The sequence below is a fragment of the Mytilus edulis genome, chromosome 8, assembly GCF_963676685.1.
Source record: "Mytilus edulis chromosome 8, xbMytEdul2.2, whole genome shotgun sequence".
Taxonomy (NCBI): Eukaryota; Metazoa; Mollusca; class Bivalvia; order Mytilida; family Mytilidae; genus Mytilus; species Mytilus edulis.
In genome coordinates, this window is record NC_092351.1 from 75,496,441 (window position 1) to 75,605,816 (window position 109,376).

Sequence of the window (109,376 nt, forward strand, 5' to 3'; positions counted from 1 at the left end):
GAGAGTTTAGCAGCTTAATCTTTAATCTTTACTTTAGCGTTTTAATTATAATGGATACTTACTTCCGCCATTTGAGACACCAATTGTGCAAAAGATGAAAACTATCAAACAACAACACTTCATCATAATTCTGAAATTAAAACTCGTCTATATCAATTCTATTTATCCAAGTATTTAGAAATAAACTCAGTATCGATAGAGGATTGAAATTTATATTTGCGCAAGACGCGCATTTCGTCTACAAAATGGCATTGTTTAGAAATAACCGTAAACCTGAAGTAAGCACAGTGAGCCTGTGTTCATTAAATGTTATATTTTGACCCTGATTTCAAGTTAAAAAAAATGTAATAGTTTTTAAACCAAAGACTTAACTTAGCAATAGAAGGGTTTGGATGATATATGAAAGCACTTTTAGGTTGTAAGCATTGCAGTGGTTTACTGTAGTTTTTTTCTACAAAATATATTAATAACGAGCATCACTCTTCATGTGTTAAAATCGAAAATGGGTAATCGGACTTTCAAAAATAAAAATAAATATAAATTTCCGGAATTATTTGTGTAAGGGATTCGTATTGAATTTTTTGGTTTTAAATTTTGTTCTTTGTGATTTTCTATTTTGAATGTCATTGTTGTTCATAAGTATTACAGTCTTATTTATCAAAATCGTGTTTGAAATTCAACATGTTATATTCAGTCAAGTTTAAGGGTAAGAACATTTACAAATTTGGTACGACTTCTTGTTAAATAAAACTTAATGACTTGTTTCTTATAATGTTATATGAAGAAAAGTATATTTTGGGCAATATCAAATAGAGAGAAGTTGTTCTGTAACGGAAATGCAACATAACCCGAATAGTGCTTGAAATTGGACTAACTAATTCAGAATATATATTTGTTACTAGGTTGTTAACAAGAAAGCCATATGTCGTAGGCTAGCGTAGTTGATTTTATCTTTCGGTACTCTTAAATATTACTTAATTATTACTTTAAAACAATTTTTCATCGCTAGCAAAGTTTGTATTTTTAGTCTAATTTGACAAATTCTTCCAAGATAAAGTATCTTTTGTTCGTTGCTCAGACACCTATGAACAGATTTCTGGATTCAACTTGCCAAGAGGGAAAGGGGGTGTAGGAATTGTATGGTCGTCTTCAATTTCTGGTAAAGTCACTAAAATTGATGAAGGAAACGAAAGAATCATCGGAATTTTAATTAACTCAGATCCAAAGATATGTCTTATTTGCGTATACCTCCCAACGAACAATGCGTCAGTCAACTCTGTTGTGGAATATGGAGAATGTCTCGATATTTTAGATTTTATAATAAACAACTATAGTGATACCCATAGAATTGTAATAGCCGGTGACCTGAACGGAACACTTCTAGAGCCTAGGGCTGGTAATAAACATGACGTGTGCATCCACTCGTTTGTTAGGGACCACAAACTTATTGTGTCAGCAGCAACAAAACACACATTTATGCAACACTCCGGGGCTGGATCCTCACAAATTGATTACATCTTGTCTTCACACAAAGATCTGATACAGGACTACATTATTCATGAAAAGCATGCCACAAATCTCTCTAGCCATACCATTGTGTCTGCTGTCATTAACATAAACTTTGCCTCAATTCAAAGACCAAGCCGACAGTCTTCAGCAATTTGGAAATATCAATGGGAGAAAATGGATATCGATACTTATCAGAATACTCTTCGTCTTGAACTTGAAAACAGTTATAACAAAATTAACTCAGATCCAACTATTGAAATATTAATGTCGATCTTGCAAAAAGCCACAAAAGCATCAACGCCAAGGAAGATTATCTATCTTAAAGGCCCAAAGTGGAAGGCCTCACCAGCAGCGAGAATTTTAATAACTAACTGTCACAAATTGTACAGAGAGTGGTGTGAAAAAGGAAAGCCAGAGGGCCCACTTAAACAACAAAATATTACTGCTCAAAGAGAGCTTCGTCGTCAATTCCGTTTGGAAAAATATACGGACAGACAAGATCTCTATAATCAAATTATGGAAAATCCTACTACTGAATTATTCCACCGCTTAATTCGAAGGAACAGAGGGAAGTCAGTAGTTAAAACACCTTATTTACAAGAGGGCAACAATGAAGTGAATGACCCAGATGAACAGAGAGGATGTTTTTTGAAATATTTTGAAGATTTAGCAATCCCAAAGGACAATGGGTATGATGAAAAATATCTTGAGCTCTGCACTATCCGTCATAAACTCATAACTGAATTTTGTAATAGCTCTGATGACCCGCTGGAACCATTTACAGAAATGGAAATTCAAAATGGCATAAAACATTTACATACTGGTAAAGCTTCTGACGAATTTGAGATATGTTCAGAACAATTGAAAGCCTCTGGGGACATTTTGATTCCAAGTATCACAACAACATTTAATTCTATTTTAAGCTTCGGCAGCTTTCCAGAAACATTAAAGTCTGGAATACTTACACCAATTTTGAAAAAACTGAAAGATCCTGCGATTCTGGATAATTACAGAGGTATTACTGTAACACCGGTCTTCACCAAACTTTTTGAATGTGTTTTATTACCAAAAATTGAAAAACATTTTGAAAACAAACAGAGTCCACTTCAATTTTCAAGTTATGTCATCAACTATACTTAATGAGACTAAAACTGCTAGAAAAGACAGCAAAAGTGCCCAATAAACAACGTGGTAGTGATATATGTACATGAACAGTGACTCTATAAATCTGATTGCTTGAGATATTGGCAATGTAGTCTTTAAAATCTAACGTTAACTTTATAAAATTCCACTAAAGACAATTTAAATTAATTAATTATTTTTGATATGATAAATAGATAAAATTAATTAATAAAAGTGGAAAAGTGGGTCGTGTATGCATGTGTATATATAAAACATTCTGTGAGGAGAATTGGAGATATGTTGATAGTGTACATAACATTCATGACAAGATATTCTTGGTGTTCCTTAAAGGAAGGCAATACAAACAGAAGATGAAGAAGAAGTCTAACACATTTGACATTTTGCTGAGCTGTTAAATAAAGGCAACAGTAGTATACCGCTGTTCAAAACTCATAAATCCATGGAAAAAAAACCAAAACCGGGGTAACAAACTAAAACCGAGGGAAACGCATTAAATATAAGAGGAGAACATCGACACAACACCGAAACGCAACACACACAGAAACGGACCAAGCATCAGACAAAACACCACGAGAATAACAAATATAACATGAAAACCAAATACATAAATTTGGGATAGACAAGTACCGTGCCACGTCTTATCTCAATATCTCAAAAATAAAAGAAAACACAAACGACTCAACGTTAAAATGCAACACACACAGAAACGAACAATAATATAACAATGGCCATCCTCCTGACTTTGTACAGGACACTTTTAAAGGGGAATAAAAGTGTTGGGTTGAACCTGGTTTTGTGGCATGCGAAACCTCGCACTTTAATGGCAAAGTTAAATATAACATTGAAATGACAACATAATATTACAGGACTACAATGCAAAGAAATAGGAGAACATATTAGACAAAGAAAAACATGATTAATAGATAACAACCGAACCTCTTCAGAACTAAAGATTTTGTACGGTTTTGGCCGATGTTCGGTTTTATCAGACTCACAACTCGGTGTTTTACGCGTGTTTGTTTTTTTCCAAAGGTTTTCGGTTCATACAGAATTCGGTTTAGCCAATTTTCACTGTATTACCTTTTAAATTGTATTGAACAAATATCAAATAACTAGAATATCGTTTGTTCGAAAATAATTGAAAACTTACCGCAATGTGTTATAGCAGAGCCGTGATAGAAAGATGATTTTTGAAATTCATTTGCTACTTAAATACTGATGATCTGCGTGGTTTGTATAATCGATTAGTGACATATGTTGTTTTTCTGTCTCAATATTGACTGAATAAGCAAATATGATTAAACGTGTTACTAGCTTTAACTGTCACTTAAATATTTTAAAATGACAAAAAAACTAATTCTAAAGCTCAAACACATCAAAGAACTGGATGTCATCTGTCATATTCGTGACTTGATAAAAGCATTTTGAATTGAAGGAAATAATAGATTAAGCCTTGTTTTATAACTAGCTAAACCTTTTGATTGTAACCCCACCACATTCTCTATGTATGTGCTTGGCCCAAGTCAGGAGCCTGTAATTCAGTGGTTGTCGTTTATATAGACAATAATAGTGACTTGACATATCAACGATATAAGGATTAGGCTTAGAAACGGGGAAATGCCAGCTGTGCCGAGCTATTTTCCAGTTTCGGGCCGAATCCTTATATCGTTGATATGTCAAGTCAATGCACTATTATTGTCTTTATACTGCAATCTAAAAAAAACATTTTCAATTGTTGTTTAATGCGTTAAGGTTATTTATATGATTTAAATATTGGAGAAAATCCACTTTGAAAAGGCCTCATATCATGCTCTTGGAGAAAAATACAACACAATGAAATGTACATTTACCTGTTGAAACCTACACTCTATGGTGAATGAATTCGTTGAGTATGGACTAAAATATCAACCATTAGCATAAAACATAATGATTTATAAGTTGCAAACAATAAATATTAACAAATGAAATATGTTTTTTTGAATAATTGCAAAAGAAACAAAGTTTAGTCGTTCCATGCATCGTTGTATGCATTGGAAACAAGAACAGGTTGAAGAGGTCGTCTGAATAATTAAATATATTATTTCGGCAACCTCTATTTAAATATTCATGAGGAAAAGTGATATCGGGTCAGTGACTGTATATGACATAGAAATATACAGTCAACGCATTTTGACTGCTCAAATAGAACGAGTGCAGTATAAATATGTTTTATAATTGTTTTCCATCATTTTTTACATACATTAGACTGTTAGTTTTCTCGTTTAAATTGTTTTACATTGTCATTTCAGGGCTTTTTATAGCTGACTATGCGGTATTGGCTTTGCAGATTGTTGAAAGTCGTACGGTGACCTATAGTTATAAATTATTGTGTCATTTTGGTCTCTTGTGAAGAGTTGCTTCATTGGCAATCATACCACATCTTCTTTTTTATAATCAATTTAAAAACCATCTTCGTCTGGATCAGACCCAATTTGGAAAGATTTTATATTTTTAATACGTTATTACTTCCTTTTTATTTGTTTTCTTTATACTGTAAACTGTAACTGTAATGGTTTATATAATTTGCGATACTCCTTTAAATGATAATATAAAACGATGTCCTGTAAGTTAGTACGTAAGTAAGTAATAACTTTATTTGAAGAGGATGACCCAGTTAGCAGTCACAAATTAACATTGAGGCCCCCACTAAGAACAAACAGTACAAATATTACAAAGCTTACAATGTTGAACATAATATGTAGATGCAATAATCATGCTAACTGTACATTATCTGTAAAACAAGAGAAAATTAAGTTCTTATATATATGTCGTGTTATAACATGTACAAAAGTATCCCATACATGTTATAACCTAAATTTAAATGTATATTTTACTTCTTTAAGATTTATTTTAAATATTGTACAAGTTAAAACCATTTTTAAGCAATATTTTGTACAGGTTATAACATGTATGGGGTACTTTTGTACATGTTATAACTTGTATTTTTTGCATCATACAAGTTATAACATGTACAATATTTTTGTACATGTTATAACCTGTACAATATCGCAACTTATACACGACATATACATAAAATACAAAATTATCAAAATTTATGAGTAAGTTGTTATAAGTCATTTATAGTCAAGAAATCTATACATTTTTGTTTCAATGTGTTTCAGACCAAATGCAGTAAGGTTTTAAATAAATTCTGTCGATGATATATGTTAATACTAAAGATGTCTGATGCTGTGTTCCGTACTTTCTTTATCAATATTATACATTTATCCCCCGTACCTTTTGAAATTTTGTTTTGGTTTTACGTCTGAAATAAATTTAAATGAATATGATAAACACTTATAATGAGTTTTGATATCGCTATTGAAAAAAAAGTTTAAGACGTTATGTACACTAAACGCACGTAACGCCGTACAATGAAGTCCCAACGTTTCAGAGGGGAATATGATACTCAGAGGTAAACAAGAAGATTTGTTCAATGACATTTTTAATAGTCTCAACCAACTATACTCTCTATTGATATGACAGTTGGTTTACTTTATCCGTAAATTTTGTGAAATAAAATTTCGTAATTCAGATCAGATATCGATATTTTACAAAATTAATAAAAGATTACAATAAAGGTATCTTTAGTGTGTTCATCAAGTGGGAATATAGAAGTCTGTTTTAATCCCTGACTTGGGTATTTACTACGTTATCACTACATTATAAGTATAACGAAAAATAACCCAATTTATTATACGGAGAATGCCGACTTTCAAACCCGATTTTATAACTTTTTCATGATAATGTTATTGGTGTTGTTTCTATATTTAATTTATACAGTACGTTGTTGAAGGTCTGGTTTATTTTAAATAAAAGAAGACAATTTTATACTTGAAAAACCTTGTGACGCTTTTTGTGATGTTGAACGAAGCTGAAATCAGTTGAACACCTTTTAATCATTTAATCAGAGCCAACAAGGATATTTTGATAGTAAAATAATAGTACAATACAGAGCTAAATGGTTTTTTGATGTTATACAGACTGCAAATAGACCATTTTCATATTACCGACTTTTAACTCCAGAATGTTTTCTATAGATTACCATCTCTGTGGAAGAACATCCTGGTACTCGGTAAAAAAATCAAGTACATATAGAAAGGGAAACACTTTGGATAGTGTTGGATGTTTATCGATTTGTGCCCAGTTTTGGAGGAGAAGGTTTGATGACCTTCGTGTCTGTCAATTGTACACTTTCATCTTGGCTGATGTTGCTCGCACGAAAGAACCTTTATCAATAGCATTTTGAGAACGGGAATGTTCAAAGAGACAACAACCCGACGAAAGAAAGGATAACAGCCAAAGTCTTTAAAACAGCGAGAAAATTCGGCATCCGGAGGCATGTTTCAGCTGGACTCCAAACAAAACTATGTTCTAGTTCAGTGATACAGCATATGAATACACTTCAATTTGAAATCATTGCTTGAAGACTAGAGGCCAGAGGCTCCTGACAGGAAACAAGTTTTAATGGTCAACTCCATATCACAGATATTATAAACAAAAAGTTTAGTTTATTTAGTGTATGGTATGATGGTAAGGTGTACAGGTCTACCGGACAGGAGTCATCTGACCATAACCTTATGTTCAAGGTTCAATTGTCGAAGTTAAGTTTTTGAGTTTTAATCTTTTTCTTATACTGTATGCATTAAGTCTGCTATATTTAGTGTATGGACATATTTTATGATTTCCATGTTAGTCAAACATGTTTTATTTGACTTTTATCTCATTTTCACGGTTCATTTCTCAGTGTTAATATTGTGTGTGTTTGTTTAAACTATAGAATAAGCAATAGGACAGCTATATTTTTATATGGATGGAATTTAAGCTGAACATATCTGTCTGTCATGGCTAATCTGACTCTAACCTCAATTTTAAGGTTCATTTGTCAATGTTTAGTTTTCTTTGTTAAATATGTTTCATAGACACTTTATGCAATATGTCAACCCTATTAAGTGCAATTAATGTTTGTAAGGTGTACATGTTTTTCTTGTTTGGTTGTTAGTACATAAACTCATCCTAGATACCAGGATTTAATTTTGTATATATGCCAGACGCGCGTTTCGTCTACAAAAGACTCATAAGTGACACTCGAATCCCAAAAAGTTAAAAAGGCTAAATAAAGTACGAAGTTGAAGAGCATTGAGGACCAAAATTCCTAAACGTTTAACCAAATCCAGCGGAGGAAATCTATGCCTGAGATAGAAAAGCTTTATTATTTCAAAAATTCTAAATTTTGTAAACAGTTAATTTATAAATATAACCATATCAATGATAATTTATGTCATGACAAAAAGTGGACCATGACCTCATTTTTTCTGGATCATGTTTAATTTATGTTATAGTTGTAGTAAAGCTTTATAGTTAAAGGACTACATGTAGCAATACCATATCAATTGCTAGTTAAGGAGACGAGATATTTAAGCGTGTGCAATCTTGTTTTATTTGGTTTTGGCATTGCGCTAGTTGTCAGTTACTGAGAATACTCACAAATCTTTTCATAGTGTATTGTATGCGGTTTGGATGTTAAAGTACCTGTCCACGTCTACGTTTCGTGTTGTTAGATGTATTTCTGTGTGTACCCATCTGATGAGTGACGCCTTTTTCAACTGATGGTTTTTCTAATGATGTACTGTTGCACTCATGTCATAGGGGGAAGATTGGTACATTTAAACTAGTATGAGGCCGTCTATAACCCTTAATTTAGTGGTTGACAGGGTCATAGGTCAGATAGAGTGTTAAAATCATGATAACAAGTTTACTCCCGCTACATTTTGTATATTTAAGCCTGTCCAATTTCTGGACTCTGTAAATAGTTATCAACGGTATCAGGATTATAATTTAGTACGCCAAATTATGGTTGTCGTTTGTTGATGTATTACACATTTATTTCGTTCAATATTTTGTACATAAATCAAGCAGTTAATTTTGAACGTTTCGGAGTCTTTTATAGCTGACTATGTAGTTTGGCCATTGCGTATTGTTCAAGGTCACACTACACCTATAACTAATACTATTTTGTGTCATTTTCTCTCTTGGTCAGAGTTGTCTCATGACAATCCTACTTTTTTTTTTATTTATGTATTACTTTGCTGATTCAATTAAAATATCGATCAAGACGTGACAAATATTTTAGTAACAGTTAAAACAAGTAACACGTTTATGAATATTTGCTGATTCAGTAAATATAAAGACAGAAACTCAACAAATGTCACTAATCGATGATATAAACCATGCAGAAAATTCACCAAACCCTTTATTTTAACTTGCTTTTTAAGTAGCAATTTTATTCTAAAATTTATCTTCCTACCATTAGGTCTTCTATTACACATTGTGGTTAGTGTTCCAATATTTGTTTACAAACAGTATTCTTGTTATCTGAATATGTTAAATACAATAAAAAGGGTGATACCGGGAATAATGGCTAAACCGAACCCTGTATAAATCGAAAACCTGTACAAACCAACCATGTTTTAAACACCAACTGTGTGTGTTTCTGAATCTGATAAAACAGAACATCGGCCAAAACCAAACTAATTCTTAAGTTCAGAAGAAGTTCGGTTGAAACAGGCTTTACTGTAATAGAGTATTCCATTTTATTAAAATTATAAATTTAAGCTCAGTCAAATATGCAAGTAGATTTAATTAAAAGATGGAAATCTTACTTTACTTAAACAATTTACCAAAAGTTGCTTTTTCGTTAAATTTTAAGTAATCCTTTTACCTGACATTAGTCGATTTGGTTTTTTTTTCAGGGCGCAAGTTCCATAGCAGGAAAGTCGCCTCCCAAAACATCAATATAATATAATAATAATAAAAAAAAAAAGAAAAGGAAAGAAAAAAATTTAAGAAGAAAAACACTTTAATTAAAGGGAACTATATTCGTGAACAACGAAACATGGGGTCATTAATTGTGGTCTTGGGCCAGCATGCTTACTGAAAACTAATGTACAGAATTGTGTCCCCAAACTCATTTATGCATAATTAAATAAATAAAGTTTCAATTAAATTGTTGAGACTTACATGACTTACCATATTATACAAATTTTAACTAAAGTGTTTTAAAAGTTTAATGTGAGATTCAATAAAACACACAAATTAATCAGGACAACTGATCAATCAGCTTTAACGGATTTCAAACAAAAGGTTAAGGTCAATAATCTTTAGAAACAAAACTGTACACTTTCCGTAATCATGAAACAATATATTTTTTTGTAAAAGTATGTCTCAGATGTATGTAATACCTATGAATTGTAAAATTAACAAGCTACCTATAGATATGAATTCACTGAATAAATTCTCTGGTTTTCCAGTGACTAATTCACAGGGATACTCGGCCAACTGCTGTAAGTCGAGTAATTCGTCAAAACAGCAAAGAAAAGTGCCATAAAGATATTATTTTAGAAAAAAAAAGAATAGTAATAGTGTACTGTATCTAATTATTATATAGAGAGTATACAAAGGGTGTTATTCGACAAAAGACATCAGTCTATCATAACCAGACGATGGAAAAAACAAATAAACTAATGTCAGGTAAAAATATTACATAACATTTAACGAATAAGCAACTTTTGGTAAATTGTGTAAGTAAAATAAGATTTTTATCTTTTAATTACATTTACTTGCATATTTGACTGAGCTTAAATTTGTCTGATGGAATTCTCTGTTACAGTAAAGCCTGTTTAAACCGAACTTCTTCTGAACTTAAGAATTAGTTTGGTTTAGGCCGATGTTCTGTTTTATCAGATTCAGAAACAAACACAGTTGGTGTTTAAAACATTGTTGGTTTGTACAGGTTTTCGATTTATACAGGGTTCGGTTTAACCATTATTCCAGGTATCACCCTTTTTATTGTATTGAACATATTCAAATAACAGGAATACTGTCTGTAAACAAATATTTGAACACTAACCACAATGTGTAATAGAAGACCTAATGGTAGGAAGATAAATTTTAGAATAAAATTGCTACTTAAATAGCAAGTTAAATTAAAGGGTTTGATGAATTTTCTGCGTGGTGTATATCATCGATTAGTGACATTTGTTGAGTGTCTGTCTTAATATTTACTGAATCAGCAAATATTCATAAACGTGTTACTTGCTTTAACTGTTACTAAAATATTTTTCACGTCTTGATCGATATTTTAATTGAATCAGCAAAGTAATACATAAATAAAAAAGAAGGATTGTCATGAGACAACTCTGACCAAGAGAGAAAATGACCCAAAATAGTATTAGTTATAGGTGTAGTGTTGCCTTGAACAATACACAAAGGCCAAACTACATAGTCAGCTATAAAAGACTCCGAAATGTTCAAAATTAACTGCTTGATTTATGTACAAAATATTGAACGAAATAAATGTGTAATACATCAACAAACGACAACCATAATTTGGCGTACTAAATTATAATCCTGATACCGTTGATAACTATTTACAGAGTCCAGAAATTGGACAGGCTTAAACATACAAATGTATCGGGAGTAAACTTGTTATCATGATTTTAACCCTCTATCTAACATATGACCCTGTCAACCACTAAATTAAGGGTTATAGATGGCCTCATACAGAATGTGGCAGGCTTAAACTAGTTTAAATGTTCCAATCTTCCCCTTATGACATGAGTGCAGCAGTACGTCATTAGAAAAACCATCAGTTGAAAAAGGCGTCACTCATCAGATGGGTACAAACAGAAATACATCTAACAACACGAAACGTAGACGTGGACAGGTACTTTAACATCCAAACCGCATACAATACACTAAGAAAAGATGTGTGAGTATTCTCAGTAACTGACAACTAGCGCAATGCCAAAACCTAATAAAACAAGATTGCACACGCTTAAATATCTCGTCTCCTTTACTAGCAATTGATATGGTATTGCTAGTCCTTTTACTATAAAGCTTTACTACAACTATAACATAAACTAAACATGATCCAGAAAAAATGAAAAAAAAGCTTTTCTACCTCAGGCATAGATTACCTCCGCTGGATTTGGTAAAACGTTTAGGAATTTTGGTCCTCAATGCTCTTCAACTTCGTATTTTATTTAGCCTTTTTTATTGTTTTTGATTCGAGCGTCACTTATGAGTATAACAGGAATACTGTTTGTAAACAAATATTGGAACACTAACCACAATGTGTAATAGAAGACCTAATGGTAGGAAGATAAATTTTAGAATAAAATTTCTACTTAAATAGCAAGTTAAATTAAAGGGTTTGATGAATTTTCTGCGTGGTGTATATCATCGATTAGTGACATTTGTTGAGTGTCTGACTTAATATTTACTAAATCAGCAAATATTCATAAACGTGTTACTTGCTTTAACTGTTACTAAAATATTTTTCACGTCTTGATCGATATTTTAATTGAATCAGCAAAGTAATACATAAATAAAAAAGAAGGATTGTCATGAGACAACTCTGACCAAGAGAGAAAATGACCCAAAATAGTATTAGTTATAGGTGTAGTGTTGCCTTGAACAATACACAAAGGCCAAACTACATAGTCAGCTATAAAAGACTCCGAAATGTTCAAAATTAACTGCTTGATTTATGTACAAAATATTGAACGAAATAAATGTGTAATACATAACAAACGACAACCATAATTTGGCGTACTAAATTATAATCCTGATACCGTTGATAACTATTTACAGAGTCCAGAAATTGGACAGGCTTAAACATACAAATGTATCGGGGGTAAACGTGTTATCATGATTTTAACCCTCTATCTAACATATGACCCTGTCAACCACTAAATTAAGGGTTATAGACGGCCTCATACAGAATGTGGCAGGCTTACACTAGTTTAAATGTACCAATCTTCCCCTTATGACATGAGTGCAGCAGTACGTCATTAGAAAAACCATCAGTTGAAAAAGGCGTCACTCATCAGATGGGTACAAACAGAAATACATCTAACAACACGAAACGTAGACGTGGACAGGTACTTTAACATCCAAACCGCATACAATACACTAAGAAAAGATGTGTGTTTATTCTCAGTAACTGACAACTAGCGCAATGCCAAAACCTAATAAAACAAGATTGCACACGCTTAAATATCTCGTCTCCTTTACTAGCAATTGATATGGTATTGCTAGTCCTTTTACTATAAAGCTTTACTACAACTATAACATAAACTAAACATGATCCAGAAAAAATGAAAAAAAAAGCTTTTCTACCTCAGGCATAGATTACCTCCGCTGGATTTGGTAAAACGTTTAGGAATTTTGGTCCTCAATGCTCTTCAACTTCGTATTTTATTTAGCCTTTTTTATTGTTTTTGATTCGAGCGTCACTTATGAGTATAACAGGAATACTGTTTGTAAACAAATATTGGAACACTAACCACAATGTGTAATAGAAGACCTAATGGTAGGAAGATAAATTTTAGAATAAAATTGCTACTTAAATAGCAAGTTAAATTAAAGGGTTTGATGAATTTTCTGCGTGGTGCATATCATCGATTAGTGACATTTGTTGAGTGTCTGACTTAATATTTACTGAATCAGCAAATATTCATAAACGTGTTACTTGCTTTAACTGTTACTAAAATATTTTTCACGTCTTGATCGACATTTTAATTGAATCAGCAAAGTAATACATTAATAAAAAAGAAGGATTGTCATGAGACAACTCTGACCAAGAGAGAAAATGACCCAAAATAGTATTAGTTATAGGTGTAGTGTTGCCTTGAACAATACACAAAGGCCAAACTACATAGTCAGCTATAAAAGACTCCGAAATGTTCAAAATTAACTGCTTGATTTATGTACAAAATATTGAACGAAATAAATGTGTAATACATCAACAAACGACAACCATAATTTGGCGTACTAAATTATAATCCTGATACCGTTGATAACTATTTACAGAGTCCAGAAATTGGACAGGCTTAAACATACAAATGTATCGGGAGTAAACTTGTTATCATGATTTTAACCCTCTATCTAACATATGACCCTGTCAACCACTAAATTAAGGGTTATAGACGGCTTCATACAGAATGTGGCAGGCTTAAACTAGTTTAAATGTACCAATCTTCCCCTTATGACATGAGTGCAGCAGTACGTCATTAGAAAAACCATCAGTTGAAAAAGGCGTCACTCATCAGATGGGTACAAACAGAAATACATCTAACAACACGAAACGTAGACGTGGACAGGTACTTTAACATCCAAACCGCATACAATACACTAAGAAAAGATGTGTGAGTATTCTCAGTACCTGACAACTAGCGCAATGCCAAAACCTAATAAAACAAGATTGCACACGCTTAAATATCTCGTCTCCTTTACTAGCAATTGATATGGTATTGCTAGTCCGTTTACTATAAAGCTTTACTACAACTATAACATAAACTAAACATGATCCAGAAAAAATGAAAAAAAAGCTTTTCTACCTCAGGCATAGATTACCTCCGCTGGATTTGGTAAAACGTTTAGGAATTTTGGTCCTCAATGCTCTTCAACTTCGTATTTTATTTAGCCTTTTTTATTGTTTTTGATTCGAGCGTCACTTATGAGTATAACAGGAATACTGTTTGTAAACAAATATTGGAACACTAACCACAATGTGTAATAGAAGACCTAATGGTAGGAAGATAAATTTTAGAATAAAATTGCTACTTAAATAGCAAGTTAAATTAAAGGGTTTGATGAATTTTCTGCGTGGTGCATATCATCGATTAGTGACATTTGTTGAGTGTCTGACTTAATATTTACTGAATCAGCAAATATTCATAAACGTGTTACTTGCTTTAACTGTTACTAAAATATTTTTCACGTCTTGATCGATATTTTAATTGAATCAGCAAAGTAATACATAAATAAAAAAGAAGGATTGTCATGAGACAACTCTGACCAAGAGAGAAAATGACCCAAAATAGTATTAGTTATAGGTGTAGTGTTGCCTTGAACAATACACAAAGGCCAAACTACATAGTCAGCTATAAAAGACTCCGAAATGTTCAAAATTAACTGCTTGATTTATGTACAAAATATTGAACGAAATAAATGTGTAATACATCAACAAACGACAACCATAATTTGGCGTACTAAATTATAATCCTGATACCGTTGATAACTATTTACAGAGTCCAGAAATTGGACAGGCTTAAACATACAAATGTATCGGGAGTAAACTTGTTATCATGATTTTAACCCTCTATCTAACATATGACCCTGTCAACCACTAAATTAAGGGTTATAGACGGCCTCATACAGAATGTGGCAGGCTTAAACTAGTTTAAATGTACCAATCTTCCCCTTATGACATGAGTGCAGCAGTACGTCATTAGAAAAAAACATCAGTTGAAAAAGGCGTCACTCATCAGATGGGTACAAACAGAAATACATCTAACAACACGAAACGTAGACGTGGACAGGTACTTTAACATCCAAACCGCATACAATACACTAAGAAAAGATGTGTGAGTATTCTCAGTAACTGACAACTAGCGCAATGCCAAAACCTAATAAAACAAGATTGCACACGCTTAAATATCTCGTCTCCTTTACTAGCAATTGATATGGTATTGCTAGTCCGTTTACTATAAAGCTTTACTACAACTATAACATAAACTAAACATGATCCAGAAAAAATGAAAAAAAAGCTTTTCTACCTCAGGCATAGATTACCTCCGCTGGATTTGGTAAAACGTTTAGGAATTTTGGTCCTCAATGCTCTTCAACTTCGTATTTTATTTAGCCTTTTTTATTGTTTTTGATTCGAGCGTCACTTATGAGTATAACAGGAATACTGTTTGTAAACAAATATTGGAACACTAACCACAATGTGTAATAGAAGACCTAATGGTAGGAAGATAAATTTTAGAATAAAATTGCTACTTAAATAGCAAGTTAAATTAAAGGGTTTGATGAATTTTCTGCGTGGTGCATATCATCGATTAGTGACATTTGTTGAGTGTCTGACTTAATATTTACTGAGTCAGCAAATATTCATAAACGTGTTACTTGCTTTAACTGTTACTAAAATATTTTTCACGTCTTGATCGATATTTTAATTGAATCAGCAAAGTAATACATAAATAAAAAAGAAGGATTGTCATGAGACAACTCTGACCAAGAGAGAAAATGACCCAAAATAGTATTAGTTATAGGTGTAGTGTTGCCTTGAACAATACACAAAGGCCAAACTACATAGTCAGCTATAAAAGACTCCGAAATGTTCAAAATTAACTGCTTGATTTATGTACAAAATATTGAACGAAATAAATGTGTAATACATCAACAAACGACAACCATAATTTGGCGTACTAAATTATAATCCTGATACCGTTGATAACTATTTACAGAGTCCAGAAATTGGACAGGCTTAAACATACAAATGTATCGGGAGTAAACTTGTTATCATGATTTTAACCCTCTATCTAACATATGACCATGTCAACCACTAAATTAAGGGTTATAGACGGCCTCATACAGAATGTGGCAGGCTTAAACTAGTTTAAATGTACCAATCTTCCCCTTATTACATGAGTGCAGCAGTACGTCATTAGAAAAAACATCAGTTGAAAAAGGCGTCACTCATCAGATGGGTACAAACAGAAATACATCTAACAACACGAAACGTAGACGTGGACAGGTACTTTAACATCCAAACCGCATACAATACACTAAGAAAAGATGTGTGAGTATTCTCAGTAACTGACAACTAGCGCAATGCCAAAACCTAATAAAACAAGATTGCACACGCTTAAATATCTCGTCTCCTTTACTAGCAATTGATATGGTATTGCTAGTCCTTTTACTATAAAGCTTTACTACAACTATAACATAAACTAAACATGATCCAGAAAAAATGAAAAAAAAGCTTTTCTACCTCAGGCATAGATTACCTCCGCTGGATTTGGTAAAACGTTTAGGAATTTTGGTCCTCAATGCTCTTCAACTTCGTATTTTATTTAGCCTTTTTTATTGTTTTTGATTCGAGCGTCACTTATGAGTATAACAGGAATACTGTTTGTAAACAAATATTGGAACACTAACCACAATGTGTAATAGAAGACCTAATGGTAGGAAGATAAATTTTAGAATAAAATTGCTACTTAAATAGCAAGTTAAATTAAAGGGTTTGATGAATTTTCTGCGTGGTGTATATCATCGATTAGTGACATTTGTTGAGTGTCTGACTTAATATTTACTGAATCAGCAAATATTCATAAACGTGTTACTTGCTTTAACTGTTACTAAAATATTTTTCACGTCTTGATCGATATTTTAATTGAATCAGCAAAGTAATACATAAATAAAAAAGAAGGATTGTCATGAGACAACTCTGACCAAGAGAGAAAATGACCCAAAATAGTATTAGTTATAGGTGTAGTGTTGCCTTGAACAATACACAAAGGCCAAACTACATAGTCAGCTATAAAAGACTCCGAAATGTTCAAAATTAACTGCTTGATTTATGTACAAAATATTGAACGAAATAAATGTGTAATACATCAACAAACGACAACCATAATTTGGCGTACTAAATTATAATCCTGATACCGTTGATAACTATTTACAGAGTCCAGAAATTGGACAGGCTTAAACATACAAATGTATCGGGAGTAAACTTGTTATCATGATTTTAACCCTCTATCTAACATATGACCCTGTCAACCACTAAATTAAGGGTTATAGACGGCCTCATACAGAATGTGGCAGGCTTAAACTAGTTTAAATGTACCAATCTTCCCCTTATGACATGAGTGCAGCAGTACGTCATTAGAAAAACCATCAGTTGAAAAAGGCGTCACTCATCAGATGGGTACAAACAGAAATACATCTAACAACACGAAACGTAGACGTGGACAGGTACTTTAACATCCAAACCGCATACAATACACTAAGAAAAGATGTGTGAGTATTCTCAGTAACTGACAACTAGCGCAATGCCAAAACCTAATAAAACAAGATTGCACACGCTTAAATATCTCGTCTCCTTTACTAGCAATTGATATGATATTGCTAGTCCTTTTACTGTAAAGCTTTACTACAACTATAACATAAACTAAACATGATCCAGAAAAAATGAAAAAAAAGCTTTTCTACCTCAGGCATAGATTACCTCCGCTGGATTTGGTAAAACGTTTAGGAATTTTGGTCCTCAATGCTCTTCAACTTCGTATTTTATTTAGCCTTTTTTATTGTTTTTGATTCGAGCGTCACTTATGAGTCTTTTGTATATATGCCAGACGCGCGTTTTAAATTTAATCCTGGTATCTAGGATGAGTTTATGTACTAACAACCAAACAAGAAAAAACATGTACACCTTACAAACATTAATTACACTTATTAGAGATGACCAGGATATTGACGAACGAACCTATCTCGACGAACGAACGTATAAGGAGCGGGAATTGTATGTTTACAAACGTACATAAAACCAAAAGGTGTTGTTATGTAATGATTTATATGTTGGAATTGTATTCGGATGCAATCACGATAATAGGGAAAATGCATTATATATTATACCAATTTTAAATGGTTTCATGATTTATCGATAAAAGACGTATAAAAGTGTTACGTATGTTACTATATCATTTACATGTAGCTTTTATAATTGTTGGACGCATGATGAACTAAACATCACGCTCAGGAGTATTCGACTGCGCCGACAACTTTTACTATAATCGTACAGATATGAATGCATAATCTAGATTCTCTCAAACAATATGTAAATGTGATATGCTGTGGGATCGTTTCTTTATCTGCCTTTTTAATTGGGTATTCAAGTTTTGTTTATGTAATCTCATCGATCAGTTTATATATAAAAAAAATATGTCGTTTTTTTAACCCGTTCAAATTTTTTTTTTACATGAGGATGGGCAATATGTTAAATGTTGTCCTGCACTTTTTTGATCTCTGTCCTTTATATTTTTTACCCCATTCGGTCCTGCTTTTTTATATAAGTTTATCCTGACTTTTTTATTACATAAATTGTCATCCGCCTTTTTTTACACCACATTCGTGTCCTGCCTTTTCAAATTTCTATCAATAAGACAACAACCCGACCAAAGAGAAGATGACAGGCGAAGGCTACCAAAGGTCTTCAACTCCGCGAGAAATCCTGCATTCGGAGGTGGGCCTCAGCTGGCCCCTCAATAAAAGTATGCACTAGTTCAGTGAAAATGGACGTCACACTAGACTCCAACACAAATAAACGAACTAAAATAAAAAAAAAAATTACTTACACGACTAACAACGACCAGAGACTTTGGATAGGCGCAAACATGCGGTTAGGTTAAACATGTTTTGAAAGATCTCAATCCTACCTTATACCTTTAGCCAATGCAGTTTTGGTCATCGTGGAAGGAAATTTCGTTTAAAATTTAAGTTCTGATCCTGGACACCAATGGTAGAACTAACGGAAATACAATACAAGATTCAAATCCAGAAAGTGCTGTTGAGGCATGGAGTACAAATGTATGTCATTCGTAAATTGTTAACTTGGTTATCACTAAGTCTTTGGAGTTTCGGCGAGAAAGTAATGTTTTTCGCTTCTTCCCGATAATAAGCCTTTCAAGTCTATAGGTCATTATTTTTGACGTTTGAAATGTGGAAGGATTTCGTCTAGTAATATACCCATTGATTTAGTGTAGATAAATAGGTACAAAATAACTTAATTTCCGGTAATTACATGTTTACTATAATTAAAATAAGAGCTTTATCCTAAATTGCCAATTTTCACATGAAGCCATATAGCAATCGGACAAATTTCACACCAAAAAAATGTATTTGTCTCAAGAATATCTAAACCAACATTTCAAATTTTCAAAATGATGTTTTAATTATATTGTCAGATTTTTTGATTTTTTTTATGCCATAATGTGATACTAAGCCAGTTGAAATGTACGTTAGGTCCATCTGTGTGCGTGGGTACTAGGATGATCTGGTCCAATTTTTCTAGGGCTATATCCCTTAGTACACACAGATTGGACCCTCACCCGTATGCGCCTCCTATGATGTGGTAAATTTGATAATAGTATTCGTACAAATTTGCAATTATAATGAATAAACTAATTAAATGAGCGGAAAATAAATAAACATAAGAGATGCAACTGCACTCTGATTATCAAAAGTATCAATACACTAGTAATACAGTTGTAAACTTCAATATCTATGTTTGTAGCATTCCTTTTTACGACATGCAAAATATTTAAAAAAAAATTTTAGGAACTTATTTTTTTGATTTTATCAGGGTTCCTTGTAATCAGCCTTATCTGGCCTGTCTGGGGGCATAAGAATTAAAATTAAAAATAATTTATATCAATATTGTAAAATTTGATATCTATGCTTTCACCATTTTATACCCCCCAAAAACACCTATGGGACCTCAGATTTTAAAACGGAGTCTTGAATATCGAGTGCACCTTTTTCTATTGTAGCAAACATTAAGCTAATTATGATTGGAGTAAGCTTATAAACAGGTAATATTTCTTTAAACTATATGCAGAACCATGCAATTTCTTTCACTTGCAAGTTGGACGATTTTATGTTGGATTAATTTATTTATATGTATTAACTACCGCTCCCGCTTCGTACTATTCGTCAAGTTACGCTTTCGTACGTTCGTTCGTCATTATCCTGGTCATCTCTAATAGGGTTGACATATTGCATAAAGTATCTATGAAACATATTTAACAAAGAAAACTAAACATTGACAAATGAACCTTAAAATTGAGGTCAGAGTCAGATTAGCCATGACAGACAAATATGTTCAGCTTAAATTCCATCCATATAAAAATATAGCTGACCTATTGCTTATTCTATAGTTTAAACAAACACACACAATATTAACACTGAGAAATGAACCGTGAAAATGAGATAAAAGTCAAATAAAACATGTTTGACTAACATGGAAATCACAAAATATGTCCATACACCAAATATAGCAGACTTAATGCATACAGTATAAGAAAAAGATTAAAACTCAAAAACTTAACTTCGACAATTGAACCTTGAACATAAGGTTATGGTCAGATGACTCCTGTCCGGTAGACATGTACACCTTACAATCATACCATACACTAAATAAACTAAACTTTTTGTTGATGATATCTGTGATATGGAGTTGACCATTAAAACTTATAACAGTGTTCACTAATCAACGAAATCAGGGCGATGTCAAGTGAAAACTGTCTGGCGGGCACGAAGACCTTGCAAGGAATGCACATACCAAATATAGTTATCCTATAACTCATAATATAAAATATGTTTATATTACAAAAAAATATGAACTTTTCTTTTAAGTACCCTGAACCCTAAACATCAGATAAAGAACAATGTCAACCTCGTAAACTTAAGCATATATATGCATTGTATGAAGAACTCAGGTCTTCCACTTCTACACTATAAAGCTTTTAAGTTAGCCAAATCCGCTCGCCAGATCACTATCTCTATGTTGAGCGCTCTGTGACAAAAGTCACAGGCTTGACTAAAATCATGCATCTTAGACTAAATTGTCAACCCGTACACATTCGACATTCTATATAAATTAAGCTTTTTTTTTATCCTACATTGAACTGTTGATGTCGTCCCCTACCAAAAGATTATTAAAATAAATAATAAAACTTTTCGTTTGATAAGATTGTGTGGTAGAGTTTTAGAAACAGCTGAAAACTTGCAACAAAATCAAACAAACCATCAACAGCACTTAATTTCTCCTTGCAAAGAAACAAGGCAATATATACACTGAATAAGAGAATCTTTCCTCAGAATCTATTTAATGATTTTCGAAATCACATTGCTATTATGTTGGCAACAATTTGTGAACAAATAAATAGACATAATAGGTAAACATAGTGGTAAATCAGTCAACATTATGTTATATTTTTTATCACTGTTAATACTTATAAAATAATTTATGTTTAAAAGAAGTACAAAGAGGCATATGTACAAAACACATCAGCAAAAAAATGAAAGACAAGAATACAGATGTTTACCATTGAACAAAATTATAATGACGGGGTGTATAGGTACAGTGTTACGTCATGTGTATCAAAGAAACATATATATAAGAAATCATACGCAAAAGTGAGAGACAAGAAGGCAAAAAATATCATAAAACTATAACACAATGACGGAATATATAAGTACAGAGCCATTTCATATGTACTAGTATCAATACAACACATAAAGGCATGTAGTAAATTCATATTTCTAAATAATGAAAGACAAGAATTACAAACTTATCATAAAACAGTAGCATAATGAGGGGATGTATAAAAACAGAGCCATGTCGTATGTATCAAGGAAACACATAAAGGTATATAGTCAAACATGAAAGAAAAGAATACACAAAAAAAATATAGAACAATAACAAAATGGCGGGCTAATCAAGTACAGAGTTCTGTAAGTTAAGTAAAAATGTACCAAAGTTGTATGATGCTATGTTCCGTACTTTCTTGGTCAATATTATACATGAATTTCCCGTGCTTAAAAATATGTAGATTTGTTCTCCAAATAATATTCATATTTCACGACGGCTGTGTCCGAGGGAAACATAATTTTTCGAGATGACATCTCCAGAATCCAAAGGAAACTAATGCTTCATTTTACTGCTATGTTTCGTTTACTCCCTTAAATCATAATATGTAAGTGTGCATATACTATTTTTTATCCATTTGTTTTTATCACTTAACACGACTCACACATTGATTAACAGTACTTATCATAAGTTAATTATAATTTCCCTTCTGTTTTAACGTCTGATATTATTTTTAACATAATGTTGTATGCTATCGCTATCAAAAACACTTTTAAACGGTATGTACATTAACCGAGCGAAACGTCGCATGGTGTAGTCCCGACATGTCAAAAGGGGATACAATGCTCAGAGGGAAATGTGTGTTAGATGATATTTTGGATAGTCTCAACCAATCAAATATAGTGATTAAACTATTAATATGAGAAAAACAGTGAAACAGAATAACGTACTCCATCATTGATATGACAGTTGGTTCACAAAAGTTGTAATCATTTGTTTAATACATTTAATTATTTCTAAAAAAAAATCTGATACATGTGTAGAGTATGGTTTTCATTTATTTATTTGTATGTTATGTTATTATCGTATTGATAAGATACTCTGATATGATATTCAGTTATATTAGCAAATTAAAGATACTTTGGTGATACTAGCTAATTATGCAAAAATGAATAGTGACAGACCTTGTTTTCCATTGTTAATATAATTGATTTTTCAAGTTATGAATTTCTTGATGATGTACGAGTAACATCTTTCTTACTTAGTCACCAATATGTTAAATATAGTCGCAGCAGCTGAATTTTACATGTAACTTTCAAAGTACACTAGAAATATAGATAATATGAATTTATTTTAGTTATTATTATATAAATTTTTCTTATCTGCGAAGTATCGTCTATTCTAGATCATCCGGTACATCTTACATTTGCTGGTTATCATAACAGTGTTTGATTGGTATTAAGACAGCTGTGTGCATATCAGTTTCTGTGTTAAAATGCTAGATAAAAACCTTTGAGAGCCTTACTAGTTGTAGAGCCTAGATAGTCGAGTGCTCTAGCTCATTGTGCGTAGTGCAAGGCTATTTGGTGCCATGATATCTCAGTGGCGTGACTTCGATGTCAGGCAAGATCAAAACAACAAATTAATTCCGGAAATTTGCATATCTAACATTGTTGGGTTGATATTAAGACGGATAAAATACACTTTAATGTTTATAAACTTATAAAGATTAAACAAAAATTTTTTTTGTAAAAATGACAACATCATATATTCTACATTAAAAAGTAAAATTTTACTAAACTATCTTATATTTTTTTACTGTGAACAAAGCAATTTATATAGGCTTAAACAAAACCACAACAATAGTCGTATATAACGACATCAACATTTTTATCCCTTTCTAAGGTGGAACAGAGAAAATATTTAACCTTATCGGTTAATGTTGTGAAATATGATTTCGTAATTCAGAATATCAGGTATCGACATCTTACAAATTTTAATTGTTTGTGTTGCCCTTTTGTGTTAGTTTACGAATATTGAATTGATAGCATATTAAAAAATCTGCAACAAATATGACCTTCATCTGCAAAGCTTTAATTAACGACTTCAAAATTAGGAATTCTATACCTGATAAAGCAATCCTCAAGTTTGTCAGACGTTCGTCGTCTTTACATACGACTCACCAGAGGGGCTCGAATAACAAAGATTAAAAATCAAATTGAAAGACCAAGCGATACAACGTTTTTTGTATGGACAGTTAAGTAATTTAAGGTTCTATAACAACTGATCGAAATCAAAATCTTCCTCTTTTCTTTAGCTCATTGCATGGCATTATTTTTTACCTATTCTGTTCGTTTTTGTAATGTTTCAAATTGATGGATATAAGACTTCGGATAAAAAAAATTCGAGGCGAAGTTTTATTAACAATATCCAGGTCAACTTAAAAACGTGGCAAGCTGAATTATATGTTAGTAATTAGGAAAAAGCAGAGATTCAATCTGGATGTTTACTCACAAAGTCGTAACTATTTAAATCCGGAAAAAAACGTGTTTGAAATTGGTCTGTTAAAGGTATAACATAACATGCATATTTAATTTCTAAAGAAGGTAAATGTGTTTCAGTGGACGGATTCATGATTGGGGTATTGGCTAAGTTGATATATGGTACAGACGACACATCTCTCTTTCTGTGCTCCTTCCGTTTATATTTAATACAATAATACTGATAGGACATTTCAGCAGAATTTCACAATATCCTATCATAAATATAGATATGTTTCGTTTGAGGTTAATGTAGAGTAAGGTGTACATAATCTGTGGAATTTCATTTTGTTATTAGTATAGTATTTCATCATGATATTGATATAATGCGTTGATAGATTCATATATAAAAGCAAATTACAGTACATTGCTGATATAAGCTTGATCAAAAATATTGTTTTTGTTTGCTAATATAATTGATTATGCACATTATGAATATCTTGATAATGTTCGTGTAACATCTTTCTTACTTCGTCATTAATATCTTAATTATGATTTCATCAGCGAAAATTCACATGTATATTTCAAAGTACACTGAAAATTTTAATAATATGTATACATCTATTATCAAGTTATTATCATATATCTTTTCCTTATTTTATAGACGTTATAGTACATCTTCAATTTTCTGGTTGGTTCTTTTTATAGACGTAAATATACATAAATATGGCATATTAAATTGTCTGCTTCTGATTTGTCTTTTATTTTCAAAGCCTAGCTTTCAAAGTAACGATTGCAGAATAAGGAATAGTATTCTTGATTCATCAATCATAAAGATAACATGTTGCTAGTCGTGCTTTGTGTTTACACACGACACATTAGTGGGACTCGAGTCAGAAAAAAATAAATGATCAAATTTGAAAACCAAAGGAACATACAGAAACATATGTCTCGTTATCAAGCAGTATATGTAACGACATCAACATACACAAACCAGATGTTGTCGGGAGTTTTGTCTGTGATATCAACAAATAATTTGTCATAGAGTCACCGCAGCAATATAAAACACATTTCGAAATTTTATATTCAATGTTTAGGTTCCTATTAAGAACGTGGCTAGCTGAATAATATGCAAATAAGGAAAAAAAGCAAAGGTGCAATCTGGAGTTTTACACTCATCTTTGTTAATATTAAGATCCTGGAAAACGTAATTGTAGATGGTCATGATGGTTTGGTATAGATATAATATACGATAAATATTTAATCTTCAAAGTAGGTAAGTGTGTTTCAGGGAATGGATTCATGATTAGGGTATTGGCTAAGTTGATATATGGTACAGACCACATACCTCTCACATGTCTCAAGTTGTCTTCCTTCCTTTATAGTTTTATACAATAACTTTATCTGGCATTGATAGGACATTTAATTCCCATTATTTCAACATGATATCTTATCATAAATATAAATATGTTTCGTTTGAGGTATATGTAGAGTATGTTTAACAAAGACTGTGGAATTTCACTTCTTTATTAGTATAATATTTCAGTACGATATTGACCTGATACTTTGATAGATTCAAATATAAAGGTAATTATGCAACATTTTCTTTGTTAGTATAATTGATTATGCACCCTAGTTTTTGGTGGGGTTCGTGTTGTTTATTCTTTAGTTTTCTATGTTGTGTCATGTGTACTATTGTTTTTCTGTTTGTCTTTTTCATTTTTAGCCATGGCGTTGTCAGTTTGTTTTAGATTTACGAGTTTGACTGTCCCTTTGGTATCTTTCGTCCCTCTTTTATGTATTTCTTGATGTTGTACGTGTAACATATTTCTTACTTTGTCATCAATATATTGATATTTATATCGTCAACGGGATTTTACATGTAGTTTTCGAACTACACTTGCAATGGAAAATAAATATAATAAATAAAACGGATTTGCACCACCATGGAGACTACACAAAGGCTCCTACAAAAAAATCAGAAACAAAAACACATTCCCTTGCTGCATCTATCCCAATTCAGGAGCCTCTAGCCTTTGTAAGTCTTCAAGCAATGATTTCTAATTTAAGTTCAATGTATATTACGGAGTTTTGTACTACGTTCATCATCAGTAAACTAGTACACATTTTGCTTAGAGACCAGATGAAGCTCGTCTCCGGATGCAGAATTTTCTCGCTGCTTTGAAGATAAATTAATTGCCATCAGCTGGGGCTTTGTTTTTCTTTGCTCTGGTTGTTAGCTCTTGCGAACAACATCAGCCGAGATGAACGTGTACTATACAAAGACAAGAAGGTCAACAAACGAGTCCTGATGGTGCTAACTTGAAAAGTTATCACACCTTCTCCTCGAAAACTAGAAGCAACATCAAAAAGTATCCAAAATATGTACCTGTCTACATTCATTTGATTTTTTAGCCTTAAGAACTTGCTTGAGAGATCTGGCTAATCATTTAAACCAGCCTCCTTGTCTGATGGCTCTTGTAAGGGATGCAAAAAACAAATGAGTTCTGGCTTGCAAGCAAAACCTGAACACATTTAACGGTCACTTCACTGGCAGGAAAGAAACAGCAATATTAAATGTAAGACTATAAATGATGTGCATCTTCTACAGTGGAAATGTGGTAAACAGAACAGCCATTCCTCAAACTATTAACGGTCATCGTGACAACCTTCCTCGTCGTTGACATTTGATATCACTTGACCACACTAAGACATATCTCAATCGACTGACCATTGCAGTCACAGAACACAACACTGTTTATTCTAGGGAGGGTAGACTCATTCTGGAAATATTCTGGATAAGAAAATTAAAAACATTGCAACCAAATAGGAACAATGAAAAGGTGAAGTTCTATTTTTTGCGTGCTGTTCATAATTATATCCAACCTTTTGACGCCACAAAAATGCGTTTTATTTTCAGAGAAAAAATGTTCTCAAGATAAACAGACGAATACCAGGAGATGTCAATACCAAAAATCCTTTCTGTTGTCTGACAAACAAATATTTAAGTATTTAGTAAAATTTAGTTTCATAGATCTGCTATGAAACTATGATTGAAAAGGCACTAGACTGATATTTCTTAAGAAAACACCCCGCCCCTAAAAGAACATGTGTTTCATCTCATAATATAGCTCCTAAAAATGATCTGCATTAAAATAAAATCGAAGTTCATCTTAAAAAGTAAATTTGATGCATATAGTCCATGTAGTCCTAAAAATTTTATTTTTCACTCACTAGAACATTACAAATAGGTTCAGGATGTACGTGTTCTGATTTTTCTGAATGTTACCTAATATAACCTGAACTGTCGCAACAAATTGATAATTTCTCAGTAAAATATCACGTAACTGCATGTTGTCGTTGACCTCTAATTTTAAATTATCTACAGCTGTTGGACACACACTTGGTATTTTTTTATTTTTTGCATGCATTAACTGTTAAATTTGTAATAGTGCACCGAAATCTACCTTGACTATACATACAGCCAAGTGATATTCTATGTAAAAGTTGTGACGCTACAAGATATATCGCAAATGGTTGTTTTTGTGTCGAGATGAAATGCATTATTTGTGTATCTTTAACATTCACGGCCATTCTTTTAATCAGAAATTTTGTATTACTGTTGAGAAGCAATCGTTGAAATTCCCATGTTGTTTTTCTTTAAATACATGTACTGAAATATTTTCCTTTTAATAATGATATTGATTATTGATACATCAGTAGACTATATTACATTCTTTAGTAGAAATCGAATGTATTTGATTAATGTTCGCAATACTGCTTGCTTATTCTTAATGTTAATTTCGAAATTATTATGTTGAGACAAGCTTATGGCACATTTCAACAAACTCAAATAATACCTCTTATTTACACGATACACATTTGTAATTAAGTATCCATGTAGCACGGTTTTCTTGTAGTCATCTGTATTTATCAGAACTGAGTTTGAGACATCTTATTTGTGCATTCAATAGTAAAAACATAACAGAAACCGAAAATGCAAATCCTATTCCTTTTTGGAATAAAAAAGAATCGACGTAATTGGGAATTAACAATATGAAACGAATTATAATTATGTAAATATATCAATTATGCTCTTCTGATTTTTAAATAAAAGTATTACAACATTTTGTTTAACATCTGCAAGTATTTGTGGAATTCGTGTCCTTTCAATTCAAACGATAATTCAAAAATGAACAGAACTTTGAAAGAGTTTTATTGTTTATAATAAAAAGACGGCACCTACGGATGAAACCTAAGAGGTTTTGTGAATTCCAAACGTGAAATCTATGGTAAATTAAGTTTCGAATAAAATATATAATATTTTTGGAAAATTGTATTCAACAGGTGGTGTTATATCACAAAAATACTCAACTCAGAAGAAACATTCAAAAAGAAAAATACTTAATCAAATATCAAAATAAAATGCTGAAACACATCAAACTAATGGATTACAAGTGCCATATTTCTGATTTGGTACAGGCATTTGTTAATGTAGTAAATGGCGGATTTAACCAAGTTTTATAGCGAACTAAACCTCTTAATTATGTGACAGTCGCATCAACCTCCATTATATTGACAAGGATGTGTGAACAAAACAAATAAATACAATGGGTAAACATGTCAAAATTAGTAGTACATCAGTCAACATGGTGTTATCATCTAAATCATTATAAAATCATGCAAACGTAACAAAAAAGCACACAAAGGCATACAATTTCAATAAACTCATTTTGCTTGTTTATAATAGGATTTTATTGTTTAATAGTATAACCTCACAGGATGGGCTAAAACAATAGAGCATTTTTATGCCATTTATTCATATGACACACCGTTTGCTAGAAATGTGTCGTTTTACCGTTTCAGAATATATATTTGAATATTATAAACTGACGAAAATTTGGAAAATCGTCGTCGTCGTTTTAATAGCATAGACATCATATTATAATTTAATAGTTAACTAGTTGAACGATTCACACATTTTATAAGGTAACTGTTTTCAGCATCCAACCCGGTCGAACTATACATTTTTGATAACCAGATTTTTCATTTATAAGATTCGGTTGAATATAATCTATTTCAATTATAAACGAAAAATTTGGAATAACTTTAAATTGAAGCAGATATTTAATTATATAGATCTTTATGTATACAACTTCTTATACATGCTTGGCTTGAAGCATTGCTGATGAAGACGAATTTCTTGAATACGAAATGTATAAAGGGGTATTTTCAGCTCAAGCATATTTGACCTTATACTGACTAATACAACGGATGCCTGTACGGATTTTGATAATGTTTGTATTCCTCGTTGTACTGAAAAATATAGCTTGTTTGCTCTCTTCTTTTAGATTTTGTCAGGGTGTAGTACATTTGTTCTGTTCGACTTTTTTTAATGATCATTTGATATCTTTTGATTGTGATTTAGCAATGTCAACATCTCTCTATTCAATTAACTCTGGTTTATTGGTGGAAACATCGCTGTACTCCTTTTCAATTGTCTCAACAAATTATAAAAAAACATGTTTAATAAAATCATGCGTCCGAAGCGCTTTTCTGGATTTACCTTCATCAGAAACGCTCAAAACCAAATATCTGAAAGCCAGAGATATATAAGTACCAAAAAGTTGAAGAGCTATATGATAAAAAAAAACTTAAAAAGGCCAAATCGATTTAAGGTTAACTTTGCCTGAGGGGGTTGAAACCTTACTTACTTTATAATTTCAAAATTTATCAACGGGTAATTTAGAAAGGTTTGTTATAAATCATGTCAGTACAGAAGTACCGAGTAATGAGCTTGTTGTTAACATCACCATATTCCTTTGACATTGGATAATTGACGTAAACATAGTCCTATTCCTTTACAATGTCTAATTGATGTCAATATCGCCCTATTCTTTTACAATGTATAATTGACGTTAATATCGCCCTATTCTTTTACAATGTCTTATTGACGTCAACATCGCCCTATTTCTTTACAATACCTAATTGATGTCAACATCGACCTATTATTTTACAATGTCTAATTAATGTCAACATCACCCTATTTCTTTACAATGCCTAATTGATGTCAATATCGCCCTATTCTTTTACAATGTCTAATTGACGTCAACAGCGATATCGCCCTATTCTTTTACAATGTCTTATTGATGTCAACATCGCCCTATTCCTTTACAATTTCTAATTGATGGTAGATCCGCGGTATTCCTTCAACATTAACTAATTATTGTCAACATCGCCGTATTCTTTTACAATGTATATTTGATGTCAACATCGCCCTATTCCATTACCATGTATAATTGATGTAAACATCGTCCTATATTTTTACAATTTCCAACTGATGGTAGCGTCGCTGTATTCCTTAAACATATACTAATTATTGTCAACATCGCCGTATATATTTCAAAATGTCTAATTGTTGTCAACAACATCATATTCATTTCACCCTGTATCAAATGCTGCCAATGTCCTCCTATTTGTTTTACTGATATACATTGGAAATTTGATACTCATCTGTCATGCATTGTACATGTTGTATAAAACGTTGCTATAAAATTGAATTGTCAAAGGCATGCACAATTTACATTGTCTATTTGCCATCTCATATTCCATTAAACGAATTATATTAGGGAGTATGGTAGTTTGTAGTTTTGATATTGGATTGTCAAGGGTCAAGCATGTAGTCGAAGTCCATTTATTAAGTTCTTTGAGCCCGAAAACAAGTTCCTTTTAATGTCAAATTTAAACAAAGGCGATAATTACCTCATCTTATCTTTATTTTGAAAGTATTGAAAATTTTAAATTAAAATCTGATTTAGCGAAAAGGTCCCACTTGACAGTAGATTGATATGACATGAATATTACTTAAAACATCAGTGACTTTTTCACATTTAAGTCTATATATTTATAAAAGATGTTCGCTTCTTTGTTTTTTCTTCTTCGATACATTGCTTGATCATCAAGATGTTCAACTGAACATCTTTCTAAAGTGCTGACTTTTCTGTCTACTGTAAAAGATGGCCTCAAAAAAGATTGGGATAAGAGATAATAAACCAGTGGTCTCATTCAGTTGGGAGTTCTCAAGAATTCTATTGATCTACTGCTAACTCTAAGATCACAACCTTAAATTATTAGATATTATAATCATAATTTAATTTAATTCAACAAAAATAAACAAACCTGTTGGAAAATCAAATGATCCATGTTTAAAGTAGTTTACAATTTATTTTGTAGCAATATTAATAACGCGTATTTTCCCACGCTTGACACTATTAATCTTCAGGCTCAATTGGAAAATCGACCACATTAGAAATACCGTTTTCTATAAAAATGGAAATCATAGATAAACATTTCTTCTTTTGGGTTATTATAGTTTTTGTTGATTTGAAGAACTGATTCTATCAGAAAAAACACTGAAGATGACATTATCAAAATAGTTTACTTTGTATTCGACAAAATGTTTGAAGAGCTTTGAGGATAGTTATGTCAACAGACAACTGGCTGGTATTCCAATGGGTTCTTATTGTAAACTCCTTCTGTTCGATTTGATTTTGTATTCTATTGAATCAGAATTCAGTAAGAACCTATTTAAAAAAATAGCAACTTGCGAAATTCCTTTATTTTACTTTCAGATATATTGATGGTGTTCCTTTACTGGATTACCCATATTTCAGTCAGTACTTGCATCTCATATATCCCAGTGAACTTAAAATTAATGATATTACTGATACTAGAAGGACTAATTCATATTTTTATTTTTAACTCAACAATGACACAGATGGACGACTTCACACAAAAATCATTGACAAAAGGGACGATTTCCTAATTAGAAATTTCCCATTTCTCAGCAGTAACATACATGTACTTTCTAACCCGTCGAAATGGTGCTAGATATCTCAATTGATACGTAATGTTCGTGCATGTTCAATTCAGAACAGCGCTTCTGACGCATGCATTGATTAAACGTGGTGTTTATTCTTTTACATCACTGGGTCGATACCTCTGCTGATGGACTACCATTCCCATAGGGCATCATCAGCTCAGCGGTCAGTATGAGTTTGCTTTGTTATTCTACGTGTCACGGTATTTATACATCCAACATTCATGTAGTTAGTTATCATAATATTGAGGATGGAAATGGGTAATGTGGCAAAGAGACAACAACCCGACCATAGAACAAAAACAGCAGAAGATCACCAATTGGTCTTCAATGCAGCGATACATTCCCGCACCCAGAGGCGTACTTCCGCTGGCCCCTTAACAGATGCATATACTAGTTCAGTGAAACGAACGCCATATAGTGCGGTGACGGAACAGGAAAAAGTCAATTATAAAAAGAGTTTAATTTAACATCAGGGTATGAGGCAAACATTGGCATAGTCCTAGAAAAATGATTTAACTTTAATTTAAGATTGGACGTCAAAAAGGCGTATGGTGCAGTTTTTTTTATTTTAGATTTTTGTCGGCTATGTTGACATAAAATGTAAATCATTAGTTGTAAGCAGTTTGTCTTTTTATTCAAACGCTGACCTAAAAAATCTTTCTTTTGTGTTTTATTCAAACATCACACATAATGTTCTATGCATTTGGCGAAAAAAAATAATATCAAAAGCCTTTTGATGACAAATTATGTAGGTAAACATTTCTGTAAACAGGAACAATTTTTGTTTCACCTGATTCCAAAATCATATTTTAAAGCGCTGATGAATGGATTATATCGTAAAGACTATAAAGTGACACAACTGTATTTTTCTATTCATGTACATACTTTTTTATGAAGTAAGATTGTAAAACACGATATTTTTTTTACAAATTACATCGTTCAAAACTGAAAACTACCCTCTTTTTTTGTAAAGTCGCTTACGTGAACTCGAAAATCTCATTTAATGATAAGATTCCACTTTTTTGATAAAAAAAATTAATAAGGAAGAAAATGAATTCAAGTTTTCAATCATTCTAGTGTAAAAAGTGTATTTGAATTAGAATTGATAATTATTTTTTTCCCCAAGAAAACGACATGTGTCCTTTGATCTTGATTTCTAAAAGAAAAAACTGCACTATATTTTCTTTAGACAACCAAAATGAGTACACATATTTTCGAATCGATTAGTATATGATTCAACCGTATACCATTTTTGACGATTAAAATTTCATAAAGCCGATTTCGATCAACGGCCTAATACTAAACTCCAAATTATACACTAAAATTAAACATAATACAAGACAAACAAAGGCTGAGGCACCTGACTTGAAAAATGCGTTAAACATGTTTATGAGATATCAACCCTCCCCCTATACCTCTAGCTAATGTAGAAAAGTAAACGCATAACAATACGCACATTAAAATTCCGTTCAAGAGAAGTCCGAGTCCAATGTCAAAAGATGTAACAGAAGAAAATAAATTAAATGACAATAATACATTAATTACAACATACTTTTAGCAGTTAACTGACATGCCAGCTCAAGACCTCAATTAAACTGATTGAAAGATTATGTCTTCATCATATGAATATCAGACACACTCCCTCCCGTTAGGGTTTTAGTATTATACTATCATAAAATATATGAAAAGAACATAACCCGTGTCATGCCAACAACTGTTTTTAAAATAAATGTGTTTATTTCCGATGCAAAGACCCTATAAGTGAATCAATATTAAAGCCAAAATATGCAATCTTTAATGACCTGACCACAATATCGTAACTATATCCCTTCTTTATAAGTCTGTTTAAAGGTTTTGTAAGCTTTTAAGGTGAATACTGACATTGTTGTGCTTAGTAAAGAATATTACCATAAAAATTTGGATGTTAAATACCTGAACGTATAAGATGTCTGGATGTTGAGTTATTTCCTTATACCGGTGATAAAATTTAGAAAATGTTTTGACCAGTTCGTGATATCGAAAACCCTGGTGTAATAATTTTTCAGTAATACATAAATTTCTCTCGCTAAAATCTAATACGTTGTTACATACACGAGCAAATCGTACAAGTTGAGATACATAAACACCATAAGATGGTGACAAGGGAACGTCACCATCTAAAAATGGATAATTAACGATAGGAATGAAAAATCATCTCTTTTATCATAAATTTTTGTATTCAGCTTCCCGTTAATGATATAGATATCAAGATCCAGGAAAGGGCAGTGGTCATTGTTAGTATTAGCTTTATTTAAAGTAAGTTAAACAGGATAAATTTCTTTAGTATACATACTGAAGTCATCATTATTGAGAGCGTATATATAGACACGGACTATTTCATAATAACTGCCATATAGTCCTGACTTGGTACAGGACATTTTAAGATAAAATAGTCGGTTGAACCTGGTTTTATGGCTAGTCGAACCTCCCGTTTATATGTCATTGTTAAAAATCACCACTAAAATGAAACACTATGTGACTGAAGTACACAAGAACACTAAACGAAAAAAACCATACATAAATAAATAATATAATAGTACATTTGAATATGCAAATTGCGAAAAAAAACCAATGGACATCTCCAATGAATTAAAGACAGCCTATAATACCACAAACTGCGCTTCACATGCATGGACCAACGCCACAAAAGTGGCGTATTTTTGTGGGGTATATAGTATCACAAGTTAGCTTGATACTCATACAATAATATTGAACGAGATCCAAAATCTTACTATTATTTTATTGATACTACTAGTCTAAATAATTAGCATGGTTATGACGGTCTGAGAATGCTATTTTAATATGTTTTAATTAATGTTGTGACGAGGTCAAAATAATTTGGACTAACACAATACTTTATACATAGAAAACGGTAATTAACTTGGCTACACTAACGGGTATGACAAATGTGAAATGTACCGACGATACACAACTCAAACCACAAACGATACGACATAACACAATAGCATACCGTACTTTCATAAGAAACATCATAACTAGGGTTATGTTCTTCTCATATATGTAATGATGGTATGATTCTAAACCCCTAACGGGAGGGAATGTGCTTGATATTCATATGATGAAGACATAATTCAATCAGTTTAATTGTAGTCTGGAGCTGGCATGTCAGTAAACTTCTAGTAGTCTGTTGTTTATTATGTATTATTGTCATTTTCAAATTGTTAATTTGCTTTTGTTACATCTTCTGACATCAGACTCGAACTTTTCTGTTCTCTTGAACTGAATTTTAATGTGCGTATTGTTATGCGTTTACTTTTCTTCATTAGCTAGAGGTACAGGGGGAGGTTGAGATCTCAGAAACATGTCCCAAGTCAGGAGCCTCTAGCTTTTGTTAGTCTTGTATGATTTTTAATTTTAGTTTTTCTTGTGTATAATTCGGAGTTTAGTTTGACGTTCATTATCACTGTACTAGTACATAATTTTTAGGGGCCAGTTTAAGAACACCTCCGGGTGCGGGAATTCTCGCTACATTGAAGACCCATTAGTGGCTTTCGACTGTTGTCGCTTTGACACATTCCCCATTTCCTTTCTCAATTTTATTTGAAAATTGAACGTGCGTGTATGATTTAGTATTTCAGTCTTGATTGCCTTTGTCTTGTGACAGTATTCGGTGTACGCTTGTGTTGTCACAGTATGCGGTGTACCTTTGTGTTGTGACAGTACTCTGTGTACCTTTGTATTGTAACAGTATTCGGAATACATGTGTATTAAGACAATATTCGATGTACCTTTGTGTTGTGACATTATTCGGTGTACCTTTGTGTTGTGACAGTATTCGGTATACATTTGTGTTGAGACAGTATGCGATGTACCTTTGTATTGTAACAGTATTCGGAATACATTTGTGTTGAGACGGTATTCGGTGTACCTTTGTGTTGTGACAGTATTCGGTATGCATTTGTGTTGAGACAGCATTCGATGTACCTTTGTGTTGTGACAATATTAGATGTACCTTTGTATTGTCACAATATTCGGTGTACCTTTGTGTTGTGACAGTAATCAGAATACATTTGTGTTGAGACAGTATTCGGTGTACCTTTGTGTTGTGGCAGTATTCGGTGTACATGAGTGTTGTGACAGTATTCGGCGTACCTTTGTGTTGTGAAAGTACTCGCTGTACTTTTGTGTTGTGACAATACTCGGTGTACCTTTGTCCGGCTTCATTAGACGTGACAAATTTAAACAAGTACGACAAAAGTATAGTGTTGCTTTCTTACCTCAATCTGAACTGAAAATGGAAGATGTCACAGAAACGATCATATTCTACATCGGTGTTTAACAAAATAATTTTTCTTCAAAAATCAGAGAAAACAGTATCATGTTCTAATTCATAACTACAAGCGAACATAAATTATCTACAAAATATAACCTATTAGATACTTTCAAACACGTGTAAATTTATAAAACAAATACACGTGTTACTGTTTACATACCGGTGTACAAAACTTCAATAAATATATTTACGTTCTAATTCATAACTTCAAGCGAACATAAATAATTCACAAAATAAACTCAAAACCTTTGTATGGGATCATCTCGCCTGACAGTGTACAGCAAAGCGTCGAAAAATAAAAAAAGGGTAAAGAAAAAATAAAAGAAATAATACATAATCAAATTCCAATATTATTTGTTACAAAAAATCTATCCTTCAAAAACTCTTTAGCATAATCGTCTTTTGCTGTGTCACTTTTCCACCGACCATGCTTTTTGAACATTCTGTCCTCTACACCAGCCGCTTCAGCAGCCGATGCCCCTCCTGAACGGAGACTATGCAGTCCAATTTTTTTACTATCTAATTATAAACTATGTCCACTTGAAGGTAGTATTTCCCGAGCTCTCGCGTATGACAACGGACATGTACTTTTAAAATTGAACGTGCGTGTATGATTTAGTATTTCAGTCTTGATTGCCTTTGTCTTGTGACAGTATTCGGTGTACGCTTGTGTTGTCACAGTATGCGGTGTACCTTTGTGTTGTGACAGTACTCTGTGTACCTTTGTATTGTAACAGTATTCGGAATACATGTGTATTAAGACAATATTCGATGTACCTTTGTGTTGTGACATTATTCGGTGTACCTTTGTGTTGTGACAGTATTCGGTATACATTTGTGTTGAGACAGTATGCGATGTACCTTTGTATTGTAACAGTATTCGGAATACATTTGTGTTGAGACGGTATTCGGTGTACCTTTGTGTTGTGACAGTATTCGGTATGCATTTGTGTTGAGACAGCATTCGATGTACCTTTGTGTTGTGACAATATTAGATGTACCTTTGTATTGTCACAATATTCGGTGTACCTTTGTGTTGTGACAGTAATCGGAATACATTTGTGTTGAGACAGTATTCGGTGTACCTTTGTGTTGTGGCAGTATTCGGTGTACCTGTGTGTTGTGGCAGTATTCGGTGTACCTGAGTGTTGTGACAGTATTCGGCGTACCTTTGTGTTGTGAAAGTACTCGCTGTACTTTTGTGTTGTGACAATACTCGGTGTACCTTTGTCCGGCTTCATTAGACGTGACAAATTTAAACAAGTACGACAAAAGTATAGTGTTGCTTTCTTACCTCAATCTGAACTGAAAATGGAAGATGTCACAGAAACGATCATATTCTACATCGGTGTTTAACAAAATAATTTTTCTTCAAAAATCAGAGAAAACAGTATCATGTTCTAATTCATAACTACAAGCGAACATAAATTATCTACAAAATATAACCTATTAGATACTTTCAAACACGTGTAAATTTATAAAACAAATACACGTGTTACTGTTTACATACCGGTGTACAAAACTTCAATAAATATATTTACGTTCTAATTCATAACTTCAAGCGAACATAAATAATTCACAAAATAAACTCAAAACCTTTGTATGGGATCATCTCGCCTGACAGTGTACAGCAAAGCGTCGAAAAATAAAAAAAGGGTAAAGAAAAAATAAAAGAAATAATACATAATCAAATTCCAATATTATTTGTTACAAAAAATCTATCCTTCAAAAACTCTTTAGCATAATCGTCTTTTGCTGTGTCACTTTTCCACCGACCATGCTTTTTGAACATTCTGTCCTCTACACCAGCCGCTTCAGCAGCCGATGCCCCTCCTGAACGGAGACTATGCAGTCCAATGTTTTTACTATCTAATTATAAACTATGTCCACTTGAAGGTAGTATTTCCCGAGCTCTCGTGTATGACAACGGACATGTACTTTTAAATTTATAAAAATTACCAGACTTACAAAAATTAACAGATCTAAAAATAAATTCACCAGAATTTGATGTAATACTAGCTATTAAATTTGAGATATCGTTCTAGCATAGAGACGGGACAAGTTACAAGATTGGTTCTAGAAATAACCACATCCCTCTCTTCTCTGTAAATATCAGCTTAAATCTTCGCCAAATATAAGTTTGCGTGTGAAGAATAAATCGTTATATCGATACCTCTCAAATTAACTAGTTCTGAAAACCTTAAAAACCCTGAATAGCTTAATAAACACATACAAACAGTTATTAAGTCTTTAAGATTACTATTAAGATGACCTTAAGTATGAACAATCTTTCGCAAAATGTCTGGTGTAATAACATTTTTATTAGTGATAAAATGTCCCAATTTTCTCTGTTCTCCTTCGTTAACAAACGTTACTAATTCAGATGTACAAGGATTATTAAATCAAGCTAGTTTATGTGCCCAGCTAATGGCGTATATTACTTCATTTATCTTGCTGGTCGATTTTGCATTCTGTGAAATTTGAATCAAATATAGAGAAACTGTATAATCAGATGATAGTAATGGTGTAATATTAAGAATGTGAGTTCACCTACAGAAAGTATTAAAGGCATACTGGTACTTTTTACGAGTGTTAAGAGAACATGAGCTCAAGCAGTTCTCTGGTAATCCAGCTTTCGATGTAGAAAGTTCATCCAAAATATCTGATTTCTGTTTCCATCTACCAACTCGAAAAATATTTAAAAAATGTGCAACCATAAAAATAAACATGATAAAATGTCAATGTATTAAAACTTATATACAAGTGAACCATGTCACTGTACAAATGACAGGATCGTGTCCAATACTTATTTTGACCATGCCAGCTACAATGCTATATACATTAGTGCCGTGTTGAATACAGCCATGCTTTCTATAATGTATAAACACACTAAGACCTTATCAACAACAACCGTGCCTGCTACAGTACCCATTCGTGTACTAGAGCCTCGTAACTTCAACCTCGCCAGCTACAATACACATTCGTGTACTAGGGCTTCGTAACTTCAACCTCGCCAGCTACAATACACATCCGTGTACTAGGGCCTCGTAACTTCAACCTCGCCTGCTACAATACACATTCGTGTACTAGGGCCTCGTAACTTCAACCTCGCCAGCTACAATACACATCCGTGTACTAGGGCCTCGTAATTTCAACCTCGCCTGCTACAATACACATTCGTGTACTAGGGCCTCGTAACTTCAACCTCGCCAGCTACAATACACATCCGTGTACTAGGGCCTCGTAACTTCAACCTCGCCAGCTACAATACACATTCGTGTACTAGAGCCTCGTTACTTTAACCTCGCCAGCTACAATACATAAATTTCTTTTCGTTATAAGGCTTAACGAATACCGTTATGCGTAGTAATTTGCACGGGTGAATCCACCCGTGCATACCTAAGCGGGAATTAAATCATTCGACGGTTTGCATTCAATCAGTCTACACGTTTAATTCAATTGCTGTTAAGGTCTGTTTGACTTTTTCTCCTTCATGAACGTGCACCTGCAAGAAGTCAGCATAGGAGTGAAGATGACAACCCTACTAGCAACCCTACATTACAGCTGATGCTTTCTCGTTGGTTTCAACTGGACATTGGTCGTCTAACTGTCCCGAAATAAGCGGTCTTACAACACCAGCAGTTGCAAATGAGGTATTATCTTTGATTGACTTTAATTTATGTTTAGACACATATGATTATGACAATGAGTTAGTACAAGTTTATAATGTAAAAGGTCAATTATAGTATAGCCTACAAAAAAAAAAAAAAAAACTTTTATTGGCAGAGTTCAGTTTTAATGAATTTAGTTTTGCCTATACTTGAATCAGGCTAAATTTTTGAACATTTCCGATGCACCTACTTCTGGTTTTTTTTGGTATTTTACGGGAGTCGCTAAGGAAGTTAGCACTCCCCCTTTTGTTGTTAATTCTTTATCGGTGTTGATTCTTGACATCAGAAACGTACTTCAATACGAAATTAAATACGAGGTTGTAAAAGAGTCCAAAACGTATGCAGAAAATTAAAAAAAAATTGCATGTAAGTTTGATTCAAGACATCATCGGGGTACCTTCATATAGATATGTATGTTGAATCACAAAAGTTTCTTGTGTTTTCATAGAAAAGAGACACTAAAGTTAAATATAACACTTCAGCTTTGTTTTTTGTGCTGAGCTCAGCTTGTTCCATATTTTCACTAAAATTGTAATATGGGAAGCTGTACATGCACCTTTGACCTTGTGAGTAATCTCATGTGGTATAATTTTGATATGTCAGTGAACTATTACAAAGAATATTTTGAGTTGATTGTGTCTCCAAAACATATTTTAGAGAACAATTTTCTTCAATAAAGACCCTGCCATGATTATTCAGTTTACAGAATAACCATACTAAGTGTTGTTTTTAGGGGGTCTCCTGATTTCTTATATTCTGCAAAGATAATAGAACATTTTAATAAGAAATAATTCAATAAATATATAGTTATAAGTTGATGCTGTAACAACAAATTACAAGGAGAAGCATTTTATGTCCCTCTCTGGAACGCGCGGTAAAAAAAATTTTCACGCAAGGATTGATTGAAACATCATTGGAGACAGTAAACTTTTATGCGGATTGCTCATTCTGCTAAAATACTCCAATTACTCATTTCTTATAACATTTCTATCATAAAGGAATGAAAATAACCCCATTGTTTGTATTTATAGGCCTGAAAAGTTGAAATTTTGAGGAACTGAAAGGCATACATTAACCAAAAGAGACTCTATTAGGGAGACAAAGTGGTCAATTAGTGGTATTTATCTTCCTATAATCATCATGTGTGTCTAATTCCATTGTTTCTAGGCAGATGAGATAAATATTTGAGTATCTATTATTCCACACTATATTCTAGCCTTTTAGGGCTTGGTTTGGATTTGTCGAGGAAATTTAGCTCGAATGGCTGTTGATGTCATCTTTTTTTGTACTAGATTTTTTCTCAAACTATTGAACTATTTAGTATTAAACTTGACGGAAATGCATGCAATTACAAGTAATACTAAGGAATAAAGTCACATTCAGTTAATTTAACAGTAATGTCTTATTTAGGTGTAATACCACTAAATTATGTTACGTCACAGACGGTTTTATACGAAAATAGGTAGAAAAAAATTGGCGGGAGATTTTTGTCATTTGATCTTTTACTTTATCATAAGCAAGTTAAAGTTATCAAAAAGTATAACAAAATAGATGGCTTATAATAATACATATACAAGATTTTTTAAATGGGGGTCGATGGACACAGTTTCGAAGGCTTTCAGATGGATAAAACAAAAATTCCAAAACATGACAAGCAACCATTCTCAAAATATTCAGTATATTCCGCTAAATTAAAACAATTCATTATCTACTGATCACAAGCGTCGGATCATCATTCGGCTTTCTCTCATAAACCACGTATGTCTATTGTAAAAATTCATATAGGACCATAGCATACCGTTTCGGTATGGACCATTCAAATATGAAGTTTCACATTTGGGAAAAAACCACCATCCTCCCCGTTTCCCTTCGTCGAGGGATTCAAATTCAGCACAATTTTCAGAATTGTTATCAATGTTGTTCATGTCTGGAGTTGTAAACTTTGTTTGTCTTTCAAAAAGGTCTTGAAGACCATTCAGTGTTATTATTGCCGGCACTAGAAAATATAAAATAAAAATACGAAAAATGAGTAAATAGATTGTCAAAGATAATAATCGCAAAAATTATACTATAAGTTAACTGTGGTGATGGGTACCACATGAAGCACTGTCCGGTTATGTCATGAACATTGGAAATCACCGTTAGTTTATGGTTGGGTTCTGTTTCCTCCGTCTTTAGTTTTTGAGGTGTGTTTTGTGTACCGTAATTTATCAATGAGGTTGATGAATATTCACGTTATTGTTTACTTTTTGTCTAATTTATCCTATTTATTTTTCGTGATATACTCAATATAATCATAGCTATATTAATTTCTGCGAGATCCTAATTGATCAAGTGGACTCGTGCGTCGGTCACAGTGCAATGCGATAGATGCCACAATGTTTCAGAAGCATAAGTTTGAATCAAGGCGATAGAAGAACAAAAACATCATACATTGTTAATATGATAATTAACTATAAACATCATTATATAGGTCTGAATATTGAAAACAACATTTAAACTTATGTAAGGGTTGGATAAAAAACGCAATTTTTATACATGTGCATGTAAAACAAATATCTAGAGGGGTCTAAATACAGCACGAACAACATTTTCAAAAAGACCACAAAATTGAAAAGGTACAATTTGACAAAACGAATTTGACTAACAGGTCTGACAATTGATGGGTTTACCCTCCTTACTGCCATTGACAACTGTCAAATACATTGATCAAAAGATGTTAAACAAATGGATCTTTTTTATCTGATACCAAACAGAAAACAAAAAAATTGCGGCAAAAATGGTAAACCACAATTATAGATAATTTGCTTACTATATACATGCCACCCGGATTACGACAATGAATGTCTCTTACGTGATGTCAGGGATTGAAACAGCATTTGGATGGCCATTTGATTTACCTCAATTTAGAAAACACTCTTGCATTTAAAAGAGTAGAAGAAGTAGAATTAACGGATTATAAACCGAATGGTAAAATATAATACAAGTCCAATCAAAATAAATACAAACAAGTTTGAATTGAAAACAATTTTCAAACCTATGATTGCCTTGGATAAAAACTGTTTTACACGCATGCATGTTAAAAATGATTTCGTCGTAAAGGTGTCTCAGTAATAAACATAAGCCCATCAATGTTAGTTCTTCTTATTTACGTTCGCTAAATATTTATGTTGTTCTCTCGTCTGGATTTGAACGCATACTACTGAGATATTGTAGCACTAAATCGCCTTACACTGTAAACGACGCATTAAACCACTCTTCAAGACGTGCAATGCTTCACGCTGAAGTGCGTTGGTTAACACACTGAAGTGCAATTGTAATATTGTGACGGTACGTGTTGCTAGATACGCTGAAATGCGTTGGTTAACACACTGAAGTGCGATTGTAACATTGTGATGGTACGTGTTGCTAGATACGCTGAAGTGCGTTGGTTAACACACTGAAGTGCGATTGTAACATTGTGACGGTACGTGTTGCTAGATACGCTGAAGTGCGTTGGTTAACACACTGAAGTGCGATTGTAACATTGTGATGGTACTTGTTGCTAGATACGCTGAAATGCGTTGGTTAACACACTGAAAAGCGATTGTAACATTGTAATGGTACTTGTTGCTAGATACGCTGAAATGCGTTGGTTAACACACTGAAAAGCGATTGTAACATTGTGATGGTACTTGTTGCTAGATACGCTGAAATGCGTTGGTTAACACACTGAAAAGCGATTGTAACATTGTGATGGTACTTGTTGTTAGATACGGTAAAGTGGGTTGGTGGGTACTCTGAATTGCAACGGTCTCATATGGAAGTATCAATTACTAACTAATCAGGACATATTGGTTTTTTCAAATGTATTAGTAACTTGTTTTGTCATGTCAGCAGAGAAAAGCTCTTTTAAAATAAATATTTATCTATTTATCTGTTGTCATATAAGTTTGCTTTTTAGAAATAAAAACTACACGTGCATTTATGCTTCACTCATATGATAAAGTAAAACAATACGCTTTTTCTGTTAAAAAAAACAAGAGGGGGGGGGGCGATAATGAGCTGCAACTCTACTTAGTATCATGCATTAAAAAACAAACCAAACTCGAACAATTCAAGGTAAGTTTGGCCTAACCAATTGCAGAAGATAAATATTGTTTAAACGCACAATACAGTTGTCCAGATTGCGTCTTTTGTTACAAAGCAGGTTTCATCTCAAAAATAAAACAAAATTACAGCTACTTAATTTCAAGAAAATATTGCTAATGATTAATTTCGTTTTATTAATAAGTTGTTCATACAATATTATGTGATGTATACTTGAAGAGAAGTGAATAGTAGTAAGATTAAAATCAAAACATTGTATTTGTCTTACAAAACGTTTTCTGTATGAAAAATACATGTGCATGCTTCCCAAAAAATTAAATACCTAATCTGCAGACTTATGTTGATTTTTAGTCGCCTTTTCCCCTATGGCCATGGTTTGTTTGACTTAGTTTGACATAAGTTTGTTTCCCAAAATTCTTATGCTCAAAACTGTTCAAGATTTGAATTAGTTGTTTCATTCTGTGTTTTATCCGTTGTACGTATTAAACCTGCATTTACAATCTCTTAATATCCTGCCTTTTTAGAAAAAGTGTGGTATGAGTGCTAATGAGACGACTCACCATCAAAGTCAAAGTTTTTAAAAGTAAACCATCATAGGTCAAAGTATGTCTTTATTAAAATCATAGGCCATTTTATATAATAACGTTGTATTTGAAAAATTTACATTGAACAAACGGGATGAAAAAGAATCGAAATGCAGTAACAAGAACATCGCACTTCAGCGTGACCATTGTACTTCAGCTTCCCATCACACCCTGAGTCAACGTATCCTTACATGTCTGAAGTAAGATTATTTTTAACAATATATTTTTGTCATACATTTCAATTCTTTAGAAATCAATTATTTTTGAAATTCAAGCTTTTATATCATTGGATTTCTTATTGCTACATGTGTGACCACAATGGAACGATTCGGTGTTATCTAAGTAATTAATTATAATATATATATTTACAAAATTCAACTATGCGTTGTTATCTACTTTATAAATTATAAAATAAATATATACATACCTTTATTTCCAGTAAAGTTTCCAATAGTTAAAGTATACTTTGAATCTTCATTTCCAATTAAAAACTGTTTATATTTTGCAAAAACTGTAAATCTATGTTTCATTTCATCATGAACTAAGTCGATCCGCAGTTCATATTGATCATTAGAGGTCAACTGATGTAAACGTTCGTTACCTGAAATTGTTAGAAGGGTTGTATATACCTATCGTCATTTAGGAAAGAATGGAGAATAAAAAACAACATGAAGAACCAGAAAGAGGAAGAAAAAAGTAAAACCTTGTATTGATATATTCATCTTGTCATAACAAAGACACATTCAACACAACGCAAACTATGCAAAATCGAATCAGCACCCCAAATACGTTCCGTTGTTGTTTAATAATAAAAAATAGAAGGACAAATCTGTAGTAAGAATTGAAAATAGGATACGCGTTTTGGGGTCTCACTCACAATGCATTGTGTAAATTTCAATTCGAACTTGTTTAACAGAGTGAGGAAGTCAAATTATGTTTGTTAATCATGGGGATAGACAGTTACTGTAATTTCAGAAATAATTGGTTGGTTTATAATAAATTCGATTAATGCGACTAAGTATCGCAATAATCTTCAATTTGTTGAAGGCGGTCACTATATGGTAGAATAGAATAGAATAAGATCTCGCATTCTTATATATAATACATATATATGTGTGCAAATTTTTCTGACAACGCAAATTAGCCAATAATTAGTTTCATTTTTTTTACTTTTCAAAAGTTGAAACAAAAAAGCTTAATTTCTAAGTTTGTTACAGATATCGGTTCTTGCGAAGTAAACAGTAGATCTATTGATAAATGAAGAAAATCAATATTCTAAGAAAATCGCAAAGAACAATATTGATAGTTATACTAACCTAGCCAATGCTCTTGTGCAACATCACCGAATCCATTTTTGTAATCGTCCCAAAGTTTGTCTCCAAAATTAACGTCTCCGTTAAAGCGTTTTTGAACAACCTTGAAGAAGAAAGTCAAAATATTATTGTTCTTGGCCAAATAATTTTAAACTGTTTCATTTACTTCAAGCAAAATCAAAATAAATCCCAATAAAACTGTGTTTCTATCTGAAATATGCTTGGAAAAACAGATCATGTATTGTGAATTAATTGTACCTTTATTATATCATATGTATCGTTCTCTGCTATCTGTTGTTTTGTCACAATGTATATACTTGTTATGTATTCCCATAGCATATCATTTATGCTTTCGCAAATAAAATATTCATTCATTCATTCAAATGAGTAATTAACACTTATTTGAATTTAGATATGACGCGACTTCTGATTGGCTGATGTTGTTTTGTTTAATAACCATTAGACATAATCAAGTCATGTGATCGTGACATCCAATATGTTTCTTCATGGTTTACTTGGGTTTAAAATAGAATTGGGAATTAAATGATATGAAATCTCTTTTTTCCGTCCATTAAGAAATAACATCAAAATGTGGAGCACAATGAATAACCCGCATAGCAGAAAGGATGTCTGTAAGACATTTGTCAACAATATTCCAAATCTTACTGTATATGGGGGACATTTTTAATAAGTTTCGGAAGAACAAATTATCTTCATTGTTTTTGTTATAATAAACTCTGAACTGGCATTCAGTGACTATGTGTATTATTCTTTATGGATTACAGCTTCTTTATTTCAAAATAACCAACCGTGCGAGGTCTGAAAAGCCCGTCGAAGTGGATAAACACTTTCATCATCTTTCAAAATAACAAGCTTTTTACAAGACTGTTATAAATTTGATAGTAAATAAATGAAGAACCTAAAAAAGCAGAAAAAATGGAGGGTCCTTGCGCTTGTTTTTCGAGATATCAACCATTTTAAATTTAGTGTCAACAAATTTTCCTTAGATTGCTGCCTTTTTGTTTCTAAGAAGATGATCAATTCATAATGATCTTATAATACTCTCAAAGACAACGTCTTTAACTATATTTACATCCCAGCTGCTTTGTTCTACCAGGGGAAACTGAGCCGGATCACCCAATCCAGATCACCCCAGCTTGAGTTTCTTTGTTTATCGTGCTTTCCTTTGTTCTGTAACATTTTGGTGGGGTTTTAACCTTTTTGTAAATAAGTAAGTTGTCAGACTGATTGTTCAATTTAGATTTTTGGCGAGTCGGTAAACAAGAGTAGGGCGATTTTTTCATAAAGTGGCAATCTGGTATGGGCCGATTGGCCAGTGGAGCGAGTTGACATTGTTTCATATTTAATCATCGTGTTCGTGGGTCATAAAGAGTATACATTATATAGTAATATATAAAGTATAGGAATGGTTGTATGGCGATCTAAACTAAATTTTATGAATTGTAAATTGTTTTTGCTCTAATTCAAAACAGCTCGGATGTAAAATAGTTATCCCTGTCGGCCATTTGGAGGATCTTACCATGACACACCAAGTCCTCATGGGATAGCTATTACGTGTGTGGACGAGGCGCGCGACTGGTGTGATGAGTTGTGGTCCTGGTGCCTGTGATAACTATTTACACCACTGGGTCTATGCCACTGCTGGTGGACGTTTCGTCCCCGAGTGTATCACCAGCCCAGTAGTCAACTCTTTGGTGCTAACATGAATATCAATAATGTGGTCATTTTAATAAATTTCAAAACTTTGAATTTTTCGAAAAGCTAAGCTCTTGTCCGAGGCATAGATTACCTTAGTCGTATTTGGCACAACCTTTTGATATGAGCGTCGTTGGTGGGTCGTGTGTGGACGAGGCGCACGTCTGGCGTGCTGAGTTGTGGTCCTGGTGCCTTTAATAACTAATTATGGAATCAAATTCAGGAAAGAAAAGTAGGGATTCATGGACATTACTTTTAAATTCACTTTGTACAGGGATAAAACCAAATAATTTCAAATGTCTGGTACAAAATCTAAAACATCAACATCAAAATGCTTTATGTACATTGAAATACACTGCTTGGTTAATCACGTGTTTGAAAAAATATAACAACTCACCGACAAAAAACTTAATGTTGAGTCCTCAATGCTCCTTAACATTGTCCCCCTTTGGCTTTACTACAATTTTGATCTTAGAGTAACTAATGCGTATTATGCAGGCAAAACGCGCATTTGTCGTCTTACATTATAAGCTTGGTACCTTTTCAAACTATAGGTTAGACAAAACAATATAGGGGATAATTCATTTTATGTTCGATGTTTATATTTTATATTTGAATGTGGACGATACAAAAATATGATAAAATTACAAATTCTGCGTCGAAACAATTCATTTAATAAATTCGGTAAGGATCATACGTCAATGCTGTGTTTACAAATATTTGACAACTCTCCGTACTACTCGCTGATCAAGTGTTTATTATGTCGGTCAATGAGTTGTTCAATGTTATGGTGTTTTTCTAAAACAAGAGAATCCATAAAAGGTGCACAGAAAAAGGAAGTACAATTAAGGGTTATAAGATCCCTGTAAGTGAGACATGGACATGTAATCTGTATCATCTCCAAATTTGGGGATTTCAAAATTGAGTAAGTTTAATACAAACTGACCAGCCATCCTCCACCATCCGTTTCCATATCACAGTAAACATTATAGCCTGTCCCTCCCTGTGGATATATCCTGTATACACCACTAGATCCTCTTGTTACGTCCAAGCAATCTTTAGCAATGTTTGCTGAAACAAAGTCATGCTATAAATTAAAGCAACAGTAGTATACCGCTGTATAAATGTCGTGCATCAATTTAGCTAAAACTAATCCATGTAACAAACTAAAACAAACAAAGAAGCACACAAGAGGAAAACAACAGAAAAAGTCTCCTGCTTTCATATTGTCCTTTTGATTTTAAATCTTAACTTAAGTTAGACAGTTGAAACAGTCATTTTGATCTGACCGGCCCTTACAAAAATGAATATAAAATACTTTTCAGAAAATTTACTGAAAGATTGAACACGAAGTAATATCTTTGTGTTAAGAAATTTTCAGACGATGTTACAATCTAAGTGAGCGCTTTTGACTGAGTTTTTACGTTTTTTATGTTATATAATTATAAGTTAGTCATCAGTTAAGAAATCAGTAACACAAAATAGTGTGTATAATTCTCGGTATAATTATAAACATGTTGATTTCCTTGTGATGCGAAGTTTAATAAATGCATATGCATGTCTTACAGGTATACTTAAGTAGAATGAATGATCCAAAAACTACATAAAATGTGGACTTTTGTAAAAAAAAACTTGTATGCTTATTAAACAATTAGTTAGTAATGGATGTGATGTAAATCTACGTAAAATATGCATGCTCATTCCAGTCAAGGTTTTGTGTGTACATTTCGTAATAGATTAGGAGCGGGGATGATTAAAGTCTTCACAACATGTCTATTTTTAATTCAATGTTATGTGTGTATATTTAATAATAGATTAAGATTAGGGATAACTCCAATGCTTCATCAATTCTATACTTATATGTCAAACCTATTTATGTCCATCTAATAATATCTAGGGGAAGAAATTATTCACAAATCTGCACCTTAAATTCAAATTAATCTATATAAACGAGGTAATAGATAAAGAGAAGGGATGATTTGAATGAACAGTCATAGATAAAGTATACACGAGTTACCGTAAGTTCAAAGTTATTTATGTTAAATAAATAATTTGGTTTTCGAAAAGTTACAAAAAAATTGCACCGCTCAAATGCTTTTTTTTGTTTATCGTTCTTGACATATTTGTTTGTGTTTATAGTGATTGAGATTAAAACATAATGGTTACTGCTGTACATTTTGTTCACCTATTATGTTTGTTTAATTTGTACATACATTGCTGTTAATGTAATAAAAATGCTACTTGCATACAAATGAGAGATATAGCTCGATGTAGCTTTGTAACCAGGTTTATTCAAAACTTTCTACTGTAGAAAAATAAATGCCTATTCTAACTCTGAGTCAGGAATAGGACAGTTGTGATCCATTCGTTTGATATGTTTTTGCTTTTGGTTTTGCCATTTGAAAACGAATTTTCCATTTTGAACTTCATAGATCGATATTTTTTTATCTGTTTTTACCTTTTTTTGGAAGTGTTGTGTGTATTTAAATGGTACGTCATACGAATATGGATGATAAGAAAGTACATATATTATTCGCCGTTTACATTGTTAATGCTATAATATTCATATTCATTTGCTTATCTGCTTATGTTATGGAACTACCATGCTTTGATAAAGTAAACGGTATTTGTTATTTTTTTACATTTTTTGAGGGTCTTACATCTTATTGTTGAGATACGTATTTAGTGTAGTCACGGTGGTATCTTTAATGTTAATGTACAATATATCACCTCAGTCGGTTTCTTAATAGCATTGTTTAAATGCAGCTGAAAACAGAATTTATAAAACTTACAAGATAAATTCGTGAACAAAATTGTTAAATATACAACTAATGTGAGTGGTTATGGTAATATACATTTATGTGACTTGTTTACGGCTGACACTTTGTGTCAGTCCTTTTTTTCTTATAATACATGCATATCTTTTAAGAATTTCACTTTGAAAATAATAAAAAAAAATATATGAAATATGTTTTTTGCATCTTGAACATTGTTGAATAGCATAAAGAACATGCACCACTTACGTTTTCTTGAAGTTTGAATTTTGTTTTCCAGCTCGTTAATTTTCTTGCTGTAGTCTTTTGATATCAATGTATCAACCTTCCTCCAATTTTTCATTTAATTTTTTTTCTAGTTTATTTATTTCAGTATCGATGTAAGATTCAATGTTCGACATGTCTAGATCGACTACAAGCGGAGCTTTCATTTCATCAAGTACCGACACGGAAACCAGTGGATTACAAAATGCCGTACACAGAACTAACATAAAAACAAAAAATAGTGGACTGATTCTCCAAAAAGTCATGGTTGTCTAGAAATCTGAAGTATGGTTGTCGACAACTTAATGAAAACAACTGACAATCGAAATTCGTGTTAATGTTGTATTTAAAATAGATCCCGTGTGATAATTCCCCTTGTTATTTGGGTTTGAAATCTCAGTAAATTACCATTCAACTACTTAAATAGATAATGATATATAATGTTCATTTTTTATATATAATTGGTCAAGTAATAAAACAGATTTATAATATATAATTTGAAATAATTTGATTTCCACTAAATGTGTGACTGAACTTGATGAATCACCTTTATATTGCTCAGTTTTTATATGTTTATGCTGCACTTTGTATCACGTGTTATATAAACGATGTAGTTGGATCCTGCACGATTGAATTATTAAACATTAAGATGTTTATGGTTTCTGACGCAATCTTATTGTACATTTACTAGGAAATTTAGAGGTTTTAATAAAAACAAGATGTTTATACCGTACCGATAAGTGTTCCCTCGATGTGTTAAGGATGAATATTATTGTGTGTCTGAAAGTACTTATTGGTACAATAGCAAAATAATATAATAGGCAAAGTCAAACAACTTATAGAATCAAAACGACAATAAAATATATTGAAAAAAGTAACACCACAAATATACTCCAAGGATAATTCAAAAAGGAAAGTCCCTAATCAAATGGCAACATCAAAATTTCAAACACATCAAACGAATGGATATAAACTGTCATATTCCTGCGATTGATACACGAATTTTCTTATGTAGAAAATGGTGGATTGAACCTGGTTTTATAGCTAGCCAAACCTCTTACTTGTATGACAGTCGCATCGAATGTCATTATATTGACAGCTTTCTATCAAATTTTGTAAGAGGAGTTGAGTCAAATATGCAAAGTCTTCTTACAAAAGTCAAAAAATCAAATTCCGCTACAATATGATATAATACACAGAGTACTAACATTCCAACAAATTCAATTTCAATAATCAAAAGTTTCTGTTTTAATTGCTACTGCTTTATGAATAGTATGGTGTACATGTGATCGCTCATACAGTGTTATATCGGTTTTGGGAAATTTTTAGGAATTTAGGTCCTCCGTGCTCTTCAACTTCGAACATTTTCTTTTTTTGTTTTTTTGTTTTTGTTTTTGTTTTTGTTTTTTTGGTTTTTTTTTCGAGCGTCACTGATGAGTCTGCTGTAGACGAAACGCGCGTTTGTCGTAAAAACAAAATTTAATCCTGGTATCTATGATATGTTTATTTGTTGTAACACATATGGAGTGGTTATTATTATTAGTACTGGTTTACGTATACGAATTAGTGTATTTTCTATGTGATGGTCTTTCAGTTATATGAGGTATTTCGGAAAACGGGAGATAGATTTTATAAAAATACAGTCAAAACATATCTAAACGAACCAAATTGAATTGTAAGGACACAACTTTGATAATTGGATTTTGTGTTTTTGGACTTGCAATGATTTGTTTTAGTTGTTGTACCTGACTTAATTGAATACATTCAAAATGTAAAAACAATTTCTAATATCAAAATAGTTCGGGTATACTAGGTTTCACTGTATAATATACGTATTTATTGCATTGTCAAGATTAAACTAGGACATTTTACCCTTGTTTACATTTCAACATCAGATAAAACTGGTAACCAATACGGACAGTTTCACACCAATAAGCTGATAAAGAAAACAAAACTAATCCCGGCGCGAAACTAAATTTCCAAAGATGAAACAAGGTGTCTTTGATAAAGTGATTTTATTTGTATTATTTAACAACATTAAAGGTAGGTATTTGTTAAAGTTAGGTACTTGTTATTAAGCTATTTCTGTTTAAGATAAAAATAAATTGATAAATTGAAAATATAAACAAGTGATTAAGTGAACGAAAAAATACACATGTGTCCACTGTAATAATGCGCTACAAGGCTTTCCCAATCAGACTCTGGCTGGTTCATTTTTTGAAAGTGATGCATTACCTACTTGTCAGTTTATTCTAAATAGCATAGAAAATGTAGTTTATGCGGTATTGGCTTTGCTCATTGTTGAAGGCCGTACGGTGACCTATAGTTGTTAATGTCTGTGTCATTTTGGTCTTTTGTGGATAGTTGTCTCATTGGCAATCATACCACATCTTCTTTTTTATACACTGAATAACTGCATCAAATTTTTTATGTTAATTCGAATAGACTGACAAAATAAAACAGTGATTTCTTATTATTTAATTCTAAATTCCATTTTAAATCGGCTTAGTTCATGAAAAACGTTGATGACGTCATGGTCACAGGACACAATTGTGTCTATGATATGATAAACAAAACGACGTCTGCCAATCATAAGACGCGTAAATCCAACATCAAATTATAAAAAAACGAACGCCTCAACTCCAACAGGCAAAGTTAACTTTGAATGTAATTGGCCTGTTTAGGTAAATGTTGCTTACATGGCTTGTCAACAGATTTTAAACATTATTGACTTTCAAATATTTGATTACGAGCATAGTTTAAACATATTTATTTATCGTGGATTGGGAAACCAGTTTTGCAACTTATATTAATCCCTTTCCACTTTGCGGGTGCGAGTGCATACATGTACAGCATACATGATGAAATAAAATTGAGACGAATAAAATGTATAACGTTTTGTTATCCTTTTTTTTTTTTAACTTATGCGGTTTTATTCTAGACCAAGCAAAAAAAAACCATCAACAAACAAACCCAGTCAAATCAATGTTTTGAAAAAATCAAAACATCTAACGTTTCTTGGTGGCGTATGATTACCTATTACAAACATTCAGTACGAGTTTGGATACTGAAGCTTCTATAATTTCGACATCTCTCTTTTCGATATTACCACTACAAAAGTCAAAAAGTTTGAAAAGACCAGTTTTTGTCTTGATTTGCATAAACTTTTACTCGACATTCTCCAAAAGTTTGACTTATGTCTTAATTTTTCTTGACAAATTCTCATTTAAATCAAATTTGTATGAAATTTACTCGAAATATTCTTGACATTCTGAATATGAAAAATGTATGATCTTAAAATTTCTTGACAAATTCTTGACATTTAATTACTGTCTTGAAATTTCTCGATATATTCTCGACATTCTTATTTTTTCTCAGTATGGCTTGACATATTCTGAACATTTTGAATTGTGTCTTAAATTTACTTGACAGTTCTGAGTTTTACAAATCATGACCAATATTCATGATCTAACTTTAATCTTTATTTCTCTTTACATAATATACTGTTGTTTTAAGTTAACCTACTTACATGTAAAATAATTGAAAAATTGGGTATCTAAATATTTTTACAAAATTTAATGCAAATATGGCTATGAAATCTGATGTATAAAATCATTTTAAATGTGAGTGTGTTGATATAAAACAATTTAAATGTGGGTTTTAAAAAAAAATCAAATTTTGATTCCTAAATCTATTAATTAAACGATTAAAAACAATCATACTGTATACATATTTCATTCTACTTTCATATTATTCAATGTTAATATGGTAAATAATTATTGTACAAAAATGTGGTTTATATAAATGGCAAATTATTATGATATACAAAGCATTCATTTAACAGAAGAAAAAAGTGTGTAATGTCATCTGTTGGAACATATATTAAGTATTACACATTTACAGGATGTTCCCATAAAATTAAGGTATTCCACACCCAAAATACACGCAACTGTCAAATAGAAATTACTGATTTAGCTGTAGGCAGCCATACAACTTATCAGTTGACCATTCAAAAGATTAGAAGAAAATTAGTATCTACTCCAGGAATAATATTAAAAAAAATGTATTCATAATGGGCCGGGTCCCATCAATGATTTCTATAGAAATCATTGGTCTTATGAAATGAATCTCAAACAGACATGCTCAATATAGATCCAAACATTCTTTTTTCTTTTCAGGAAGTTATCACATTTTTTTTTTGATAAAAAAAACTATAAAATTCAACACTCAAATTTGAATAAAAATGTTTTTTGGTTGTTCCAAAAATAAATAAGGTTTTTGAATCAAGATGAGAACAAATTCTTTGACCTACACGAAAGCCCCCCTCTTTTTTGGCCACTCAAACCCAAAAGATGATTTGTTGTGTCCAAAAGAGACACATGGTCACATTTTAAAACTGCTTTCGAGACACCTATTTTAGTAAAGCAAATTTTACTGGCAGTTTTGCGATTGGCAAAAATCTAAATGCTGTTTGTCAGTTACTTCGACTCATATTCCAAGTGAAAACAATTAATTAGATGTTTAATAAAAATAAATCAAAATTAAACTACATGGGGGATTATTCAGGGTATTCCAACTTTGGTGCACACCAAAGGTATCTTACTATACCAAATTTATCCTTGATTCTTCAAAGTGTAGTTTAGCCATAAGAAAAAGGAGTATATAACAGCAATAGAATGTCATAAACAGTGCAAAATGAGTCTGTACACATTTCAGGCGAAATTTATACTGTTGAGATAGTGTCAAGACATACTTAAGACTGTCAAGAATGTGTCGAGACATATTCAGTCATTATTTAGAACATCAAGAATATGTCAAGACATATTCAGACATTATTAAGAATGTCAAGAATATGTCAAGACAGATCGAGACAAATTTAAGACAGTCAAGAATTGGTCGAGACTAATCCAGACTCTTATCAAATGAAACAGGAAGTGTCGAGAAATTTTAAGACAATGTTCATACTGTCAAGACCCTTGTCCAGAAAAATCAAGAAGCTTATAAGACAAATTAATACTATGTCAAGATTGTTTTTAAATTATTCAGACAAATTAAGAATGTCGAGTAAAAGTTCAAGCAAATTCAGACAAAAACGGGTCTTTTCAGACTTTTTGACTTTTGTAGTGTACTGTTCTAAATGCGTGACGTTTCGGCCCTTTAAGGAAAATTTCGAAGTTGAAAATGATTTCAACGTCATCAATGACCAAGGTATTATTAGATAAACTCATTATATTAACATCACTGCAGGCAGGACTTGCCAAATTACCTTGATATTATAATCGCAACCATATGGCATTGCAGTCCCTAATTCCCTCATTCAGAAATTTTCCTTATCTTTGCAAAAAGGAGTACTTAGTACAGGGCTATTTGTGTGGTGATACATTTTCTCGATGATGCGTACTTTCATATATAAAGAAGGATCATGGTCCAGTTGATTAAAATGGTTATATTATAAAGAACCCTAAATTGCGGATCTTTATAATCAGACCGGTGTTGATTCATTCTTTTACGCAAAGTTTGACAAGTTTCACCAACACAAAGTACATTCGTTTCCGTACACGACATTGTCCGTGGAACAGTCCAGAGTCTCGAAAGATTAAGTATAATGTGTTTTAGAAGTTAAATTACTAGTAAAATCAGGAGTCGTGATTAACATGTCACAGGTCTTTCACGTGCTCTTTTTTTCCTTTTTTATGTTTACAAGAAGAAATGATAGGTGTTGATTCACTTTGCAGCAGGTGTCTTTAAAAAGTCGAAAATATTGACGCAACATGGCTTTAATTTATGAAAAGTATCTGCATTTTTAAAATAGTAATTACCTTCTGGCTGAACATAAGTCAAATCAGGGGTATCCCGAGGGATATGCCATGGAATACACAATTGATATGCTATAGTGTTTCGTACAGCAAAAGAGGACCTTGGTAACCCGGGCGACGTCCCAGCCGGTTTGTTCTTTGTATTATTTGTATTCATCATGCATAAAGCTACCAGGTTAATGATGCCTTCGGGGAATAATCCACCAGTAGTAATGTTTCCTCTAGGAAGAAACTTGACATCGACTTGGTTGTAGTTAAAAATAAAATCACAAAAATACTGAACTCAGAGAAAAATTTAGTCGGACAGTCCATTGTCACATGGCAAAATCAAATGTCAAAACACATATTTTTGTCCATCTTGTTATGATATTGTAATTATTGTATTTATTTATGTTGACCTGATTTGTGTTTTGTGGCCTGATAGTTGTTTACAGAATAATCTTAGAACTGTGCAGTTTAGAAATCACTGGAACAATTACAGAATGATTGGAACTTTCCAGAATGATCCTAATAAAAGATGTGTTATATAAACTTCTACATTTTACTAGAAACTTCCGTTGTAACTTGACGTTCCATTCTAGAGTGTTCTAGTATTTTCCGTTACAACTATATATTATATAGACACTAAAAAAACACACTCTTAGACTTAGACATACATTTTGTAGATAGACATTAATATTCATAACATTTGGATTGACACTTTTATTCTACAATAGTTATCAAAGGTACCAGGATTATAATTTAGTACGCCAAACGCGCGTTTCGTCTACATAAGACTCATCAGTGACGCTCATATCAAAATATTTATTAAGCCAAACAAGTAAAAAGTTGAAGAGCATTGAGGATCCAAAATTCCAAAAAGTTGTGCCAAATACGGCTAAGGTAATCTATGCCTGGGATAAGAAAATCCTTAGTTTTTCGAAAAATTCATAGTTTTGTTAACAGGAAATTTGTAAAAATGACCACATTATTGATATTCATGTCAACACCGAAGTGTTGACTACTGGGCTGGTGATACCCTCGGGGACGAAACGTCCACCAGCAGTGGCATCGAACCATTGGTGTAAATAGTTATCAAAGGTACCAGGATTATAATTTAGTACGCCAGACGCGCGTTTCGTCTACATAAGACTCATCAGTGACGCTCATATCAAAATATTTATTAAGCCAAACAAGTAAAAAGTTGAAGAGCATTGAGGATCCAAAATTCCAAAAAGTTGTGCCAAAAACGGCTAAGGTAATTTATGCCTTGGATAAGAAAATCCTTAGTTTTTCGAAAAATTCAAAGTTTTGTTAACAGGAAATTTGTACAAATGACCACATTATTGATATTCATGTCAACACCGAAGTGTTGACTACTGGGCTGGTGATACCCGCGGGGACGAAACGTCCACCAGCAGTGGCATCGACCCAGTGGTGTAAATAGTTATCAAAGGTACCAGGATTATAATTTAGTACGCCAGACGCGCGTTACAAACAACATCATACTGGATTGTGACCGTAGTAGTGAATGTAATATTCAGATTGATTCCGAAAGATATCCGGATACAGACAAAGATAAAAGATTGGACTCATATGTTGACAGTTAAGTTGACAGTAATATTTGTGTTATACTTCTTGTAAACTTTTGTATGATAAATATTGTTAAATTTTATTATTGATTTGTGTCTTTTGTTGACTACAATTTAAAGGTAATTTCTGGCAGTAACAATCTGATGAGTTAAGCCTTTTTGAACTGATTTTTATAGTTCGTTCTTATGTTGTACTGTTATACCACTGTCCCAGGTTAGGGGGAGGGTTGGGATCCCGCTAACATGTTTAACCCCGCCACATTATTTATGTATGTGCCTGTCCCAAGTCAGAAGCCTGTAATTCAGTGGCTGTCGTTTGTTTATGTGTTACATATTTGTTTTTCGTTCATTTTTTTTACATAAATAAGGCCGTTAGTTTTTCTCGTTTGAATTGTTTTACATTGTCTTATCGGGCCTCTTATAGCTCACTATGCGGTATGAATTTTGCTCATTGTTGAAGGCCGTACGGTGACCTATAGTTGTTAATGTTTGTGTCATTTTGGTCTTTTGTGGATAGTTGTTTCATTGACATTCAAACCACATCTTCTTTTTTATAACATCTAAAACGAATGGACAAGAGCTGTCATATTCCTGACTTGGTACAGGCATTTTCAAATGTAGAAGTTGGAATGCCCAAACTTTGGAGGTAAGTCCGTCTCAGGGAGTCCCTTTACTGATAGAAGGCCTCCATGGGAGGGAGTGTGTTACTACTGTCTTAAGCATAGAAATGTTAAAAAGGACTGTCTAGATTTACAGGAGAGGGATAAAACTATGACCTCCACAATTCAGTCGAAAATAGCTGCAACAGGACTATTAAACTCAAACGGGACTACTGAGGAGGCCGGAAGGAGTCCACACAAATGAAGTTAGGCCTCTCGGTAGTTAAGTCTGTATCCCAAGGCAAAGTAGCCGAGGTAGCTGTAGTGGGATCAGGGGTAGATGCCAGGGACAGAAAGGGAACAGAGAACATAGTGTGTCGTTGAAGGTTGAGTCCAAGCAGTGCTCCGATTCTGACAAAGAGGCAACTCCTTCATGTAAGTTGGACTGCTTCGTATTAAAATGTCCTGCGAACATATTGAGGCATGGTGCACTAGAGTTGAACCACATCCTTCTCCCAGGTGGGTATTTGTTGGTGAAGAAAATCGTCAAAAGGGACACAGGCCTTGCCGGGTACTCTTTACTGAATATTCATAAACTAATCAAGGTTGATTAGGACAGAAGGTTAATAAAGGACACAGACAGTGGTTGTTGGAAAATAAGGGTCAAACAGGGGTATTCCTTGATGCTGGATACCCCAGCCATACCATTAGTAGAGAAATGTGAGGTGCCCTAAGGCAATATAGTTCCTTCAGCATTGCTTAAGGGGAACCAGGAGGGTCCAGTAGCCAATATTATGAGGGGATCCAAATGAGCTATCTTAGCAATTGAGACTACTTTGGATAGTGACGAGAAGGCCCAACGAGAAGGGTTTGAACGCCACATCAGAAGGTAAGGCATACCACATTGCCATTAGTAGAACAGGCTAGGGATGAGGAGGTAGTCACTGTTTGTCAGCAATATCAGGGGCCTACTCCTGTTGTAGATAGAGGAATAACTGACAATACTGAAAAAGATCATACATCCATGCATCACTTTTGTTGACCCTTCCGCAACTGTAGAAAATTGACAGAAATGCAACAGGGTCCTCAACGGAAGCAATTAACAGAAAAACCACACCAGGAAACAACCGGCCAATCAACAAAGGAGCAGTCTTCAGTGTAGAATATTTATGTGACAAGGAATCTGCATCTGTTATCCAGAAAATTCTAGTTTAATTTTAGGGTCACTTTTTAGAGCAGATTATGTGGGCACTAATCATTTTAATCTGCAAAGGGTTACAACAGAAGACAGTGGGATCCTGGAATTCCCTGCCGTAACAAAGATATAAATACAGTGCAAGTGAGGAAAAAATTAGAACAAACTCTTCACGACGGAGAATGAATTAGCACAACCTCCTGGGTCCAACTATGTAGAGGACATTCAGCCACTAAGTGGACTGGTCTTAGTTTGTATAAAGACAGGGAAGAGTTGGTATACGATCCAGAGAAGAACCATTCACAGTTATCTGGGTTCCCAATTTGTTGAGAACCCATTGCACTAAATGTTAATGTATCAGAAGACACATGGATACAAAGGGTCTGTTTGGAGGGGATAGCCTCAATACTTTTTTTTTAAATTGTTAGGGGGATGGGGGTATACTTTTTAAATTGATGCATATTTCTCTAAATTTGGTATGATTTCCGTATTTTGTTAATTTTGGGCGAAAACCACAGGGTCCACCTAAGTGGAGGTGGCCTTATCAATAAAATTGGGGGGAGTGTAGTATTCGGAGGGTTAGTTTTAGGTCATCAGACAGACCATCTAGGGATGTCCGAATAACTAACCAGAAATCATCCTCTTCAAGTTCAAACTAATGGCTATACAAACACCTATTCACACTAGAAGAGCAATCGGCCGTTCCTGACTGCAGTAACTACCATTCAAGGTAGCTATCTGTATAGAGATATACTCGGGATCACAACATTGGCGCTGCGAGCAGGGTATTAAGTTTTAAATCTTGTGCCTTTTGTGAGCTATTATTCGATTGTTCCTTTGTCTAATGTGTTCTCCTATTTATTTGTATTGTAGTCCGATGATGGTGTGTTTAAATGTTTAAAGCCGGAGGTTTGTTATGCCGCAAAACCAGGTTTAACCCACCAATTTTGTCCTGTACCAATTCAGGAATATGGCCATTGTTAAATTATAGTTCGTTTCTCTGTGTGTTTCATTTTAACGTTGTGTTTCTTTTGTGTCGTTTGTTTCCTTTTATATTTGAGTGTGAATTCACATTATTATAAGACGTGTAACGGTACTTTTCTATCCCAAATTCATGTATTCAGTTTTGATGTTATATTTGTTATTCTCATCGGATTTTGTCTAAAGTTAGATTGTTTCTGTGTGAGTTACATTTCAATGTGGTGTCGTTGTTTTTTTATATTTACTGTGTTTCCCGCAGTTTTAGTTTGTAACCCGGATTTGTTTTTTTCTATCGATTTATTAGTTTTGCACACCGATATACTACTGTTGCCTTTATTTTGCAAGATGACAGAAGTTGATTTATTCTAAATGTACTAATAACCAGACATAACATTATCAAATTTAAAACACTGGTGTAATTCCAAAAAAACAAAAGACTCTCAGAAACCTTGCAATTGTATACGATGTATTAATAGTAAACTTACTCCTTCTATACAACCATAATTTATCATATTTATACACAAAAAGTAATTTTTTTATATAATTTAACTTAAAGATGTTCGCTTCTCTGTTTAAAAATAACAAGCTTTTTAAAATACTGTTATAAATTGATTGTATATAAATAAAGAAAATAAAAAAACAGAAAAAGATGGAGGGTTTGTGTGCTTGATTTCGAGATATAAGCCATTACAAATTTTTGGGAAAATAATTCTGTCTAGATTTTTCTTTCACTTGACAATGGCACCTTTTTTGTTTTATAACTATGAAAAATAACAAGGATTTCATAAGATTCTGATATAAGGCTTTTTAAATAATATGTAATAAAAATATGACAAGAAAAGTAGGGGTTTGTGTTAACATATGGATAAACCATAGGATTCCGAAAATCTGGCAAAAATTCAAAAATAGAGGAGTAAACACACTTAACCAGTTGACTGTTTAAGTACATATATATGTATATATATTCTTTTATATGTTATCTCAACCGAAATTTTATGCATTTTGATTTTAATGTACATTATTTTGTATCTTCTCTGTAGCTGCACTTTCATAGTTTTGTGAGAATAAACTATCTATCTATCTAATTAATGACTGCATTTTTTTCATTTTAGCCGAAGTGTGTGAGGATTACTCGATAGCAGGAATAGATGCAATTGTTTGCGATAACCCATTTGCTAATGAATGTTGTAAAATGAATTACCAATGGTATTGTGCCTATGACGTTACAGACTACGACTGTGAAGCTGTTGGGCAGTAAGTATTTTTCTAGATATATAAGCAATGCGAAGAATGAAAATAGGAAAATGTTAAATCACAAAACAATACTGAACTCCGAGGAAAATTCAAAACGAAAAGTCCCTAATCCAAACGGGAATGTGTTCATCCATCTAAATCATCTGAGATGTAATCAATGGTTCGTACATGTAGATGATGTGTTGATCTGTCATTTCTCTGTTCCTTTTTTGTCTTGTGTTTACATGAACATGGCAGAGTCAATATATAACTAGAGGTTCGCAAGAGCCTGTGCCACTGACCTATCTACTGTGGTTTTTGAAATTATCTAAAATTAGCTTAAATCATAGAGATATCCTTAAAATGATGGAGACCAGGTTTGGTTTAATTTAGTCCAGTAGTTAAATAAAAAGATTTAAAAAAAATACCATTAAATTGTAGAAAATAACTTTAAAAGACAATATATCCTATAAGATGTGAATTTCCAATTGGTCATGTTAGCTTATTTTTAAATCTTTATTTGCTTGTTATTTTTCTTGCTTACAGTGTATCTCAATCTATATAATTTATTGAAGATATCTAACAAAATTAAAAAAAAAGATTAAAAAAAACTTTCTTTCGTTCCAAAGCTTATTTCACCCAGGTCCTGTATAGGGCCGAAAATGCCTTTCAATTATCTTATTAAAAACCCTTCTTAAATCTTGGACAGGTCTCCGCCTTACCCTAATTTACCTGCAGGATGTGGGTGGCATTTACTACTTCCTTTGACGTATCAAAAGCGAAAAACGCATTCCGTGATTATTAAATAATGCTACACAAATTATTTGGTCAGCGGTTTTATTATATTTGATGTGTTTTTCTTCAGTTTTAGTTTGCAACCCGGAATTGTGTTTTTCTCAATCGATTAATAAATTTCGGACAACGGTATACTACTGTAACAGTTGTCTTTATATATGACTGTTTGTTGCCATTACGTCACATTGCACACGTTGAATTGCAGCTATTATTTTGTTAATGTACGACTGCATACATTAAGTTTGATCTCCTACAGATTAGCTGAATTTGATATGAGTAAGGGTTAATATATATTATTTTCGTCAGAGGAAGCCGCACTGTACTATCCGCAAAACGTCCTACAGGAAGCAAGACTACAACAACTTCAAATCGCCCTACAGGAAGCTCGACAATAACAATTACATATCGTGCTACAAGAGGTGTGTCGTCAACTTCTCAAAGATATTTTACCTATAGACCATTCACAGCTTATCCAAAGCAGACAACATATGATTACATTGCTCAATATTTTCCAAACACCAGTAAACCCTCACAGTAAGTACATATACATATGTATAGGTTGCATTTCTGTAAATATTGATAATGCAATATCCCATAGGAACTCCTTTTACGACTTAAACTGTACCACTTTTACTATGAAGTTTTCAACCGACCCTTATATATCTATATCAACATTGTAACATATGCAAAGAATATATCAGTCAACCCAGTCCTTTATCATATATTTTGTTTTTGTTAAAAAATGGTGAGACTTAAATAAAGTGATATCTTTTAATCCCTTGCAAATGCATTTAATGAAAATTATAAAATATTTTCGATAATATAATAAATATTTTCGATGAAAATATTAAACTCTCACTTTATTAAAATTTAAAACTGTGTTTTTTGGACTGTTGTTCGTCTCTTGGACTTTAATTTTATTTTGTTCATGGCTTTAATTAACTTTATTTGATTCATGGTTTGAGATGTTGATTGTCCCTTTGGTATTATTTTACTTTAAAGACATTAACTTGCAGCAATGAAAATCGGCCAAAAAATCATCTCAAAGTAAAATGAAGAAGATTAACGCAAGAAGACAAATATCCGCAGAAAATAACTTAATTGGCTCACGGTGATATATATATATATATATATAGAACCAAATCGTTATCATGATACATTTAGCTACACTGATCTATAATTTTAAAACCTTTTACTACTTGAATAGTGACGAAATATATCAAAGGGACTTCAAACTCATAATTGGCTCCCAAAGGGTAGGCAGATCATATTCCACATGTGACACCTGTCTTAGTTTAAACATATTTATTTATAGTGGATTGGGAAACAAGTTTTGCAACTTAAATTAATCGCTTTCCACTTTGCGGGTGCGAGTGCTGCCTTGTAGCAGCATTAGCCTGCTCTTTTTCGAAATCTACAAAGGTGTGTTTAACGTGAAAGAGATATGGCTCTCTCTTAACACGGGTCAGCCATTTATCGTTCCCTTCTGACGAACTTTCATCGTTTCCTTAAGACCATACTAAAAAATGGTGTCAAGGAAGATCCGAAAATTCAGTCCCTGAAATTTTCATCACGGAACGGGAATCGAACCAGGCACCTTTGTGTTAGTAGTCCAATGCACTAACCACTACACCACGGCACTCTTTTATCCGTCTTGTGGCTCATGTATTTCCTAACTCGGTGCCAAGCCTTATTCGGTTGGTTACATTAACGGGAGAAATGACGGCAATTTGGTTACGTCGATGGAACTTATCAGTCGTCATCTGGCGAAACAGATATCTCATAATTGTTAACCAACTCGTAGTGGAGTCCATTAAATTTTCAAAGGGATGATTTCAACTTTGCATTTGAACTCTGGTTTAAAACCATGTTCAAACCATCATTTTTCCTCAAATGTCCTGTACCAAGTCAGGCATATGGCAGTTGGTGTCGAATAATCTGTTTCTTTGTATGTTGGCGTTTGTTTTTGTAGCAGTTCAGTATTTCTGTTTTATTGTTGTGTTCCTCTTATAGTTGATGCATTTTCCTAGTTTTTTAGCTCACCTGGCCTAAAAGGCCATGTGAGCTTTTCTCATCACTTGGCGTCCGTCGTCGTCGTCGTCGACGTCGTCGTCGTCGTCGTCGTCGTTAACAATTTTTCAAACATCTTCTCCTCTGAAACTACTGAATGGATTTGAATGAAACTTAACATGATTGTTCCTTAGTATATCCTGCACAAAATGTGCGCTTCGATTTTTGATCCGTCAAAAAACATGGCCGCCGTTACTTAAAATAGAACATAGGGGTCAAATGCAGTTTTTGGCTTATATCTCAAAAACGAAAGCATTTAGAGCAAATCTGACATGGGGTAAAAATGTTCATTAGGTCAAGATCTATCAGCCCTGAAATTTTCAGATGAATCAAACATCCAATTGTTGGGTTGCTGCCACTTAATTGGTAATTTTAAGGAAATTTTGCAGTTTTTGGTCATTATCTTGAATATTATTATAGATAAAGATAAACTGTAAACAGCAAAAAAGATCAGCAAAGTAAGATCTACAAATAAGTTAATATAACCAAAATTGTCAATTGACCCCTTAAGGGGTTATTGTCCTTTAATGACAATTTTTCACAATTTGTTCATCATATTTGCTAACTTTAAAAAATCTTCTCCTCTGAAACTACTGAATGGATTTGGTTAAAACTTAGCATGGTTGTTCCTTAGATTATCCTGCACAAAGTGTGTGCTTTGATTTTTGATCCGTCAAAAAACATGGCCGCCGTTACTTAAAATAGAACATAGGGGTCAAATGCAGTTTTTGGCTTATATCTCAAAAACAAAAGCATTAAGAGCAAATCTGACATGGAGTAAAAATGTTCATTAGGTCAAGATCTATCAGCCCTGAAATTTTCAGATGAATCAAACAAACCATTGTTGGGTTGCTGCCACTTAATTGGTAATTTTAAGGAAATTTTGCAGTTTTTGGTCATTATCTTGAATATTATTATAGATAAAGATAAACTGTAAACAGCAAAAAAGATCAGCAAAGTAAGATCTACAAATAAGTTAATATAACCAAAATTGTCAATTGACCCCTTAAGGGGTTATTGTCCTTTAATGACAATTTTTCACAATTTGTTCATCATATTTGCTAACTTTAAAAAATCTTCTCCTCTGAAACTACTGAATGGATTTGGTTAAAACTTAGCATGGTTGTTCCTTAGATTATCCTGCACAAAGTGTGTGCTTTGATTTTTGATCCGTCAAAAAACATGGCCGCCGTTACTTAAAATAGAACATAGGGGTCAAATGCAGTTTTTGGCTTATATCTCAAAAACGAAAGCATTAAGAGCAAATCTGACATTGAGTAAAAATGTTCATTAGGTCAATATGTATCAGCCCTGAAATTTTCAGATGAATCAAACATCCAATTGTTGGGTTGCTGCCACTTAATTGGTAATTTTAAGGAAATTTTGCAGTTTTTGGTCATTATCTTGAATATTATTATAGATAAAGATAAACTGTAAACAGCAAATATGATCAGCAAAGTAAGATCTACAAATAAGTCAATTTGACCAAAATTGTCAATTGACCTCTTTAGGAGTTATTGCCCTTTAAAGACTTTTTTCACAATTTGTTCATCATGTTGACTTACTTTAAAAAATCTTCTCTTATGAAACTGCTGTATCAATTTCAGCCAAACTTAGGCTAAATGAGTTTCAGAGTTTCAGAGTATCTAGTATAAATTTTATATTTCATTTCCTTGTATGTCAAGAAACATAGCTCCTATGGCTAAAATAGAAAATAGGAGAAAATGATTTTTTTTTGCTTTTGAAGAAAATAGGACGATTCAAAGAACATTTAAATAAATTGAAAAGCCAAAATAATCATTGATGAGAGATTAAACCAAAAAAATTCAGGTGAGCGATTCAGGCTCTTGAGAGCCTCTTGTTCTTTGTGACCCGGATTTATTTCAGTTACTAGTAAATCGATTGATGACTATTGAATGGCGGTATACTATAGTTGCCTTTATTTCAGAGAAGTTGAGGCTCAATGAAATCGGTTTCCTCCTTTATTAGTATAGATATGCAGGCGTTGCTATAATGTTGTTACATAGAGATGAAAAGTTTATAATTTGGTAGTAAGGGTTTTTTTTTGGGGTTGTTTTATGCTCATCTCTTTCATCGTAAAACTTGTTCTCAACCAACCCTCATCATCGATTTCAAGGTACGTGATGGAGTAAACTATATCTGTTGAATCTTTTATTTTCAATTTCAATGGAAAATACGAGTCCAACATTGTCACAAATTTTGCACTATTCAGTGAGATGACATCATTTATGTGATGGAAAGTGAAGTTTCAAGATAATGATAGCTTCTTTTCAGTCGTCATCAGAAACTCTTGCATGAAGTCATCCTCGTATGTGAAATGAACTAGTCATTCAAGCTATTCAGGAAGTCTAGTTGTAACTAGAATCGTTGCGTATTAATGGATATTTTTTCTTCAAAATTATTCTTATTTGATGAATTAATGCATGTAAACAATGAACAACGCAATTTAAGCAATCAAGAAGTCAAGTTTTATAATGTGTTTACTATTTTTTGAAATTCTTTGAAATTTCAATTTCCATCAATTTATTTTCTATTTATTTTCACATTAAATAAATAAAAGGTCTTTTCACTACATCAATATTTATAATGAAGCTACAAATCAAACAATTAGAAAAGTCGAAATATGTTTATTTCAGTCTGGTAGTTGCAATCTCTTAGTTTCGCCCCCTTTATTTCAAGCAATAAGATGATTTGCGCACATATTTTTTTTACTCTAAATTTTTCAGATTCTTAAGAATTTGTTTATTAAATCTTATATTTGACCACATACAATGTTTGAATAGGAAGAAATCCTTAAAAGCTGTTTTTTCGCAGATGGCGGTATTTTGGGCAACTGTATTAGTTGTTATGATTTGCCGTTTGATTAGAAGTAAGCATAATTTTAGGAAATTTTATGATGTCAAAAACGTCTTTGATAGTCATTACAGGGTTTTACTTAGTTTTAAGTGATTAGCATTTGCACCAGAAAGAAAAATTTTGGTTTTCACACATTTTGTTAACTTTTACTCGAATTGCAAGAAACATTTGCTCTCTGTCAAAAAAACTCTTTAAATATTAAAAAATGCATTTGAATAATGACTGTTAAACTCTCTGCTAAAAGTTTAAATTGTTTGCATATGTGAATTTAGTATATAAAAGTCATATTATGCAACTAGCCTGAAATCTTAGAAAATATGCACTTATTCGTCCCTGGCCTTTGATCTTGATTTGACGGAAATTGCACCGTACGATATTTTTACGACCGGGTAAAATAGAAAGTACAGATGTGTAGCTCTCAAATGATATATAATTTAGCCGTGTGTTAGGTAGGTGCATTAAAAATTTAATTTTATGGTTAAAGTCACTCGCCTATAAGCTAGGATAGGGATTTAATTTGAGCTTTTAATGAATGATTTGTTCTTCCTCTTTATGTTATATAATTCAAATTTAGTGTGAAGTTTGCAAAATAAAGTCGAATCAATCTTGTTTTTGTTAGTCAAATAAAAGTAGCTAATGCAATTCGAACAGATATAACAATTAAATCATGAAATTACATTCCTTGAATAATCAATAATCGAGATGAGCGACCAACTGCAGCGTAATCAAACCTTGCGTTATATACAGAATTATCTGTATCTGATGTATGAAGTCAAAAGGAAAGTGCCTAGTATAATATGTTGATAGCGATTTGCGTAATAACGACTAAATGTTTGCAAACATTTTGAATAGATACAAAATTAATACAAACATTGATAAATCTTTACGAGAAAAAAAATGTTCTAGTCATGGGCATTTCAATAAAAAATCAAATACAAATTTTAACAAAGTATGTATTTGATGCTTTTAGAAAAGTAAACATGTTTCCGGTTAATAGATATCAGTAATGTTTGAAGGTCAACACATGTCTTCGGATTATTCACAGATGACCTTGAAAAAAAATAAGAATTTACGAGGTGTCTTGGTTCGGTTATACAGTTCCAAGGCATACTGAAAATGCAAATAACAATATATTTTTTTTTATTTGATTTACAGACCCATTGTTGTCAGTATTTTTGCAGCCTGCGGGGCTGTGATTGTGCTAGTTGTAATCATAACTTCTATTGTTATAAAACATTCAAAAAGACGTGATCAACAAAGACGAAATGCCCTGTTCAATGCAGTCAATGAGCAAATAAGTAGGAATTCCGGACAACACAGAGGAAATCCGGTATATACTGTAGGAGGTATGTTTCATGACAAAAGAAGATGTGTATTTATATGATTATGTACATATTTCCCTTGTTGAATAGTTTTACACTAGTCGTTTTGAGGGCCCTTTATATCTTGCTGTTCGTTGTCAGCGAAGGCTCCGTGTTGAACACGTGAAGTCCGTACTTTAACTTATAATGGTTTACTTTTAAATGTTGTGACTTAGATGAAGAGTTGTCTCATTAGCAGTTATACCACATCGTTTTATATATATATATATATAAGTACGTCTGAGTCAGTGACAACCCTACAACAGATGTATCCATCGGATCGCCATCAATGATGGTGATACATGGCTGTGTACATGATGTATATACAACTCGTCTAAACATCAACCCAACAATGTTAGATCTGTAAATTTGCTTTCGCAAATTTTTGGTTCTTCCCTCGCCGGGATTCGAACCCATGCTACTGTGATATCGTGACACCGAATTGCCTGCACTGCAGCCGTCCCGCTAGACCACACGACCACCTGGGCTCTTAAAAAAAGAGCTTTCGCTGGCCGTGTGTTACCTTTCCACGTCAGTTTTAATCTAGCGGCGTACTGCAGTACATGATATATAAGGCATGAAGATGTTATTGTTACAGATCAGCTAAATTATCTATAGTAAAGGATCCTACAAATGAATGTAAGATACAGCCACAGAAAATAATTATATTTATAAGTACGTCTGAGTCAGTGACAACCCTACAACAGATGTATCCATCGGATCGCCATCAATGATGGTGATACATGGCTGTGTACATAATGTATATATCTATAATTACATTTTATATAATAAAAGTTTGACGCAATTCTAATTTCAAAAAAAAAAATATTCGTTCATGTATGAAGATAAAAATATTTTCAAATATTCTAAAAAATAACAACATACATGCAATGTACATGTTTTGTAAGCCTATCAGTCTTACACAATTCAAATACAAAACAAAAGCTTTAATTGTCAATCTGCCTAAAATGTATGCAGTGGTGAAAACATAACAAACCCTCTTAAGTTTGCCTTAATTAATGTTCGAGTCGATAAATACCATGCATTATAAACTAGAAAAAAACAATCAAAAGTATCGAACTACCTTTTTTTGCTTTTTTTTCTAACCGACCATTATCAACATTTTTCTCGAATAACCAGACTCGCAGAAACAATAGACCTTCTACATGTATTTCTCCCGAATAACCAGACTCGCAGAAACAATAGACCTTCTACATGTATTTCTCTCGAATATCCAGACTCATAGAAACAATAGACCATCTACATGTATTTCTCTGAAATAACCAGACTCGCAGAAACAATAGACCTCCTATATGTCTTTCTCTCGAATAAGTAGACTCGCAGAAACAATAGACCTTCTACGTGTATTTTTCTCTAATAACCAGACTGCTGAAACAATAGACCTTGTACATGTATTTCTCTGGAATTACCAGACTCGCAGAAACAATAGACCTTCTACGTGTACATGTATTTCTCTCGAATAACCAGACTCGCAGAAACAGTAGACCTTCTACATGTATTACACTCGAAAAACAAGATTTGCAGAAACAATAGACCTTCTACATGAATTTCTCTCGAATTACCAGACTCGCAGAAACAATAGACCTTCTACATGTATTTCTCTCGAATAACCAGACTCGCAGAAACAATATACCTTCTACGTGTATTTCACTCGAATAACCAGACTCGCAGAAACAATAGACCTTCTACATGTATAACTCTCGAATAACCAGACTAGCAGAAACAATGAGACCTTCTTCATGTATTTCTCTCAAATAATATTAAGAAGGAAAAAAAGGTGATAGAATTAAGTATTCTATATTATACAGTTACTGCATTTTAAACCACATTTTTACCGAAACAAAAGACAGTAATTGTTTTACATTCCATATTCCATGAGAAGTTTTGCAAAGTTATAGATCTACACGTAAAAACACGCCAGGTTTTGCGCGGTGAATATACGTTGACCGCAGTTGAATGTGCTTATTTATTTAAAATCCAATTCATATAGAAAAACATACTAAAGTTTAAGCAATATATAAAAAAGAAGATGTGGTATGATTGCCAATGAGACAACTATCCACAAAAGACCAAAATGACACAGACATTAACAACTATAGGTCACCGTACGGCCATCAACAATGAGCAAAGCCCATAACGCATAGTGAGCTATAAAAGGCCCCGATAAGATAATGTAAAACAATTCAAAGGAGAAAACTAACGGCCTTATTTGTGTAAAAAAAAATGAACGAAAAACAAATATATAACACAATAACAAAGGACAACCACTGAATTACAGGCTCCTGAATATGGTAAGATAAAAGTTTTCTGCCATTGAAAGTGGAATCGTTGGTAAACGTACTTATATGTTTTCTTTTATTGATAGTGAGAGAAACAGAGACCCAGGTTAACTGGACACACAATAATGTGAATGATAGTTTAGCTAACAACGAACATATTGCGCAAGGTTTTATGCTAAATGTTCAACCACCATCTTACTCACAATGTATTGCGTCTGACCAATCTAGTAAGCAACTGTCTTCACCGACTGACTCTGCAGATCAACCATCGAATAGCTAAATAACTCCACCACCATTGTGATGATTTGGGTAAGGTTTATATAAAAACAGTGGCAGAAGAAACATTGTGTCGAAAAGAGAAATAAGAAAATCGCATTTCGAAAAAAAAAATTATATTAAGCATGTTAAGGGCATCATCAACAAACACGACAGGAAATATTATGGATTAACCAACATGAATCCAAATAAAATCCTTAAATATACTCTAACACTAAGGAATGGTGTCGTATACCGCAGTTAGGTTATTAAAAATGCAATTTACTGACAAAACTTGACTTAGCGAGATCATTGCATCAGTATAAATAATCTTGGGATACAGTTACATATGATTGATTTTCTTTAAATGTTACTTTTGCGTGTATGTCATTCAATGATCAAATAGAGAATGAAATGATAAGCAACTTTTAAGGTTTTAAAATATCACCTTAGAAAGAATCACAAATCTAGCGGATAATTCCATCATTCATCACGAAAATGTAACCCTTGTTAAATCGTTTAGCAGTTCTTGTAATCAATATTTAGGAGTGATTTAGGTCTTTTGTTATCATTTGATTATCCAAGCATAAAATTCTAAAACTAACTACAGAGACATTCCACTAAGTTAATCATCCCGAATTTCTTTTCCAAAAGGACATTGAGGAAAGATAATAGTAGTGATATTTACCTAAAATGGTTAGCCATCTCTTTTTAAATGTAACTCGACATTTTTAAGAAAAAGAAAATTATATTATATTGGTTTTTTTTTTTTCTGTTTCAGAATTCGTAAGGTTGAACTATATATAGAATGAAAATTGCAGTTAGTACCAACAAGTCTTTTTGAGACGCACAATGAATAACTGGAATTCGAAATAACATTATGTTTTATAGTTAAATTATTGATTTGTTTTAAGTAAATTCATCATACAAATGTTTTAAAGTGGTACCTAACACTACACATGCTACAGGGAGATAACTCTGTAAAATCAGCTAAACGTTTTAATTACGTTGTGTTGTTTAGGGAATATTAAGCTTCTCGACGATCAAAATAAGTGCTTGTCAAACTGCTATATAACCAGTGTAATTTTTCTGATAAAACGCTTGGTTCAAAAATTTTTTAATTTTTATATTTTTTTCAAAGGGTCAAAGTAAATACTTTGTCAAAATTTTATGAAAATTAAACAGCCAAATAAATTTTAGTTAAGGTGTTGAGTACCACCTTAAGTCAGACAATGTTACTAGTTTTACTGATATGCATGAAAATAAATACTCATTTTGTTTAAATGTCTATTGTCATCTGATAGAAGCTGAAAGGGTCAAGATGTCAACACAGTTATTTTCATATGTGTTTCCAAAGTCACGAACCATATTCATGATTATTCATGTGGTTCATAAGTGTTTCTCATTTTTTCTTAGATTAGACCGTTGGTTTTCTAGTCTGAATGGGTTTACACTAGTAATTTTTGGGGCCCTTGATGTTTTGTGTGAGTCCAGGCTTCTTGTTGAAGACCGAACTTTGATCTATAACGGTATACTTTTATAAATTTTGACTTCGATGGAGAGTTGACAGTTTGGCACTCTAACCACATCTTCTTATATCTATTATACCATGTTTATTTATTATTTGTTATTCGAATTGCATAGATAAGTGACGATTTGGAGCTCGATATTTTCATGCCATAGTTTGACATAATCACATGGTACAACATTGCAGATTAACCTTTTGAAATCAAGTGCATATCATTGGTGGATTATTTTACTATTGACATATACATTAAGTCACCTTTTATTTAAAGAACAAAACAACTGTAAGAGGAAAACACACAATCAGATAGGTTAAAATTGTAACATTGATAATTTTGCGACTACTATTGTCGATCTTTAAAAAAAAACTAAGTAAATGTTATCAAAAGATTAAAACCCTTTATTGAAACTCAAATTTTTATCTGATGACGCTTCTTGATCCATACTCCTATTTATTATATACACCTACTTTCGTCATATTTAAATATTAATGTAGCAATTGTACTGTTTTCAATAGAATCAATCCGGTTCAATGTTTGTATGCTGAAGTATTCTCAAATTTAGGAAATATAATACTTAATAAAGAGAACATAATCAACAATCAAATTGTATCATATTCATCCTATAAATAAGAGGATTACAAATGTTCCTGTCAATACGTCTCGCCTGTTACATGAAAATTCGTAATACATTCGTTTTCTGCCTTTTTAATTAATGGTACTTTGCAGCCGGTTATACTTGAGAGCAAGTCACATGTATGTGATGTATTCTATGAACTATATGAATGAGTATTGGTTTATTAAAAAAGAAAAAAAAGAAAATATCGAACTCCCCATTCAAATGCTTTATAAGATGGCAAACTCACATCAAAGATTAGTAAACAACTACCATATTCCTGACTTAGTATATATTCATTTCCGTATGTCAAAAATGAAGGATCAACCTGGTTTTTTAATTTACTAAACCTTTTCACTGTCGCATACAATTCCTTTATATTGATAAGAATGTGTGTACAAAAAAATGTTGGAAACAATTTTATTTAAATCTCTGTTGCAATATGAAATATTATCGTTTCTTCCTGTTTGTCGTTACACATATGAAGGATTTTATCAGTATTTATTAATATTATTATGCCAGCTTTTCCTGGCACATATGGTAGAAGCATCGTTTTGGAATAAAGAACGATAACTCTCTCTACACGACCTATCTGAAAAACTTCGTCACTCTCGTTAAATATCGTATGATAATTTTTTTTAATGGCTGCAAAATTTAACGTTTAAACGTACGCGAACTTGAAAAAACATGACAGATCGGAATAATTTCGATGTTAAATACAACATGAATTTTTATTATAGCATAGAACTTGAGTATTAGGAGTATCTGATTATCATTTTGGCGTCTTGAGGAATCCTCAATATGACATCTATACATCTTCCAACTACTCAGAAATATTTTACCAATAGACCGTTTACAGATTATCCAACATTATTGCATTGTTCATTGTTTATTGTACGGCACATTCACCCAATTTTACCAATAAAAGCCAATACATTAGGGTTATTAATATATCAATGGCTTATTTTGAACTTTCCTGATATGTGTCAAATTTAACAGTTATCTTTATATAACTAATAACACTCCTTATAGATCCATACACTTATCGATGATAAACACCTACAATCGTCAAATTTGAATATGAATGTATTCATTGTTCTTATGTCAATATCCTTTTATCTATAGCCCAAGTTATTAAATATTTATTATTGCTTAATTGAAACACGAACTAGAAGTCCTTCAAAAGCATTCAATAGTATGTTTGTTTTAAAGGAACTATTTTTCTCTCCTTTTACTTTTGTTTTGTTTAAAAAACATCAAATATACGTTATGATTGTCAATGAAACAACTTACTACCAGAGACATGAGGGTGTTCATGTAAAAATCTACATGCTTAATCACGGCCTTCAATGTCAAAACTGATTCATTACTTATTGTAACCTACAAAAAAGACCAGTATGATAAAATTTGAAACACTTTGAAATGGAAACGAAACTATAAAAAAGAAGATGTGGTATGATTGCCAATGAGACAACTATCCACAAAAGATCAAAAAGACACAGACATTAACAACTATAGGTCACCGTACGGCCTTCAACAATGAGTAAAGCCCATACCGCATAGTGAGCTATAAAAGTCCCCGATAAGACAATGTAAAACAATTCAAACGAGAAAACTAACGGCCTTATTTATGTAAAAAAATGAACGAAAAACAAATATGTAACACATAAACAAAACGTATTTTTATCATATTTATATACTTTACCCATTACTGTTTACAGTATAAGTATGCTCGGTACCAGTATATCTCATCCATTTTGGTTTTGAACAGTGTGTTTCTAAATTAAAATAAAATAATATTTGGAGGGATCATATTTTACAAGAAAAATGTATCATAGCCTTCAAAGCAGTTAGAGGATTTAACATTTTTGAAAATTACATTGCAGAAATTTAAGACTGACTGGTGTACAGTCAGATGATATTTCAGGATTCAATCATTAAGATTAATATAAACCATCAATTTTTACTTCTGCGCTTAATTTTGAATGAAAATGCTAATTCGTTGTTTTCTAAATCATACTACACAATGTAATACCTTTCGTTAATTGATAAAAGTTGAAGGTTGAATATACCACCCAGAAATATGAATTATACCGTTTTCTACGGGATGAGCAAAAAAACGATAGCTGTCAATAGGGCACTTCACTTTTAGTTCGGCCATATTGAATAGGGAGCAGATTGCTTCAAAGGCGATGGAGACAGTATGATAGTACGGAGGAATAGCATATGCATGTTTCAAAACAAAACTTTTCCGTTTTAACATTGTTTAATGATTTTTCCCGTATTTTAAGACCATTTTTACCTCCTTTTTGAAAATCTGCCCCTATTCAATATGACCGAATAAACCGAGAAGTGCCCTATTTGTCGATAAGACCGGACTGAGGTTGATGTCCATGAAAGAAGTGTTTGATTCATTTAGATTTAACACAATGTTAAAATGTTCAAAGTTCCAAAGAATGGTCCTTCAATTACCAGACTTGTAATATATTTAGCATATTTACCTGACAATATCGGTAGTTCGGTATTTAGTCGGATCTTAACATGTACTAGTCTTGTGATTTGTTATTAACCGGTTTTTTTTTGGAAAAATAAACAAACAAATGTCGAAATGTTCAGGACTTAATTAAATCTGTATTTCGGTTAGATGATGCAAGCATACGATTTTTATTGCGTCTTACACTTTAAGAAGCAAATAATCTCTTACTACTTTATTAAAATATTGTGTAAATAAAGGCAACAGTAGTATACCGCTGTTCAAAACTCATAAATCCATGGACAAAAAACAAAATCGGGGTAACAAACCAAAACCGAGGAAACGCATTAAATATAAGAGGAGAACAACGACATAACACTAAAATGTAACACACATAGACAAAATACCACGAGAATAACAAATATAACATATATATATATATATAACATCAAAACCAAATACATGAATTTGGGATAGACAAGTACCGTGACACGTCTTATCGCAATGTGAATTTACACTCAAAAATAAGAGAAAACAAACGACACAACCTTAAAATGTAATACACACAGAAACGAACTATAATATAACAATGGCCATATTCCTGACTTCACTGAAAAAAATACCTAGTAAAGATTACTAGTTTGGCTAGTACTTCATTAAAAGTCCCTAGTACATTATCAAAGAACTAATTAGACTAGTATGCTTACTATCGTGGATGCATCGTATTACCAGAAACCAGCTGTAACAGGATTTCCCGCCGGACGATATCATATTCGCGTGGCCAAGTTCTGTTGTACATGAAGTGATGGCCGCAATCAAACGAATAAAGAACCTGAGTGATTTTTGGCCTGATTCATTGAAAAGCTGTAAGTATTTTAACTAATTTGTGTTTTATTTTATCGTCTTAACTTGTTTACACACAAAAAAAGAACCACATCATATCGCCTTTCACGTAGAATAAAATGTACTACAGAAGATGGTCAAGATAACCTTGTGACACGTGGAACAAACTTTATCTATTGAAGTTAAGATTTACAAGATGCAGATTTGGTTATTCTAATTTTAACACCTTTTCTTCTTTTTTAACATGTTTAATACGAAAACTAATTAATTATCCTTCTATTTCACCACAGAAAACCGTAACTTAAATCCGAAACGTTTTATGATTATATAATTAAAGTGCGCCTCGTTGTGAAATTAATATGGCTGCGCCCATGTAATGAAAAATATGAACCTGCCAAAACTAACACAGTCAATACATGGTACAGTTGTATATCTTCAATATTTTCACATCAAATATGAAATTGAGAAACATATTTGAAAGCACCACAGAATGTACTTGATGACATACATGCACCATGCAGGTGTACACTTGCATCTTGAGTGCACAAATGCATTCTAATTTCAATGTATTGTCGAAATACGCATCTGGTGCAAGAAAATTGGTAACGTTAATTTTATTACTACCACTGGGTCGATGCCTCTGCTGGTGGACTATTAGTCCCCGAGGGTATCACCACCCCAGTAGCCAGTACTTCGGTACTGGCATGAAAATACGGATTTTTTGTGTTATTAAAATTTACTGTTACAAAATGATAGAAATTATTATAAATTAAGGAATGTATCTCCCTCATGCAAAGCTCTGATTCCTTTCACGGATTTGGCTATACTTTTTGGACCTTTTGGATTATAGCTCTTCATCTTTTATATAAGCTTTGGATTTCAAATATTTTGGCCACGAGTATCACTGAAGAGACATGTATTGTCGAAATGCGCATCTGGTGCAAGAAAATTGGTACCGTTAATTTTATTAATTCAAACAAGTAATAGCTTTTCGAAAAAGCTAGCCGTCTCTTAGCTTCAGGATGAAAGTAGAAAGTGTTAAAATTTATAAAGGCTAATCCAATTTTTCCTAATTTACCAATGTTTTTTGGGATAATTTACTAACACTGGACTAGAAGGGATGATGCCTTAACTCTTTTTTTTAATTAAATATGAAAATATTTATAAAAGTATGTTTTAAACATGGCTCTGGAATAATTATTGTTTTTGCGAGTATTTTAACTCTCTGTATAGCAGTATAATTGTAGATTGTAATATTAAAGCATATATATTACACTTGTTAATGTCTTACTTGAAATACTACATGAATGCATTAAAAGCTAAAAAAAAAAAAGCACATAAATGTAGTGTGTATCTACATACAGGTGCGGATCCAGCCATTTTAAAAAGGGTGGGGTTCCCAACCCAGGATAAAGGGGGGGGTTCTAACTATATGTCCCCATTCAAATGCATTTATCGGCCAAAAAAAAGGGGGGTTCCAACCCCCGGAACCCCCCCCCCCCCCCCTCTGGATCCGCCACTGATATACATGTTATGTATGTCTGACATGATGACTCAGCTATCACACATAAGAAACAAAGTGAAATATAGTTTTTTAAATACAATGTATTAGTAGATATTGACAGTAGAGTTCTAGTTAATCTATATTAATTAATATTGACATCACTACATGTAGTTTTATTATGAATTTCTGTATAATTTCAGATTCAGAAAAAATCACAGAGGATAATAAATTTAGACAAGAAGGATCGACCACCAAAATGCTACACTTACTGGAACTTGAAAACCTGCAATTCACAAGAACAAACCAAAGACTAGTATTACCGTACAAAGTGGTTGAGGGTATGGTCCCAGCTATCCAAACCTGACAAATTATTGGTAACAAGCAATCTTCACCAAAAGGAACATCAAGCCGACACGCTTTGTAGACTTTGAAAGTGATAATTTATAAATTTGGTTAAGGCTATTGAAACAACAAACTGTGAAAACGAGCAATTTAAAAACACATTCTTTGTCAAAACTGTGATTCATTGTCCCAAAAAGAAGACATAGTGTGCGCCAAGTCAGTTGAGAGCTTCAAAACAGCTCACCAAGGCCGTCAAGTTAAAGCCAGAATTGGGAACTTCGATGTAACAATGCAGATACATATAGCATGAAAAGTTTTATTTAATGAACATTTATATTTATATCTATTGATGTTTTAGTACAAGTATGATTATTTGTTTTTGTTGTGATCTATGACATACATGAATAGTATAAACAATTTTGATGTATACATGACAGTTCCGTGAAAATGTTAACAAACTTTTGTGTCAACTTATTCCATTCATCTAAAAACTGATACAAGCCAATATTAGAATTCAATAGATTAAGACTATAAAATCAGTTCATGATTTGACCTAGGCCTGTTCAAGTTTATTAAGGTCAAAATAAGATAAAACAAAGTTTCATAATATAAAATATCAATGTAGGAGCAAACGGTGAAAATGTATTTAGATCCTGGTGCTCTAGAGGGGTGACATTGAGTTGGATCTGTTTGCTTAAACTAAAATTTACAGTGCTTTAAAAAAAATAATTGATCATGCTTTATAAAGTTAAAAACTGTACAATCTGTAAACTTACTTCCTGACAATTTTATTTTTACTTCTAAGTGTTTTAAAATGTAAACTTTGAAGTAGGAAGACATAAAATAAGTGATACATTTTGTAAGTCTTACTTTGTTCGTTTTTTTAAAAATAAATATTCGAGGGAGAGTTTATTTATTTTGGTTTTGCAGGGAGAGCTGATTGATTTAAACATGGGCCGTGCAATAACTAGATTGGTTATAATTTATTAAACTGACATTTTAATTATTTTTCATCGAAATAACTTTAGAATTGTAAACTGAATATTCTAAATACATGTATGAAATATTGTTAATATTGATTAGGGTACAGCTTTTTAATGGTTTTGAAACATGAATTTAGATGGTTACTTTGAAGTAATTTGAGGACATTTTACCTATTCATTCTATTTGTTTGTTGTCGGTTGGACACCTTTTTCTATAATTGAAATCAACTACTTTGTATTGTCTACTCAAATGTATTTTACAGTTCTGATGTTATGCATCTTATGTAAAAAAAAAATATGTAGGATTTATCTTAAAAATTATTATGCTGAACCTCACACACTGACAAATTTAGTTAGGTAACTGTAAAACTTTCAGGCCTAACATGGGGAAATTTAAGGAGAATGTGTGAAAGAGAAAACTACAAGAACAAGGAGTGAAAAGAAATAGTTTTGTCTTTATTGACATTGAAGGTCAATTATCACTACAGATGCGACAAATTTTTATCTGCATTCATTGGCAACCAAAATATTCATTTTAAGTCAATTCATATTGAGGATATTGTGAACTATTGCTGATGTTTTTGCTAGTTGTCTTTCGGTCATTGTTGTATCTATATCTTTCACAATTATTGCTATTGTCATTGTGTTTCCTAAATTGAAAGATCACAAACACATATAGCTACCTAGAAGCTTCCTGTTGATTTTACTGAGTGATGGATTTAGGGGCCCTTGGGCCCCTTTTATTGGAAAAATTTAATTGATTATACAGTGAAAAATTGAACTATAACTTGAGTGAGCCCCCTTTTATGGCAGTCCCCCTTATTGAAAAAAATGGATTTATCATTTTGAACTTTGTACCAGTACAATAGGGAAATAGCTATAAGAAATTGCACTGCTATGAAACTATGCATACAAATCAAAATAAAAAAGAATCCTTTCTCCAGTAACATTGCTACATGCATGTAGGTACGAAAAAGTACCACATGAGGATGACCTGGGTACCTGTACTTATAGCTAGTAAAGTTACTAGCTGAAGGAGGTATTCCTACTAGGAAATGTTTGTAGAGTTACTTGAAGCTAGTAGAATCACTAGTCTTACCATGTATTTGCCACTAGGAGGATCTAGTTATGTTACTAAAAGGTAGTACAATTACTTATTCAGACTAGTAAAGTCACCAAGCAGTCTAGCAAATTACTAGGGACTCATAGTGAAATTACTAAGTAGCCTAGTAAATTTACTTTGATGGCCTAGTGCAGTTACTAAGTAGGCTAGTAAATATACTTCTGGCCTAGTAATCTCATGGACAGTAAGTTTACTAGTTTACCCAGTAGAGATTACTAGGTATTTTTTTCAGTGTTGGTACAAGGAAAAAACGTTAGTTATGAGCTATGAAAGGCAAATATTTTTACAGTAGGTTAGCTTTCATTAGTCTTCACTATCCTATAGATTAACAACTTTTGGTTATATTTATAATTTAAAATCTTCATTGAAGGTGGATCACGAATGCGCAGTTAATTTTAATTATATTTATGTGCCATTTGTATGCAAGGGTGACATTCCTTTGTATTATGTGCCGATTCGAAAAAAATGTTATGCGAGTATTGTCTCCCTTTAACAGTTTCATTATTTTAAATTTAAGTATAAGTTTCTGATATAATTTGAATAATTACTAAATGTATTGTTTCAATATATTTCATTTTTTGTTATTGTTGTGTCAAAAACGTTGATGTACGAATAAAAATTTTATAAATTTGAAACGTTTACGTTAATGCTTACATACCAATATAAAAAACCGTTCATCATTTTTGAAAAAGACTTTAAAACAACTTCGAATAACATATCTCCCCTTCATAATAGTTTGATTGGGAATTTAATCAGAGGTATCTAATACTAATCACAGAGAGGGACTAACAAGCAATTTTTAATTGTAGCTTATTCAAAACAATTTTCCACTATAACCGAATGGTACTTTATACAAATATAAAGACTTTGTTAGCTAAATCTACAAATTTTATTAGATATTATGAATTTTTATTACAATAGATTAATATGCTACTATATTTCCCTTCATTCATTGAATAAAAGTTTTAAATTTATATTAACTAGATCTTTTAAATTTGTATTGGCAACATAAATTAACGTGAACATGTAGAACGAATATTGCTAAACAAACTACATGTATTCGAAAAACACATGAGGTTTATTTGTTTCTCCATTTATAATAACTTACATTGGTTTACATTATTTAACACACTTATTTTCTTGCATTTTTATATGAACAATCTAAATAAATCCGTTATCTGTTTTAAACCCATTGTGCTTTGCAGACAATATTGCATGATATCGTCAAGTTTGGTGCTTTATCAGTAATGTTTGAAAAGAAATATAGGATTCAAATACACAACACAAAAAAATAAATAGTAAAGTTTAAATTGTTTTCAAAATGATGCAATATCAAGTGATTATTTGTGATAATAGACAAATTGAATATAATAGTTATTTCATGAAATATAATTTATAACGCCAGTTATTTATTACTTTGAGAGGGTACGCACAGCCAAAGGCTGAATTTGCTTTACCATTTTTAAATCAAGCTTAGCCTACATGATGAAGATAGTATAATATAGATTACTAATATAACATAAGATGAAAAGAATAATAAGAAAGGAACATTCAAAGTACAATATAACTCTTTTCAACCAAATTGCACATGTTCTTACGTGATAGCCAACTTAGCAACAGCTCTACAATACATGTGGTTAATTGATTCCATTGGTCAATTTCTCAATAGCATCTTTTATTTTGTTGAAGAGAAATAACATTTCAAAACGAGTTCTGACGTCAAAATTATATTGGCTTTTATCTATTCGAGTTTCATCTACCAGTTTTTTTATTAATGTTTATTCAGCCATTTTTGTTTTAATTTGCCAATATTATTACAGGAATTACTGTAAAAAAATCTTTTCATTTTAAGGAGTAAACCATGACAAACGTTGATGAAGTCACGGTCACATGACAAATTGCAGCCAGTACGAACAAGTGTTACATTCAAAATTAAATTATATAAATTCAAAGTTAAAATGTAGTATCTCTACCAGGTAGAATATCAAAAATAGCGAGCTCTGAAGAAAATTCAAACAGAAATCCGTAATAAGATGACAAACTCAAATGCTAAATCACATCAAACGAAAGGATAACAACTGTCATTTTTCCAGACTTGGTACAGGCATCATCTTATAAAGAAAATGTTGATTAAACCAGTTTCACTAGACATTCAACATGTTCAAATAAATTCCCATTAAAAAACCATAATGATGCCGTAAATTGGGAATTTTGGGGTGGAGATTTTTCGGCGGTTTTCTCACGAAAGTCATGAGTTTATTTTGGTGTGTGTAATTTTTCATGCTTCATTCAATTGATACGTTTAATTTTGGAACAACAGTAGTGAGCAAGATCATTCATATTTGCTTTAATTTCCCCGTTCATTGACAAAATATCATTGAATTTCTCAAACGAGAAACACGACAAAGTTAACCTAATGGAGTAATCGGATACGGATGCTATTGGAAATAATTTTGTATGTCACGGTTCAAAACTGAAAAAAAAACTTCGCATGAAATAATTTTTTTAACATTAAAATCATTTTTTAAATAGATTATTTATTCTTACAAATACCATATGAAATAAATTTTAATCATTTCTATAACAATACATGTTAATCTATTGACGATCAATGATTTACATTTTAATCCTTGTGACCCTGACAGTACGACTTAATTAATTGAAGATAAAGGATGACAATTAGTTTTGATATTCTAATAACCAATAACGGCGTCTAATCACTGATAGCCTGTTATATTTATAAAATATGTGAATAAGAAAACATGTTGAGTTTTCTGAACAATTTCAGAAAATTGACAATTGAGCAAATATTGTAAAGTGTTGTAGACAAAATATATCAGTTTAATATTCATTTACAGATTTGGCTATGTATAAAACCGTTGGAAATATACGGAAGATATAATAACATAAAATATTTTCCCCCATTATGAACATAACGATATTGTTGCACCGATACGCTACTCTTTTTTTTTCGTGTATTTATTTTTAGCACTGTCATTGGAGTCACCAAATAAAACAAAATAACCCAATTTACGGTATATATCACATTTTTTAAAACTTTTATCAAATTGACATTAGTCTTTTGTGTACGAAACGCGCGTCTGGCGTAAATACAAAATGTAATCCTGGTTTCTTTGAGGGGTTGATTTACAAACTTTAATTATGTACATTTCAATATTATGCTATCGTTAACACCAATTCATGTACAAAGTAAAATCACAAATTAAAATACTGAACTCCGAGGACAATTCAAAATGAAAAGTCCCTAATCAAATGGCAAAATCAAATTATAAAACACATCAAACGAATGAATAACTGTTATATTCCTGAATTGGTAAAGGCATTTTCAAATGTAGAAAATGGTGGATTGAACCTGGTTTGATATCGCTCAACGTCTTAATTGTATGACAGTCGCATCAAATTCCATTATATTCACAAAATTGGGTGAACAAAACAGGCATAATTCTCAATTTTATGATAGGTAAAATAGTCACAATATGGGTACATTAGTCATGATTGTGTCACAATAATGTTTCAATTGTTTTATCTATAATTTATTGTCCATCATAAGTCCTATACAAATATATATGAAACAACATTTGATAAATATATACTGAACGATTTGGTGTTGAAATCTTTGAAGATGTTTGATACTGGTATTTTTTAACATGTGTTATGTTGATATCTTTAAACGTGTTTTAGTCTGATATTTATCTTCAAACATGTTTAAGCCTGGTGTCGTAGTTTTTTTGGACGGAATTCTAAATCAAACGAATGGATACAGAAGGTGGCATTAACATTCTTACAAGAGCAAAGCAAACCCCTAAAACACCTGCTCCAGCCAGAAATCTCTTAAAAGTCTCTGTTTGTCTACTAGGACACTTTTCATTGACGGCTAGTATCAAGGTATCGACAATTTTTCTTCTGTGAATATGTACGTATATAGGACTGTGTAACTTATAGACAGTATTAAATGTATCAATCTGTACATCTTTTAAAATCTGTCGATGTTCTTTTGTCTTGTTCTTTTCTTCCCGAAAGATTTTAAGGTTTGGAAAAATATGTTCGTATATTGGACCATGTAACTTATAGACAGTATTAAATGTATCTATCTGTGCATCTTTTGAAATGCGTCCATGTTCTTCTGCTTTGGTTTTTTCTTCCCAAAAGGTTTTAAGCTTTTGAAAAATTTTGTTATCTACAACATCTATTTGTCTGGTGGCGTGTGGTTGTCGGGCCTGAATCGATGTTCTTGAGTCATTGGAACTCTAAATGAAAGAAGATTTATGAGTATAATAGCATTATCAAAATCAAAATATAACAGATTTATAATTTTTTATTTTATTAAACCAGACAAACATTTTGTCTCCATGGGATTGATTAATGGTGAAAAGTAAAATCACAAAAATGAAAAATGAAACGCGCGTCTGGCGCTTTAGATTATAATCTAAGCACCTTTGCTTACTATTTAGAAACACACCAAGTTTTATGTAAAAATTATTGAAAACAAATGTGACAACGTGTCTCAAAATTTGATTGGAGTGTGAGCAAAACAATTATTTTGATATTTGTTTATTCGTGTATGCAATTTATACCATAATCAACAGAAACATTTCGTCATAGAATTTTTGATATATTTCATATCACTTTTTCATACAAATATGCATCATCTGAACTCTCTTTCTTCGAAAGGTTTTGAAATAGGTTACTGCAAAGGAATAACTTAAATATTATGTTAAATTCATCCCTTTAAAAAAGGTACGCACGCCATAACGGATGGGTTGACCAGTATGGATATCTGTTCCCGTAGATGAAGAAGGATATTTTAAAATTTTCATTACCACTGTTTTTTCAAATTATCAAATGAGTTTTACTAGCACGTTTGTGCTTATACATGAACAAAAACGATAGTTGCCACATGGAGAGCAGGATTGGATTACCCTTTTCGAGCAACTGAGATCAACCATACATTTTATATAAGATTTGTATTACTCTGTCCTTTGGATTGTTTCTTGTTTTGTATTTTGTTAACGTCGTTTTGCATGATATTCTATGCCTTTGTAAGCATGTATTTGACTAATGTGCCTGAATGTCGCTTTGCTATCTTCATTCTCTTATATATTTCAAGTGTAACTAAGAATACTATTTGATCATAGACGAAAAATATCAAAGTGACAATGAAACTCACCAGTCAAAAATTTACTGAGTATAAATCCGGTGAAAATTCTTTTACTTTAAGACACATATAAGTCTATCTTTAGATGCTTACACATTTATCATTATGGGTTATCATTTTGTTCTCGATAAATACCTTTCTGTTGATGTGTACGTATATCGGTCCATGTACATAATAGACAGTGTTAAATGTATCTATTTGGACGTCTTTTGAAATGTGTTGGTCTTCTTTCTTTGACTGCTCGTCCGAAACATGTTTCTCTCGACAGCCCATTTTCTGTGTATGTACATCGCTAAATGGCATTGTTTTTGTCTCAACAGTTACATTTCTTTTGATATGTACATATATCGGTCCATGCAACTTATAGACACTGTTAAATGTGTCTATTTGTACGTCGTTTGAAATGATTCGGTATTCTCCTTTTGACTTTTCTTCCCAAAAATTCTGAAGTCTTCGAAAATGTTCGATGACCCCTTTAACAGCAGCGAGAATCATAAAACTGTAACAAAAACATTTATAATAAGAATATTTAGAAATTTAATTTAAATCTAGTGGTATAACACAGGGTATCAAAAGCCAAAATAGTTGTTAGTCTTCATGAATATACATGGTATAGAAGACTCGTCAATGACTGTTATATGAAAAAATGAAAAAAAACAAATTATGTCCGAAAGATCACAGAAACCTAAACTTTCGAAAGATTTTGGCAAATTCTGCAAACTATTCCATTTATGTGAAATATCATGACATGAAACTTTCGAGACGTAAAAGTTATATAGCATGATTCATATTCTTATATCGCTTCATCCTATATGTAGACTTAAGTATATCTGATAAAATGGTCAGTGTTTAAATGTTTGTTAAAGTAACGTATCAAGATAAATCCTTACATTCTTATCGTCATCAATGTTATCCATTCGTATTCTGTAAGAAGAATTAAAATTACAATTACAAAAGAAGAAGCAAAATTACAATTACAAAAGGAGAAGCAAAATTACAATTACAAAAGGAGAAGCAAAATTACAATTACAGAAAGAGAAGCAAAATTACAATAACAGAAGGAGAAGCAAAATTACAATTACAAAAGGAGAAGCAAAATTACAATTACAGAAAGAGAAGCAAAATTACAATAACAGAAGGAGAAGCAAAATTACAATTACAAAAGGAGAAGCAAAATTACAATTACAAAAGGAGAAGCAAAATTACAATAACAGAAGGAAACTAAAATTACAATTACAGAAGGAGGGCAAAATTACAATTACAAAAGGAGAATTAAAATTACAATAACCGATCAAATATTATTCATAGTGGGAACCCTTGTTTGTCTCTTTGTCTTTTTTCATTTGAATATTGTGTTATCTCTATAGCTTCACCTTTTAGTACATCAATGCCAAATTGACAGATCTTAACCGATATACATGATGTGAAATAGTTTAGCAACGGATATAAGAAGTAATACAGGTTGGTAATTGGATTACAGATATGACAAAATGACAATATCATATAAAGAAAAAAGTAAATTCATTTCGTCAAACCCAAATGGTAAATCTTCTAAAGACGTCCTAATATGGAATCATATATCAAGCATAAGGGTCGAACGTAAAATGCATTAGTATAAGTAAATAATACAAGATTGAAATTGGATTATCTACCATTAACCACAAATAATGTTTATCAAAATATATTCAAGTGATTAAATGTCTGATAGGTCCTATATCTAAATATATCTTATTTCACTCACCTAGACGTCTCACATATATATGTGTCGGATAACTTTACATATGTAGGTGACTATCCTATTGCAAGAGACCTGTAATGTAGTGATTGTCTCTTTTCGCTATCTATCATTTTTGTTAATTACGTTTCTTTTTTTAACTTTTTCAGGTCACTGAGTTTCATCAGAAATGATTTTTTTTTATAACTGTAGTGTATACGACGTTGATAACTGGCTCTTATGGATGGACAGGATTTACGCATTGTTTAGGGGCATAATGTAACTTGTAGAGGCTTAAATCTACGCCATTGAGAATCAAGTGGATAGTTCTTTAAATACCACATGTAACTGTGTGTACACGCATAATATTATGTGTACGCTAATTAAACCAAATAGTTTATAACTGTATACCTTTTATGGCATTGCTGATTTTGTAAGTGTTTTAATAGCTATGTTGACGTAACAATACAACAACGTTTATACAACAAAATCATCAACATAATTTCGGAAATTAATCCTATTTTGAATAAATAAATTCATGTTATAACATTGTGCTTTAGACTTAAATATATAGATGCGAGGATGTTTTATACGTGCCAATGCGATTTGTAGATATAAGAAGATGTGGTATGAGTGTCAATTATCAACTAACTATCTAAGTCACAATTTTTAAAAGAAAAAAAGAAAATCATAAAAATACTGAACTCCGAAGAAAATTCAAACCATTATAGGTCATAATACGGTCTTCAACAGCGAGCTTTGGCTCACACAGAACAGCAAAATATTAAGAGCCATCACAATTACAAGTGTCAAACCAGGAAAACCAAAAGCATAATCTTGCATAAAAAACAGCTTTGAAATCAAGTAACAACTAGCGCTGAAACTTATACCATTCTAGAAATATTACAATTAACACAAATGTTTTTGGTTTTATAACTGTTTGAATCTAAGCGTCACTGATGAGTCTTATGTAGTCTTATGTAGACGAAACGCGCGTCTGGCGTAATAGATTATAATTTTGGTACCTTTGATAACTATTTACACCACTGTGTCGATGCCACTGTCGGTGGAAGTTTCATCCCCGAGGGTATCTCCAGCCCAGTAGTCAGCACTTTAGTGTTGACATAAATAACAATTATAGAGTCATTTTTATAAATAAAGGCAACAGTAGTATACCGCTGTTCAAACTCATAAATTTCCTGTAACAAAACTTTTAATTTTACGAAAAACTAAGGATTTTCTTATCCCAGGAAAAGATTACCTAAGCCGTATTTGGCACAACTTTTTGGAATCTTTTGGACCTCAAAGCTCTTCAAATTTGTATTTGTTTGGCTTTATAACTATTTTTGTCTGAGCGTCACTGATGAGTCTTATGTAGACGAGACTCGCGCCTGGCGTATTAAATTATAATTCTGATACCTTTGATAACTATGAACATTTGTTGATATTCAGATAAACAGGATTAATTCAAAAATCTCTAGCTCGTCTTCTTTCACTAATGTGCAATATGTTTTCTAGATCATATGGATTACACAAAGCAGCATTTTTCCAGAATGAGCAAAACAATATAACAAATGCATTGAGATTCGTCTGACGGTGAAGATATTTAAAACAATTTCTCACTTCGATAGTTACATATTGTATTAACATTGTCCGTTATCGCGTAAATCACAAAAATTCTGATTTAACCTTTCATATGATAATGTAATTAATAATAACATCTTACTTACCTTTGTCTTAACAAAATCGGTAAAGTGTCGCATTATTTGATGCACTTCGTATTTATACTGATCTCTAACAGATGCCAGGGTTTCCTTGAATAAGATTAACAACTTCATTCTAAATCAACCTACGCGATGATTTGTCATCATTAATTGGCAAATATTTCACATATGAAGATTCGTGGAAAATGCAAGATATATTTCTTTTTCTGCGAAAGCTTTTATTCTTAACACTAGCAATGCATAGCTAACAATCCATGTGAAGACCTTATATAACATAGATTGTTAAACAACAGTAATACTATTTCAAAAGCCAAAAGAATTGAGCAACACATATTGGTAGCAATATCAGCACTAAACTCCATCAGGGAAACAATTGAATAAACTATACATAAAACTCTAAAATTTAACGTTAATTAATGCTGCAATGGACCACATATATGTCAATAAAGCAATCGAAAATATGACATTCAACTAAAGCATCGATGAAAATGGATCCAAAAAGAAACAATGAAAGCAATATACAACATATTCTCTTATGTTCATGCTATTTTGACATCTTCGCAACACACTTAATGCATTGGTATAATCTATGATCTGCTTACCCTTCCGGAGCACTTTAGATCACCCGTAGTGTTTGGTGGGTTTCGTGTTACTTATTCTTTAGTTTTCTATGTTGTGTCACGTGTATTATTGTTTGTCTGTTTGTCTTTTTCATTTTAGCCATGGCGTTTATTTTCGATTTATGAGTTTTACTGTCCATCTGGTATCTTTCGTCCCTCTTCTATACTTCTTTTAACATTTTTATCTATAATATCTGTTTGTTTTGTTCACGCATCGTTGTCAATATAATGGATTTGATGCGTCTCTTATGTAAGTGAGAGGTTTATCTAGCTATCAAACCAGGTTCAATCCAGCATTTTCTACATGATAAAATGCCTGTATCAAGTCAGGAAAATGACAGATGTTAATCACTCGTGTGATTTGGTTGAGCTTTTAATTTTGCCATTTGATTACAAACTTTCCTTTATAAATATCCTCGGAGTGCCCTATTTTTTGTGATTTTACTTTTTATCAACACAAGCCTCGCCAGAAACCGTGGTGAATGCATTTGTCGTTAAATCAATCAATCATTTTGATGAAGTTAGTTTCAGTAAATAAAATTGAGAAAGGAAATTGGGAATATGTCAAAGACTATTCTTAAATCAAAGTGGTTTTGGCTCAAATAATGATTTTTCCAATCTAAAAAAAGAAAGGATTTGAATATGTTGATTAAAGCAATGGTCTTCAAGCGAAATAAATGAACAAATTAGAAAAATCTCTACTTGGTATAAAATTTAAAGACAACTGAAAAGAAAACTTGAACAAAGAAACAATATCAATCAAAATTGTATGAATGGTTTGAATGATACTATTTGGGACCTCTTAAGACTGAGAGAACACATGTTTTTGGAGTCTAAATATCAAAGAAATATTTATACCTAAAAAGTCAAATAACAAATAAATATCGAATTCCGAGGAAAATACAAAACGGAAGTTCCTAATCAAATACCAAAATCAAGAGCTCAAACACATCAAACGAATAATGTTCCTGACTTAGCTTAGTACAGGCAACCTCTATCGTAGCAAATAGTGGTTTAAATCTGTACGTATTTATTGCCTTTTAAAGATTTCTGTTTACCTTTTAGGTGAAGGTTAATCCGCACGCACAAGATATTTAATGAATTTTATGTTATTGACTAGAACTAGTCACTTGCATCAATGCACATATACATTTATGTTTTATAATCGCCTATTTAAATCCAATCTTTTTTGTGTAACCGATTAACAATTTTTAAAGTACATTTAATGTGTTGATGTATATAGGCTATTTATATCAAAACACACAAATAAATATAGATATAGGAAGATATAATATGAGTGTCAATGAGACAACTCTCCATCCATATAACAATTTATAAAAGTTAACCATTAAAGGTCAATGTACAGGCTGTTAAATAGTATATAAACATGTTGTACACGGCTAAGAATTTAAAATTATGTTTTGTATTCGAAGACTAGCGACGTTAGGTTAAATCTGTTAAAAAAAAAATTAAAAGTTAAAAGTTTTATATTTTATTCTATTTCTTTCATAAATTTGGATTTATCTTATTTCGTTTTCAAGAATGATATGGCTACCAATTATCGATGCGGTTGATTCATTAAATTTCAAACTGTTTCGAAAGTATCCGTTATTTTAGCCTTGAAACAGAATTATTCAGAAAGAGATATACAATGTAGTTATGCATTAGCCTGCTCTTTTTCGAAATCAACAAGGGTGTCTTTAACGTGCAAGAGATATGTCTCTCTCTTAACACGGGTCAGCCATTTTTCGTCCCCTTCCGACGGACTATCATCGTTTCCTCAAGACCATTCTCGCAAATGGTGTCAAAGGAGATCCGAAAATTCATTCCCTGAAATTCCATCCCGGATTGGGAATCGAACCAGGAACCTTTGTGTTATTAGTCCGATGCACTAACCACTAAACCACGTTGTTAGTATGATACGGGTTATGTTCTGCTGATTTATTTTAGGATGGTAAGTGAGAACTGTTTTACGGACTTAATTGTAACGATAAAGTTTTAATAAATTGAATTATTGTCTTTGAACTAAATTATGTAATTATGTAAACTGATCGTATAAAAAAAATACGTAACCCTGAAATATACAAGAAGTTATCCTTCTTAAAAGGAATGGCGTAGCTGGTTAAAACCTGTTTATTGTATTGCGAAATATGCGCAGTAAAAATACAAACACACTTTTTACCCTTGTTTATGTTAAAAAAAAAATAGATATAGACCTTTAAAAATATATACGGGTTATTTACAACTAAATACTATGATTCAAAACATACATGTTAAATCATTATTGTACAATGTCTGAAGTTTTAAAAATGAAACACATCTTATTCGATATTGTAATTTTAATAGTATTGTTTAACAATAATCAAGGTAAGTTGGGTTTTTTATCACTTTTTTTCAGATTTTTGTATTTAATAAGATTATTTAAAGAAAGAAAGGAGTAAATATTTCATTTTTTTATAAAACTTTTGCAACTTTGTTTCACACATTAGTAACATTATATCGATGTTAAATGAAAACACCTTATCGACCCAACTCCACATCTACATTATTGTGACTATGTCAAAATAAAATGAAAGCAGGTTAAGATCTTTATTTTTTAAATGTATCCATAGATAAATTGATATCTCTGCGCGATGTTTATACTGAGTATACATAAAAGATCAATAAAGGGGCACTAGCTACGAGATATATAAAAAATCTAAAGTTTAATTTTTTTCTGTTCAATCAATAATGAAAGTGAAATACTAGTAGTGAAATAACAATTCGCTTTTTGCAGCCAAAAAGGTTCAATTTTGTCAAATTACGCTAAGAAACATTGATAATTAGTTATTCACTTGCAAGTGAATGAGTCGACCTCTTTAAATCCGTATTCATGTGAACTTCAATTTAACCCCTAGCTAGAGATTGACAATGCATGCATTGTACGTGTACTGGTTATTTAAAGAAAAAGAATGTCAACAATGAAAGTGAAACTACGGTAAATCATTTCATTACTAATTCGATGCACATAAAATCATTCTTATACGGTTAAAAACAATGAGAAACATCTATTTTTAATCTATAAAATAAAATCAAACAGACCTATAAAAATCCAATTGCACGTGTTGGTTTAATCTATATTTATCTTTATTTATGTTTACATCGCTTATATGGTCGTCTGAGGTCAAATCGATAGTTAATTAGATGGCGTCTGGACTAAAATACACACGAAACGAACCTATATATTATCTACCCCATGCTCTGTAAACTGTTTGTTTTAGACTTTTGATAGTTTGGATAAATGTTTTACATTGTATAAATCAAATATGAGAATTTGAGTCAAATCAGTGACCATGAATTTGACAGCTAGTGCCCCTTTAAACACAATGTATAAATATAAATATTATTGACTTGCTGTGGTTTACACAATGTTAAATAATCGAAAAGAAAAAGAAACCAATAGTCGGTTTTTTTTTTAGTATTGAGGGTTAAAATAGAATAGAGAATTCTTGTCTTATGTAGACGAAACGCGCGTCTGGCGTACTAAATTATAATCCTGGTACCTTTGATAACTATTTACACCACTCGGTCGATGCCACTGCACTTCGGTGTTGACATGAATATCAATAATGTGGTCATTTTTTATAAATTTCCTGTTTATAAAACTTTGAATTTTTCGAAAAACTAAGGATTTTCTTATCCCAGGCATAGATTATCTTAGCCGCATTTGGCACAACTTTTTGGGAATTTTGGATCCTCAATGCTCTTCAACTTTGTACTTGTTTGGCTTTATAAATATTTTGATATGAGCGTCACCGATGAGTCTTATGTAGACGAAACGCGCGTCTGGCGTACTAAATTATAATCCTGGTAACTTTGATAACTATCTAGACCAAAGGATGCGGATTAAAAGGGGGGGGAAACAATGATAACAAATTTGAAAAAAAAATAAGAAATATAGAATATTGTGGTGAATAAAATATATATAAAAAAAAAAGTGCAGAATTTAAAGAAAAATCCTTCTAGACGTTCTTTGATATATTTCTCTGAGTTTTATCATTTTTATTTTTCTTGCAATGCTGCTTTTTGTTTTAGCCGAAATATGCACACCAGATGGTTCATGGTGGAAATATGAATGTAATCATATGCCTTGTCCCAACAACTGGTATGAGATGTGTGATCAATGTTGTAAAATGAATAGCACTTGGTATTGTGTCTCTGATGTCCGTTATCACTCATGTGAAGCTATTGCTCAGTAAGTATATAATTGTTTTTATTTTTATTATGTTTTTTAATTAAAATTGTTACACTTGACCGTGGTTGTTGAGCATTGCATGATGTATGTTCTGGATTAAATTATCGGACAGGTCATAGCAAACACTTAAAAAATGGTATGTGCGGCGTCGTTGCTTCACTACCGACTCCCTGAATCCGAATATATAGCAGGGAATTGGTTAAGGTTTCTACCTAGAGACAGTTAATTTGCACATTAACATGTTAGAAATTTGGTAACGCATGCAGTCTTGCACAAAAAAACAACATTAGTTTACTGATGTATCAATTGCATCAACCAAGGTAATATTCAAAACATCCACAGATGACGTAACTTGGTTTGTCGACAAGATAAGCGTATCTTGTTAATTTCCTGCACCTCCTGCCAGGTTCCAAAGTACTAAAACAATTAAAAATTCCAATACATTTAATTTAACATTTATATCATTGTTTGTCCTGATGTAATACTTGTCACTTTACGTCAAACAGCAATCCGTCAAACTATCAATAATGGTAAATTTAATGATATCATGTGATATCAAGTCATAGAAATGCCTATATTATGACTTTATAAACATGTTATTAAAAGATGAATGTTGTGTGCATTAAAACGTATATTAATTTTGAAAATAGATTTCATATTTCTATCAGACATGCAACCTGGTTAAAGCTTTCTTATATAAACGTTGTCATGTTTACCATGTCACAGATTTTAATTAAGTGGACATTCAGTTCCTCATTTTATCATTACTCTAACTATACAGTAATTTGCCTTACTGACATGTCAAGGTCATGGCTAAAATGAAAAAGACAAACAGACAAATAATAGTACACTCGTGATGTTCATTCGTGTAATAATATCTAATTCGGCGTAATGAATAACCCATTTTATTCAACTTCTTATACATATTGATAGTTTAAACAATATTTGATTGGTCGAGACTATACCACGTGTCATTGAACAAATCTTCATATTCCCCTTCTGAAAATCATATTGCCCTCTGAGTTCATATTCCCCTCTAACAAGTTTGGACTACATTATGCGACGTTACGCGCTGTTAATGTACATGAGGATTTAAAATTTTGTTTTTCAAATAGCGATCGCAAAAATCATTATCATGTTTAACAATAATCAAATTTAGACGTTAAAACAAAAAGACTCCTAATTAACTTTTGATCCGTACTGTTTATAAATGTGTAAGTTGTGTTTAGTTTTTAAAAAAAAGCGAATTAAGAAAAAACAATGTGTGCCAGCAAATATTTCATGTTAAGCATATTGATAGTGGAATAAAACATTCATTTCCCTTCGCTTCGAGAGACATGAAGATTTATTCACCCTCGACAATCATATTTCCCTCGGGATAAGCCCTCGTGAAATATGAATATTCTTGGGTGAACAAATCTTCATATCTCCCTTATTCACGGAAAATAAATGTTTAATATTTCATCATTTGCTTTGCTCAATCGAAATGTTATAACCTTTTTTTTTTCTTAGCTCGAAAAGTGGAAACTGCCCCCTTGATATAGAACGTTACATGCATTTTTGAGTTGTGTTCATTAAGAACTTACCATAATATCAATATACATTGCTTAAATGTTGTAAAAGTGTATTGGTTACTATCTGTTCCAGAGTAACGTCTTAGTAAAAAGTGATATATTTGGTTTATTGTATTTGCTTCTAGGAGATACTGGGAAAATGTCATTGTACACGTTTTACACTTTAATTATGTCATCCATACTATAATCTTTATATCTTATGTAATATACATGTACATATATGTCATAACGTGTTTTTTATACATTTTATACATTATTTAAGTATTCTTTTACACTTTATGCTATATATTTATTTGTTGATACTTTTATATACTTCAGTACATTTTATACTTTATTCAAGTATTCCATTAAATTTTATACTTTAAAAGCATTTTTTTTAATTACTTTTGTATTGCATTCATATGTTTATACCAACCCCTGATTCCTTAAAATTAATAAAATTACATTTTCCGAACACAAGTCCAAACAGATAATGTTTAAATTGCTGCTGTTCGTCTTTGGGTCTTGGTCAGACCCTTAATTTGGAGCAAACGTTTGCTCTTCACAGTAGATGAAGAATGGACCCGTGTTTCTGTAATTCCCCCCGTGCGTAAATAAAGCTGGTATACCTTGAGGTGAAATACTATCAGGAATTTATTTCGTATAACTATTCTTCATATACGTATGACATTAATTTATTTAAGTTTTTTTTTATATATTTCGTTTCTAGAGGAAGCGTGACTACAACAACTACACTCAATCCTATTGGAGGTGTAACATTCACTACGAAAAGATATTCAACCGATAGACCATATCCAACACACAAACCAAATGACAACACAGACAACTATTCATCGAGTAGCAGGAAGGCATCCGTGTGAGTATTGTTTTAAATAAACATGTTTCATGAACAACAAAGTTTATCGACAGGTTGTAGGTATCCCCATGGGCACTAATTGTGCCCCTTTAATAGCAGACTTGTTTTTTGTACTGTTACGAATCACAGTTTATGATTAAACTCAGTACAGACCCGTCGAAATTGCATTTAATTGATAAATTCAACAACACTTACCGTTATCTTGATGATTTTTTTCATTAAATAATCAAGAATTTTCTCAATATACTGCTGAAATTTACCCCAAGGAACTTACTTTAAATAAATCTAATTTATTCGGTAATAACTGTCCTTTCCTTGATTTAGATATTTCGGTTTTAAACGGGAAACTCCACACAAAAATTTACGACAAAAGGGACGATTTTTCGTTCCCTATTTTTAATTTTCCATTTTTAGATGTTGATGTTCCTTTGGCACCATCTTACGGTGTTTATATTTCACAGCTCGTTCGCTATGCCCGTGTCTGTTGCGACGTTTTTGATTTTAACGAACGTAATCTATGTATTACTGGTAAATTATTAAACCAGGGATATCGTTACCATAAATTACTTAAAACCTTTACTAAATTTTTCCAGAGATATAAAGATTTGGTTTTGAAGTTTGGTTGTACTTGTAGAAAACTTATTTCAAACGGGATAGCACATCCTCATTTTCACGGAAATGTTGTTAACCGTGCCCGAAAATTTCGAAATGATTAATGTAAACTTATCGCTCCTTTAATTAAACTTATTCTAAAAGGTTACCAATTCAACATTGTAATAAAATCATTATACATTGTTTTTATTGGTATAAATATAGATTTTGTTATCAGTAAATTAAAAGCAAACTAAATATTACTAGTATGTTATATACATACACACATTTCATGGATCTACAATCTGTCGATACCTGTAACTTGGCATTGCACAAGGTCATGTTTTTCTCTGTTTATGACGTCTTTACACTAAATCCATTTGATGTTGGACGTGTACGGATTGATAGTTTAGTCTTAGATGCATGATTTGTTTTATTAGTTGTTAGTGGCTTTGAACTAGCGGTCAGATAACTGCGAGTACTCTCAGATCTGTTCCTAGTGTCTTTTTTGTCGGGATGTACAAGTACCCGGCCACGTCCACTTGTATTTTTGTCCATCTGATGAGTTAAGCCTTTTCCAACTGAGTTTTATAGTTCGTTCTTATGTTGTACTGTTATACCACTGTCCCAGGTTAGGGGGAGGGTTGGGATCCCGCTAACATGTTTGACACCGCCACATTATTTAAGTATGTGCCTTTCCCAAGTCAGGAGCCTGTAATTCAGTGGTTGTCGTTTGTTCATGTGTTACATTTTTGTTTTTCGTTCATTTTTTTTTGTATAAATAAGGCCGTTAGTTTTCTCGTTTGAATTGTTTTACATTGTCTTATCGGGGCCTTTTATAGCTGACTATGCGGTATGGGCTTTGCTCGTTGTTGAAGGCCGTACGGTGACCTATAGTTGTTAATGTCTGTGTCATTTTGGTCTCTTGTGGACAGTTTTCTCATTGGCATTCATACCACATCTTCTTTTTTATATGTATAGACTGATGAAAACGAACTTGTTAAAATCTGAGCAGATACAATTAGACCGGTTATATTGTCAGTCCTTATATAAGGCCGTTAGTTTTCTCGTTTGAATTGTTTTACATTGTCTTATCGGGGCCTATTATAGCTGACTATGCGGTATGGGCTTTGCTCATTGTTGAAGGCCGTACGGTGACCTATAGTTGTTAATGTCTGTGTCATTTTGGTCTTTTGTGGATAGTTGTCTCATTGGCAATCATACCACATCTTCTTTTTTATATTAGAGGGTTTTTTCCACAATTGTCAATTAAAAGGTCAGATTTTGTGAGACATGTTTCTCGTAGAACTTCAAAAAGTATCTAGTAGGAACAATAAAAGTTCTTAAGATTTGAATATTATATAAAACAAAGTTTAAATGATTTAATGTTTACGCCGATTACAAACTCACAACGAAGCTTCTTTTTGTATTAATAGATACAACACCAAGGTATATATATTTAGATTACAATGAAAATGTTTTATTTTTCCATTTCAATTACAGAAGCATTGCGGTTGGGGCTTCAGTTGCTTTTGGAGCAGTAGTCATCATTGTTGTGTGTGTTATTTTTGTGGTTTTGAAGCAAAGACGAAAAAGTGATCAACTTAGAAGGAATATGCCAATCACTGCCCCCAACGTGCTGATGGCTGGAAATAATGGACAGGCACGGGGAAATCCAATATATTATGTAGGGGGTATGTGGTATTACAAACGTATAAATACATTTGAAGAAATATAATAAACAAAGTAATTGAGAGTTTAAAGAAACAAGAGGGTTATTCAACCGCACATACCTTTTTTACCTGCTATATTTATTTTGCTCACACATTGTTCATGTTGTTGTTATCAATAAATGACATTTAATGTCACTTTCATATATCCATTAATAAAACAAGGTTTTATCGACCATTTCTACATACTAGGTAAATGACTATACCAAGTCCGGAATATGACAGTTATTTTCCATTTGTTTCATCTGTTGGAACTTTTGGTTCTTCCATTTTATAAGGGTGATTTCCGTGTTAAAGTTTCATTGAAATGCAGTATTTTTGTAATTTTACTTTTTATGAAGAAAAAAACAGAAAAATGATCGAGAGACAAATAGGAGTATACAATGAACACAAAACATAGAATCGAAATTTTAATACAAGAACCCTACGAAAAACCTTGGTTGATCTCAAGTTTTTAGCTTTTATTAAAGCTAAATGAATACAATTTGTATACATCTGTGATAAAAAGATTATGCATACATGGAGATTTTTTAGTTTACAATGCTCATTCTATTCTTAATATTTTCGAACCTTATCAATTTAACCAAACTCAAATAGAGAAAAAAATTTAAACCAGGAAATGTGTTATAGAGACAACTTTGTGCTCAAATTGGTACTAGGGACGTCTGTATCTTACACTGAAGTGTTAGTTTTAACTCTATATTGCAGCTTTTACTGCCATTTTTAGATTATTGATACCTACAAGTGTAACTAATAAAATAAGATTACAAGTTCAATTAGCCAATGTATAAAAACATGCTCAATTGAATAACGAAAGTAAATAGTGTATATAACTGTGTTATCATACCATGCAAATGATCGGCCATGTATTCTCAATTTACTATTTCCCGCAAATTCTGGATTCCAATATTCAAACAGGAATGACAAAACTCATAAGTATTTGAAAACATCGACTCATTGTCAAAGACAGATAAAAATAAATTCCGATCAGCGAATCAGCGTAATTTATCTCAATCAAAATAGATCATAAATAACCTAATTTATGTTTTGGTTTACATCGAATGTGTATCATTTTTGAGATTAAACATTAAGTTCAAGTATATATTTGTTTTATTAACAGACAGAGGAACAACCATAGCGCCTAACCAACCATATGGTTATACAAATACCAGTTTCGCTTACAATCAAAATGTGACCAATGGGAATCCGCAATATGCTTCACCGCCACCTTACTCAACGTGTGTTGTTTCTGGCCTATCAGGAAGAGGTTTGTCAGCACCAACTGACTCTGCAGTACATTATCAAGAAATTCAACATGTTGATGAAAACGCTGAGGTAAATAGATATATGTGAGCCAAAGCTCCGTGTGGAAGATTGTACTTTGTCCTAAAATAGTTTACTTCTATAAATTGTGACTTGAATGGAGAAGTTGTCTTATGAGCACTCATATCACATCTTCTTATGTCTATATAGTTAAAACGATGTATAATAATTGATTTATTTAAGGAGAGATGTGGGCAAAAAACGAAAGATTATTTACATTATGATAAAGGATTAACAGCACTATAAATGAATAATTGCTTAGTTTGAAGAGTGGCCGTCGAAAAAAGTCAGTATGTAAGATGACATTCAACAAACCTAGGAGACAATTTTCTTTTCCAATAAAATGTGGTTAGTCTTCAAGCACATGTCCTCTTGTAATTATATTTTCAACCAAACACACATAAGGAATTGAAATTGCAAAACATACTCTCATGAATATAAAACGTTTAAACATTATATTGCTTGTTTTAAATTTGAATGATCTCTACTTAACAATGTTTCAATTTTTATTTATATGGTTTTTTTTTATCTTATTTTAATAAATCTATTAAAGAATAAAGACCACCAGCATGATTGAACTGACTCTTTAGGAGCAATTTGACGAATGGATGCAAATTAATTATGATTTATTTATTTCAGTATTCACAAGCGTCACATTTGTGAGTTCCATAACGAAGCACTGAGAGGGGGTTGTCAATGCTACATATAGTATTTATTGAAAGACATGACGTGAATTACTCATAGGATATCCTGTTCTGAATTGATGTGGTTCTACATGGCAGAACATGGCATTTGACACAGAACTGGAAATCACAACGACTTGTGATATAATCCAATCATATTAATAACAATCAAAATTATTGCATCGTCGTACTCATCATATACAAACATTTGGGAATAATAAAATCTCTTTACGATACTCATATCGGATTTTTTTATTGTTGAAGGTCGTATGGTGACCTATTGTTGTTAATTTCTGTGTCAGTTTTGTAAATCAGATGTTGATACTAAACAAATCCAAGTATTGTCGTTTGCTAACATTTGAAAAAAAAACTGCATGGGATTCTTTGAAGTAAAATTAATATATATAAAAAGTTTAAAGCAAAGTTTTGGTTTTGTGCATTTCAAATGCGTTGGCGGCCATTTTTAAAATATCCACCATTTTGAAAATTATTGTCTAGTTTGAAATATTTACAGAACTTATCTGAAATGATTCCTTGTGTTGTATTTACTTTAAAAAGAATAAGTTTCAAATCCATTTGCTTTTTTTTTACAAATTTGTAAAATTTATAGCCATACCTGTTTTCTATATTCAAGGCACTTGGTATATCTATACAATCACAAATCATCGGACCATTAACCGTTGGTATATATAGTTATCAAACGTACCAGGATTATAATTTAGTACGCCAGACGCGCGTTTCGTCTACATAAGACTCATCAGTGACGCTCATATCAAAATAGTATTTATGATGGTTTCTTTTGGAAGAACAACAGGAGGGACGATGGTATAAGCTTTTGGTAAAGGTTTCAGATTTTCACTATTTAGTGATGTAGTAGCAATTGATAGTGTTTATTGTCTCGATATCCTCATTTCCTTGAATAAGATTCTGAAAGAGTGAAATGGTAGTACCATGCAACGATCCTTGAGCAGTTGTCGAACTCGGGTTATTGTCGACAATATCCACGGCTGAAGTTGTAAACACACCACTCCCAAGTATTGCGGCACACTTCCCATTTTCAATATTGAATGCCTCACAGATGGAGTTGCCAAGTGCACTTCTTGCTTCATACAATATCATTGTCTCATCATCGAAGTTTGTTTTAGTTGCCTGTTTAAATGCAGCACCAACATCATCGTTGAAAAGTAGAAGCATGTCTTTTCCTTGTTAATAGGCCTGCAAGTTTGTGATAGCTTCAAGAACTCGGTTTTTTCATATCTATCGAATGCACTCTTCTAGATGTGTCTATTACAAACTGTTCTAAGCGAAACTTGTACATCCTTATTAAGTCTGCTAATTTGAATACTGCAGTATATGCATGATTTTTCTAAATACACAAGAACATGCAGTACTTTATATACGGTTGTCTGAACTTTTATCATTAATATTTAGTGGTCTAGCTCTATTTTATCAATTGTTCAGGTACTAAACATTATAAATTGCTTCTTGAGAAATCATGTTCTGCGCTTAATATTTACGAAAGTACTATATCTTACAAGTTGAGTACACATTTACGTACATGGTTGTCTATTTCAAACGTAGATGATGTGTGTAGATCGCATGAAGACTCACAACAGAAGAAACAATCTTAGTTATTATCATTGTTGCAGAGCTAATACTTTGACGTGTTATTTTACTTGTAGTCCCAACCTGCTAACCACTTTCTCCTCTCCTCTTCTGCTGTTCATGCCTTTCAATCTTTAATTCTGAAAATTCATTTCTACATGTGTTGTGCCATTTTACATTGTGCAGCTGCAAGTTTAAAGCCAAACCATTTTCGTCTTACGTCAGATACATGTTCAAATCTAATTTGAATCGGGAACCATTCAATTAGCCGACATCGTTCTAAAATTGTTCTAAGTGTTTTGTATACTATTCCTACTTATATATCGTTTGGTATTAGCGGGACACTATACACTTTCATTAGTCTGTTCTTGCCAACAATACCGTCTTTTCAGTCAAAGTCGGAAAATATGAAGATGTTGATGGTTATTCAATATCTACAATTTTTATCAGTTTTTACATTGCTAACATTACAAGTTTATAGCTAAAAAAATACAGCTACGAGACTATTATACCTCAAATGATAAAATAAATCTGATTTGTTCATTATTGCAATTATGTTTCAAACTTTTAAACTATTTTGCATAAATAAGAAACATATAATAACCTAGTACTAGTCAAATTTGTTAATTTTAATATTCGATGACGGCCATCTTGAAAAAGGTCGCCATTTTGAAAATTTAAGGTGGTTCCATAGCTTATATTGTTCAAAATACCCATTCTTACTCTCATGTTAAATTTGATGCTTTTATCATCAAACCCACAATTATTTCACCAATCAGCCGGACTATTGACATAAAAGAAAATAATGGTAAAGAACAATAATAAATGGAGAAAATTGAGCAAATACAACAATGGGATGATACTAATGGGGTGTAAAAGTATAAAGAATAACCATCGAAAGAAAATGAATTAGTATAAGTTATATAATATTAATCACAGAAAAAGGGATATGAAAAATAAAAAACCCTTATGTCTATAGAAATCATTACTAAAATCATAAATAAGCGTTGTGTATAACGATAAAGAAAATTTCTCTCCAAATTTTAAAAGCAGAAATCAAGTACATGTTACCTCTCATCCTAACCCTAATACACGAATAACGTAAAGTTTACAGTATAAATTCCTCCATAAATACTCCGGTTTAAAGTACACAGATATTATTGAACCCATTTTCAGATTTAACAATTTTTTTAACGATGGAAAACTTGAACGTTTCATTAAAAAAGTCGGCATATCTAATAAAATAATTTTACATAAATATTGACTTAATCTTCTTGTATTCATATTTTAGTGTACAAAGACATTAACTAGAACCGGATTTTTATTCAACTAAATGACACATCATTCATAACGAGATATTTTTTATGTGTCATTAAGAATAAATTATCTATGTGAGATCACAAATGCAATATTTAATGTTTAACAAATATCCGTGTTGATCAGCGTATAATGTGAGATTTGATTATCAAAAAAATAAACTTGTAAAGGGAGTTTCCCTGTCAGTTTCAAAATAATAAGCTTTAAAAACTAGTTTATATTGAAAAGAGATAAGTAAAGGAATCAAAAGGGCCAAAACGTCAATGTGCTTGTTTTCGAGGTATAAGCCATTGACATTTTGGTGAGAAAAGGTTTTTTCTGGACATTTCTTGGCTTTAAATTTTACAATTTTAAGTTCTCAAAAACTATTAAAAAGGAATTAAAATTTTATAAGGCTTTTACAGAAGGCTTATCATAATGCATGTAAAAGATTTATAGAAAGAAAAAATGGGGTTCAATGGGTCAATTTTTTTAAGTAGATATAGGAAGATGTGCTGTCAGTGCCAATGAGACAACTCTCCATCCAAATAACAATTTAAAAAAAAGTAAACCATTATAGGTCAATGTACGGCCTTCAATACGGAGCCTTGGCTCACACCGAACAACAAGATATAAAGGGCCCCAAAATTACTAGTGTAAAACCATTTAAACGGGAAAACCAACGGTTGGATTAAACCAGAAGATTCCGAAAATCTGACAAGAGTTTCAATGCATGACAAGCAAATACCTCAATTTACAAATTATTGAAAGTATCTATTAGTGTACTATTTACCAATTGCAGAGACAACTACATATTTTATTTTCATTGATTGATAACGTTTGATTTGTTAAGATTCTATAGTCTTCACCTTTTTTACTGGCCTTATGACAAGAGTTATCTTAATCATGACTTTTTTTAATGTGTGGATGTTGTCTTTGAAAGTTGTCCAGTTAAATAATCCGAGTTATTTCAAGGTTGGTGTAAGTTTTCTTGGTCCGACTTGTGTTTACTTGTGTTTTTTTGTGTCTTGATCATCAACAAACCAGTTGACAGATCATAAGAAAAGGGTGTAGAACCACAACTCTTAAAGCGACAAAGATTTCAACTACGCTTGAAATGCTGAATAAAAAAAGAAACATCAATTCTAGGCTTTTGTCGCTCTGTATATCTAATGTTGAATACTTCGTCCATAGCTTTTTCTGTTTATCTTATTATCATTTATTCAATTGTGTTTACACGAAGAATCGATTTTATTCCCCTTCCCTTTTTTTTAGTTAGTATTGCGCTTTTTTTATAAATATAACATAAATTGCATAAAAAAATATATAACAATTATAACCTGTACTAGGGCTACAATGAAGATGAACTGTGTCAATTGAAATCGTGCATTTGGAATCAACCGATATTATTTGATGGTTTGATATGACCAAAACAATATATTATCATTGGAAATGTTGCGAGAATCAGACTTCAAAAAAGTAATGATTTGTTTTCAGGTGTTACGGTAAATTTTACTACCATTGTGCACGCTATTAATACAAACAGTGTATACCCTTATGTACTTGTTTACAAACGCAATGAACTGTCAAAAAATATATACAGGTAGCTCATGATCAACTAGATACATCGATTTAGAAAATAAACGAGTGCTTGTAAAATACTTGACGTCTATAAGATGAAACAGAGTTTCTTCGACGTAGTTGTTTTTACTGTATCATGTGTATTGTTTGACAATATTCAAGGTAAGTAGAACTCTTTTGTATCAGTATTTAATAGACATAAGTATACAAAACAAAACACGGAAAAGTTTATGATGGCCAACCTACTTCCTCCTAACCATAATATTAAATTTCGAACACATAATGGCCATTTATAATTTCGTCGAAAAATCAAATCAAGGCTTTCCGAAGTTTTGAATTAAGATTTTTGTTTACATTCTTAACCGTGCGATTCATTTTTACTTCATTGTTGATTAGTTTTCACATGACCGAATACTAATACTGGATATTGAGTTTTAAGTAATATAACAAAATTCAACGTGTTCTATTTATAATGTCGCTTGTATGTAAGATATTAAGTTAAAGTTATCAAAGTAACGTAAAGGTACCGGGATTATAATTTTGTACGCCAGACGCGCGTTTCGTCTTAATAAGACTCATCAGTGACGCTGATATCAAAATATTTATAAAGCCAAACAAGTACAAAGTTGAAGAGCATTGAGGATCCAAAATTCCAAATACAGCTAAGGTAGTCTATGCCTGGGTAAAGAACATCCTTAGTTTTTCGAAAAATTAAAAAATTTGTCAACAGGAAACTTAAGAAAATGACCACATTATTGATATTCATGTCAACACCGAAGTGTTGACTACTGGGCTGGTGATACCCTCGGGGACGAAACGTCCACCAGCAGGGGCATCGACCCAGTGGTGTAAATAGTTATCAAAGGTACCAGGATTATAATTTTGTACGCCAGACGCGCGTTTCGTCTTCAAGACTCATCAATGACGCTCATATCAAAATATTTATAAAGCCAAACAAGTACAGAGTTGAAGAGCATTGAGAATATGCCTGCAATTTGATAAGAAGCATTAATAAAAAAGTAATTGAAAGTTTCTTCATGTCTGAGTATATGTTAATCTTTTTTTTTCAAAGAAAAACAGTTTGAAATATATTACCTTAGGCATAATGTAAACACCAATCATAGATAATTCTAATAGGGAGAGAAAGTACTAATATTTCTTTCACGAAGATCAAATTTTGATATTCCTTATCAGAAAGTAAAAAGACTAATTGAGATCTCTATATTTTCTATATTCAGCAAATGATTCATTTGTCACTGTTGCTAGATGCCACCATGAGTAAACAGTAAAGTGTTGAGGTACTTGTTTTCTGGCTTAACATAAAGCACAACAGGGTCGTTAAGTTCAAACGGATGTAAAATAACCGTAAGGTGTAATTAAAATTTGTCTCATTAAAAAATACAATGTGTTCTTCTTCTACCACGACTTGCATCAGTTGTATCGTAGTAGTTTACGCGCTTTAATTGTTGGAAATTATGTGTTCTATTTACGGTGCAAACTAAAGACAGGAAAGTAGGTATTTAAACGCATGCGGTATACAGAGATGATAGCAGACTGGTGGTATCAGAGTCAAAATTCGTGTATTATCACATGTGTTCCTGCAGACTCGTACATCTAGACCTATTTCAGGTGATATTTGCCACTGGGTATAGGGTTCAAAATCCATCATCATTTTTTCCTTAACTTCACTGAACCTACGATGAAAATATGTCATATCATTAGTGGAATTCATGAAAGCATAAATTTCTGAACTGGTGTGTTTTTCCGCAATAAAAACATTTCTGGACAAGGATAAATTAATCTCTACTAGTCTAAAGGTTCCAGTGTAAAACATACTTCATTTCATTTATCAAACTCTGGACCTCTAATCTATCGTATATGACAATGAGTAAAAACATCTCGATCTTAGATAACAACACAACCTTGAACTATATAACATTTATAGTGTTTGATTATGTCAAAATGTAAGGAAAAAAAGAAAGTTTTTAAGTACTGAATAGATAATTTAATTTGCCCTTGCAATTTGAAAACTGATCGTCCATGAAAAAAACCTTGTGTGCGTATATTTCTAAAAGATATTTGTGACGCCTAATAAGAAAACAAATCCTAGTTTTTCACGAATGATTTTGATTTCATTTTTTCTAACAATGATTTATTTTCTATTTAAGCCGAAATATGTGAAACATCATGGATAAAACATGAATGTAATGATAAACCTTGTCCTGGTGACATGTGGTATAGGAACTGCAATCAATGTTGTAAAATAAAAAGCACGTGGTTTTGTGTTCATGATGTAAACTATCACAAATGTGAAGCTACTGGACAGTATGTATATATTAACTCTTTTTGTTTTTGTTTTGTTTTCTATTTTTTTTTTATTCGTTATATGCAAACACGATCTTTATTCCGTGGTTGATATATATATAAAGTTCATTTTTTCATTGGTTTGAATTCCTGACCGGGTCACAGCACATACTCGAAACTGATATGTTTTGCTTTAAGCTTAAATGTTGCTTTAGAAGTTATATTAACGACTTGTAGGCCAACAGTCTGGATATGTAAGGTAGAATGTAATTAAAAGTACGGATACCGTATAGCGGGTTATTTTTGCTGGTGACAAATTTTGCGATTTTCATTGAATAAGGAATACGAAATATTTTGGCGGTTATTATTTTGGCGGATTCAAAACTGTTATCAATACATTTGCATGTGCCGTTTTAAATTTGCGTAATTTATTTTGGCGATTTTGTTTTAATCGCAAAAATAGGCGAAAATATGCAGCCCGCGAAAATAACCCGCGAAACGGTACTTTGCACTTTGCTCTGTACGTTTGAAATCGTAATTAGCATTTCGCGCAAGCGCATTAGACTAGTAAAAAGAGTAGAACACTGATGTTCAAATCTCACGAACCGATTAAGGTGGTACCTAACACTACAGGGAGATAACTCTGTAAAGTCAGCTAAACGTTTTAATTACGTTGTGTTGTTAAGAGAATATTAAGCTTCTCAATGATCAAAATTGGTGTTTGTCAAACTGCTATATAACCAGTGTAAATTTTCTGATAAAATGGTTGGTTCAAAGTTTTTGAAATTTTTATATTTTTGTCAAAGCGTCAAAGTATATACTTTGTCAAAATTTTATAAAAATTAAACGAGCCAAATTAATTTTAGTGAAAGTGTTGGGTACCACCTTAAGACGATACAAATCAAGTTAAACAAAGATACATGAGGGAATCCGAAGTAATAAAAAAATAGCCATAAAGGGAACAGTATTATACCGGTGTTCGAACGTCATAAATCGATTGAGAGAAAAATATCCGGATTACAATCTTTAACTGAGGGAAACACATCACCTATATGAGTAAAACAACGAAACAACAGAAACACTTAAGTGAAACATAAAACCTAACGAC

General features: G+C 32.2%; 3 protein-coding genes and 1 long non-coding RNA gene across 4 annotated transcripts; 3 read left to right on the top strand and 1 right to left on the bottom strand.

The window, feature by feature from the left end:
* Positions 1-41,718: 41,718 nt before the first annotated feature.
* LOC139486288 (fibroleukin-like) lies at positions 41,719-51,192 on the bottom strand. Its single transcript, XM_071271099.1, has 5 exons — positions 50,783-51,192; positions 48,706-48,830; positions 46,047-46,146; positions 45,158-45,331; positions 41,719-42,053 (listed from the first exon to the last, which is right to left on the bottom strand). The coding sequence occupies exons 1-5, from the start codon at positions 50,874-50,876 to the stop codon at positions 41,773-41,775; spliced, it is 774 nt and encodes a 257-aa protein (XP_071127200.1). The 5' UTR covers positions 50,877-51,192; the 3' UTR covers positions 41,719-41,772.
* An 11,363-nt stretch (positions 51,193-62,555) lies between these two features.
* On the top strand, positions 62,556-73,203 carry LOC139484359 (uncharacterized). Its single transcript, XM_071268096.1, has 5 exons — positions 62,556-62,569; positions 63,294-63,521; positions 69,090-69,280; positions 71,682-71,904; positions 72,632-73,203. The coding sequence occupies exons 1-4, from the start codon at positions 62,556-62,558 to the stop codon at positions 71,873-71,875; spliced, it is 627 nt and encodes a 208-aa protein (XP_071124197.1). The 3' UTR covers positions 71,876-71,904; positions 72,632-73,203.
* A 4,415-nt stretch (positions 73,204-77,618) lies between these two features.
* On the top strand, positions 77,619-80,452 carry LOC139487107 (uncharacterized). The gene is made up of 2 exons (XR_011655751.1): positions 77,619-77,724; positions 79,010-80,452. It is a non-coding gene; the product is annotated as an uncharacterized lncRNA (long non-coding RNA).
* A 12,278-nt stretch (positions 80,453-92,730) lies between these two features.
* On the top strand, positions 92,731-101,722 carry LOC139486289 (uncharacterized). The gene is made up of 6 exons (XM_071271101.1): positions 92,731-92,858; positions 94,566-94,725; positions 97,009-97,155; positions 99,250-99,440; positions 100,597-100,811; positions 101,439-101,722. Exons 1-6 carry the CDS (start codon positions 92,762-92,764, stop codon positions 101,460-101,462), a joined length of 834 nt encoding a protein of 277 aa, XP_071127202.1. The 5' UTR covers positions 92,731-92,761; the 3' UTR covers positions 101,463-101,722.
* The last annotated feature ends 7,654 nt before the right edge of the window (positions 101,723-109,376 follow it).

Coding starts and splice junctions, on each gene's coding strand:
- LOC139484359 (XM_071268096.1), top strand. Junction 63,522..69,089: donor AACACCAGTAAACCCTCACA/GTAAGTACATAT, acceptor TTTGATTTACAG/ACCCATTGTTGTCAGTATTT. Junction 69,281..71,681: donor TCCGGTATATACTGTAGGAG/GTATGTTTCATG, acceptor TTTTATTGATAG/TGAGAGAAACAGAGACCCAG.
- LOC139486289 (XM_071271101.1), top strand. CDS start 92,762: ATGTTAAATCATTATTGTACAATGTCTGAAGTTTTAAAAATGAAACAC. Junction 99,441..100,596: donor TCCAATATATTATGTAGGGG/GTATGTGGTATT, acceptor TTTTATTAACAG/ACAGAGGAACAACCATAGCG. Junction 100,812..101,438: donor ATGTTGATGAAAACGCTGAG/GTAAATAGATAT, acceptor TATTTATTTCAG/TATTCACAAGCGTCACATTT.
- LOC139486288 (XM_071271099.1), bottom strand. CDS start 50,876: ATGAAAAATTGGAGGAAGGTTGATACATTGATATCAAAAGACTACAGC. Junction 45,332..46,046: donor TGCACAAGAGCATTGGCTAG/GTTAGTATAACT, acceptor TAACAATTTCAG/GTAACGAACGTTTACATCAG. Junction 42,054..45,157: donor AAACTTTACTGGAAATAAAG/GTATGTATATAT, acceptor TATATTTTCTAG/TGCCGGCAATAATAACACTG.